General features: G+C 32.5%; 11 protein-coding genes and 1 non-coding gene across 15 annotated transcripts; 5 read left to right on the plus strand and 7 right to left on the minus strand.

Annotated features, from left to right (window-relative positions):
* Positions 1-14,875: 14,875 nt before the first annotated feature.
* Positions 14,876-16,615, plus strand: LOC25498766 (trihelix transcription factor GT-3b). Its single transcript, XM_013593703.3, has 2 exons — positions 14,876-15,377; positions 15,861-16,615. Exons 1-2 carry the CDS (start codon positions 15,039-15,041, stop codon positions 16,401-16,403), a joined length of 882 nt encoding a protein of 293 aa, XP_013449157.1. The 5' UTR covers positions 14,876-15,038; the 3' UTR covers positions 16,404-16,615.
* A 6,538-nt stretch (positions 16,616-23,153) lies between these two features.
* LOC25498767 (omega-3 fatty acid desaturase, chloroplastic) lies at positions 23,154-26,688 on the minus strand. The gene is made up of 8 exons (XM_013593704.3): positions 25,737-26,688; positions 25,352-25,441; positions 25,182-25,248; positions 24,806-24,898; positions 24,521-24,706; positions 24,343-24,423; positions 23,680-23,817; positions 23,154-23,583 (listed from the first exon to the last, which is right to left on the minus strand). The coding sequence occupies exons 1-8, from the start codon at positions 26,234-26,236 to the stop codon at positions 23,398-23,400; spliced, it is 1,341 nt and encodes a 446-aa protein (XP_013449158.1). The 5' UTR covers positions 26,237-26,688; the 3' UTR covers positions 23,154-23,397.
* Positions 26,689-34,328: 7,640 nt separating this feature from the next.
* On the minus strand, positions 34,329-43,606 carry LOC25498768 (uncharacterized). Its single transcript, XM_013593706.3, has 24 exons — positions 43,448-43,606; positions 43,213-43,346; positions 42,481-42,565; positions 42,267-42,320; positions 41,962-42,053; positions 41,727-41,830; positions 41,298-41,373; positions 39,438-39,891; positions 38,920-39,258; positions 38,619-38,825; positions 38,266-38,364; positions 38,106-38,178; positions 37,737-37,864; positions 37,335-37,623; positions 36,830-37,071; positions 36,621-36,745; positions 36,215-36,332; positions 36,080-36,135; positions 35,891-35,984; positions 35,610-35,802; positions 35,424-35,495; positions 35,242-35,351; positions 35,088-35,150; positions 34,329-34,574 (listed from the first exon to the last, which is right to left on the minus strand). Exons 1-24 carry the CDS (start codon positions 43,493-43,495, stop codon positions 34,467-34,469), a joined length of 3,363 nt encoding a protein of 1,120 aa, XP_013449160.1. The 5' UTR covers positions 43,496-43,606; the 3' UTR covers positions 34,329-34,466.
* Positions 43,607-44,715: 1,109 nt separating this feature from the next.
* Positions 44,716-44,788, plus strand: TRNAA-AGC (transfer RNA alanine (anticodon AGC)). Its single transcript has one exon. It is a non-coding gene; the product is annotated as a tRNA-Ala (tRNA).
* Positions 44,789-52,938: 8,150 nt separating this feature from the next.
* LOC25498770 (acyl-coenzyme A oxidase 4, peroxisomal) lies at positions 52,939-58,221 on the plus strand. Its single transcript, XM_013593707.3, has 13 exons — positions 52,939-53,119; positions 53,265-53,363; positions 54,049-54,155; positions 54,606-54,683; positions 54,772-54,895; positions 54,988-55,061; positions 55,144-55,203; positions 55,331-55,440; positions 55,672-55,831; positions 56,404-56,480; positions 56,741-56,912; positions 57,230-57,322; positions 57,967-58,221. The coding sequence occupies exons 1-13, from the start codon at positions 53,098-53,100 to the stop codon at positions 58,090-58,092; spliced, it is 1,302 nt and encodes a 433-aa protein (XP_013449161.1). The 5' UTR covers positions 52,939-53,097; the 3' UTR covers positions 58,093-58,221.
* LOC25498771 (protein RESPONSE TO ABA AND SALT 1) lies at positions 58,101-60,075 on the minus strand. Its single transcript, XM_013593708.3, has one exon. The coding sequence runs from the start codon at positions 59,535-59,537 to the stop codon at positions 58,842-58,844; it is 696 nt and encodes a 231-aa protein (XP_013449162.1). The 5' UTR covers positions 59,538-60,075; the 3' UTR covers positions 58,101-58,841.
* Positions 60,076-68,095: 8,020 nt separating this feature from the next.
* Positions 68,096-74,118, minus strand: LOC25498772 (phosphoinositide phosphatase SAC8). Its single transcript, XM_024771266.2, has 20 exons — positions 73,834-74,118; positions 73,318-73,392; positions 72,909-73,036; positions 72,728-72,819; positions 72,562-72,619; positions 72,100-72,156; positions 71,960-71,993; positions 71,733-71,813; positions 71,541-71,647; positions 71,331-71,417; positions 71,146-71,223; positions 70,380-70,444; positions 70,098-70,196; positions 69,883-69,982; positions 69,692-69,800; positions 69,538-69,610; positions 69,366-69,459; positions 69,112-69,198; positions 68,636-68,702; positions 68,096-68,528 (listed from the first exon to the last, which is right to left on the minus strand). The coding sequence occupies exons 1-20, from the start codon at positions 73,991-73,993 to the stop codon at positions 68,401-68,403; spliced, it is 1,779 nt and encodes a 592-aa protein (XP_024627034.1). The 5' UTR covers positions 73,994-74,118; the 3' UTR covers positions 68,096-68,400.
* Positions 74,119-77,079: 2,961 nt separating this feature from the next.
* LOC25498773 (beta-glucosidase 11) lies at positions 77,080-82,083 on the minus strand. Its single transcript, XM_024770128.2, has 13 exons — positions 81,923-82,083; positions 80,448-80,517; positions 80,287-80,342; positions 79,916-79,991; positions 79,505-79,576; positions 79,304-79,391; positions 78,806-79,061; positions 78,601-78,716; positions 78,298-78,518; positions 77,993-78,024; positions 77,822-77,909; positions 77,646-77,736; positions 77,080-77,483 (listed from the first exon to the last, which is right to left on the minus strand). Exons 1-13 carry the CDS (start codon positions 82,070-82,072, stop codon positions 77,225-77,227), a joined length of 1,575 nt encoding a protein of 524 aa, XP_024625896.2. The 5' UTR covers positions 82,073-82,083; the 3' UTR covers positions 77,080-77,224.
* Positions 82,084-82,888: 805 nt separating this feature from the next.
* LOC25498774 (beta-glucosidase 11) lies at positions 82,889-87,491 on the minus strand. Of its 3 annotated transcripts, none has more exons than XM_013593712.3 (13): positions 87,252-87,491; positions 86,614-86,683; positions 86,454-86,539; positions 86,280-86,355; positions 85,224-85,295; positions 85,062-85,149; positions 84,668-84,923; positions 84,433-84,548; positions 83,912-84,132; positions 83,769-83,800; positions 83,592-83,679; positions 83,397-83,487; positions 82,889-83,289 (listed from the first exon to the last, which is right to left on the minus strand). In XM_013593712.3, exons 1-13 carry the CDS (start codon positions 87,399-87,401, stop codon positions 83,046-83,048), a joined length of 1,590 nt encoding a protein of 529 aa, XP_013449166.1. In that variant the 5' UTR covers positions 87,402-87,491; the 3' UTR covers positions 82,889-83,045. The 3 variants fall into 3 exon arrangements, with proteins under 3 accessions (XP_013449166.1, XP_013449165.1, XP_039684027.1); XM_013593711.3 differs by having other exon boundaries at positions 86,484-86,539; positions 87,252-87,487; XM_039828093.1 differs by having other exon boundaries at positions 86,614-86,749; positions 87,252-87,391.
* Positions 87,492-94,017: 6,526 nt separating this feature from the next.
* LOC25498775 (protein trichome birefringence-like 3) lies at positions 94,018-97,174 on the plus strand. Its single transcript, XM_013593713.3, has 6 exons — positions 94,018-94,561; positions 94,895-95,135; positions 95,272-95,443; positions 95,583-95,782; positions 96,085-96,243; positions 96,685-97,174. Exons 1-6 carry the CDS (start codon positions 94,381-94,383, stop codon positions 97,013-97,015), a joined length of 1,284 nt encoding a protein of 427 aa, XP_013449167.2. The 5' UTR covers positions 94,018-94,380; the 3' UTR covers positions 97,016-97,174.
* A 1,923-nt stretch (positions 97,175-99,097) lies between these two features.
* LOC112416658 (uncharacterized) lies at positions 99,098-99,550 on the minus strand. The gene has a single exon (XM_024770964.1). The coding sequence runs from the start codon at positions 99,548-99,550 to the stop codon at positions 99,098-99,100; it is 453 nt and encodes a 150-aa protein (XP_024626732.1).
* A 1,687-nt stretch (positions 99,551-101,237) lies between these two features.
* Positions 101,238-104,451, plus strand: LOC25498776 (uncharacterized). Of its 2 annotated transcripts, none has more exons than XM_013593714.3 (5): positions 101,238-101,396; positions 101,655-101,739; positions 103,868-103,929; positions 104,002-104,060; positions 104,146-104,451. In XM_013593714.3, the coding sequence occupies exons 2-5, from the start codon at positions 101,663-101,665 to the stop codon at positions 104,164-104,166; spliced, it is 219 nt and encodes a 72-aa protein (XP_013449168.1). In that variant the 5' UTR covers positions 101,238-101,396; positions 101,655-101,662; the 3' UTR covers positions 104,167-104,451. The 2 variants fall into 2 exon arrangements, with proteins under 2 accessions (XP_013449168.1, XP_024625597.1); XM_024769829.2 differs by having other exon boundaries at positions 101,318-101,396; positions 101,643-101,739.
* The last annotated feature ends 39,728 nt before the right edge of the window (positions 104,452-144,179 follow it).

Consider the following 144,179-nt stretch of genomic DNA (forward strand, 5'->3'; position numbering starts at 1 on the left):
ATATTGTATGCAAATATGCATGTGTGATGGACTTGTGCTATAAGACGAAAATTGTTCTTCCATTTTGGTTCTTTGTTTTTGGAAAAGGGTTTTAGATATTTGTTTATAATCCTTTATATTTTTTTTTCTTGGGTACAATTTATAGTCCTTTATTTATTTCATGTGAATCGGTTGTTTATGTTAAAAAATATTTATATCGTTTGAGAAAATTTCTTTCCACAATATACTTTTATCATAAACTTGCATATACAACTATTAAATAATCTATACAAAGACAATTTTAGCATTCTGAATATAAACCATTACACACACTATTAGGTTCAAGATGACAATGTCACAATCTTAGATTAAAAAAATGCACAGATTATGCCAACTTAATAGATGATATATAGTTTACCTTTGATTTGAAATGATCAAGTAGGACTTCTTGTTTTCGACAAGAATGGAAAATGAAGTTTGTCAAACATTGTTGATTTTTTAAAAAACTAAATCAAGATAAAAGATATCTGGTTCTAATTTGTACATTTTAACAAGAGTTTGATTTGCATACAAGGATCGTGTAATTTATTTTTACATAAAAATCCATTTTTCTTACTAAACTCAGATACCCAATTAGATTGTAACAAAAAAAAAAAAAGATACCCAATTAGATCTTATTATTTAGATATGTTACAATATAAGTGCATACATATTAAATTCATAATATATATATATATATATATATATATTAACAATATTACATATTCTATGAATATACATTAGTAAACAAAACAAAAAAAAACAAGCAAACAAATGCATATATATAAATTTCATTCCTCGCAAAAATGTGTAAATTTCATTAGCACTTGATCAACCTCGAGCCTGCAATCTTTCTGCTTAATTATCATTGTTGGACTATACCATTCCAGGCACAAAAAACTGAAGATTGCTGTTCCCACATCAAAGGATGCAAGGAAACACCAGAAAAATACCAATATAACCTCATCGCCAATTAACTGTCGATGAAATTTGGAATTAAAATTATCATTTACAGATGTTTCTTAGCATTGTTTGGAGTGTAGACAGCAATCTTCCAAAAAACTTAGTATTGGGCCAATCTGATATTACATGTCACTGCAGTTGAGTTAGTTTGATAAAACGTCCAAATAAAATAGAATTTCTTTTTCCACCATACTTATTTCTCGCACGCCCTTCAAAATTCTAATTTTACCCTATTCAGATGATATAATCTGAACAAAAAATTAAGTTTCAGATTATATAATTTGAAACATACATATGTATAAGAAACTATCATAACCTCCTTACATTTCAATAGTTGCAAATTTTGTCATAAAAAACCACCAAAAAACAAAGCGAAAAATAACAAAACATATCAAATAAAAAAATACCATTAAAAAATTATAAAAATAAAATAAAGGTAATGCAATTATTTCTCTCAGTATATCTTTCTCACCTCCCAATATTTTTGCTTCCCTCTTTTGTCAAAAAATAAAAATAAATATTTGCTTCCCTCTCTTTATTTTTCCTCATATTTTCATCATCTTCTTCCTCCTTCTCATTTCACCCTCATCAAAATATGTCAAAGGTTTAACGATCTTGTACTACATCATCATCTGACAATATACTTTGTTTTTTGCCTTTATCTTTCCACCAATATCTTATTTCTCTCACCAATAGAATACCTTTAAAAAAAACATTAGGCACTTGAATTTTGAATCCTACAAAAAATCAAGTTGGTGAATCATTATATATAAGGTTAAATAAGTTTTTCATCCCTATAAAAATAGCGAATTTTGATTTTGATCCCTAAAATATAAAATGAAATGTTTTCATCTTCACATTTTTTTTTTGTTTTATTTTTCGTCCCTAATGGATACACTCTCCGGTCACTATTATAAGCAAAAAAATTACATTTTACATTCATTCAATTAATGAAATGATGTATGTAGTCTTTATTGTAGACCACATACATCATTTAATGAATGAATCTAAAATGTTGATTTTTGCTTATAATAGTGACCGGAGGGTGTATAATTTTGACATTTTTTTGATATTTTTTTCACATATATAAATGTTGAACATAATAAACGAACATAACATGAATACATCTTGATCATAAAAGAGTTATAATCTTGACATTTATATGAACATAAATAGGCCATTAAGGACAAAAAATAAAATAAAATTTTTTGTGAGGTGAAAACATTATATATATATATATAGGATCAAATGATACCAATTCATGAGAGTCATTAGATAATATAGAAGCATAGAATTTTTGAAAAGAAATTAACCAAAAGAAGAAAGAATAAATTATTTCTAAAATTAAAAGGTGGATCACTTGATCAAACATGTGAGCACTTAATGAATTAATGAGAGTCATTAGATTAAAACAGTATTAATGGCTAAGATTTGGTGTCTAATTTAATTTGACACATTGGTGTCATTTTGATCATATCCCATATATTATATATATATATAAGAAATATTTGTTGCCTTTTGAGTTACAATTAATAACGAATCTAAAAAATATTGCGATCCATATTTTTTATCTTGACCATTTTGTCTTTAGGAAAACGAGACCTTAATAATGTGGAGTTTAATCAAAAGATAAGTAAAATCTAGCTAAAATTGCTCTAATCATGATTGAAACTCGGATTTTCCTAAATTATTTATTTTTATCTAAATCTCATTAACCACCTAATATCGATCAATTAATTATATTGAGGTCTATTTTACTGATAAATCAAAGATTTGAGTTATAAATCAAAATATTTACTGTAAGTTCAAGATTACGAACCTTCAGAAGCAAATATGCGAATGTGCATGTCACCATGCATGTAGTTTTGATAATGATGGAACACCAAATAAAACAAACAAAATGTCTATTAGTTATTTATCATGAAATGTTTGTAGGATTTAGACACTTTTAGATAGTAGTCACGAGAGATGCCAACAAAAAAAGGACAAAAACAAAAAAAAAAAAGGCAAAACACTGAAACACGTAGAGAAACTTCTCTTTTACGTATGCAATCTCATCATACAATTATTGTCAATTTTTGCTGTTAATATGTTTTTCTTTTACAAATCTGATATCACCATTTTTTTTATATTCTTTTTGTAATTGTTAATGCACATAGCTTGAAACTAATTATGACACTAATTTATATAATCAATCACTAATATTTTGTATCACATGTGATTTTCTTCAATTAGTTGCGTGCAAGAGATTCCATTTTGTAGTGGTTTTATATAGTTATTGATTAGATTAGGCTATTATCCATTTTGATTCGTGCTTTTTTAACTAATCTAAATAATTTAAGATCGAAAAAATTACAACACAATAATTAATTCTCGCTGGCCACGCCCTATAGGATCATAGAATCAATAGCAATAAGTTCCGTTTGAAGAGGCTCATACACGGAATGTCTGGAAATAATATCGGGAGCGGGAGATTCGATTAACCGAGATTTCGAAGCTGAAATTTCTCCTAGTATATTTGCTTAAACCCTCGTGAGTTTAGCTCAGTTGATAAAGACAATGCATAATATATGCAAGATTCTGGGTTCAAACTTCGACCTCCACAAAAAAAAAAAAAAGTATATTTGCTTAAAACAACTAAAAAATTACTGAAGTTGCCATTTCGGTCTCAATTCCAAAGGGTCTTGGGTTGTGCAATGTACATATGTAACACAATGTTATTCCAACATCTAAAAATAAACAACTATTTGATAACCTTATAAAAAATACATCATTTATAATGACTATGAGATAGAGAGAAACAACTACTCAAAAATTGAAACACACACACATAGACATACATATATACATGGTGTCCGACATTTAAAAAGTTGTCAACATATCATTTCTCATATGTAATTGAACATCCTCATTCTTAGAGCTAGTTTTTGAAGTGAAATTTAAGTTTATTTAACATGATATCAAGATCGGATTATTTAAATATGTGTGGAAATTGAACTCATGCCTACATTATACGTGAGGATAAAGTATTGAAGTGAGATCCAATTTTATTTAACATGATATCAGAATTCTGAGTCAAATTTTATAGGCATGCCGTAGAAATTGAACTCATGCCCATACATTGCACTTGGGAATGAATGAAGTTTCATTTGAGTCTCAATTACTCCCTCCGTCCTTATATGAGTCTCAATTACTCCCTCCGTCCTTATATATAAGACCCTTTTGCCAAAATCACGGGAATTAAGATAGTGGATATTTGTATTAAAGTTGTTTGTAATCACTATTGTTTTTACAATTTTATCCTTTAAGAAAGAAGGTTAGTTTATGTTTTCAACATGTTATTTATTGTTGATTGAAGAAAAAGATGTATAATAAATAGGGGCATGTATGTAAAGAAATAATTAATGTAGTTGGAAATAACAAAGGGGTCTTATAAAAAGGGACAAAAAAATTCTCAAAAGAGTCTTATAATTAGGGACGGAGGGAGTAGTATTGTTTTTAGGATGTGGAATGTATACATGTACTTCGACGCCTTTATTTTTAGAGCTAATTATTGAGTAAGATTAAAAGTTATGTTATTTGAACACCATTCATGTGACAATTTTTGAGACAAATACATAAATTTCGATGAAAATTTTCAGAGATTAATGCTATCTCCAGTTTCTCCAAATTATGTCATTCAAATAGAATAGTTCATTAAAGTTGATTAAAAATAGTACCTTACTTGATAAATGACATCCTATGATATACATCTTTCATTCTCATTTCCAATCTCATGTCATAATCACTCATTTCCTCCTGAAGCTTTTGAAAATTTGTTTCTTTTTCATGTCGGTCTATTCAATTATTTTTAGGTATGAAAGAACATTAATTAATAATAAGTGGTATATTATTCACAATTTTATAGAATATCTCTAAGTTGAGATGATATGAAGTGTGGAAAAGAAATCATGCATTAACTGCAAGGCATGCTTATGAATGTGTGAAAGAGGCTTTTGGTGGGGCTAATAGAAAGAGTGTGAAGAGGGCTGTAATACATATGGATCCAATTCAAGACAAATGACTTGATAATGGACCTTGACCCATGCAGCAGATCATGCTTTCTTAGGGAAATCAATACAGTACATCTTAGCTAGTACCACATCACATTCCCACATGAAATGACAACAAAAATATTAATTGCATGCATATTTATAGGATGAAGATCAATCATATTTACATCCTATGGAGTATACTTTATTGATGACAAAAAACAAATAATATGTCGACATCGATCTAATTAAATCTTTGGTCGATTTTCCATGGGGAATGTGGTGTTTTTGTTCGAGGAAAATTAATCACTCATAATACTCTTTAATATAATTTGGCATTTGAATCTTTTCATTACTCCTTTATGGGAAGAAAAAAGAAGGGTTGTTTTTAGAACTCAAACCCAAGTCCTCATTCTTACGTTTCCATCAACGTTCCTTATAATAATAAAATCCTTTTCTTTTTGGTAATCATAAAATCCTTCTTATATTTTCATTATCTGTGTTGAAGTTGTGAATTCCATTGATATGTGAAAATACACATAAAAGTAGCTTATATACGGTTATGCTAGGTTGCTTGAAAGATAAGTCATCTAACAAACCCTAACAACCTTGTTCACGTATGTAAACACAAGTTAATTACAACAGGTGAGCTGCTCAGTAAAACGTCCAAGGTGGAGTCTCAAGAGCACTCTACAGAAGTAACAGAATAATACAATATTTTTTACTATCTGGGATCTGTCCCATCACATCTAAACTTCCCCCTTTTATAGCCCTCAAAGTGTTGGCTTAATGGGCCTTTCTCTGATCATTCTAGGCCCAATAAGTTGTGATACAAAGCCTCCTATTGGTTGTCTGCTTTGAGTACGGCCGCGCGTGGACTAGGAAGCAACTCCTCCGTACTGGGCGCGTGGAGTTGAAACGCGATGACCGTCCGTACTGGACACGTGGTATTAAGTTAAGATGAGATGAGCTGGCTGGCTTGATTGGAACTATCAACCCATTTTTGACAGAGGACGTGCTGAGCTGGCTGGCTTGACTTGAACAATCAATCCAGTGTCGACTGAAGACATGCTGAGCTAGCTGGCTTGACTTGAACAATCAATCTAGTGTCGACTGAAGACGTGCTGAGCTGGCTGGCTTGACTTGTCAAATGGAAATGGTCTACCCGTACCAGTCCAAACCTCAAGCTAAAATCTAGTAAATTTGTTACAAACTATTAACAAACTAAACTAACTAGATTTCTAATCTAATTAACCAAACAAGCTTGATTAGATCACTAACAAACTTGAGTTATCAACTAACATGATCCTTCATTCCTATTTGGGATAAATTTATTACTATGGACGATTGGATTAACTTAATCTTCAAAAGAATTTAACAGATACAAATCCGTGGCACTTCTACTCTTTTTTGGATCATGACAAATATGTTGTGGTACGTTAGAAATAAATTGGCATGTTGAGGGAATAGATTAAAAATATATTAGCTAGTATTCCCATAGAATCTTTGTAGTAGTTTTCTTTCTACGTAAACAAAAAGTTTATATCGGACAAAAATAATTAACCGGCAATGAAAATAACTCTACTACAATTGATTATTTAAGCTAATATTTATTGATATTTTAAAAGTATATTCTAGGCTCTGTCAAAAAAAAGATATTCTAGGTTTGTCTTATATGGTATGGTTTCTACACATGAGAAGCATGGACAACTAAAATATTGCAGTCAACTATATATATCGCATCTTCAATTTAGATGAGGATGTAATTATACGTAGGAAAGTACGTGAACTACCAACCCAACACCACAAAATATCTAGAAGAGTTGAACATATCTATATAAACAACAATTTCGGTTATTCAAATGTTAACCTCTTTATATATATACTCCCTCCATCTTTTAATATAAGCAAAATTGACTTTTTAGATTCATTCATTTAATAATGTATATGATTCATAATATGTATCACATACATCATTAAATAAATAAACCTAAAAAGTCAATTTTACTTATATTTAAAAACGGAGGGATTCCTTTAGAATCTAATATGGTTTTGATTTTAACAATCAACTGACCATTTGTCTCGTAGTGTGCAATGCATGTCTTAATATTTTTTGCTATATTTTCTTTAGAATACCTTTATGTTTCGATTATGAAAGTTTCTGTGCAAGATGGGGTAGGTTTAATTAATTTATAACAATGCCATGTACTCCCTTTAATACAACAATTTGCTTATAAAATTCAATAGTTAAAAAATGGAAGTACTTAGCTATAAAATAAAATAATTGAGACATTTTGATCTCTTAATTCAATTAGTAATACTTTTAGAGTTCACTTTTTCCTCATACTACAAGGAAAAGGGAAAATGTAAAAATTACCGATAAACTATCCAAGAAGGATTTACTATATCCATGTAAATTTTGTCTCCTATCTCTATGAATATGAAGAATTTTTTTTATTACTGTTTACTATTTTTTCTTGTATTATTTTTCGTTTTTATTTTCACTAAAAATTATAACGCGGAGCCAACTAGTCTTTAACTGAGTGGGTGTTAAGTGTAACGAGTCTAAGGTTACAGAAGCGTTCGCCAAGATAGGTAAACGCTTTGCAAGAAAATAGAGCATAGAGCTTACCGTCTGTTTCTATTAGAGTCTCGAGCTTGTTGTAGTCGGTCCGTGAAGGGATAACTTGCCGCTTACTTGATATGCCCCTGTGTTCTTGCACGACTCTCTCTTTGAGCTCTGCTTCTCCCTTCCCCCTCTCCCCGTTCGTTCTACCGTCCAAAAACCGTACATCATTTAATGGGTTAAATATGTTTTTAAACCTTCTAAATATATTAGCTTTATTTTTATTCTCTCTAAACAAATTCTTTAACTCAAAATTTTCTCTTACCATTCTTTTTTAAATAGTTCACAATGTGTGTTACAAGTGATTTTCTTCATGACATATAATTGATAAGACTTAAAAATATTATTATTTTAATATTTTAACTATTTAATATTTATTTATTTATCTATAACTTCAAATTAAAGATTAAATACATTAAGAAAAATGATAACTTGGGACACAATATAATAATCTAAAAATAGAATTAAAAAATAAATGTTAGAATAACAGTTGTAGAATCAACATTTAATTTCCAAACTCCTAGCATAACCCCATTTATTAGTTAAAGTTATTCTATATTCCCCAATTGCGTAGGAAATGATAATGTATATGCAAAAGTAAAGGTTATGTCTCCGTGAGCTTAACTCAGTTGGTATAAACAATGCATAATATATATAAGGTTTGGGGTTCAAACCCCGACTACTAAAAAAAAGGATAAAGGTTGTCAATTCAAATTTTAATAATATTGTCATCAAACTCATGTAAAACATTGAATTCGTTATGATAATTCTATCGTAATCATCTTTAGGAAATGCTGATTGTCACATGGTATATCTTTAAAACTTTAATTTTGGTATCTTTTAAACCATTTCATCTATGTTTGTTACCCGTTAGATAATCTAACAAAATAAATGTCACGAAATTGCATGGAAATTTAAGGTAGGGTGATAGTAAAAAAACAAGAGTGGGTCAATCACGTTGTTTACGTGGCCCTCGATCGTCATGCCAAACGTAAAAAAACGTGACGAAACTTATCTTGTTTGGTCATTAATTATGAGAACTCCTAAATTAGTGTACATTCTCAATTAAGGTTAGACATGTTACGGGGTTAACAAAACAATTTGCAGGTTGGTGAACTGATCCGATGTAACCTGCATGATTCCCTGATGGAAACGTGGAATGTTATGCCATGTACGGCGGCTCCCAACTCCTGACTTTTTTTACTCCTCACATTATCATTAGACCCAAAAATTATTCTCTTTCATGAAAAGAAATCTTGCTGATTAACTTTAAAATACCCTTAGAAACACAAAAGCGAAATGAAAATAAAAAAATTTGTATTATAAAGGACACTTTTTAAATATTTAAGAAAAAGTCCCTCAACAAAAAAATTTATAAGGAAACATTCTATTTTTTTGTCATATGAAAAGAAAATAATATCATTCTATTCGATTTTTTAAGATGTGCACTTAAGGTAATTATTAGCAATTTTTAAAGAAAAATATAAAATTTAATCTATTATGAAAATATATATAACCTTTAATAGTTCGGTATGGACAAATCATAATATATGTAAGGTCAGCCACCACAAAATAAAGAATTTGCTTCATATTTTTTTTTTAAAAATCTCTAGATTTTTTTAACACAAAATCTATTTATGTTTAAGCTAAAACAAACACACCATAAATTGCGTCATTCAAATCATTTTTTGAAAAAATAAATTAACTAGCTCACGTGGAACCTCCTTGTGTTTGAAAGTTAGTTTATGTTTAGTTCCATTCTTAGAGGAAGTATAATTGATTCTGACATATTTTGTAGTTGTCATTTTGTCATAATTGATTCCATTTGAAGCCTGAAGCTAGAATTTTGAGTTTTTGATTCTAGAATTGATTATTGCACGTATATTTAAGTGTAACTCACTTTTACATGAATGTATCAAAATACACATTACTTTTGTTTTGATTGTTTTTAATCAAAATCAATTTATCCTACCATACAATAAATCACACATTATCGTCAGGGGCGTTTTTACTCCCCAGCCAGCTTGGGCACACGCTCAGGCTCAACCGATACTTTCTTTGTATTGCTACAAGAAATTTGACTTGTAGTGAAAGCCAAAATTTGTCGTTATATGGTTAATTTCCGTAGCTAAATCCTTCTGTCAGCCAAATGTGTTGTCACTGCATGTTTTCCACCTTTACCTACGGACAAAACGTAGGTAATTCTAAGGAGTCCATTTTAAAAATATTATGGTCCTTTACCTACGGTTACATCTATCACTAAACTTTTTTTTTTTTTATGAATTTGAAGAAGGTTGTCACTAAAACTTAACATTGTTTTATTTTATTTTTTATATTTTTTATTCTAAAGATGAATAATTCATAAAATTACCAGACTCGATGTGAATTTGCGGTCAAATTTTTGCCTAGGCTCTACAAAATTTTTGACTCCGCCACTGATTATCGTAATAGCTTTTTATTTTAAAGTCAAAATAATTTTTTCATAAATCTTTTTTGTAAATCCTAAAGAAACATTTAAAAGATATTGTAGATGATAATCGATTTACCATATAAAAAACAAAGGTGGGATCAAAATTCAATAACAAAGGCAAAACCATTGAAGCAAACAAAAGTAGTACTAGGATATAGAGGAAGGTCTAGAACATCGGAGGCGGCGGTCATGTCATGTGCGAGCGAATTATAGACTGTGGACTCATAGTCCCTACCTTTTTCTTAAACGTGCTTACATATCGTTGGGTCATGGGTGTCACATGTGGGAAGCCACAAAAAGCATACCAACGTGTATTGTTAATCGATAATTACTGAGATATATGTGTTCGCAAACTTAATCGGTTGATAGAGTAATAAGATATAAAGTTCGAACCACGCACACCACTAAAAAAAAATACCATGATATATTTCATGTCTAAACTTTGTTAAGAGTAACAATATGTAAATACTCTCAATTCTTTCAACACTTCATTTTCTCTTTTTTTTTTTCTCTTTTTTTTTTTTCATCTTTTAATTATATAACGATTATAGATTACATTTATTAGATCGTTCTTTACAAGATGTCAATTGGTTTATAGATGTTAATCGAATCATTTTCTTTTTTTTTTTTAAACAGATTCTTTCTTTACTTTATCATCATTTAATATATTATTCTGGTTGATCAAAATTAAGTAAGTAAGGGATAAACAAAATTGTGACAACGTAGTGTACAAAGGAAATTTTTTATTTTCTTTTTGACAATAAGTAGTTAGAACTACATTTATATGTACGAGCCTCTCTTAGTTAAGACAATTCTTTTAACTTAATGAAGAAACAGTAAATAAGTGAGTAGACGAATGACTAGTAAAAAAATTATTAGATTAAAAAATGGACATAATTTCAGATAGCTTATTTCTTATTTAGTGGCACTAGTAGAAAAAAAGACATTTAACAACAGAGTTTTCACATCAGTGCAGAAATACCTGAGGGTAAAGATACACATAGGGGCAATTTTCAAATTTTAGTAAACTTTGGACTAGCTTTCACATCAGTGGAAATAAATACCTAAGGGGAAAATGTAACAGCATATAACATTTCACATTAGTGGATAATTGAAATGAGGGAAAAAAAACGCAATAGAATTTTCACAATTTTAATGAACTTTGTATTTTCACCCTCACTAATATTTTTCACATTGGTGGAGAAAAAAAAAACTGAGGGGAAAGCCAATTTTTCACTCTTTTCCTTCTTAGATTTGTTTTCCCTCTCACCTACTCACCTCACCTCTCACCTTTCGCCTCTCATAACACATAACCCTAACCTCACCTCTCGCGTTGCCGTTGTTTCAGCCCTCACCTCTCACACTCGATTTCCCTCTCACCTCTCACACTCGCCGTAATTTCAGCAGTGTTCACAAATCAATCGTCGTTTTCATAGATCTCTCAACACAACACGCATTTCTCTTCTCTTACGGTGGTTCTCACATTTCACAGGCCGGTTAGTTTTCTCTACTTCACTTTCAATTTCTAGATCTCGCTTTTTGCTCATGCTATTTTCTAGATCTCGTTTTCATGGACTCCATTGTACCACATCAATTTTTTTGGGTACAACAATCCATGGTAGTAAGCAACAATATCTTAATTAATTATCTTGTTGATTGACCGTAACCTTAGTTAATTATATATTTATATGGAACATTAACTTAGATAAGGTATTCTAGGGTGGTTTTAGGTCATTTTTTGACCTATAATCACCCCTTTGCATCTTTTTCCCCTTTCTTTCAATTTAAATAAGTTGTTTTCACACATATCACATTTTACATTTTGTGATATTTTCGTCTGAGTGCGGCGTTGTGTTATTCGCCGTCTTGTGCAGCGTTTGATTTCATGTCTCGTTGCGGTGTTCATTTAGTTCCTATCGAAATGTCAACTTCAATCAATTATAGATTCAATCAATTATTTGGGCATCGATGTTGCAGATCCTGAAGCATGGGCATTTTAGTGACTTAGAGTTTATAATATCATTTGTAGGCATTTTGTCGTTGTATGCTATTAACTTAGATGTTGTGAGTTTGTTCGCAGATACACCCTTTACGTTTTTAGCGATATTGAACATGTTATTATATTTGATGTACTCTCAATTTGAATGAATGAATATTCTTTTATTTTTTCTAAAAGAAAACTTAGATAAGGTAGTCTGTAATTTATTATGCAATCTAGATTGTCATGTAGATGCGCTTCAATAGAAACAAAAGTTATGGAAATATGTTTGCAATTTAATGATGAAATCTTTGTTAGAGATGCTCTAATAATAGTCGAAATTTTAGTATTTTCAAAATTTGTTTTTATTCAAAAGGTTAACATTTTGAGCAGTTCATTTATTACACAGGTGGTCTGAAATGACGACGGTCCTTTTTTCAATTGATTTGGTTATTGTGTGCTTGGATTGTGTGGAATGAGTGTAACAGCAGTTTATTTAAGCGGAAAGAAAATACTATGTTTTAATTCTTAGAAAAAAGTTAACTCGTATTCTTTATGGTGACTTCAAGCTAAGAAAGTCTGTTTTGTTTTTGGGACTTATATATTGTGGTCGAACTCGCTTGTTTGTTTGACATCGGCTGATTTGTATATGTATTCAGGTGTTAACATTGTAAATTCTTCATGATCTTTTTAGTACACTTTGTGCTGAAGAGGTTGCTTGTCAGTGTTAATACATATCATTTTTGCTTGTTAATTTTTTATTTATTTATATATTTCTCTATTCTCTGTAAATATTATATGACATTAAAGTTCGTTTAATATGAAACTCTAAAAATTGGTCAATATATATATTTTTTGAAAAGAGATGGTCCAAAGTTGAAAGCCTATTACATTTAATAAAAACTATTTTTGTATATAAAATTGTAAAATCCATTTCTAGATGAGATCTATATTAGACAACTTTTAAAATTTATTAAGAAAATTTTGATCAAAAAATAGTAAGAACTTCAAATTCGCAAAATATATTGAAAGGAAAAAACGAAAGGAATGATTGGTATCCAGGTGGGGGATTAGTTATACGTAATTACGTACGTGTACAGATAAATACAAAAACGAACCGCGGGGTTAGACTTTTGACGTCGGCATGATGGGATAATGACGCAGTGGGAACTCAATAAATAAATAATTTGAAGAGAGAGAAACAGAGAGCGAGAGAGTTTCCGCGTAGAAAGATGAGACGATGGGTCTCGCTGGTTTTTTTAAAATATTTTTAAAAAGTTGATTAATGATAGTTTTGTTTTCTCTAAATAAACAACAATTATTCATGGCTTATAATTTTTCCATTTTAAAATAAGCATCGATTAATTTTGTTACTGATAAACAAAATATCAATAATTATTGAAAATTCATAAATTTATCGTAAAGTTGATGTTTAAACTCAGATCATAACGTTTGATTTAACAATTTCGGCATTCCAACAATTATTAATATTAGTTAAAAATATATAATAAATTTATTAAAAAACACAACATGTTTATTAAATTAATCTTATTAATTTATTATGTGCTTTCCCCAATTATAAATGTAAAATAAAATACAATGTTTTGTGAGTAATATACAAAGTATTAATTTGAAGATGTAAAATGAACAAATAGTTAATTACACATTAAAAATTGAAAATCACATTCATTTTAATACAAATATTCTTGGTCAAAAAAACACTTGTTGTATTAGCAATAAAAAAAAACACACTTGTTGTGATATAAAGGAGAAAGTTATTTGCTCAAAAAAAATAATAAGGAGAAAGTTATCACTCATTGTCTAGCATGTCCTAAGCTATAGAGGCATAGACTAGCTATAGATGAAATGGAAATTTTTGGTCCTAAGAGTCGTGTCCACAATTCTTTTTATTTCAAAAAAGGAAAAGAATTATTGAATCCCCAATTTAATTTATAGAATGAAATATTAGAGCATTTGTTAATTTAACAGCAGTGCTATAGATCGCGAGAAAAGAATTATTGAATCCCCAATTTAGTTTATAGAATGAAATATTAGAGCATTTGTTAATTTAACAGCAGTGCTATAGATCGCGAGAAAAATCTCGCGAATGTATCTCAAATAGGAAAAGATTTTGATGACAAACAAAAAAAACAGGTTCCAAATACTATTTAAGCGGTTACCAACAATGTTGGGCCAGTGTTATTGGTGTGTCGTCGAATTCCGTGAATTTACATTTCGCTCTATAAAGCATTTCCGTTAATTTAATTTCCAAAACTATTAGTACATCAAAGAGTCTTTTAAATTTCAAAACATTGATGTTATTAATTATTTTGTATTTGTCAATTTAATCATTAAAATTATGTAAAGGAACTAGTGTGCTTGACTTTCTTAGTTTTTACCCATACTAAATTGATAGTTTAACTTTTTTTTTTTTTTTGAGAAATTTTGATAGTTTAACTATTTATTATTTTATTTGACTTCATTTCTTTTTACATAAATAGTTAAAAACATTATAGATGAAATAATATTTAATATCATATCAATTTTTAAATTTAAAAAATAGTAAAAATATTATTTTAGAAACATTATAATTAAAAAGGATCCGAAGAAGTAGAAAAAGAAAAAGAAAAGAAAAAGAAAATTATGATGAATAGAAATTTACTCGGATAATATAATTCACACCATCAATATCAATATTTTTCCTTTCTCTTGTGTGTTAAGCAATTCACACCTTCTGTTCACACCATACCCTCCACCTACATATATATTCTTCCTATCTTTTTCTCTCTCATCTTTTCCCCCTCTCTCTCTCTCTCTTCCTCCTCCATAACCAAAATCACCAAAACTTTTTCTATAAGCCTCTTCTTCTCTTCTTATGCAACAAAAATATATTAATTGAATCACTAGATTTATTTATTAACCTTTTGCTTTTGTTTTTTTTATTCAACTTCAATGGAGGGTCATCATCTCCAACATCATCAACAGCATCAACACCAACAGCATCAACAACATCATCAACAGCATCAACAAAGACAACATCAACAACATGCTCATAACATCATAGGTACTAGTAGTGTTAACGTTGATGTCACGGATAGGTTTCCTCAATGGAGCATCCAAGAAACAAAAGAGTTTCTTATGATCCGTTCAGAACTAGATCAAACTTTCATGGAGACAAAGAGGAACAAACAGCTTTGGGAAGTTATCTCTAACACTATGAAGGAAAAGGGTTATCATAGAAGTGCAGAACAGTGCAAGTGCAAGTGGAAAAACCTTGTTACTCGCTATAAGGTATTTCTATTCTTATATACATATATAAAAAAATATAAAAAATTACACTATCAACCAATCATAAATCATTCTATGTGTATAATAAAAAAATCTTTCATATAATATGACAACAAATCATAAATCATTCTTGTTTCAATAAATTTGCTTATAAAAAAATTAATTAAAATTATTGCAATTAAGCAAGTCATTTATTTTGTTAAACTTTTTTTTGTTGTTAATCTTATACTCACACATACACATATATATACATACATATGCCACTTTTTATTTATTGCCTTTTCAATTTGTTAGGGGGTAAACTTTTCTCTCTCATGATTCAAAGGGTACTTTTAAAAAATAAAAGTTCATATTAATTAGTTCTATATATTAATATATGATATCTATATATATTTTGTGATTTTTATATTGTGAGCTTTTCGTGGTTGTTTGTTATATATATATATAGTAAGACTATTGTTTTGTTTATGTTTTTGGGATATAAAGGGATGTGAAACAATGGAGGTAGAAGCCATGAGACAACAATTTCCATTTTACAATGAGCTTCAAGCTATTTTTAGTGCAAGGATGCAAAGAATGCTATGGGCTGAAGCAGAAGGAGGATCAAAGAAGAAAGGGGTGCATGTGTCTTCTGAGGATGAAGAAGAGTTAGGCAATGAAGAAAGTGAGGGAGATCACAAGGGGAACATTAAAAAGAAGAAGAAAAAAGGTAAAATGATAATTGGTGGTGGAGGAAATGATAACAATGGTAGCAACAATTTGAAGGAGATTCTTGAGGAGTTTATGAGGCAACAAATGCAAATGGAAGCTCAATGGATGGAAGCATTTGAAGCAAGAGAGAATGAGAGGAGATTGAAGGAGATGGAGTGGAGACAAAGAATGGAAGCATTGGAGAATGAGAGGATAATGATGGAACAAAGATGGAGAGAAAGGGAAGAACAAAGAAGGATTAGAGAAGAAGCTAGGGCTGAAAAAAGAGATGAATTAATCACTGCTTTGCTTGATAAGCTTACAAGAGAAGACATGTAGTAGTTTCTTTGGTTAGTTGCTAATAGAGCTAACTATTTTGTATTGTTTCTTCCTCACATCAAGCAATGCTTGTTTTAGAGGTTTGTTCTATGAACTCTCAATTTAGTTTGAAGATAGCTTTATTTATGATCATCAATTTAGTGGTAATTTTGACATTTTTGATTTTGGATCCTGCACTCCTATATAACTGTTGATTTTTGAGTTAGATATGAGTTTTGAATTTCTATTTCTTAGATCTAATGGCTCTGCAATAGTCATATAGGGTGTGTAACATTGCAAATGACCTGAATTAATATGCTGTTATGATCTTTTTGTTTTTCAAACCAAGGGGTTTGTTTGGCTAATGCAATAAAAATTCACATAGAAAATAGCTTCTATTATATATATTTTTTTTGGCATCTCATTTTTTAAAATTGACACTCATCATTGTCATCCAACTCTCTTATCATTGAGATAGGAATTGTCAGTATTTTTGGATAGAAAAATCGTAAAATGCCTCCTCAATTCCGTCACAAAATTTTGTGACAAAGAGATTAAAAAATGAGTTTATTTTTCTCGTTGCTAGTTTTTTTTAGTAGTGTATGCTCTTATTTCATAGAGATTATATATAGTTCTTGGTTGATTGAGAGAGAGGTCTAAAATATATAAAAGAGCACAATTTGCTATGCCTAACCAACAACCAAAATGAGGCAAAAATCCACAAATCATTGTGCACATGATAATGCTCATATCATAATGTCTATCCATATATGGAGACGCACAATTTCAAGGTTAATGGAGCATTTACTCAAATGACTCACTACACACAATGTGATGTTATTTTCACTTTTATTGATTATAGGTACGTGCAAGAAAGAAAATGAAAGAATTTACTGTGTTGTGTGTGTATATGAAGGGTTTCTATTTACTCCTCTATACTTTAAATATGTATATCCATATGTAGGATTTTTCTATTTAGTTATGAATTGATAGGTAAGGTTATAGATTGAGCTCTACATTGAAGAGAGATAATGATTTGTGTGCAGTATGTGCAATTTTGATTATATGACATATTCAATTAACTAAAAATATTAGATGACAAAATAGTTTATTTCAATATATATAATTAAAATGATGTGGGTATTTGTATATATATAATTAGTTTTCATTTTAGTGAACCGTATGAAGCTTTTGATGATAGCTTGCTGATTTAGTTTTTTCATGGAAAAGTTCATATTCGAAATGATTATTGGACATTGATACGTGCACGTGAGAGAGCTCATCATGTTAGGGACCTTAAAAAAAATTAATCGGTATGAACTTATGACTTTATAATATTGATATATCATATACTATTATATATGTAGGCCATGTCTTAATATATTGTTTTTTTTAATTAATAAAATAATGTAACAACAACAAAAATGATGATATATGTTGAGCTCAAGTTAATGTAAATGGTTACTCTCACAATTATGAATGAACCAAAAGTTTAATAATAGTTAATATTTTGGATCGAGATTTGGTGTTCAAGTCTTTCAGTGACCTTGGATCGTTTAGTCTGATGTTGTTATTGATTGATGCTTCCCAAATAATTTGGCTTTAATTTTTTTGTTAGGCCTCTGGTCTGGCTCTAGGTTATATATATTATCAGATTTATTATTTTTATAATTGTTTTTACTTGTTTTATATTTTGTCTTTAATTTTTTTTGTTAGGTCTCTGGTCTGGCTCTCTAGGTTACATATTATTAGATTTAATATTTTTATAATTGCTTTTACTTGTTTTTAAGGCATAATTGTTTTTACCTATAAGTGAAATTTTTTTTAGGGACCTATAAGTGAATATATATACTAATTATGGATATGATTAAGTTTTATTCTGACTCACATCTCAATTTATGGATAAAATTTCGTTTCGGTTTTGGATCTTGTCAAAAGATGAGGATGCCCAAACAAATTTATACATTCAAACAATAATGTGAAACGTCAAACAAAACTGCAAACGACTTTAATAAATTATTTGTTTACTTCTTAAAAAACATTAATGTACTTGAGAAGCTACTCCAAAACAATATATTGCTCATTTATTATACACTCGATCAAGACAAATCTTAATACTACCAAGACAGACCAACATCTGTATCAAGTGTTTTGGCTTATATACATTTTGATCAACAAAAAATTGAGGAAATGAAGTCTCAAGTCTCTATATTTTCTTTCTTGTGTAAGACTCAAATCAGAATTTATATCTATATGCATGAAAGATGAACAAGTAAAAAAATAAATATTAGAACCATACAAAAAAAAATACTAGACAAGATGCATGTGAGTAAGATAAATCAATTATCTTAGCTAGGTTTTAGATATGTATAAAAAAATATCTTAGGTTGTAGATAAAAAATTGAATATTTTTGACCATAAAGTGACACACATTGGCTATCCCCACAGAAAGATGAGACACATTAGACGATAAAAGAAACAATTTGTTGGTATTGAAACAAATAAAACAATTCGTTTCAATTATAGTAAAAAACAGTTGGTTCCAATTGTGATTCCATTATTATGAATGGTTTAGAATCATATCATATGTAATATGTTGGACCCCAAATTAACGACATTGGTCTATGTGCTACATGCTCACCGACATCAACAAATATACCACAAACGCGTTAAGGTTCAACTTAATTAATTGCATTTACAACAACACTCTTTGTCATGTGTCATCATAACTCATCGTGTCTTAGCAATATCATATGGCAGCTAAGAAACTGCATGTTCCCACCATTTGCTTATTGTGTATGCAGATTTATTTCTAGTAATGCTCGAGAAATTAGTCTCCACAATACACATAAGAAGGATATCTAGCTTACACAAAAAGTACGATAATTCATATATTTCTATAGTCAATTTTTTTTTAGGGTTCTTATTATATTAAGAAAACTAAAGCTCCACTGCAAACGCGTTTTTGTCAGAAAACATTTACCAAGTACCAACACACCGATTCTGCTAAAATTAAAAACAAATTAAAAGTGAAATTTGTTCTTTATAGTAAAATAATAATAATTATGGCCATTTTTTCTTCTCGAATATTCTAAATAGTCAACCAAGTTCAGGACCGATCCTGACATGACATGTTCAAGAAAAATTCTTTAATCAAACAATTAAATAATGAAATAAAGCAAAAAGGTTGAGATCAACTTGGTAGATAGATCACCAGAATCTCTCTGACCCACAATTTCAATTTTCTTTCTTCTTTTTATTTTTTATTTTTTATTATACTATAATAAACTTTTCTAGTAAAATATTTTGTTTGATTCTGTAATAGTTTGAACTTTGGAGGAACTTAACATGCTGATAACTCTATTTGTCCCATAATGTCTAATAGTTTAAGCTTTTGGATGGTAATAAAAATTAACATGGGGCTCCAAGTTCAACCATTATATACAGAATGTCTGTTTCCAATACTTGCATAAAGTCAATTAGAGAGCTCGTAGGGATTGAATATAAAAAGATTGATATAAAAATCAACAGATGATAGTTGAAAATGGCTAGCAAGAAGTTAGTTTTTCTTCGTTAAGTTATATATTTTTTAATATAAAGTTTAGAATTTGGGAATGAAAATTGGCCCCATTCCGAATTATAAGCCTAGGACATTATTATCTTTTTACAAAAGAAACCCTATGTTATGGTCCAAGAGAAAATAAGAAGAGATATTGGAGGCCACCCGTTTTAATTCTTATGAAATTATTTTTCATATCTCTTTTTTTAGGGGACTTTTCCATATCTCTTATGCGCCCTCGTAATTTTTAAATTTAAAAAACACAATGTGATCTCAAAATTTTTGGCAGCTGACTCCTTTGGGCCGGCCCTGCTACTACATAAGAGGTTAATGTACATTTTCTCAAATTTTTGTCATTTAATTTGTGTTTTTATTTCTTCTGTCTGACCGAGTTTGGATTTTAGAATCCAAAATGGATTCTTCATCATAATTCATGTATGATTTTGTCAATGATTCAAATATAGACAGGTATGCCGATTGTGTTAGGGTAACAGAACGTCGATGACGGCCTCTACTAGGAAGGAGTCCCCAAATGCATCGTAGAACTAAGAGAGACACTAGATGAGGTAGAGCAAAAGGAAGAGGCACCACCACAACCTAGATGAGGTAGAGCAAAAGGTGGAGGCACCACCACAACCTGAAGAGTAATATCCTGATGGTCCGTCAGAATGTCAATCATGTCATTGTATGTGAACCACGTGGCCAAATACATAAAGGAAGTAGATATAAGAATCGTTCACATTATTTATTCCAATTGATTTTCTTATTTTATATTGCTTCAAATTTTCCTCTTTTTCTTTCTAGTTTCGCGGCACACTAAAATGTGTTAACAATATGAAGAAGATCCTTAAGTTGAATATTTTTAGGAGAGGTGGTTCACATATACGATCAATACCATTGAGTTGGAGGACCTTGCTAGTACAATTTATGCTCTGATTCACCACAACCTTCTGTGGACATTTTCAAGAGGTGGCACTCAGAGATATCTAGATTCCATATCCCTATTGAGGAGATTACGGTGAAACCGGATGACATGTCATGTTTGTTGCATCTACCCATCAAGGTTATATATTGGACCATGACCCACTGACCAAGCCTAATGTCGTCGATCTGATTGTGGAGATTATTGTTGTTGACCTGGACGGGGGATGACTAGGAAGTGGAAAAGACAAATGGTTCGGCTTCTTAAAGTGTGAGTTCCATAAACATTTGGAGGCAACAAAGGTTGGTGATGCGAATGACGACAAAGTGAGCGCATGGTTGCACTGGACTATACACCATCACGATGTACCTACTTTTCTTGGTGGGCACCTCTCTTTGAGAAATAAGAGCGCCAAGTATGTTGATTTGTTGTACTTGGAGTATTTTCGAGATCTAGAGATGGTGTATATGACTTCTCTCGGGAGGGCGACTACCTAACCTACTTATACCGAGAGCTAAATAATGTGTGTTAGTATAGGACGAAGCAATTGGTTGGTTACATGACACTACATGAGATAAAATAAACACACAATATCTTAATTAATTGTACAAAATGTTAAATTTGATGTTATTTACTAATTAGTATATATTGATGCAGTTAAGAATATATTAGCACGCTCAAGGTGCCGGTGGTCGGGATTATGAACCTGCATACTAAGAGGGTCGAGACTTATGAGATAATATGTTTGTTCTGACTAAGGGTCACCTAGTTACATATCCATATCAAGAATGTTTGCATCGGTTTCTCCATCAAGATTGTTTCTTCTACCTCTTCCGCCAGTCACTACAACACACACCCATTTCAGAGTAAAAGAAATGGGTAAAAGAAATAATCTTGATCTCAAGGATATGAAATGGGTGTGTGTTGTAGTGACTGACACATTCAAAATAATGGTGTGTGTATATGTATTTATGCAGAAACTACATAACCTGTGTAATCCTAATTTGGACTCTAGAATTTGAACGTGCATTTTACAAGCTTGGTTTATAGGACGCATTCAATTTACCTCGATGAAATTTTAAAATGATGTTGTAAGAACATGTTCTCCTTATTTGGTCAATATAGTTCTAAGTAGTGACCAAAATAGACAATATCTTGGTGAGTGTGTATGGATGAACTCGATGAATAAGTTAATTTGGTTTATCTATGATCTTGTTTGATTTTAATTTATGTTGCTATTGTTGTTGTTGTCGTTTATTTTATGTTGTTTTTAATTTATGTAATATTTGGGATTAGATTTTTTCACCCCCTATTTTGGCTACTACACAGTGGTTTATTTTTATTTTTCCATGCTAGTTTTTACATTTTGTTTGGAAGTATTAATGTGAACTGTGAAGCTAATATCACCAAAAAAAAGTGTTAAGTGAAGTTAACGTGAGAATTCTAAAGCTACAAAATGAAGCTTTTGTGTAGACGAAATATTCTACTCCAATTCTATAAAATCCACAGGAAAGAAGAAGTTTCATGACTCTCATGTTGATCGTGGTTTGATCATTGAATGTGATTGATGACCTCTAGAAAATGACCTGTCCTACTTTCATCCTTAGATACAAAGTACTACTAACTACTTTAATTAGTAATAAGTTTCATTAACAAGTAATTTCTATTAAGAAATTCGGCCAACATTCAAACTATATTTGTTCCATCACAACATTCAAACTTAAATTAAGAAAGTCTAACTTAACTAAACTTAATTTAATATCCTTTGTCCTCAAGCATCACCACAACTATAGAATAATCACCCCTAAAAAAAATAAAAAAAACTACAGAATATTCAAAGAATTGGACCTTGCAAAAAGTGACAAAATGAATTAAAATATCATTAGCACGTCTATTGCATTTTTTTTACGAAATTTACATTTCTATACTTAGAAGCAGCTCCAATATTATTTTGAAACACTTGTGTGAAGTGTACATATGTAAATAAAATTGCAATAATATTTTAAACAATTTTTTTGGTATGTTAAAAAACGATGAACTCAATTGAACTATAAAGCTTTTAAACCAAAAACTAATCCAAAGGGAAGCTAAATCATGTATACTTGATTTTTTAGCATTAACCACCAAACATAACACAAAGTAACAACGATGAAAAACCCATCATTGAAAACATGGCAATAATAAAGGATAAAAGAACAACCTTATGTTTAGTCTATTCATAAAAGGAACCAAACGAAAAAGATTTAAAAATAACGTGACAAACTAATTATGTGACACATTTTTAAGAAACTTTCCAAAACATTATTTTCAAAATTAGCATTGAACTTTAGCAAATAAATAACTAACTTGATCATAATTTTAGGATATCACTTCCATCATGAGAAATATAATCCATCTACAAAGTTCACTTGTTAGGAAGGATAACCTTATACCCTACAAATTCTTTAATTTCCACCAAACACTTTCTTTTATGAAGTGGATTCTACGAATTCTTACCAACTTTATGAGAAGTTCAAAAGGGAAGATCTTAAATTTCATTCTGATTTGGAAGAGCCACTAATTTCAGAATCTGTTTGGTAGTACACTATATCACCAGTGTCACTAACATAATGATCTTTCTTCAAACTCCTTATAAATTCTCCAATAAGGTGAAAAGGAAGAGGAGCTGATTTCTTTGGCTCTTTGTAATATTCTCCAAACACAGGCCTTGCTGCCTCAGTCTGCAAACAAAGCGAAGAAAAATTCAAATTCCAGACTCTAAAAACAAATCACTATATATCCATTGTTTTAACTAAGATAGAGATAGAGTTACTCACAGCTTCAACTAGATGATAGTGTGGAATTTGAGGGAAAAGGTGATGAACGACATGAGTTCCAATGTCATGGTGAATGTTATTAAGCCATCCATAATCGCGGTCAAGAGTAGTAAGTCCACCTCTAAGATAGCTCCATTCCTAAACAACAGACGAAGATTAAATATGTAAACTAAAATCGGATTACGAAAACATTAAAAAGGAATTGCAATGCGTCCATATTTCGTCTGTCTGATTAAGGTACAATCTTAATCCAACAGTTAAAATTTTGACTAAATGGACATGTCAACAAATCAAAAAGTATATATGCCGTAAAGTCAGCGTTGTCCGTCTCAGTGCAGTCATATCTTGCTTAATGGATCAAGGTACAATCCTCATCCAACAGTCAAGATTTGACTGAATGGACATGTCAACAAACCAAAATACACATTGGTGGTCTAGTCTGTACAGTCGTATTTGGCCTATCGGAACAAGGTACAATTGTAATCCAACAATCGAAATTTGATTGATCCGACACATCTACAAACCAAAAAGACTAGCAGTCATCCGGTCAGTGTAGCCATACCTTATTTATTGGATCAATGTACAATTGGGATCCAATATCTGAGATTTGACTAAGACTAGTGGACTGCTACAGAGGATTCAAGCTGAAGTATATAAAAGTACCTTTCCACGATACCACGGTAATTTGTCTTCATGGCCATGATGGTGCAAGTAAGTCACCAAATCCAACCACATCACAAAAATCTTCAATTTAAAGCAAAGTCAAATTAGGACTTCATTCATGACTGATTCAAAAACTAAAACCATGGTAATTAATCAATGAAAAAGAGATGAAACTTACAGCATACGGAACTCCATAAAGCATGAGTAATGGAATTGGACCCATTGTAAATCCCAACCCTACAAGCAATGCCACCATAGCAGTCCAACAAGCTGTAGAAGTTATAATATCTTTTTTCTCACTTGGAAGAAACAATTCACTGCTGGGATGGAAATGAGAACCAGTCTTCCCAGGACTTCTGGCCCACTGCATTCAAAGAACAGCAACAGTTAAGTCAATTCCTCTACCGGGACTAATTAATATTCAAATTCTAGTCAAAATTTGTAGGCAGAATAAGTAACTTACAAGGTACACAGGATATGCAAGCAATGGAAAAGGGGCTGTAAATCTTAAAGAACGTGTCACATTGTCCAAGCTCTTGAATATTTTTTCTGTCAACTGCAAAATAAGCAAATACTCCATTTGTATTAGAATTTTGGGGAAAATTGAAAACAAACAGTATTCTTAAATGAGAAAATGGCACATGCAACGTTTTAATTTTACACAAACGTCTAATGAAAATCAAAATACTTCGCCATTTATTAAATTGCGTTGACAAAGTAGGCTTATGTGGCAATATCATGAATTTTCATTAGATGTCGGTATAAAACTAATTTACACTGATAATGCATCTCTAGTAATCTCTTCTTAATAACTTAAATAGTGAATGTTATCTTCTCACCGGATGCCAAGACTCGTCATTTTCAACATGGCCATGATTCTGGTGATGAGTCCTATGACTAATCCTCCTGTATAATCAAGGTAAACATATTAGTTTCAAATATAAATTTGAAATTATAATGAATCAGAAAAATGAGACGTATATTTTTATATTTTAAGAGCATAACATACCATCCATGATAGGGAACAAGAATCGAAGAATGTAACAAATGTCCAACAACACTGTTAAGATTAGGATCACTTGAAAAGCTTCCATGACCACTGAAAATTCCAAATCATCAATCAAAGTCAAACAAAAGATACAATTTTTAAACCAAACTCTACAACTCAAAAGTCAAGTAATTCAAAACATTGTTAAATAGCACATATAGCGTAGCAGAATTTGAACAAATCGTTATTGTTCTGCTATACACTATTTAGTATAAAATATTGTCAAACGGTAACTATAGCAGGAGCGCTATAGCACTCCTGCGTCACAAAATTTGAACAAACCGCTATTTTCTGCCATATACAACATTCATTAAAAGTAAAAAACAAAACTTGTAATGATATTTACCAATCATGACCAAGAACAAAAAGAGCCCAAAACATGGTTCCTTGAGCAGCCCAATAAAGAGGCCAAACCATCCAATTATTAAGAAAAGCAGCAGCAGCAGCCAAACCAAAAACAATAACAACATCTCTCAAAACATAACTCATTGACTTCCATGAATCTTTCACCCAACAATGCTTTGGAATTGCTGCTCTTATATCAGCCAATGAAAACGGTGGTGGTGAACCAGGGTCAAACTCTGGTAACTCCTGTTCCTGTTCATGTTCATGTTCTTGTTCAATTGAGTCAACCCTCAATGGAGTACTCACATTCAAACCCCATTTTCTCTTCTCCTTAAAATCAAAACTTTTTGGTTGAAATTGAAATTTCAGATTTGTTACTTCTTTGTTAGTGCTTAAAAATTTAGCATCTGAATTGTTGGACACAGCAAAACCTGTTCTTGGTTTTGGAAATACTGGAGCAAGTGACTTTAAACCACATTCTGATAAAACCCAAGTTGCCATAGAAGATTAACACAAAATTAAGAAATAACCAAATATCTTGGTCAAAAAAAATTGGAATAAAAAACTGAAGAAATTTCGACTTTCAACAACAACAACACAGAATTTCGATGACCCTTTTGAATTCTGTGAGTTGGGTTGAAGAAAGTTTATGGCTTTAAGAGAGAATGAAAAAAAGGATGCGTTTGGAATTTGATGAGTTATGGCTTTTGAGACTTGGAAATGAGACTCTTTAAATATAGTGTTTGGTGATGAAGGGGTATGTGAAGTGGTGTGTGGGGGTGCAATTAGTGATTTTAATGTGTGAAAGTAAGAGACACAATCAGCTATGACCAAACCAAAACGTGTTTACTTTTACTGGGAATCTATAATGATGATTCTCATGTTGAATAGAATTGAATGGAATTTTTTTGTTTCGGTTATTTTATTCTTGCCGTGTATTTGACCTATCATATGGTTAGTGGAATGGAATATTATATGCATCTAATTTTTACTATTTTTTAATCTATTGTATTTTTCTTGGTGTTGATTTGATGGCGGCAAAAAGTGGAAGATAATTGGATTATGGAAAAAATGAAGAGATTTGATTCATTGATGGGTCGGTGTGGTATTAACAATGTTGTTGTATGGTGGGGGTGTGATGTGTGAATGGGAAATTTCATTGAGCAGCCATTCATGTGTCACACATGCGATATTATCTTCATATGTTTGTTTTCTTATTACTTGCATTTTGTCACCGGCCTACTACTTGGTCGGAATAAAAGCAGGTGAAAAATGTGTACCAAAATATTAGAAATCATTTTAGGGTTAATTATGTTTAAGGTCTTTACAGAGCTTCCAACATTGATCCTTATTTAAATTTTATTAAATTTTTTCATCCCCAACGTTTTTATCCGTTTGTAAGTTTAGTTATTGCCGTCAAACTGTGCTGACTAGGTTAACATAATGCTGATCAAGACATGCCGCATGGACATTTCAAGTGACATGGTTGTCATGTGGTAAATGACATCATATGTTTTTAGACCCTATAAAATTGAAATATTTTAAGTTTAGTCCTTACTTAATTTTAATAGTGTTTTTAGTCCATATAAAAATTATGCACTAAAAAGTAAAAAGTAAAATTTGCTTATATTTAAAAACGGAGGGAGTATGTTGAAAACATAAGCTAACTCTCTCTCTCTCTCACTCTCTCTTAAAGAATAAAATTGTAAATACAATAATCATTACAAATAAATTTAATGCTATCAATATCATCTTTCTTAATTCCTGTGATTTGGCAAAAAGGGTCTTATATATAAGGGACGAAGGTAGTACTAATTTCATCACTCTGATTTCAATATTTTTCACTTTGCATTTTTTATGATAATGAATGTATCAATACTTATGAGAGTACTTAAAACAATTTGTCTCTCTTTCAATTTGGGATTAATCTTAAGGATATGGTTGGTTGAATGATTATTTATCCTAAATTTGATCCTTCTACAAAAAAAATTGTTGAAAAAACTAATGTTATTGATTTTTTAATTCATGGTATGCCAACATCACATCAACATGATATGGTTAACTTTTTATTTTTCTATGAGAAAAATTGTTTTCGAATGGTGTTATTTCTGAATTTTTGATGAGTTATTTATTCTTATATGTATAATAGAGAAAATCACATATACGCCTAAATGGTATCACACACGTCCCTGGATCAACGTAAATTATTAAAAAAACAAAAATCCCTAAATGTTTGCTTTGTTAGTCAAATGAGTCTGAAATGTTATCTTGACGTTAACTTTGATGATGTGTACCAATTTTTTTTCACGTCAGATGCTTAATGGAATGTCCAAATACACAAGGGACCAAAATGAATGCAATAACTCTTTCATCTTATGGGAAAAGATGAGCAAATTTCGATCTTTATCTTCTTCATCCTCCCTCTATCAAACCTCCACCAAACATCATCATACCCAACAAAATCCAAAATTTTAAATGCAAACACTCAAAATCAGTACTTTAATATTTATTTCCTTTTTAAGCATATAATAATAAAAAATCCAAAAGTACCAGATGCAAAAACCTCTACAAAATTTCATTGCTAACAATATCACCTCGTGCTAAAAAACCCCATATCATAGATTACAAAAAAAAAATGAAACAATAAAGTAGGCTCAACCTTTGAACAAAAATCATCAGATTCAACACAAGTCCAAAATGAAAACAGAACAACTAATCAACACCACGTGCTTTCCCTGATTTTGATTTCATAAACTCAATGCAAATTCAATTCAATTATGACTTTGTTGTTGTCCATGGTGTTCATGTGCATCGCTCCACCTCCCACGACATCAAAATCAATTCAATTTGGTATTAACTTCGAAAATGAGAGAGGAGAAATTGGAAACGAAAATGGGGTCTTAGGGTTTGGAATTGAGGTTGCATATTGTTTGTTTGATGGAGGAGAGAAGAAAAGGACTGAGATTAAAGGAGGGACACAAATGAACACTACAGTGTTTGTTAATCGATGCAATTAAATCCATGCTATCATGGAAGGCAAACAATGCAACTGTAGTGGCAAGTGTAACATAAACATTAACACTAAGTTAACGTTTTGAATGCATTTGACTAACTTTACATACATTGAGGGAATTTTTTATTCATTAAATTGATCCATAAAATAGTCTGATAGTGACTGACACTTTCAGGACCCAAATAAGGATTTACTCAAACGGAAACTCACTTGTGAGTGCTCTTTAAACTCTAAGGTATTATGTACATTAGATTAGATTCGGAGCACCGTCCTTTCACCCAATATTTTCTACCAAAAAAATTATAATCAAATCACAATATAAATGATAATTTTATCACAAAATTGAACGTTAGTAAGTGTTGTCACCCTTATTAATGTGCAACTGCAAGCAACTACATGGATTTATTCGAGGAAACGTGTGTGTGTGTGTGTTTATATATATATATATATATATATATATATATATATATATATATATATATATATATATATATATATATATTGATTTGGAGAACGCCATGGCTTATGTAGTGCCATAATTTTGTCCGGACAAATTAAAAAAAAAACCAAAAAAAAGTGATAATTTTAGTTTGTTATCACGTTTTTTTTATGAGAAATGATATTTGTACAACCATTTTTGTACAACTTTCTCTCATATACTCACATTATCTTCTTATTCTCTCTCTTCCTTTTTCTCTCTCCATTGTTATTGACCAATAAGAAGAAAGAATAACAAGGTTGTCACAAAAGTTGTACTAAAAGAGTTGTTCAAATAACACTGTTCTTTTCCTATCATTGTTAGTTTTCATCATAATATCTAAAATCATGTGCAAATATTTGGAATTCTAAAATATGATAATTGCATTCATGAAACTCATTAATTTAACCCAAATTTAATTGTCCATTACCAAAAAAACTAATTTAAAAAACAATCTTCACCAAACTAACAAGCAATCAAAAGCTTAGTCACTTCCTTCCCTCTTTAATCAATGTTAACCAAAACTTTTGCCAAACACACGTAATAAACTAGAATGCAATTAAGCCAATGGACATAAGGATTGATCAAGAGGGTCTTTAAATTGAAGACCATGAGGTGAAAAAAGGGGGAACCGATTGAGAGAGGAAATAGAGAAGGAAAAAACAAAGAAAGGAGCCAAAATAATAGAAAAGAACAAGTTTCTCTTAATCTCTCTCGCCACCCTCTCCAACCACCACACTCAGCATTCAATCCATCATCATCATCAAAACAAAAACAAATGCCATATGAAATATTTGTTTGAGAGAGAAAGGAAATCATAAAAAAATAAGATAGGAGAAGAAGTAGGAGCTAGCTACAGCATCACTGCAACCACACACTGATCCAACATCGCAACTTCCACCATTAGCAAATCATTCTCTCTTGCTATCCACTCTGGCGACCTCGCTCTCCACGCCATCGTCGTTTTAACTTTAAACTTACCGCTGACAAACACTTCCACCATCCCATCACCTTTGATACGCCAGCCACCACAAGCACCTCCGTCATCGTACAGCGGTAGTAGCGGAGCCAAGAATTTTAACTAGTGGAGGCACCATATATATAATTTGTAACATTAAATATATATTATATTTCTTATTTTCAATCACAATAAAAACATATTTCTGTATATAAGTGACTAAACAATCATTTCGTCATTGATCACTCATGCTTTTCTCTTAAAGTTGTCGATCAATCACTTGATAGAACAATTGAACTTGAAAGGTATCATCCATATTTGAAACGACAACTTCATGTTGTTCGCAAAATAATGAAACTTCATGGAGCAAAGAATCTCAACCACTATACCTTATACTCTCTCCATCCCTTAATAAGTGACACAATTGATCCAATTACGCATATCAATGCGTAATTTTGAGTTTAAATATCTTGAATAATATATTGGAAAAAATTATGAAAATTTGATATTTTAAAAATACTCATCGAGACGAATCTAACGACATCTTATATAATATTATTTATCTTTGTATATTAGTAGAAAATTATGGTCAAAGTAAGTTAGGTCAAAATTGCACATTTTCAAACAGATCATTTATTGCAGGACGGATGGAGTAGTTTGTTCCTTTTGTTTTGACATTTTGACTATTTTCATGACATTAACAATATCTTGATCACTTCTTTGTAATGGTTAAGATAACTTATGAGTAATTGGCAAAACATTTTTCATCAAGTGTAAGATGAAAATAAATTCAAAAGATTGCATATATTTCATCAAAAGCATTGCTTCTTCTTTTTGCAAGATGATGTATAAAGTGCAACTAACCTTGATTGAAATGGAAATAGCCAACTCATTGCAATCACATGCCATCTTTTTTCTAACTCTTAATTTCACGTTCATTGTATTTTTTATTTTATTTTTCTTTCATTTTTTTTCCATTTGGTTAAAAATGGCCAAAACAAATTATGAACCTTAAAAATGCTTGCATGCGATGCACTAAAGTTGGTGTGTTCCTTCAGGTACGAGGCCTTACGAAGATGTAAGTTCATATCACATGTCAGCGTGGAATTGGTCTTCTGACCAGTTCAGAACAATTTTTATGAGTAATCTATACATAACGCCATGTATGAGATCTAGTAGGACTTAATGGAATAGATGGAGGTGAGAGAGAAAAATTTGTCAATAAAATAAAGGGTTAATAGTGTTTTTGGCCCCTGTAATATAGTGCACTTTTAGTTTTAACCCCTGTAAATTTTTTTTTTTTAGATTCCACCCTTGAAAAATAAAGATTCTTCAGGATTGACCCCTCACCCAAATGTGTCAGCAGAATCTCCTACGTGGCAGTGACGTGTCAAAAAAAAAATCATGCCACGTGGCATTTGTGATTTTTTTAATAATGATAAAAAAAAAACTTAAAAAATTAATAAAAATACTGAAAAATTAATAATGATTAAAAAAATATGGTAAAATAAAAAATAATGAAAAAAATCTGGAAAAGTTATAAATATAATTTTAAAAAACGTGAAATTTAAAAACGAAAAAAAAAATCTTAAAAAATTAAAACAAAACCTGGAAATTTTATGAAAAAATTTAAAAACTCTGGAAAAATTAATAAAAAAATTAATCTTTTTTTGAAAATTTTGTTTTTTTAAATATGATATTCTGGAGGAAAAAAAAATTCAAAAATTTCAATATATATTAATCTTTTCCACAATTTTTTTAAATATTTCCAGATTTTTTTTTATAATTTTTCCAGATTTTTTTCATTATTTTTTATTTTACCTGATTTTTTTAACCATTATTAATTTTTTTCATTTTTTTAAAAATTTTTCAATATTTTTATTAATTTTTTTATTTTTATTTAAAAAAAATCACAAATGCCACGTGGCGTTCATTTACACACGTGGCATGAAAAAAATTAAACAAAAAAAAAAAAGAAATTTACACGTCATTGCCACGTAGGAGATTCTGCTGACACATTGGGGTGAGGGGCCAATCCTGAAGAATCTTCATTTTTCAAGGGTGGAATCTAAAAAAAAATTATAGGGGCTAAAACCAAAAGTGCACTATATTACAGGGGCCAAAAACACTATTAACCCTAAAATAAATAAAATTGTATGTAAGATGTGTGAGAGGTGGGACGAAATTGTGTGTGGAAGTAGCTAGATGTTCTCATTTTTATTTCAAACAAATATGAACCATTGATTAAAGCTTAAAGATTTTTGTCTTATGACGAGGCTTATGATCTTTGTCTTATATGGACCAAGCCTAAAGAATGTGATTTTCAATCTTTAAAGTTTGTTTTGATTATGAGAGGTCAATGCTGGAGAAGCATGTTCTTCCACCATGCCAAGAGTTATGTATTGCAGGTCTAATGAAATAGGTAAACTAGAAGCATACTTATATAAGATTGATTTAGTGACGCTCTAATGAAAGTGTTGTGAAAGTGACTCAAAATTGGATTTCTGGAAGTGCAAATTTGGTGGCCGAATGTGGCAGTTCGGTGGCCGATTTTCAACTCTGTTTTTTGGCCTTGCACGCGTAAATTATCGGTGGCCGAATCCTCGTGACAGCATAAACATAAACGTATTTTCGGGCCTAGATTTGTTCCAGTTTTATTGAGGATTCTTTTACTATAAATATATGCTTTGTATCAGAGCAAACTTTGAGATAGAGGGGGCTAAAACAATAATTTAGAAAGGCAACAACAAAACTAGGGTTTGTATAGAGTTTGTCTCTTGGCAACAAACACTAGGGTTTGAGGGTTGATTCATCTTGGGAAACACTATTAGGATTGAGTCTCTTGGTTACGGGAAGAGATTGGGACTTTGGGTAGAATTAGGCGGGAGACTTATTCTTGTAAACCATTGATATCTCTTTTGTAAAGTTACTCATCATTATAGTGGAACGGCTCCCCAGACTAAGTCAATATGGACCGAACTGGTTAAACAAATTCTTTTGTGTTCTCTCTTTTTTTCTCTCGTTGTTTTCTACTTTTTACTTGTGTTTAATTGTTATCCACTTTGATATTGGTTGCTTGATTAACTTGATCCACACATCAAGTTGTTATTGGTGTGATTTTTTAGCGAATTCACAACAGAAAGTTAATTGAATGTGATTCTAATGGGAATAAATCTACAATGATTTATTTTTCTCACTTAGAAATCATCTAAGTAGACCTTTATAGTCCAATATAGATTACTTCTCAATTAGACTTTTCATCTATGTTTCCTCGAAGAGGATTTGCATTTAGCGCTTCCACTGCTACAGACAGATTTAGGAATAAGACTTTACCTTCTTTTGGTCGAGATAAGTCAGTCGATTGTAATAACGCCTGTTTAAGTTGGGTTAATGTTTCTCGCATTCTCCCGCCCACTCGAATGTGGCATCCTCTCTCTTAGTAATTTGAAGAGTGGTAGGAGATGCCTAGCGGATTTTGCCACGAATGAGGAAAAATAATCTCGATACATATTGCAACTTCCTACTCACAAGAGGTGTCAATGTTGATAACCCTCCAAACAAATTCATTCAAATTATGTGCGAGTCTAGTAGTTTTGTGATGTAAAAACCAAACCTAGATCTAAATAAAATGTAGTGGCAATGTAGTTTCAAATAAAGTGTACGAGGAATCTACTGTAACACTCAAGTGATAGCTCTGGTGGAAGAGAAAGACACAATTTTAACACAATATATATGGCATGAAATCAAAATATAATACTCTCTACTACATTTTTTCTTATCTTGATTCTAGATATGCTTATCAAGCATATACAGGAGATGATATCACATTAGTCATTACATGGTATTTTATTATGTAAATAATATAATATACTCTTTAGATGCAAGGCCAACCAAAAAATGAACAATTTACGTTCATTTGAGTATAAAGTAAAAAGAAGATGAAATGTAATTTTGCTGTTTAAAGTTTATTTATTTATTTTACAAAAATAGCATGCAAAAGTATGTCTATAATATAGGACATCCAACTATCTTAAATTATTGCACCTCCTGCATTTATATTGTGGAAAAAATTGGAGAAATATAATTAATTTTTGTCATTGGTTTAAGAACTTCTTCATAATTTATATGCCAAAAAGAAAAGATAATGCTACAAAAAGGGAGGAAATCTTGATAATTCGGGGAAACATAGATAACAGCAACAGGTCACAAATATATAACATAATATACAAGACAATAAATACACACAATTTATAAGTATATTTTTTTTCACTATTTTGTATGTCTATATTTGCCACCATTTCCTCCTTTCCATGGTCTTGACAAGCTCATTTGCTAATGATGCAAAATTTTCAGCTCCATTTTGTAGGTCTGCCGTGCGTTGGCTTATTCTCTGAATCACAATGAGCATAAAATATATAGTTTAGAACCATTTAGACTCATTGACTGGTAGCGACAATTTCAAACGCAGGAATTTGATGACCTTATGTACTATGCATGACAATAATTCAGTAACTTAGCTGAAGAAACAAACAGTAGCCAAGACTGTTGGAAGAACTTATTGGAACTTATCTTATGGCATAAACAATTATGCAAGTGTTTGAAAGAGCTTATAAAAATAGGTTATTGCATATCTTTAAGTTTGTTTTCACCTTATTTCTATAAGCTGCTCTAGATAGCGCTTATGTCATAATCTATTTTCAGCAAATGCAATGTTTACCCTTATTCCCTCTTTGATTGTAGAAATAGTTTACACATAAGCTCTTAAGTTGTAGATATTGTGCATCATATACTTTCTATTTGTGTTTTTCATGATTGTCTTGAAGAATTAGGTGCGACAATTTTTTCATAAAAGCTAAGAAAATTGGCATGTTTCAAGAGATATCTATATCAGAAAAATATCTACCTCCAATTTTTCCTGCCTCTCCATAAGCTTGTTTCTTGTTTGAGAGGCAACGGAAGCAGCATCCTGAAATCAGACAATAGTTTATATATTTAGCTCATTCAAATCAATAGAGTATGAAAAGTGAAAACAGAAAGAATGGACTATTTAGCATTACCCCGGTTTTTCTGTAAGCAGCCATAATTTCTTCAGGTGTTCTGACCCTTGGCTTTACATCATCATTAGTTCCGCCTTGAAATAATTTCTCCTTATCACTTTGTAACTTATCTGCAAGCAAAAGGAAGAAACTATTACTAATCTTTGTAATTAAAATATGATACAAGTTTTGAATTTATTTACCTTTCTGTTTATTTTTAACATCAGGAGATGAAGTAGAAGCTGTAGTTTGAGGCTCATCTATTTGAATGTCATCTGAACCAAAATAGAGCACGCTTTTAGGTTTCCATTACAAAGTGAAGAATTATTCAAATTCTAAGAAAAATATAAAGATAGCAACAAAAAAAAAGAGGCATTTCAGCATAAAACCTATATCAAGCTCCACTTCCTTTTCATTGGACACTACTACCACTGTTGGAAGCGAATCTGACAAAGAGGGCTTGAAAAAAATATGTTCCAAATGACTGAAATTGGAGGTTTGAATTTTTGTCAGTTCTGCATGAGAGGTTTTTCCCCCTGTCAACCCTTTGACAATACCGCCTAGAATCGCTGGCACAGTTGTCTGTAGCAAAATAGTTTAGCTTATTAAACTGTTTTCTAATGGCGGGAACTTTAGGATAAAAAATAGAACAAATTAGAAAAATTAAAACCTGCTTTTTCTTCTGATTTGAAGAGAATGAAAATGCAGCATCAGCAGCGGCTGCAAGAACGTTATCGTGAAGACAAGGCAAACGTTCGAGACTCCTAAAATAAAATAGAAATGTTCGTTCAGCCTTTTCTTGTATCCACATCCTAACCAGTTTACACTGTTATAACTTATTAAAGAATAACAAAGATACCTGAATTCATTTTCTCCAGCTAATAATGAAATGAATGCCAATTCAGAACCATTAGCCTGGAAGTTATCAACATAAGATAGGCACGCAAAGAAATGGAATTCCTCACAAATTTTAAAGTATTGGAGAGTATTTTACCAGCACAATCTGTCCATAATCATCGGAACACATGGTTTTATCCATGTTCACTTTATAATTCCACCGTAAAATCGACAATAAAGAGCTTTCCGCCACCAGTTCCAAATCTGGTAAAGATCTGTACACAGCCATTTGCCAATTTATCAATAATACATAATGGACAAAACCAATAAATATAGTAATTGTTGTAAATAATGTATATCTGTGATAATTGTATCCAACTCATTAATCAAGCCCATTAGATTTAAAATAACTTATTTAAACAAATTAGTGTATGTACTCTTTTTAATGCCCTTTGATTTTCTACAGTAATGCAAAGTGAATTTAATTTGCTAGAATCCGTATTTTCTTATCAAAATACACTTCAACCTTTCTAACAAGAAAAGAACAAAACCAGTGCTTTCACCTTATTTCAAATGTTCCAGTCTGAAGCAATGATAGAATCCCACAAAATTTCTCATCTTTCTTCAAAATTGTAGTCCAATAGCAAGATTTTGAATGTTCCACTTTTCGTATCGGTTTCTTATTTCCCTGTAAGAATATATCATATATATCAAATTCATTTACAAAGCGAATACAAATTTAAGGCGATAAACTGGTAATGGAGTAGAAGACCTGTATCAATGCTTTTGCGGACAACAAGTGCAATGAATTTTCACAGCAAAGCAGGACAAGTGGATCCAAATGGATATCCCCAGAGTGTGCGGTTTCTGAAGAGAAATGTTCAGCCTCTGATGAATTTACCGCAGTCGAGCTACTTTCTTGCACAGGCTCTTCAGGGCGAACTTCAGCGGTAGTCTTCAAGGGTTCCTCGTGCTGCTTGTCATTTGATACTTCTGAGGTTGTGATGCTATCATCTGGAGTACAAAAATCTCTTAGAATCTATGAAGCACTGACACAAACATTGGACACGACCCTGACATTGACACATCGACACCGGAATTCATTTGAGAAAATGGAAGTAATTGAATATAATCACATGTGTTTGTGTCGTGTCAGTGTCTGACACCTAACACCTTTAATCCCTAGTGTCAGTGCTACATAGCTTAAAATTTCCAATGATATGCCACGTGCAATAAAACTGAATCCATATTATGTTCTTGATGAAATTTGTACTTGCCTATAATATACATTGAAATTGCAGTTGATTCCTTTAAATGTAATGGCCGATTGGAGACCGTTTTACCAGTATCACCCTCAACTACACTAATTTTTCCATCGCTCGATAAGATAAATAGTATCTCTTCGTGAGAGTTTCCTGAAGGTGTTTCTGGTTTCCTTGGACTATTTACAGCACTTTGAAAACATGCTTGTTGTTTCCAAACCAATGAAGTAATTGGTGAGCTTGAGCTAGGTACACCATCAATCAAGAACAAAACCGACAACGATTTCATATCGCAGACTCCAACCTGGAAAGAAGCAATTGATCCACATTAATCAATTGAGAAATTTGAAATTCTAATTATGATCAAATTTGCTAACAAGAAAGGAAATGTGAATTAACTAGTCAGATGATACCCACACGGCCACTTAAAAATCCAATGGCAAGTTTGGTTCCAGAGTTTGCAAAAGACAATGCTTGTACTGGAGAATCGAGAAGAGAAAAAACAGCACTAAAATGAGGTCCTTTTCCTTGTGGAGCGTCATGGACTGCATACAAGTTTGACAACATAAGTCAAGGGTAAAACTTCTTTTTTTATGCACAAATATCATAGTTTGCAACGCATGCTTCACATATGGGGGAAAAAAGGAACAAGAACGAAGAAGGTAGACATTCTACGATGATGACAGAATAGATAGTTTGGAACACAAGCTACAAAAAAAGAACAAAAGAAGAAAATAGAACTCGAATTCGAACGAAAAATTCAACAATGGTGACAGAAGAGATCACCTTCATTTTTTGTTTCTGTGACAAACTGGAACTTTTTCCTATCAGAGCAGTCTTTAAGATCATACACGCGAACCTACAAAAGTCATCATGGCCAAGGATTAAATATAGAATAATAATGCATTGCCTTAGATAAAGTAACCAATTAAGAAAGATTTCTGACAAGACCACATTCATTGCCCACAGCCAGAAGCAAGGAAGCAGAAAAAAAGTCCAATTTTGTCACTGGAGCATTCAAACCTGCCACTTTTACACCGTTAACCTACAAAACGCACAGGAACTTTGTGAAAAAATCAAATAAGAGTTTAACTTTGATACACTGTCAGTGTAAAAGTTTTATATTGTCAACAGATCACTCAATCATATGTTTGATTTTTGAAATAGTAATGATGTCAAACATATACTTAATGATCTGACGATTGACAATATAAAAAAACTTTACACTGACAGTGTATATGACAGGGTATTGTTTTCATTTCTATCTATTTTCGGACAACAATATTGTGGAATTTATACCTCTCCTTCTATGTAGCAAATATAAGACAAGATTGGATGTGTGGCATCACACAAAAGGACAGATCCATTAGAATAGCCCACAAAATAAACTCTTTCAATTCCAGCACCTTTAACCATGGACAAGTGGCTGGGAACACCCCCAGTTAAGGGCCAATTTGAACAAGAAGCTGAACCAGGTGTTGAGCTAGTTTTCAGAACTGCGGCTACCTAAGATAAACGAAATAAGAAGTTGAAAAACCATAATATGAACAATGATAAGTAGCCAGATTTAGCAGAAAGTACTGAAAACAAAAGAAATTACCTCGGCTAGAGTTTTTGATGAATTTAATTGACTTGGCAACTTGATAAGTTTTGCTACAGTTAAAGATGGATTATTCATAGGTATTAGCACTGGAAACTCCTGCGCAGATACAGAGGATGTCCTATTCTGCTCAGACATTAATGCAGACAAGCTATCATTATCATAATAGTGTATTTGTCCAGGGTTTGTCAGTACAAAAAGATCATCTTTGCTATTTAAACCCCTTGCTCCTATACTTGGCAGTAAAATCAAGTCTGCAAAAGTGCCATTAAGCGTAAGGTCTGCACGACCAATGCATTTTAATGATTCCATCCCAGATGACCATTCAAGAGTTAAAACCTGTAAAGGAGAGACAAGTTAAAGTTTAGGGAACCAATGCACGCAAACTAAGAAAAGTTTCAACCAGTAGAAACAATTCGTCGATTTAAAGCCTTCACTTAATATGAATATTTAAGTGAATAAACCAAAATTTATCAATTTAAAATGAATTGATAAATAGAAATGAACAAAGAACTCACAGTCAAAACTTCATCCGATCCAATTTCGTCGCCACCATACACAAACAACTGACCAATATAATCATTATGAGATCTGTGACTACTGGACCATTGTAAGACAATGACCGGGATTCTTCTTTCTGCATTGGACAGTTGTAGCCTAACAACATTTTTAGATGAAGTGGTTTGTTGGCCTTTAGAAGGTGCTGCAGACGACAAGTTCCAAAACAGGATATCTCCATCTAAGTATCCAACAGCGAGAATGGAGCCATCAGAAGATGCCCAACAAAGAGCACTTATTTCTTTATCTCCCAGGTTTTGTTCTAAAATATCAGCCGGAAGATTGGTGTCGGTTTCAGTAGAGTTCCCATCATCATCTTTCAATTGGAGGTCCTTTCCACCACCAAGGAACACAATTTTAGCTTCAGAAACATCCCAAAGAATTAGCAGTCCATCCTGAAATGCAATCAACAATCTGCAAAAATATCAAATTCATTCTTCATCAAATTGAGAATGATGAGTATACTTTTTTGTAGGAGAATCAGGAAAAATCCGATCGAGTCTCTGTGATTTTTTCTCTAATTTTTAAAAAAATATATGTCATTATTGGTCACAATTAATGGGACAACTAATAGTGTAATTTCTTTTCTTATATAAATAAACAATCCAAGACATAGTAGTAAAATATGAAAGTATTATTCCACTACTTTCTATATTTTTCCCTCAAATTTTTAATATCAATCAACGGAATTATGGTACTAAATGGTAGACATATATAAATCATAAGTCCCAAGATTTCTTTACAGTAACACAGCTTCAAGCAAACAATACCAAGTCATAGAGATAGAGATATGATCGTGTCGAATACTGACAGAAACATTCGCTGGCGTGAAATATATCCATGTATCATTCAGTCAGCTTTCAAAGATTTTGGTATGAATATACATGCTTCTTGTCAAATGGAAACGAATTGCCTAACTTTATCGTGAGAAGGTCACGGTAACTTTCCCTCTTTTTGGACCATCGGATCGATTAAACAATCAAGTGCATGCAACATGCAACTCACTGTATGTCTTCTTTTCATAAAAAAAAAAAAAAAGAAGCTTAAACCAGATTTCATCAACAAAAAAATAAAAATAAACCAGACCTAGCATAGTCTATTTGCTGGGGCAGCCGTGCCTTACTGCCGACGTTCTCTGGGCATATTGTCACATCACCGCCGTTCTGACCAAGTTCCTTCTTTTCAATTTGGGGGTTCTTTGGTTACACGACCTAATCTTTGAAAAGTTTAGATTTTCGTTATCTCTTTTGGGTGGGAAATTTGATTTCTCTAATTAGGGTTTTTAATTCTGCAATTCAATTGCCCGTTCCAAATATCAGAAGGCTCGAAACAGTATTATAGACGGTTGCCTTTTCCTTCATTTGTATTTTTTTGTTTTGAATTTCAATAAGACCACGTGGCGCAGTTTAAATCATCCAATGGAACAAAAAAAAACTAGGAAAGTTACCGCACCATGACTTTCCCGCAATAAAGTCAGGAGGTGATGTGTTCCCCTTCAAATAATGTACTACATATCAGTATTTCTTAGAACAATATTCAAGCCATGCTGACAAATTACTCACACTCATTGAGTTCCGAAGTTAGCACAGCAATTTCATTTAATCAAATCTAAGATATCACTTGAAATAATAAAGATGGCAAGAAAATTAAAAATATGAATGTTAAACTGAAAGTTATATCTGGAAATCTGATTTTAGGAAATTGGATTCTTCTATTGGCATTGCTTTGGTAAATATCAATACGTAGCTATCAAAACATGATTCAAAATTCAAGGGCAAAGAAGTAGACTTAAAAAGCTATGTAAATAACGTATATCTTGCCTGTTCCCAGAAGAATAAGGTTGTGAAAGAATTCCAACAATCGGTTGGTCGCTAGACTCCGGAAACCCGGCGGTTTCTATCAAAGGGAACAAAACAATGGCAATGAGTAATTCTTAAAGCAAAGAAAAACAATTTTACACACAAAACAATAAATGAATGATATGAAGATGACATTTAGGCATTGCGATTACACAGCATGTGTATTGCATTGGGTCTCGGCATTACATAAATTAGTGTTGTCAATTGCAGATCACGGAAAATATTGGTTTTGTTGTATAAACAATACTCGGTGAACTTCAGTACTATCGAATGTATGTTTGAAAACTTATGACCAACGCAAAAGATTGAGGAGATCATATGTATGACATTAGAGAAAGCAAGATATGTATTAATTATCAATCATCATCAAAACATAAAATAAGAAATTACCCCTTAGAAATTTAGCTGACAAATGATTTGATGACTTCAAAAGTTGTCTTTCCTCGGCATCAAACTTTATCACAGAAAACAGGCTATGCTCATCTCCGACATAACTGTATATTACAATAGTTATAATAGTGTATAATGTTAATAAGCATGTAATCACAACTGTTTTCAAATAACTAGTAGCAATAAGAGGTAAAACATATAGATATACTAAGTTAAAAGTATATCTCTAACATACATGAAATGTGAGCCACTGATGACAGAGAAAGCGGTAATATTGGATTCCCATTGTAAAGAACAAATAAGGCTACGACTTTCAAGATTCCAAACCTGCCAAAGAAAAAAGGACTAATTGAATGGTTTGCATTTAGTCATATAAATCACAACCTATAATGAGCTAAGAAATCAAAATCAATCAATTTAACGATGTCAACACACCTTGATGTGCTAAATTGTTCATCCGGTTCATAACCAATTATATATGAAGCAATTCTTTCAACAATTTATGATGGAAGGGGAAAAGAGACCGAAAAGGAAATTTACCTGGATATCATTATCATTTAAGACTCCAACTAAATATCCCTGGTTTTGTAGGAACTGTAAGTGGCAAAAGAATCCAAAACATCAATATCACATTCATATAGAAGTAGTTACATTTATCACAAGCTTAGCTAGCTAGTATTTTTGATAATTTGCATGATAGAAATCCAAGAACATCTAACTCTATATCAATCGGAGAAGTAAAAATGCCACGTACCTCCAAGTATTTGTAAGGAAGTTGTTTCGAAGAAATCAAAAGTCCTTCGATGTTATCACCACCAATCACCTTAAGTCTTCCATCCCTGCCATTAAACTAAGCAATATGAGCGACTAAGGCACCGTCAACCTACGACATGCATTTGCAGCTACAAACATCTCACGATATATGCCGCGTTTCAAACATCACCAGATTAGAACAATCAGACATTATGGTAATAAAAGGGTTATGTCATTAAAAACCGTCTGCCTAATAACGGACAATGATTATGTCGTTATGCATTCTCCTAACAGAACGCACGCGCCTTATAACTTTAAAACACATGTTTATAACCGAAAGAATCAGAACAAATCTCAATACTAAAAAACAAAAATCAGAAACACCACCCAAAAACTAGAAAAACCTACTTTACTCACCAACAAAAAAAAAAACTTTTTTTTCAGAAATTAAAAGAAACTAAATTACCCATCATAGATAATTAGAATAACCCAAGATAACATTTTTGTTCCCTAAATTTTTTAGTCCATTTTAACTAACTAACAATTGTTTCATGCAATGGAAGCAGCTCAGACTTCAACTACCAAAAAACTATGGTATACAAAATTAAAAAATAACAACTTTAATACACAAAAATGAGTAAAAAAAACTATTGTAGCTAACATCACATGCATTGAAATCATCAATAATCAATAATAACAGAATCAATAGAGAGAGAGAGAATGAAGTACTGACAAAGTCCCAATAGCCAAAAGTCGCTGAATGGGATCAAAAGCGAGAACTGAAGAAGAAGATGGAATGCCATAGTGAATCACAATTCTTGGATCCAATTCAGTTGATTGTAAACTACCTTGCTGCTGAAACTTGTGCTGAAAATGAAAAAGAATCAGAATTTGAAAATTAAAATTGAGAAAAACAAAGATGGGGAAGAAACCCAGAAAGAAAGACATGGTTTTTATTTGTTTCTTACGTTGTAATGGTGTTGCACAGCTTTGTGTAACAATCTCTTAGCAAACATGGTTTGATGAATTGATGATGATGATGATGTTGGCGTAGGTTGATGTGTTTTAAGAATAATAATATGGTTTGCTTTGTTTTGTTGGACTGATTATTCGATGATGCTTCATAATAATTTAATTAATTCAACTTTTAAATTAATTTTTTTTCCTTCAATTTTTTTTTTTTATGAGGTATAGGAATATAGTATTATACACTGAATTATTCAATTTTCCTTTTAAAAAAATGAGTTGTTTTTTATAAAAATAAAACGATATTTATTCATTCAAATTGATAGAGTACATCAGATATAAAGATCGTTAAAAATGTAAAAAATGAATCTGCAAATACTCACAACATCCGAGTTAATAGCATACAACAGCAAAATGGCTACAAATAATATGATAAAATCTAAGTCACCGAAATATCCATGCTTTCAGATCTGTAATATTGACGCTCAAATCATTGATTGAATTTGTAATTGATTGATGTCAATCTTTCAATAAGAAGTAAATGAACACCGCGACAAGATGTGAAATCAAATGTCGCACAAGACGACGAACAACACAACGCCACACTTAGACAACAAAATCACAAAAAACATAAAAAGAAAAACTTAATATACGTGAAAATCACTTATTTAGATTAAAAGAAAAAAGGGAAAAAGATGTAAAGGGATGATGTCAAATAATAACTTAAAACCACCTCTCTTCGACGAATGAAGGAGAAAGAAAATTTATAGAGAAGTTATAGTTTCTCTCACTAAAAAATTAGGACCGATTGCTGCATTGTCCTACCAAAAAAAAAGATGAGTTGTTTTTTTTAGAGCAAAAAAAGATGAGTTAATCACTATATTATTTGACAAAAAAAAGTTTAGATAGATAAAAATCTTAAGATATGAAAATTTAAGAACAACGTACATCTAAGATTCTCTAATAGAATTCCTCAACAATCTGTACCAAAAAAAGAAATTTGTATTTGAATCAATTTCTTTATCACAGTTGAATAAACTTTTTTATATTTGAATCAATTTCTTTATCAATTTAACTAATTATTTATTGAAATATTTTGAATTAATTAATTAATGAGAACAAACAAAACTTTGTATTTTCTAGCTCATAGGTGAGTCAATGGAGTAGTAAGTTGACGTTTTCTTTCCCTCAAAAAAAGTTGACGTTTTTATATTTCAATCTAACTTCATTACGTTATTATATATTTATATTAGCAATGAAAATGCAACATGGGGATGTAGCTCAGATGGTAGAGCGCTCGCTTAGCATGCGAGAGGTACGGGGATCGATACCCCGCATCTCCACTTTTTCGAATTAATACTCTGTTTTTTTTTTTTGAATTCTATACTTATATACATACATATATATTTTTTAGGGCAAAAGGTGCATGAAAGTGAAACGGTAATAATTTTAAATATCTTTTATTTTCAACAGTATTTCAAATAAAATTTAGAAATTTAATATAAGTATTTTCAAACAAAGTTTATAAGTTTAATATAACTTAGGTTGCTAGTTTTGTAACATTAATCAATCAATAAAATAGTGTGATACATTAGTGTAACTTAATAAAAACAAGTCATCGGAATGTTGGTGTCTTGTGCCAATTAATGTAGTGGAGCTTCCTTCAAAAAATAAAATTAATGTAGTGGAGCTTGAACAAAAACCTTACAGCGTCCAGGATAAAAAGAGAGAAAAAATTAAGTAGCAAATTTACAAAATTTAAATAAAAAAAATAATCAAAAGTCAAATCCTTTAATATAAACAATCATTTAAGAGAATCTGAGTGCCATTCAAAATGAACAATTTTTAACCAGATTTAAATTACTTCAGCCCTTACTCCATATTACTAGTGGCTATTTCCCCGAGTAAATGTTAACACGCAAAAAAAATATATTAATATATAGCCGCATTGATAAGGCTACGTAAATGATCAGTTAAACTAGCTCAGTTGATATGGACAATGCATAAGATATGCAAGGTCCGGAGTTCAAATCCCAGCCACCACAAAAAAAAAAATAGACACATCATTGCATAATAGATAAATAAATCACATATATTATTTAAATTAGAGATCAAACTTGGATATTCGTAAAATTTAAGTAGAAAATCTGCAAATTTTTTAAAAAAAAATATTTAAAAACAAATTCATTAATACATATTTTCTCCAATTTCGAATATAAACAAAAAAGTCAAACAAAGTACATTTATCCGATTCAACTTTTTAATCGAATATATCAATCTTGTTTGATTTTTTGCTTTTTTGAGACCAAAGCAGTAGAAGCACCGCTAGGACTATATAAATAACCTGTTAAACTAAAAATAGACACATCATTACATAACAAACAATTTTTTTTTTTAAGAAGGTAAAATGAAATATATTACTGAAAGTGTAAAGATTTCAGCACAATGAGTGCCGAAAACTCAGCTCAAAGAGTAACAATTACAATCAAAAACAAATGGGGAACGAAAACAGGAATTAACCAAAAAAGAAAGCTACCTAGTTCCAGGGGCACTTCCTAGTTCCAGATTTCTGACGTGTGAGTTGCTGACAAGTTGTTGCTGGTTGGTGTAAACAGATGGTTATAAGCATTTGTGACGTTATAAGTGTTGGAAGCATGTAAGTGCCAAATCCACTTGTAAGAATAATCAGACTGCAAAACAATATTAGTTAAAATATTACAATACTCCCGCACCTTCTCCTCCTCCCAAGCAAACAAACGACGCTGCCACTTCCAAGCTTCCCCCTCTTCCCCCCACCCAAGCGAATACAATTCAGCCACCGTTGCCATTTTATTATTAGCAAGATAAAAAAGACGGTCAAAACTAACCCATCAATCCAAGGATCCCAACAAAATAAAGTATGAGCATCATCGCCTATCTCCCGCCCAACATTATCATCAAACCACCACCCACCTCCCACACCAGCCCCATTTTTATATTTAATAAATTATTCCACTAAACAGAGTTAAATCGTCCCTCCTCTGCGATTATACCTCCTACCTCCCCATATCTACCTGCTAAAACTCTATACCATACATAACAAACAAATAAATCTAAGGAGTTTAATTTTAATTAGGAATCCAACTCTGATACTCAAAAATAATAATTAAATTATGAACTTAATCTAAAATTGGTATTTTTAATTTTAATTTAGAAGTTTGAGAGTTAGGTATATTAATTATGGAAAGGATAAAAATGTGATCCATATATCATTAGTTTTAAATTAAAAAAACAAACAAATTTTGCACATTACATAATTGATTTACCCTCATTCGCATGAATTAAACATGATTATGAAGTCATGCATTTCAATCACAAATAACACCACCAACTACGCATTTTCTTCATTCTCGAGCTATTAAATATGACTCTTAGAATTGTGTATATCATGTGAGAGTTAATATCATATATGTAAGAAATACAAAGTGATGGTAAATTTTAACTCATATTATATTTATGTATTATGCATGTATTATCGGTCAAATAATTGATTTTTAATTACTCACATAAAATATTTAGTATTCAATTATTTGAAAGACAAATTTTAAATTACATCAATTATCCTTGATAAAAAAATTACATCAATTATCATTTTGAACTTAGATGAGTAACATCACCAACATTAATTTTTATTGTCATTCATTTGTTTTCATCTATATGTTTATATTGTCTTACTTCCTCTCTTTCTTCTTTTTGCTCACATGCCTGAAAATAAAAGATGTTTATGAAAATGCATGAAGTACAAATACAAAAGATTATTACTCGTTCCACATTTACATTTTTTTTTTTTGTTACATACTATTTCCACCGTTTCTTTTTAAGTGTCTTTTTAGGGTGAATTTTCCGTTTCTATTTTACTGTCATTATGGTATTTTAAGGTTATGATTTATCAATTATATCTTTTGTCAATTATTCTTATATTTTTCAATAAAACTAATTAATGTCGTATATTTGAAAAACTAAAGTTTGTTTGTTTTATTTTAAAACAAAATTTGTTTCCTGTTATCATCAAATTTAAACAAAATTTTGTTACCTGTGATAATAGTTCCATGAAGAGTTAAATTTTATAAATAACATGAGTAGTACTTGCTAAAAATTTCAAGAGATATGCATAATACTTAGAGAATTGAAAATTGTTTGTTATGAGAGAAAGATAAAGCGCGCAAAAAAAATAGGAATTTGTTGGAGAAGGAAAGTAGTAACTAACAATTGTTTGTTACATATTAAATTTATTGGAATCATAAAATGTGTGAAAAAAATAGGAAATTATCAGTGGATTAAAATGAGGATCCAATAGGAAAAATGCGTGCAAAAATACACTTCGCTATTTTTGTGTTAAAAATTCTAAAACGACACTTAAAAAGGAACGGAGGGAGTATATATTACTAAAAAAAAAAGGCGCGGCTTTAAGTATGAGGCCTTAAGCGTTCATCCATTCTGACCGTGCTCAAAATCACAACTAAGCATCAAAATCACAACTAGGTGGGAGGAGGTGGTGGAGGAGATTAAAGTACTATCGTGGAGGTGGTTGTTGGGTAGACTTAATGTTCCGGCTTGTATGTACTATGAGTGGGTGTGGAGTCCTCGTGATTGCTTGTCAAGATAAAGGGGCTTGCTGGTTCTGTTAGCAGGTTTTTGTGGCCTGCTGTTGTGGTTTTTTCTGCAGGTTTTGGGTTCCTGGAAGCACACATCAGCAGCTGTTCTGTTTGGCTGTTGCTTGCAGGGTGGGGTTTGCTATTTGGTCTTAGTTTTACTGTTTGGTCTTCACGGTTTTTTACAGCTATGAGGCTGTGTATCGCCTGGTTTTTTGGGCTCTCTCTCCTTCATTGTGTTATATTAGGTTGTGAGGCAGGGTATTCTTTTGGCGCTAGCCTGGTGTATATCCCGGCCTCATGATTTAGGCGTTTAGGCTTGTTGCCTTTGGCTGGTTTTGTACTTTTGTTACTTTGCGCGAGTTGTTGGTGTTTCTTGTAACAACCCGATTTTTAGCTATATTTACTTTATTTATTTTATTATGTGTTTGTGTGTGTGATTAATCATCATGGGTGCATTTTCATGGATTTTCGTATTAGAAGGGTATTTTGGTAATTTTGTGAGGATGGGTAAAATTATAATTTTTAGTGGGAATTGCTTTTAGTAATTAGTGAGAATGGTTATTTCATTAAGTTACTAGAGAAAGTCGAGATTTTACCGTCAGTAACATTTTACCGTTATTAATTAAAATATCGTTTGGAGTGTAGTAATATTTTTGGTGTGAATAGAGAATGGGCTAAGTCCATTAGGTTTTGGGTTAGGCCCATTAGTAGGATATACCACAAAACATTTGTCTTAGAGAAAACATTATTCATTTCATTTTGAGACATTTCTAGAGAGAGAAAGTGGGAAGAGAAGATAAGGGTTTGAAGAGAAGAACTTGAGGAATCAATTGGGTAAGCTTAGGAGCTAAATTGAAGCCTAGGTTTGGTCTAATCTTCATCTAAGATAAGGGGGTTAGTCTTTATCATAATCATGTTCATTCTTTGCAATTTTTCATGATTTGTATGAAATGGGTTGAAATGAATGAATGGATAATTGTTGCTAAATTTGTGCTCCAACTTTGATGATATGTTTGTATGTATGAATTGTTGATGATTGTATGATTGTTGGTGAAATTACATGTTTAAATATGTAAAAAGGATAAGCTATGAATATTGTGCTCAATTGGTGAATTCTCCTAGGTTGTCGTTAATTTGAGATGTGATGCTTGTTCAAATGATGTTATGAATGTTATTTGATATTATGACTAATGAATAATTGCTTGGGTTTGCATATTCATGGATTGTTAATGAGAATTTGAGTTGTGTTGGTGTTTTGGTGAAAATGAAGAGTTAGCTCAAATGTCAAGTGTTTTTAAGGTTGAATGTGTCTCTGTGAGTCTTTTTAATCATAATGACCTATAAACATGTTCTGGAAACATATTTTGGGATTGGGGAATCAAATTGGAGGATTTTGAGTGAAAGGGGTTCCAAACCCGTAACTTTTCTGCAAACCTGTGAAGGTTCGCTTAGAGGTTCGCTTAAGCGACCTGGTAAGCGAACATTCATAGTATTTTTCTGGGTTCAGTTCGCTTAAGCGAACTGTGAGCGAACGAGTGAGCGAAGATTTCTAGTTGCTACTGGAACTCGTTCGCTTAAGCGAACATGTCGTCGCTTAAGCGAACTGGTGAGCGACCAGTCAGCGACCAGAAAGTGAACAAGGCGAGTTGCTACTGTAACTTGTTCGCTTAAGCGAACCAGAGGGTCGCTTAAGCGAACAGCTTCAGTTTCAGCCACCTTGATCTTTCGTTCCGGGTCTTTGGGGGCCAATCCGAGTTTTCTTAAATGATGTTTTAAACATGTTTAACCATTGTTAATTCCCCAAAGCCTGCTGGAACAATGATTGCTTGCATATACTTGGAATTTTTAAAATGAGTTTTAACTTGTGAAATTTTGAGGGTTCCAAACATTGTCGGGAAACAAATTTTGTAATCCAATGAGGCTTGCAAGTGAACCTACAACTCATATAGACTTAGGTGATGCTTGCAAGGGTGGTCAATACCTCAATCAAAGTAAAATGATATTTTTGAGTGGGAAATGAAAGGTTGTGAAAATGGGATTCCTTTATGAACTTATGTTGTGCTTGGTCTAGTGTGATAGTCCGAAGACGACTTAACTTCATGTAAACATTATTGGGTAAGATTGGTTAATAGTGTTCAACTTGTTCTAGTTGTTTCGTTCCGAGATAGCGTGGTGAAATATTCATATGATTAATGAGATTGTGTTAATGATGTTATTGATTGTTGATAGTCAAATTGTTGTGTGATGATGAATACTATGATTTAATTGTGTGTGGGCATGTTTTCTTGGTAATGCAATGTTGTGAAGATAATCAATATAATTGGGTGTTGTCCTATATATTGAGTTGAGATTGAGAATTGTTGTCGCATTATCGAGTCATTACACATGTCCATGCATCATAGTCGTTGTTGCTGTAAAAGGGATGACTCTTTTACTTCGAGATTATTGTAAGGCAGGTGTGAGCCCTTACAATCGATGTGCAAGTGGCATCGAAAGGTGACGACCTTGTTGAGATCTGGTACCGCATGCATTTATGTGTCCATAAGTGCATATCATAGCATGAGTCCTATGTGAATTATGTGATTGATGATGAATTGAGATGAATGAATGTTGATAATGATTGTCTATAATTGATGTTGTGAATGAATATTTATGATGGGATAATTATTCATGTGATTGATATATGTGGATACGAACTATCAAGTTTTGATATAAGTATTTATGCATGACTATTATTATTCAAGTACATGATATTATTGAATTTGATTATTATCTGGATTATGATAATGTAATGCTTACCCCCAGTGGTTTTAACCGCCAACTTGCCGGTATGGGTGAGTAGACGTTGTGCAGGAGTAGTGCTCGGTGAGTCTTGCGTGGGATATCGGGAGCTTTCTCCGATATTGGGTCGTGTCGGCTCTGATCTAGGCTTGTTGTGTCGGTCTAGATTAGGTTGTTTATATTTTCCCGTTGGATTATGATTTTGTTGATGACTACCCGTATGTTTGGGTTTTGAGATTTATCTTTGAGACATGATTTATTTGCTCATGGCATGTATATATTGATCACTCTGATTTATATTCCGCTGCGACTGTCGAAGTTCATGTACATGTCTATCGGTTTTTGAATTTTGAATAAGACGTAATCTCTATTTCTTGAATAAATGTATTATTCGCATGTTTAATTGCTTAAATAGAAATAAGAGCGTTACATTTCTCACACCCTCTCGACGATGAATAATATTTGCCGTTTCAAAAAAAAAAAAAAAACATCAAACAACACCATTTTTTATTATCTGGTTATTAATGAATTGCAACAAATACATATAATTAAATATTATACCTAAGTATTCGTCATTCATTAATTACTAAGACTTATTAGGTTCCGATCTAAAAATTGATTTCTACAACACCCACACAAATTTGTGACTTTCAACTCCATACGATTTCTAATGCCCTATAAATTAGTTTCCATAAATCAAACCCTAGTCAGTTATAGTGATCTAACTAACATGTTTTATCTCGTAAATAATCGGTTAACATCATTACTAACATATAGTTTGGCATCTATACAATCGATTAAGGATTTTATGCATTGTTAACATGAGCGATCGATTTTTGTCAACCAAGAAACGATGATTCCAATCTTATTGATTCTGCCGAGGGGTAGAATCGCAGCGACGATGTGTGAGAGAGTGGCGATTCGATGAATCGCGGCGGTGCAGGGTCGATGAAACAGGGCGGTGAGTAGAGCATGATGAACTCTCGATCAAAGAAACTGAACGCTTTTGGGACATGGTTGGAAAGCTTCGGGTGCAAGGAACCCTAAGATTGTCTAATTGTGTTTGTGTTTGTTTAATTGTGTTTGTTTGTTTGTTTGTTTGTGTTTTCTAGCACAAGGAAACAAAATTACGAAGATTTTAAAAGATTTTGTGAGATCTTATTGTTTTTTTTTTTGGATTTTGAAAGACTTTTTTTAATGACTTTTTACAATCAGGATTTTGAACATTTGATTTCAATGGATTTATAATATAGATTTTAACGGATATCATGAGATTTTAACATTTGAAAAGATTGAATGAGATTTTAAATAGGAAAATAACAAACCCCAATAGGCCAAAAATAACAAATTAAAAACAAAATAGAAAGTTATAGAAAATTAGGCTGAAATAATAAATATTATTAAATTACCAATAAAACCCTTCTGCATCAGAAACCGTGCAAAACTCATATTTGGATTGTATCTCATCCTCCTTTGATATAAACCAGTTGAAATTGCATTGGCAAAAGCGAAAGGAAACTTGAGAAAGGACCCTGGAGTCATTTTGTCGATGGTGAACAATATATTGTCTCCATTATTGTTCCGAAAGGAAGGAAATTCGAGAAATGTGATATTTCTATCGTTGTTTTTTTGTGAAACAACCAAAGCAAAGTGTAGAAGTAGATGAACGAAATGATATTATTACAGTTGATACAACTTGTAACACCTCTTTTTATTTAATAATAAATAAAATGTGATTTCAAAGAGATATAGATATGATCGTGTTGAATACTGACATAAACATTCGCTGGCGTGAAATATCTAGTGTCCAAGGGTAGTGTTACCATTTTCCAAATAAAAAATAGTAACAACGGTTTGGTCGAGTATGTTCAAATATCGACAATAAATTTGCATCGGATTGACCCGAGTAACAACCCACAATATTCACCCAAACTACTTGTGATGCATTTTTATCTAAAATGAATGTGTAAATTTACATCGGATTGGTCGGTATACTCGGGTCGACCCGTACCGATTAATAAAGCCAAATTACTAGAACAAGATATGTTTGTTAGTTAATCATTTGTTGTTGTCATAAATATATTAATTTATGATGTGGAAGATATATACGACATGAGTGTTGCGTAGCCATTTTCTTTTTCTTCCCATCATTGTTTTCTGCATAATCAACATTTTCACACTTCCCAACACAAACCAACCCAATCGCTTCATTTCACCTTCCTTCTTCTTCCTCCACCATGACTCGTTCCAATCCACAAGGTATTTTTCTCTCTCTAATCTTCATTTTCTGTTATGGTTTGATTCTCTGATCCGTGCAATATGATCCTATGATTTCTTTTTTAATATTCTTTTATTGCTTACTCTATCTATAATAATTTTAACCAAAGTTTTTATATTGTGACAGATAAAATTGGAAACATGCCTTCATATTTTGATTTGCCACCACTTGATGTTTCTCTTGCATTTCCACAAGCAACTCCAGCATCTACTTTTCCTCCTTGTGGTAACAACCTAATCACATACTTACATATTTATTTCATTCATACATATACAGATTGAGATTAAATTTTATTCATTTCCATCCTATTAATATCCCGTACATCTAGGACATGCATTTATGTCCAGGTTGGATGAACAACTTAATCAAGCGTTTACAGCAAAATTTAAGTATAGTCTGGCCAAGAATTGTTCCACCGAGGAATCAAACTCAAGTTCTCCTGAACGATTCGTCCTTTGGTGGAGCTCATTAACCACTTGAGCCAAATTGCTTGGTTTATGTATTAGTTATTTCTACGATAAAATATAAATTAAGTTAAATTGTTTTCATATAAACTATAAGCTGTTTTCATAAACTACCATGTAGAGCTTAATAAGCTGTGAACATCTTATGAACATATCATCACCTCTCTTAAATAGTCTCACATGTGCTTATGCTAGTAGATACACATTGTTAGTTGATACTATAAAATCCGAAAATTAAAGCTTCATTTAGAGAAGTCAAATTCTGATATATGTGTGTATGTATGTAACTCTGAATTTTCGACAAATATACACTTTGATCTTATACTGTTAATCTTCTTATGTGCTTAATGTTACATGATTCTGGAGTATAAAATATGAGCAAGACATGCTTGGGTTTGGAGGGTTGACTTGCATTTTGTATTTGTGATGATTGTTGCAAAGTGCAGCTTCAGATTATTTTCAATTCGATGACTTGTTGAAACCGGAGGAGCAGGCCATTAGGATGAAAGTGAGAGAGTGTATGGAAAAAAATATTGCTCCCATAATGACCCAGGCAAGCTCCTTTTCTTTTTGCTTTTTTAAAGTATTCAATGCAAATATCTTTGTTAGTCCTCCTAGAGTAAATATAAAATTTAGTGAAGATGCAACTTGTATTGGTTTGGTTTCAAAAAATATCTGTTTTGACATACTGATTTGGTCCTCAAATTTGTCAATGTGCTAGCAAGTTCATCCCTTCATTAACCAAGTTGTATATACATAAGTTTTTGGGATTTAGAACAACACAGGTAGCATCTTCAAGGTTCCTGATTGTATATTTATACATGTCTGTGTTGACAATTTGAAAGACCAATTTGATTAATGTAATCAAATTGAAGTTAATTATATGTTTTTTGATGTTTGTATCTTTTTGGAGGAAGAGTGAAGGTTATTAGTATATATAATACATTGAAGATTCTGTAATGATGTTACCTCTCCTAAACTTGATCTCATGCTTTTTTAACAGTATTGGGAGAAAGCCGAATTCCCATTTCATGCTATTCCAAAGCTTGGTGAACTGGGTATCGCTGGTGGCACAATCAAGGTTCTCTATTTACATATTTCCCTTATATTTTGTCCTAGTCAGGTCTTAGAAAGTTCAGAGTTTTTAGCTAGTTGTGATTGATTCTCAGGGTTATGGTTGTCCTGGTCTTTCCGTAACTGGAAGTGCTATTGCTACAGCAGAAGTTGCTAGAGTTGATGCAAGTTGTTCAACTTTCATTTTGGTCCATTCATCCTTGGCAATGCTCACTATAGGTAATATTTATCTTTGTTAAAATGGTAATTGATTTGCTAATAATTTTCATAGCTCCTGATATTTTATATTTTTGATTGACCACCAAGTATAGCATTGTGTGGGTCTGAAGCTCAGAAGCAAAAGTATCTACCGTCGTTGGCACAGCTAAAAACTATAGCATGTTGGGTTGGTTGTTTTCCTTGGATTTTGAAGTTTTGTTTAATTTTTCTGAAGTTACCACTTCTCAAAGAGGTTGTTTCTTTATTAGGCCTTGACTGAACCTGACTATGGAAGTGATGCAAGTGCTTTGAAGACCACAGCAACTAAAGTTCAGTGTCTTTTATTTGCCATTCAATTCTTTTTGACTTATTTGTCTTTCTAATGAAACATATTTCACTATGCTCAATTGTTCAAATGTTCAATAATATAGTTTTGCTTTGCTTTGTAAATATCAGGTGGAAGGTGGTTGGATCCTTGAGGGCCAAAAGCGGTGGATAGGAAACAGTACATTTGCTGATTTGTTGGTTATCTTCGCAAGGAATACCTCAACAAATCAAATAAACGGGTATGTGATATTGTGATATGATTAGTTAGTCTTGTCATTGTTAAATCCTTATATATAAACATGCCTATACCTGGGTAATTATTAGTTAAGAACTGAATAGGCCCTTAGAATATTTGATTTCCTTGCTTATGCATTTCTACTAAGCTTTATATTTTGTTGATGCCTTTATGTCCTGCTTCACATCACAATTACTAATTTATTTACATTTTTCTTGTATGCATATTATTTCAGGTATATCGTAAAAAAGGATGCACCTGGTTTAACTGTCACAAAAATAGAAAATAAAATTGGACTTAGAATCGTACAAAATGGAGACATTGTTATGAGGAAAGTTTTTGTCCCTGATGAGGACAGAATAGAAGGAGTCAATTCTTTTCAGGATACAAACAAGGTAACATTTATGTGGAATTGTGATGTTTTTCTGCCGTTATTAAAATAATCACCGTGTGGTTTCATCAGTACAATAACAAATGACCATTACAATTATAAGTCTGATTCATATAATTTGTATTACTTGATGAAGTAGTAAAACATTTACCAATCCCTAGTACACGCATCCTCTTTTTGGACCAGTTGCTGTGCCGTTGTAGTATTCTGCATGTTTTAGGTTATGAATAAGATCAGCATTTGTCTGGTTCTATGGCCATTCTCTTATTGCTGGTGCACTAGAAGGCTAATGCTGGTTCAACCTGTTGAATATGCCACTCTAATGCATGTTACATTTGCGTTTACCTGTTTTTCCTTTAGGGGACATTTTATTTGTTAATATTGTCACATCTTTTTTTGAAAACAAAAACATCCTAATATTTTTTTTCCTTCTCTCTGAAGCATTAGAGATTAGATACATTGTTTAGTTTTTGATATGTACTGCTGACTAGTGAGATTTGAATCAACACAGTTGTTGTAATTTTGTATTTTTTCTGTAATTTTTATGTCACATTTGTTTTTGCTATCTCTAAATAGGTACTTGCTGTTTCGCGTGTGATGGTTGCTTGGCAACCTATTGGTATATCAATGGGCATCTATGATATGTGTCACAGGTATGTTCTTTGCTAGCTAAATACAATGTTTTAAAAACCAAACCGGAAATCGAACTGGTGAGACTTTGGATCATGGTTCAGCTGCTTTAAACTGTTCAAACCGCTGAAATCAATGAGCCGTAGACAATGTCGGTTCACGTTTTAACACTCTGGTTCAATTTGGTTTCTAAAACATTTGTCATTAAATAAAAGGCATGCTTATATATCACTTAAATCAAAGTTTTCATTGCATATAATTCTGATCTGTATGTGATTTAAAGGTACCTAAAGGAGAGGAAACAATTTGGAGCACCATTAGCAGCTTTCCAAATCAACCAACAGAAACTTGTTCAAATGCTCAGTAACGTTCAAGCGATGATTCTTGTTGGTTGGCGTCTATGCAAGTTGTATGAAAGTGGTAAAATGACCCCAGGTCATGCTAGCTTGGGAAAGGTAATTAGTAGTAAACAGTGTTGTCAAATAGAGGCTATAGTGCCATATTGTAGCATAATTTGGACAAACTACTATTGTTTTGCGTAGGCGATTTAGTACAAAGTGTTATTAAACTACGGCTATAGGAGCACTATAGTGTAGTGGTATTCTTTGCAATTTCCATTTGACAACATTGTATTCACCCTGCCCTTCAAAAAGGGACATGACCACCTACCTAGTTTTAAAAATTCTTGGTTGTCTACTTTGTTGTTATACTTAAATTTCACTCAATTCAACTGTGGTAGGTAACTGATAATAAATTGTCAATATTTTTTCAGTCATGGATCACCTTGAGGGCAAGAGAAACAGCTGCTTTGGGGCGAGAATTGCTTGGTGGCAATGGAATTTTGGCTGATTTTCTAGTGGCTAAGGTCATCATGTCTAATTCCTTATTTAATGTTTACTTTTGTTCAGCTCTAAACTGATTTATAGATTAAATTGGAATAATTTATAATTGTTTTTAGTAAGATGCTATGTTACCAAAGCCCTCACCATCAAAAAACTCCCAAGGTCCAAGAATGGAATTTATTAAAATGAGTGGATGGTGATGGTGATAGATTTCCCTATGAAAGTTATGATAACAATAAATGTGGTTTTTAGATAAGGATGGAAATGTGGGCCCAATTGTGTCGTAATGATTTTTACATATTCATTCAAACTGTCCAAGACCTATGAACCTTGCCTCATGCTAACTACTTGGACGTGATTTGTTGGTGAAGGCTTTTGTAGAATACAATTAAATGGAAAAATTACACTGGTCCTTTAACTTCATTTTCTCAAATTATTACCAATATCAAATATCAATATGTCTCAAATTGTTACCAGTATCAATGTGTCTGATTTATTTAGTTTACAAGTGATCAAATTGGTAGTCTATTATTAAATTGAATTGGATTTACAATATTCAACCACAGTTTTGTATTTCATTTTTGTTCACATTGGGAAGGTTAATTGTTCCAATTATGGACATTTTGTTTTCTGACATCTTTTGTGTTTTTCTTCTCTAATTGTGCAGGCATTCTGTGACTTAGAACCTATCTACACCTACGAAGGCACGTATGAAATCAATACTTTGGTCACAGGAAGAGAAGTTACTGGTTTTGCCAGCTTTAAGCCAGCTACTCAAAGAAGTAGAATGTGAAAGTGTAAAAGTGTTCCTCTACAGACACTATTGTATTCCATTGGTTCATATTTTTGTAATTAATAAGTACTGGTAAAACAGAAGCATTCAATAAAATGTTGAGTAGATTACAATGCAGTGAAATAAAAATAATTTTTATTGCATATTCTTGAAGTCTACATCTCCTCTTTTCCTTTTCTTGGTGAATGCTATGAAGAACAAGCTGCTTTATCACCTGTTTTCCACTTTATATAATCTCTTCACTTTCAATGTGTGAGATTTCTGCATTCTCTTGCCCTCTCTGAGTGAAGAATGAACCTTGTGTTGAGGAAAGTATAAAAATTACACCTGTTATGATGCAAAATTGCAAATGTCCAAGTGCATGGGAAATTGAAAATGTGATTTTTTTTTTTAAGGTTCCACATCTTATGCATCTAAGTTATTCTTCACTCACAAACATGTCTTAATATCACAAGAAAAAAAATCTACTATGGTAAATATAATATATAATATATATAATATAATAATAACAATAATAAGTAATTAAATCAGAGGCAGCTATTTGAGTACAGATCCTGGTCTGGCTGTCACTCTTTGTCATATTGTAGCTTCCAGATGAAGGATGCATTGCATGGCCTGATCTTGCTCATCAAGGAAACATCATTAGGGATAGAAAACCTGAATGAACACTAATCAATGCACATCATCACTGCTAAACCCTATGTATTACAGAAGGAAAACCAAACCACCTTAAATTTCCCATGATTCATTCACCCTTGGTTTTCCCTCTGAGCATCCTTATCAAAACCCAAAGACCTAACCTTGAGCTGAAGCTCAGCAACAGCAACAAAAAAGTTGAGAACCTGAGCTGGTTTCAGTATCTGCACAACTCTCAAAGCTGTCTCAGTCCTCAAAGCATCAGCATTTGTCACCAAATTCTCCAATGTTTCCTTGAATGAACTAGAAACTGTACCCTCTTCTGCCATGAATGACCTACTCAAACACACTCTTCCATGGCTTCTAACATTGTCAAGAACCGGTGGCGCCGCCATACTCTCATGAACCTTAGCCAATTCATCATTTAGTTCTCTCTCCTTCATCTTAATCTCTTGTTTGAGCTCACTCAACCTCTGCCTCTGATCCTCTGACAAATCCTCTAAAGTTTTGTTTACAAGATGAAATGTTAACCCTGGTTTGAACCCTGCCACCCAGAGAAAAGATTTTTCCAATGAACTGAACCATGGTGGTGAGAAAAGAAGAAGAATATTTTGATGGGCTATCTTTGATTTCTCTTCATAGTATTGTCCATAGTGGCAGAGTACTCTGTTTAACAAATTCAACCTATCAGAATCAGCCAACTCTTGAGGCTGTTGTTGAGCTGAGAGAAGATCATTGAGGTAGTTTCTTTGACGAATCATCCATCCTTGGAGAAATTCATCAAATGCAGCAACATTTACATCAGTCATCTATGTATTATTCTTAGGAAAAGAGAGAAAAACAGAGAGATACAGAGGAAGAAAATGAAGAAAAAGATGATGGTGTATTTTGGTGGTGTTTGAAACACGTGATTTAATAAATATATTGTGAAAAAGGGTCAAAAGGGTGTGAGAAAATGTTGGTTTTCTTAAAAGGGAAGCATTGGTAATGGTGGTGTGGTGAAAGGGAAAAAAGGATAACGGAGAAAACAGGGTCATTTGGATAAAAACAGAGTATAAGCGGTGTTGAGTTAAGAAAAACAGAGGATAATATATAAAGAGTAAAAATAATGGTGCTTATTTGAGAGTGGTTTTCGGTGAAATTTGTCTGCACGTGCTATATATTTTAAATTTCATGAAAAGTTATGATGAAAAGAAAAAAAAAAGAGTGGTAGAGGGGATGAACGGTTGGTTGAGGATTTTGATGAGTTTGTGGGGTTGGTTATTCATGTGAAGGGTGGTAGTCAATTATGATAGTGTGTTGTGTTGGTATTTGAGATATTTTTTTAGGGTCAATTTTATGGTTCATAAGTGAGATAAGTCGTATGCTGTTATAAACTAGTTTTTGTTATTAGAATAGTAAATCTTATTATTTGATTAAATGAGATGTGATGTTACCTATATTTTGAGGAAAAAAGATATATAGGTCATTTGATTTTAATAGTAATAAATAAACTTGTGCGTAATGCAAGATTAACTTACTTGTGTACGGTAGGCAATTTATTTTTTGAGTTTGCATTTATTTTATAGAAAATCTTTGGTGGATATTTATCGGTGGCAACGCTAGAAAAAAAGGCTGAGATGAGCCACTAAATTATGAATATTTTTTTTACGGTACAAATGTTAATTGAAATAAGTTTTACTTAAGAGACAATGTAAGAGAGGTTTGGAACCCTCTATAAATTAGAAGGTCCTTAGACATTTGCTAACCAGCCAAACATAGACACGACAAAAATCATGTATACTACTTGTGAAATCGTTGAAATCTAAAACCGTTGAAAAATTGTCTAAAATCTCACAAAATTGATCTATAATTTATTAATTTTTTTTCCTGGATGGGCCACTACACCGCTTTACATAGATTTGAATGTGCCGAAAACAAAAAACATCGTAAAATTGTTTAAAATCTCACATAATAGACCTATAATTGTTAATTTTTTAATTTTTCGGATAGGCCACGAAGGGCTCCACCTTTGATATTTATAAAGGTACATACACTTTGAATAAGAAAGAAATATAGTTACATGATAAATGTGTTAAATTGATGATGTGATTGAAAGACAATGATAAGGAAAAAAATTGCATTGAATGAGTGGTTAGAAATAAGAGGGGTACATCCCCGTGAGCGTAGTTCAGTTGGCAGGAACATGAATTGTTATATGCAGGGGTTGGAGTTTGAACCTCATACACCCACTTATCCATCTTAAAAAAGGTGAATTCTAACAACTAGACTATTTAACAAAGAAATAAAAAATAAGAGGGGTACTATGAATAATAGGTACAAATACGAACATTAACACATCATCACAATAAACTTTTTCCTTAAAAAAAAACACAATAAATTTTCGAAAAAAATAGCATATCTCAATATAATTACACGTGTCAATTGTGTCAACATCAACAAATGTTAAACACTAGTAAAAAACACATTTAACTAAAAGTGTCGATGCAACATAATATACCAGTGTCATCGTTATTATATAAACCATTAAATTTAGATTTGAACATTTTAATATTTTATATTTCCTACATTTTCCCTCAATTTTTTTATTTTTTTTTATATTTCCTACATTTATTCAACATTTAATTTTACCTTATATCTCTTTTATCATATTTATCACACTACACTTTCTCTACGCGGTGTACACTCGTATAAGCGTATACATTGTACCCAAAGATAAGCCTATATTTTATACTTGGCGTTGGATTAATGAGCTGACACATGCAAATGATATGGTGCCGTCTTTGTTTACACTTATGGTTTCATGCCAAGTAAGGGAGAGAAGTTCAGATATGGTGCCAAGTAAGATAGAGAAAAATTGGAGGACTGTGCTTTGAGAAAAAGATTTTCTATCTGACTTGACTTGGGTGAAGTGCATATAAATAAAGCATCTTATCCTATAGTGCCATTTAAGGCAGCATCCTTTTTGTACTTCAGGGCTAAGGCAGCACTTTTTTTCCCTTATTAGTATAGATATCAACATTCAAATTGACACCTTCTAATAGGGCTGGACAAAATATCCAAATCCACCCGAATCCGTGCAAACCGGCCCATAAAAAATCGAAGCGGGCGGATTGAGTCGGTTGGCGGGTCACACGGGTAGAAAAAAACGGATTAAGGTGGATACAAGTGGATCGGTTCGGATGCCAATATTTAGACCATCGGTGCCCACACCCGTCCGATTATATGTAGTAGTACAATGCTTACAGCCTTAATCGTTGATTCACAGGGTATATGGTTCAGTGCACTAATCAATGCTATACTAGAAACTAAAAATAAGAGAAATTTAATATTCTATAAATTTTAATTATTAGAGCAGTTGACTAGCTGTTATCTACTCTACCTATACATATTATAATTAAATAAAATTAAAATGAAACGGTTCCACTTTAATACATTAAATTATTTCTTTTTATAATTTTTTTGTCCCATTGAGATAACATATCCTCACACTCTCTCTTCCTTCTTCAAGTTTTAAGTTCTTTTTATCACTTTTCTTTATGTTATATGTTTCTCTTCCTTTCCAATTTTTATAGATCTCTCAGTTCTCAGTTTGAAATGGTTGTTTAGATACCAATTTGATGCTGCTTCAGCATGAAAGCTATGAGCATATGTTGAAACTGCAACGGATATGTTACCATCATAGTTGCAACCGCTCTGATGCGGCGGTTCCAAGCTCTTTGAATCTGAATAGTGACTCTCCTTTTTCTTTTTTTCCTTCTTCTTCTACACCCGTATGTAACCACCCGACCCACCCGCTAACCGTTCAACCCGTCATCCGACAAATCCGATCATTGCACTGGACGGAAATGGGTTGTTATTTGTCAACCGCGGATTCGATCGGATTGACGAAAACGGGCGGTTTCGGATGATGACGGTCCGAAAACGTCAATCCGATCGAATCCACGGTTGACAAATAACAACCCATTTCCGTCCAGTGCAATGATCGGATTTGTCGGATGACGGGTTGAACGGTTAGCGGGTGGGTCGGGTGGTTACATACGGGTGTAGAAGAAGAAGGAAAAAAAGAAAAAGGAGAGTCACTATTCAGATTCAAAGAGCTTGGAACCGCCGCATCAGAGCGGTTGCAACTATGATGGTAACATATCCGTTGCAGTTTCAACATATGCTCATAGCTTTCATGCTGAAGCAGCATCAAATTGGTATCTAAACAACCATTTCAAACTGAGAACTGAGAGATCTATAAAAATTGGAAAGGAAGAGAAACATATAACATAAAGAAAAGTGATAAAAAGAACTTAAAACTTGAAGAAGGAAGAGAGAGTGTGAGGATATGTTATCTCAATGGGACAAAAAAATTATAAAAAGAAATAATTTAATGTATTAAAGTGGAACCGTTTCATTTTAATTTTATTTAATTATAATATGTATAGGTAGAGTAGATAACAGCTAGTCAACTGCTCTAATAATTAAAATTTATAGAGTATTAAATTTCTCTTATTTTTAGTTTCTAGTATAGCATTGATTAGTGCACTGAACCATATACCCTGTGAATCAACGATTAAGGCTGTAAGCATTGTACTACTACATATAATCGGACGGGTGTGGGCACCGATGGTCTAAATATTGGCATCCGAACCGATCCACTTGTATCCACCTTAATCCGTTTTTTTCTACCCGTGTGACCCGCCAACCGACTCAATCCGCCCGCTTTGGTTTTTTATGGGCCGGTTTGCACGGATTCGGGCGGATTTGGATATTTTGTCCAGCCCTACAACACACCACTAACACTTTATGGATGACAAAAATCAATCATATTGAAAACTATATCCATAAACCTGGGAAACACAACACTGATATGCATGTTCATTTGAACTCTTTGTAAAAGATCCACATCTTTGGTGTTAGGAAGCCAAAAGTTCAAACATAAATGGTATAAAAATACATTGATTTTTATAACAGGTTTGAACACTTTTGAAGCGATTTAGAGGGTTATTTATTTCATAGTAAAAGCCTCAATTTTCAATCTCATAAATGAAAAAAACCTAAGTCAAAATTTACATTTACATGTTTTCCTCTTACCCATCTATTTACTTATAATAGATAGATAAGTGCTTGACCAATCTTCTTGAATGATGTAGTGGAATTGGTTTTTGTTATTGTTAACATTTTATTTACTTTCTTTATTCATTGTTTCTAGATTCTACTTATTCATTGGCGGTGACACATGAAAATAATGTGAGAACCTTTTTTTCTTTGACTCAAATAATGAGTGGACTTTGTTGCTCCGAGGCTTACGAAATCAAACTCATATTATGAATCTTTATATAAAAAAAAAGATTCTAAAGCACATTGTTTTACGAAAATGAATCTTTAAGCATGTTACCAATTCTAACTTCAGTCGATATCTCCATTTTTAATACTTAAATGGATCCTACATATATACATCACTTTTTTATAATTTTTTAATAGTTGTATCTAACAAGCATTCAATCTCTCTAAACCTACATTCGACACAAATTTCTTAAATGAGATCCACAAATCAACAATCAATAAACTTATATCATTACATCTCAATTTTTTAATATTAAAAAGATGTGGATCCATCCCACTTAAGAATAAGAATCTTAAGTAAGACCTTAGATCTTATAGAACCTCCAAAGTTTTTCTTCCAATGAATATTTATTAAATACTCAATCTTAAATGATCAAGACCTCATCATTGAGAATGGTCTAACAACTCTAAAATACAAGTCGGTTCTTTACTTTTCTCCAAGGCTAAGTATTGGTATAGGCGGTTGTTCTCCTCCAAGTATTGGTATAGGCAGTTGTTCTCCTCCTCCTATCTTTTTGATACGCACAGTCATAAAAGTAATAGTTTTAATACACTTTCTTTCTACTTATTTAAATGCCCTTGCAACATTGGTCCTCCATATATAGATAAAGTTTTGGTCCCATAATTTTTATAAGAGTAATTTATTTTAAGAAGTTAAAATAGAATATATTAAAATTATAAGACTATCTCTCCAGTATAAGGTGTGCTGAAGAGATAATCAATAATTACAACAAAGTTTATCGTAAATGATACTGACAACAAAACGATTAACCAACACCCAAACAATTAAAGGGGTTTTGGCACCAATCATAAAACTATAATAAAATGTAACAGAATAAGATTTAAACCAAGAGAAGGAAAGTAGCTTGATATTTTCCAAAAACTGAAATGAAGTGCTTTCTTTTGCACGGAAGATTCTAGTGTTCCTTTCCTTTCAAATTACCCAAGAGCTTGCAAACCAGATTAAATACATAAAGGAGCACCGGGATTTAGCGATACCTGAGGAAATACTGAACTGAAGATAATGATCTGAGATGATTAAAGGGTTAATTGAGGAAATGCCTAACCAGAGATGAACCAACTGCCAAACCTGATAAAAAACATCACAATGCAAGAATAAGTATGCAATCTCAGATCAGAGATGCACACTGAGATCCACCGATTCAATCATCCCACAACCAGAGATGCACACCGAGCATCTTCCTGAATGATCAATAAATTTTCCTTCGTATGCAATCTATCACGGAGAAGCCGCCAAGCAAACACCAAAACTTTAAGCGGGACATTTTTCCTCCAGATGCTAGGCGCAACAGCTGATAGGCATAAATAATATGTCGTTTTATGCTATTAACATGAATTTTGTGAGTTTGTTCGTATATTCATCATTTTCATTTAAACAGCTTTGAACTTATATTGTATCAATATAATATATCAATTCGAATGAATAAATATCGTTTATTTCTATCAAATGAAATATATAAGTGGAGAAACTGACTGCATTTTAAAATCAAGAGAGCAAAGATTATGAATGAATATAGAAATGAAGAAACTAAAGTCATGAATTAGACAAAATACGAGATAAAAAATCAAGGGCGGTTTGTTTGGGATTTACAAAAAAAAAAAAAAATCTATTTTTCGACTAAAAGATATTTTTTTTTTATCTTTATATTATTTGTTTCAGATTTGAAAGAAAAAATGTTTTTTATTCTCAAAATGAAAAGTTATTCATAAATCTATATTTTCTAATAAAGGAACTCAAAGGGATGGCAATTGGACCCAAGCTCGATGGGTATCCGTAAAAAATACCCACAATGGGTAGAGTAAAACCCCGCTTTCATGGGTATGGGTTTGGGTCTGGGTATTACCCGCAAATTTAAATGGGTATGGGTACATATAAGGGTACTATACTGCCCAGCACTGCTACCCGCATATCATATCTATATAATATGATAAATAATTTATTTATTTTTTGTGTATAATTAATTAATTAATTTAGCTATTTAATCCTATGCCTAAGCCTAAACCTAAAATCTAATTAGTACAATAACCGATGCCTTCTGCAGTATGCAATTTTTGAAGGATATTTTGGATGTTTTTTATTTTGTTAAATGCTACGATTCATACTTTTTTATGAGTTGATTTGAAATTTTTGAACCATAGTTTTATTTCCATTGTGATATTTTTATTGTCTTCTCGTAGTTAAAGTGCGGGTAGTGGGTGCAGGTATGAACACTAAGATACCCATAGAGAATGTGGAAGGGCACTAAAGTTGTTGCCTACGAGGGTACGGGTTCGGATACGTGTATTTTTTACAAACGCGGGTATGGAGAATGGCACTGTAGTACCTTACCCATAGGGTACCCATTGCCATCCCTAAGTGTAAGAACTTCAAATCTTAATAAAATAATTTTTATTACAGCAAACAAACAAATATAACTTCAGATTTTTTTTTTAAATCTTTAAAAAAAATATAGATTTTTTTAACCAAAAATCCATTTTTTAAAGCTGAAAAAAACGCACTCTAAACAAAAAAAATATATTTAACTTTCACATGAAAGGCCTCTCATTAAAAAAAAAATACTCTCACATGAATGGGTTGTCACAATCCCAAATGGTAGAGGATTTGGATTTCTGGTATTAAGGCAATCAATGTAATTACCTATCAAAATCATACCAGGACTAGATTAATCAATTTTATGGTTTAGACATGATTTATCATGAACTGTCATATGTTAATTTAAACGTTCTAGATCAAATGCCTGTATCTAATACGTGATTGTGTGACTACAAAGAATTGGAAGGTGATGCATTGCAGCAGAACATAACAAATTCAACATTAAATAATTCAAGGGATTATGTCAACCATAACTTCTGGTAGAAAGTGTAGTTGCATCTACCCATGCTTCACTCACTCCATTTGATCATACTTCCCGTTTAGATTGATTTATTTGAATTTATTTTTTAATACAAGTGCTTGTAAGATTGTTTGAGAGGGTTAGTAGAAATGGCTTATGACGTGTCCATAAACATATTCAACTTATTTTCATAAACTTATAGGGTAGCTCATGAGCGCAATTTATATGAAAATAATTTAACTTTGTATTACCTTTTGTTATGTAAATAACTTATACTTCCACCTGAATGAAATACAAGAAAAAAGGGTGATAAAAAGTTGATGTATGCGGTTAAATTTTGTTTATATACATCAACTTTTCAACTACCAGTTTTACTTATATTCCATTCTAAAGTGAGTAAACGAGTACTTTTAAGAAATGGTTTTATGCTATGAAGCCCGGATAATGATATGGGTGCCGGTACGATACGATATGGGCACACGGATACTCGAATTTTTTTAAATTTAGGATACGATACAGTTAAGATACGTTAACAAAAATATTATACTAAAACTTATATGTATGTAAAATATTTGAAGAAAATAAACATTGATTAACTGAGCTCAACATTGATAAAAGTTACAATTTTTTAAAAGTAATACATGTGATCAAAATAAAAAAAAATCAAAAGTTTTCTTATATATCATATTATATTTTCATATGTTGGGATATTGAGAGAAGCATCGTTAAAAGAACTCAACACAAATTTTATCTAATGTTGATTAGCTAAATTTTTTTCATTACCTTCATCCACAAGAAGTATAATTTTAAGTGGTTCATCAAGAAACAATTATACTGTTGCATATTTAAAATTTAATCATATACATCTCTACTTACAACATTGTCTCACTTTTTGACCTTCATATTTTTCTAGGATACACGTTTCTGTGAAGTATCTTCTAAGTATCTTTATATGGAGTATCATATAAATCCAATACTTTTCTAATATGGAGTATTAGTATCTATATAAATCCGATACGTTTTTGTGAAGTATCTTATAAGTATCCTTATATGGAGTATCATATAAATCCGATACTTTCTGACCTTCGTGGATACGTATCCGCGAGTATTTGTGGAGTATCAGTATCTAATATGTATCCGATACGGGTACGTCTCCGTTTTGGAGTATCCAGGCTTCATAGATGCTAAGCACTTGATTAATCTGTTTATTCAATGAGTGTTGAAAATACAATTTTCACCAATGATAAAGTACTACTTTTCTACACATTTTTTTTGTTGATTTTAACACACAATGGGACAATTCAATTTACAACTGAATGGCTGTGCATGCATGCACCAATGGAAGTTCAAGGATAGACAGGTACCTATCCCAAAACAATATCTATCAGCATAAGCATCATATTTACAATCTCTAGAATGAGAGCACACAACTTTTTTCTTGAGTTTGATTTAGCAAGAGTAGTGAAAATCATGGTTACTTGTATCACAAGAGACCGCACAAACGAGGCCTTGAACAGAACTGCCTTCCATTAGCTTTGACAATTGCCATGACTCCAGCAGTTATTCCAGCACACAGTACAGAAGATACATACTGCTGTGCATTTCGGCCGACTATAAAATAAACAACAAAATTTAAAATTAAAATAAAAAGAAAAGCAAAGTAAGCATCAAAGACCCTTTATTCAGAATTCAGATGGAAGAATCGCATAATTAAATACCTTGCTGAAGACTGAAGGTAGTTACTGTCAAACCACCAATTATCAAAGCTGATGCCACAGGGAGGTACTGCATGTTACAGTTTTCCATAAAACATGTAAATGACACATTAAAATGGTTTCATTAGCCATTTTATGAGATGAATGTAATGAAGTTATCTATATCCACAAACAGCATTGAAATTATGTGTGCTGAATGGCTTGTCAAAGTGGTCATGTTTTTTGAGCATTCTTTCATATGAATCGGATAATATTGATTATAAACCAGAATCAATTTTACAAAATACATTCAATCAAAATCAAATTTCCCTATTGTAGAACCAAACACACGCTCGTTTTTATACAAAATCAAGTTCATAAACTCAATCAATTTTAGACATCAACCAAGACAAGACTAGCTCCTTTTCTTTTTTAACGATTAGAATTTTTCAGCATTCAAGTGGTAGAAATTAGAGATATTAGGATCTGACGCTACTTACAGTTAAAGGTTCAAAGCTATTTCGCTGGAAGTGAGAAGGAATGTTTCTGCTGACAGTATAGTGACCGCTTATCAGATCCAAGGCATCCTGCATAAGACATGAAACTTATTAACCACTTTTCAATTAACTGTCATTTATGTATTCACTGAATGGCTAACTGCGTTAACAATCTAAATTGTTGTCAAATTTTGATGTCAAATTTGTGAGTCAAAGTAACACAGCTAAAAGAATGATCAACATAAATATGAACTTGCCTGCCGAATCCCATCGTGGAAGTTATTCAAGTAATAGCGCGAAAGTGCACTCATCCCATCTTTAATTAATCCAGATAGTGTCTTTTTTCCATATCTGCATCACAAATCCAAAATTGATCAGTATCAGAACGAAACATAAAAACAGATGATTCATTATAAAAAAATTTCATACCTAACTAAGTCCCCTTTGAGGGCATTAGTCCCAGCATACTCAAGGCTTATCTCATCACCTTGCTCTGCCCACACTAAATAAAATTATTGAGCTCAAATAAGCAGGGTTATAATTCATAAAGAAGCGCCATAGAAATTATCAAGAAATTTCATACATATTCTAAATTTTCCATATTCTTCTTCGAACATCGAAATGCACTCGGAGCAAGTAAGCACTCCAACCCTCTGCAATTGAAGATCTAATGCCTTCTGGGCCATATAACACTGCAAACAGCGGCAAGAAAATCAAAATAAATAGCTGCGTAACTTCCAGACTGGAGGACAATATTATCCATTATCGGCGAACCTGAGTAACATTTGTTCGATCAAGGGAATCAATGCAGTTTGATCTCATAATTCCTTTCTGCTCCTCTAGTATATCGCCTTTTCTATCTATCATGAAGTATCTGCTCAGCTGAAACAGCAGTGATTAAAAGTCTGAATCATAGATTGCCAGCATATCTGTATCGTAGCAACTAGCTATTATATTTGTAAATAAAATACTTGATTTTTTTTCAATACCTTTGTTTTTCAAAATCGTCTGAAATTTGATCGTAGAGGATTTTCAAATCATCAAAATTTGAGCCCCGACAGTGGCAATGGAAATCAAATGGCACATATCTGCCATAGTGTCGCGAGTCAATAAAACAATAAAGGCATAAAAGAAAAAATGCGAAACAGATTAATCATAAATAACAAACACTGATACAGTTTAAGATATAACAGAACTAAAGCAGACTCCATAGCACAAGGTTGTAAGTTTGCAACACAAGAATAGTATAAGAAAAAAGTCTAAATGATCACCTCGCACTTTGCTGATTTTTCATTTCAGCAGCATATGCTGCACTTAATTTACCTTCTTCACCATGCTGCAACAAAAGTAGAATTAACAAGAAATTGATCAAAACAGTAAACACAAAGTAAGAGACAGTTGAAACAGAAAATTGGCCGAAGAGATTGGATATGGAAAAAATTAACACAATCATATATCCTATAGGCAGGGCTGTCAATTGCAGGTGCGGAAAATAGAAGTTTGTTCAGATTCATCTACGCTAAAGTGATATAGCGCTGCTATTGCGATTATTTAACAACACTTTGTACCAAAGGAAAATAGAAGTTTGTTCAAATTCATCTACGCTAAAGTGATATAGCGCTGCTATTGCGATTATTTAACAACACTTTGTACCAAATAGTGTATCACAGAACAATAACGATTTGTTCAAATTCCTCTATGCTATAACCGCTATTTGACAACACTTCCTATAGAACATGCCAATCAAACTTGACCAACCCACAGACTCAAATTCCATGCTTAAAACATAGTGCCAAAAGTAAAAGGGCGCCTATGAAGGAAAAATATTTGAATAAATATCATGAAAAAATCCCCTAAAGCAGCGAGCTGTTTGTGGCCAAAAAGAAAACCAAAATCAGTTTTACTTAATCGTGAATATCTTTGCCTCCTAGAAAACATCAAGAAGATGCTACATATCTTTGGACTCGCTATAAATCTGAAAAATAAATTTGGGTCAGAATCATATCAGCGTTGAAAGAGAGTAGATAGAAGTCTTACCTTATCAGTTAGATCAACTGCTAATACCTCTCCATATCTTTGTGAGAGATCATGGAAATGACGGTCCACAATATTTGGCTGAAACAGAAGGAGTAGAAGGGGATAAAAGCAATAAGAAACATGTATAAATCTACATTATGTCAAAAGCTTTTAAGAACCAGAAGAATTGAGAAATAGAAGTGTACTGTTTGCTCATGACTGATAACCCTAAGGTGAGGTTTATAGCTGAGATCAACAATCTGCTCCCACAAAATAGGAATCGAACCTCGAACCTACAAAGTTAATTAGAGTACAAATCACATAAACATAATATGCTAGAAGAAAACATAACAACCTTTAAGGATAAACTATCAAGGAAATACGGAAAATAAATACTCATAAGTGTAAAACAATACCTGCAAAAATGAGAACTTGAATTCTTCAACTTCAAGCAACTGTTCAGTTTCAATAAAATTGGCAGAGTCACCTTCAAAGTTCGCTCCTCTTCTCCACATTCTTGTTCCTGTGTCACCATATTTCCATATTATATTGAGCTATTGCAAATTTATCTAACTACCATTATAAGGAAGCATCTTTGGACACTGTACCTAAACGCCGTGTACATCTCCTTGAAATTAATGACAGTTTAGCACATGAGTCTTTTAGCTTCAGCTCAGCTGTTTGGAAGCTTAAGTCTCGGTTAAGGGAAAACATAACAGGCTTATTTAAGTGAATGCATACTTCATTTTCTTGCAATGATATTATGCAGAGAGCATAGGCACACATACAAAAAGGGGACGGGGGAGAGAAAAAAGTAGTTTAAATATCAGGATATTCCCTTGTACTACCGGCATGATGAATCTGTCAAGCTGCCATAAAAAAATATTGGTGTTAAGAGGACAACTTTAACATACTAATAAGAAAGACAAGATGAAGTTAAAACTTTGAGAAGACTTCTTTGCAAAATTATCTGACCTTAAACTCGATAAGCTCCTCTGTAAGATGTTTGTTCCAGACGTATCGTGGGTCAGCCTAAAATATAAATCGAAAAAAGACACCTAAAATTTTCAGCAATTTTTCTTCTTCTGATTTCATCAAATGATGTCAACAGGTTCAAGAGGCCTTTCTTTGGCCCTGTCTATTCTAAGAATTAAATGCATACGAGAAATGGTCTGAATGTGAATTATTGCGACACATCACATTGACATCATGGCAGAATTAAGCAGTAAAATGAAGTAATATAAGATGGAAAAAAGATATGCAAGAAATTTTTGCGATAGCATACAAAACTACTCAATTATGCATGAAAATAATGGTGGCAGAATGCTTTTCTCTCATTAAAGATATCAAGTAGTAAATTTCAATACAAAACTTAAACCTAGGATTGGATTTTAAATAACAATTATTCTAAAAAGATTGGCCATTATGTCTACTAACCTGTTTCCACAGTGGTTTACTTATCCACCCTTCTACAAACTTGCTTCTCCTCTGCAAGCTGGTCAACAAGCCGAATTACATCTCATGAACATCAATCTTGCAAAGATATGAATATTAAGGGTCTAAGATAATAATAAACCAGAAATTAAAGGACAGGGGAACTCACTTTAATGTAATATCCGTTTCATAAGAATAGTATAAGCCCGGCATTGACTCCACTATTTTCAACAATGTCAAAAAGTACGCCTCATCCTTTTTCTACAGAAAGATAGAACACAAAGGACGTATTGAGTATGAATCACATATATATAACCCTTGATTGATTCCTCAATAACATAACAACTTACTTCTTGAGAAGTTGAAAACTTCAAAGCCTGGTTACACGCAAGTACTCTCATCGACATCAAGCGATATACTGGAAAACCAAGGAAACTTCCAACTTCCTTCCGAGATGTTATTACAATGGCATAAGTTCCTGTATCAGGATAACATCATTGAACCTTAATGAGCATAAATTTTTTCTTTTTGTTCATATAAATTCTTATAGCTAGTTAACTTCTTTATGCTAAACCAAATGCATTCAACATAATCTACTTCAGAAGAAGACTTTCCTTAATAGGAAAATGAAAGAAGGTAGTAGCATTGTTTCCCTTAACAGCATATTTAAATGCAAACATATGAATAAGTAAATATGAAAACAAATGCATATGCAAATACAAGTAAAATCAACTCAAGAAAAGATTCAAAGTTATCTACCTACAACCAATCTTATCGTTCCCACCACACCATAAATCGTAGATGTCTTCGTCGGACTTTCTGAGACTGTGTCACCTGCAAACAATTAACACAAAAAACAAATCATAAAAATGAAATTATTACACTAAAATGGTCATTTCAAATATGTTACTAAATAAGTGCAAACCAGCCAAGGACAGACCAAACTGCAGAATGTAACAAACAGTAATTTCATTCTTAAATGTGTAAATGCAGAAAGTCAATATGTAACAAAAAACTCATGATCCTTTTTTCTTTCCCAAAATAATAATATCAATAACTAACTAAAACCACCACCACCCCACAAAAAAAAAAATTCCCAGTTGAAAAAACAAATCAACTTCTCAATTAATCTTCTTATCATAACAATAACAATAATAAAGCTACAAACTTCACAAAAAACTAAAATTAATCTTCTTTCCATTTCCAACCAATCATAAAATGAAAAAGAACTAAAATTCAACAAAAAAAAAATAAAAAAAATAAAAAGAAGATTACCATCAAGTAAATTAATGTTTCCATCAACACGGCTAATCCAAAACCCTTCATTAGGAGATTGATGGGATTTGATCACAAATTTATCTTGAAATTCTTGCAATTCAAGCTCATCATAAAGCTTGAATCTTTCAGAAGAATCTGAAGTGGGTTCAATGTCCATTTACAAAATGATTGATTGAGGAAAAACAAGACAATTCTTTAACAAGTTAAAGACAATAACATCAAACATAAAGTTTTTGTTTGCAATGATGAGAAAGTCGTAGTCATATGTAACAACCTGTTACATGTTCCTCATCTTCAATAACCAACCACCATTTTGTTGTAAATTACACGAATGCCCCTAAAATAATAATTGAAAATCCAATTTTAGACCATGCTAACTTCAATAATTCCTTCCTTCAAATAAACTTCAATAATTCCTATGTAAAATATTTTAGAAAAAAGTGAGGAGAGCGTCACTGATTGTTTAGTTTAATTTTAGATAATGATTTTTTTTGGTTTTTTTATGTCATTTTGATTTTTTTTTATTATTTTTTTTTATCTATTTGTATATAGATTTTAAAACTTTAAATTTATGATTTGATTTTCTTGTGAAATTTAAAAATTGATATGGATCAAAAACTTATTTAACCTTAAATATTGATCTTTTTTATCCATATCTGTAAATGAATTTTAAATTTTAAACTTGAAAATTCATATGTAAATGAGCCAAAAAGATCAAAATGTCAAAAAAATTATAAATGACAAAATCATTATCTGAAATTAAAATAAGGGACAACGAAAGTAATCTATTTTAGCTTTTCTTAAAATAGTTTTTTTATAGTGTAATATCTTTTTGTTACAATTTTTTTAACAAATAAATTTTTAAGAAAAGTCTCGAATGAAAAAATCGTTTGAATAGTTTATCTTAAAATGTAATTTTAAGTATTCCATCATTTTGTTATAATTTTTTTTGATACTAAAATTTTGAAAAATCTCTAAAAAAAAGCTATTTCATAAAATAGCTTTTCATAAAAATCATTTTTGAAAGATGTCAATTTAAAAAAAATATGATTTTTACTATGTAAAATCTCTAACAATGAATATAAGTTAGTGAATGCCAAAATTTTATTTTTAACTTATATCAATGTAGTCTATGGGTTGACATTCGTAGTCCCAAACTTAGCTAGCCAATCAGCACATTCATTACATTTCTTCAAGGTATGTGTAAATGAGACTGCCACTATCTAAGGAAGAGAGGAAAACTTTATAATAAGAGAAATAATAGTCTCATGAGGATGAAAAATTAGAGTTATGAATATCTTCAATTAAATTCAAAGCGGCTTTAAAGTCAAATTCTAAAATAATAAATCTATGATCAAAGTTACATGCCAACTGAAAGAAGACATGAAATTTAATTGTGGAGAGTGGAGTGTTCGGGGTTCGAACCCCGGCTCCTACATATAAAATGCAATATCCCTACCAATTGAACTAGACTCACGGGGATAAAGACATGAAATTTTTCCGAAACACTAAATCCGAACCTCATTTTTTTTCTCCACAGAAATATTCATCACAAAAATGAAATCTTCTATTAGAATTTCTCTCGATTTACAAAAATTAAAACAAAATATTCCGAGTCAAATCAATTTGTCAATTATTCATATTTAGATTCTTAGTGTAACTTACAACATAACGGCGTCTCTTATAAAATAAACGGTATCAATTAATTTGGTTCGGTTCAACTCAAACCACTAATAATTTCGTTCAATTTTCCCGAAGTGTAACAACAGTTCTGTTATGTTTGGTTTGGTTTTCTTCGTAAACCGAACCATAAACAAATACAAATAAAGGTGCAAAAATGTCGTTTAGACTTAATTAATGTCATTTTTATTTGCGATATAATTTAGAGGGGAAATAATATTTCTTTCACATCTAGACTTAATTAATGTCCTTTTTATTTAATTTCATATTTTTTGACAAGTTATTGTGTAAAATGTTATTTTACATATTTTCCCCATTAAAGTTCCCCCCTCAATCAAACAAGAAAGATTTTAAACCTCTCACCACATTTCACTCCTCTCCCCAACCCCTCGATTTTTGACGAATAGAAATGTATTGCATTTCATTAAGAGAATATATCCTTCTCTCAAAAAAATAAGAGAATATATCCTTTTTTTTTTTTTTGTTGTAGAAAAGAGAATATCCTCTTTATAGGGTGGTATGTATCAAAATAAGATGGACCGATACGTAAACGAGATATCTTTGTTAGACTACGAACAACTCAATTTGTTTATCTTGTAATACAATTTATTGTGAGACTTTGTTTGAAGTGCTGGAATGAGACGAGAGCGGAATAGAGTGGTTAAATTTTTCCGTCAATTCAAACACAACCTAAATCTTTCCGCTCAAAATGTGGCTGCAAACAGCTCAACAACCATACTTCTTGCCACACCTCTTGTTTTGCATTACATTATAATCCGGATTGGCATAAAAGCGCAACAAGAGTGACACAATAGGCAAAATCCCACGTCACTCAGAGCTAAACACATGAGATGTACATAGGAAGCTCTCTGCATTTGGCCGCACATAAGCGCGCTTAGACTCGATCTCAATTGTTAAAACCATCGATAACGGTTTCCACAGATTAGAGGTAGTTATCAAACTCTTCGCCTATAAGTGTGACCCAGGGTCTCACCTAAAGTACAACTCATTTTCACCACTTTTCGTACAAATCCACCTCTTTCTGATCCTGACACCATTCTCCTCCGTCATAGAAGCTTGCTCTCCTCCATACCGGAACACCACGCACTACCGGACTGAAGCCATCACTACTGAAGTATCACCACTCCACTTTTATGTTATGTACTAGACAAGACACATTGTAAGAGTCAATGCCATTCATTCTCATGGCGAAGGTGTCATGTTGTGCATTCTTGCACACTGAAATATTTTTTGAACAAATTTTGTGCTTGTTGGTAAAATTCCTCTAAGCGCTCTCCATAGAAAAACCTTGATTTTGTTTGAAATTTTAAGTTCCACACCAGTCTCAAATTGCCGAGAACCCGAAATTTGGTGCATACAGAGAGGAATTTTCAAGATTTCACCATTAACGTACAGCATATGTCTAGACGCCATTGAAAATTTGTTTGACCAAGGACGTAGTTTAAATGTAACAAAATTAATTTTTGTCACACACACACACTTAGTATACATGAAATTAAATACATGCAAGATATTGTGTATCTTCATCATCTACAACTATCTTCATCATATATATATAATAGGACATGTACATTGCGTCACATCGATAAACAGAAGATATTATGTCTCGTGGTTAACATCATAAATCATGTCTTTTTATTCATTCAAGTGGTAGCAAAAAGCAACAAATTCTGAACTAAACTAGAGATTACTTGGAATTATCATATAATAAAGATGTCTGTGAAGGCAAATGTGGATTCTTCTCAATTTCACTAGCAATCTTTGAGTCCATAGGCTTCCCTTTAAGAAAATTTGAGTACCATTCAGCAGAGAGTTTAGGTTGTCTCTTCAAACTTGGATCGTTCATATCTACGTGATATAAGCCATAACTTATTTCATATCCACCCATTAATTCGAACGCATCCAATAAGCACCATACAAAATAACCTTTGACATTTGATCCACTCCTTTCAATATGTCAAGAATAAAAGGAGAGTGCAAAAAAGAAGGAAAAAAAATAATCAATTAGCACTCATGAAACAATTGATATTGATAACTATTAAATATGAAGGTTTGTAACATCATAGATATAATAAAAACTTTATAGTTGGAAATCGAATTAGAAGTACCTTAGTGCATTAGCCATGCTCCCAATGTATTCATGCAAGTATTTCACCCTAGACCAATCATCCAACGATGAATTACTAAATGTTTTTTGGCCTGAAAATCCAAAGACATACCATACAAATGAGAAATAGGAAGGTTGAATTGAATAATTATCATAAATTTGAAAAATATATGGTACCGTTTTCATGTATGTAAATTGGAAACTTTCCATAATTGTTCTTCATCCAGTCTAGCACACCTTGCAAAATCCATGGTGTAATTGGATTCTTAAAAAACCAACCAGTTGGTTAGTGGACAATATGAAATCTTGATCCTTAAAAAAATGAGTAGAGGAACAACTTGATGTTACCTCATTTGGAGATGTATGATTTGATGTAAGCACTACAACAAGAAAGAACATTAATTAGTTGTTTATATTCCTCAAAATTGGAGGAAGGATGATCGACATTATAGATAGTTTTGATTTTGAGTTTTTTTAGAGGAGTTTCGAATTTAAGCTGTGTACCGTCACAATTTTTCAATGTAGGTTTTGATTTCTTTTTTAAATCTAAAGTATCGAGTTTGAAATTTGGACGGTTTGACTATGATTCAATAAGAACCCCATAGAATTGGTTATGCAATTAGAAAATGTGAAGGAAAAAACTAAAGTCATACTTATAGTTTCCACTTCCATATCTGCTATGTAATCTCTATCCTCTATGTGTTGAATGCCAGGACTGTTTTTAACATAAAATGAGCTGTAAAAGTTGATTCCTAAGAAGTCCATTGAGCCCTTTATAAGACTTGATTCCTTTTTTGTGAAAGAAGGAAGTCTTGATCCAGCATTCTTTCTCATTATATCAGGATATTCACCAAATATAAATGGGTTTAGGAACCTACAATATCAAATAATTGAAAGCTATGATATATATTTTCCATTGGGAGATTGAAATTATGATCAAATTGTTAATTACTTACCACCCCATCATGAAGTCTTGGACCCTTTGAGTGGCAATTATATCTTCACTAGTATTTGTCAGTGGAACAAATCCAAAAGTAAGAAGATTAAACCCAATAAATCCATGTTGCATGCCCTACACTTAATAAAGATGGTTTCATAAACATATTTCAAAATAACATCATTATGCTCACTCTATATGTGTTCTCTCTTGATTAATTTTACCTTATATTTTTTCCTATACAATCTTGCAGATGAAGCATGTGCTAACAACATATGATGAGCTACCAAATATGGCTCAGTTGAGGAATTTCCCCTTGAGCATTTAGCTGCAAAAGAAGGAGAACACCTCTGAGGTGGTAAGTTGCCAAGATCATAACCAAACAATGCATACACATTGCCCTCATTCACCGTAGTCCAATACTTAACTCTATCGCCAAATTCTTTGAAGCACACATCAACATATGCAGTGAAATCTTTCCTACAATCATATACTTACATTAATCACAATAAAGATTACGTTCCAAACTTAAATAAAGCAAAAAAAGAAAAGAAATGTATCTGATCGAATGTAGATCAGATACAAGTAATTTTTTTTTTTTTTTTGCGTATATTTAAACTCATATGAAATATTTCTTATGTTTTAGCCAGGTGTATTTGGCATCATCTCAATCTAAAACAAAATGGTAACACAAATAGAGACTTGAAATTTGGGAAGCGTACACAATGCTTCGATTAACCCATCCTCCATATTCATCCTCAAGTTTTTGTGGTAGATCCCAATGATGTAATGTAACATGTGGTTGGATTCCTACAAGATGTAGAAACAACAACAAAAGTAAATATGCATCGACATTGGATCAACCTCTCTAAGATGTTAGTAGTCAAAGTGACCGAAAAGGAAAATGTAGTATTCGAAAGAACCATGGCTTATCAATTCATCTATAAGATTGTTGTAGTACTGTAATCCTTTTGGATTTACCGATCCTTTTCCGTCTGTTCATACATGAGAATAAGATGGTTAGAACTATAGGCAACATAATAGTTCAATGCTAGACAATTATAATCAAATTGACTTAGCGCACTATGCATGTTTGGACCGACAATGGGTTTGGTAGTATCACGGTATGCCATCGTGCTTTTAGCAAAAACAACGCTCCGAAACTTCGACAAAATCATGACGTCACATTGATTTCGCCAAATTCACCGTCAATCTAACACGCACTTGGTGAATCATGCAGTTTAACCAAACCGACTGTGTCAAGTGCACTAACTTTTGACATTATGTTCGGCATCGAATTAAGCATGTCTCAGCCAACATTTTGGTGATCTTACCTGGAATAAGTCTTGACCATGATATTGAAAATCTATAGGCATCTAAGCCCATGTTGGCCATGAGTTGCACATCTTCCTGCACAAAATCAAGTATTTCCTTAGTGCAAAGTATTTTTAGGTGAAGAACTTCAACTTATAAAACACATATATAAGTAAGATATTGTATATGCATCTACTACATTTTATCCCTTTCAGTTATATATATTGTATATAATATCTTCCATTGATATTGTTTGATTCATGTAGCCGAACCCACATACTGGGATAAGACTTTATTTTTTTTGATACCATAATATGCATATAACTGAAAGGGATAAAATGTACCTTATATTTGCTATAAAGTATATAGTATAAAATATATAGAGCCATACCTTATATTTGTGATATTGGTCGCATGCAATATCTCCATTACTTTGGTACTTATTCCCTGAAAAATTATTTTATATATTCAATTTTTGTTTGAATGAAAAGTAGTATAAAAATTCTTTATTGAAAATTAAGATGCTTTGTATATGTGAGCAGATAACAATACCATTTCCAGCATGGGAGAAGGTATCCCAAATGCTTGGCTTCCTGCCATCTTTATTTGCTGCACCCTCAACCTTTCACAACACCGAAAATCCAATATATATTTCAATCTTAATTCCAACTATTACCATTGTATGACAAAGATTAAGATTCCATTTGTTCTATAAAAAAAAATTAAGATTCTATTGGTTTAAGATAAAATTCTAATATATACTAAAAGCTTAAGACTTGAGAAAACCTTATATAGGTCTAGAAAATCAAGATTGTTCAAATTATTTATTTATTTTTTTAAAGTGAGGTTGGTGGTTACTTTTTTAGGGAGAAGGGAATTTATTAGAAGCATGGGTTTGAACTCTACCCCTCTTCATAAAATTTATTTAGCATCCTAACTCATACACCTTAAAGGACCAAAGATTAAATCTTAATTTCAGACTAAATCTTAATTCCGAAAATTATCTTTGTATGAAGAAGATTTAACAGTCCGTTTAATTATACCCACTTGAGTTGATTCGATGGTCTTAGTTTGAGACTTTAGAGTATGCTCCTCTCAAAGTCTTAGGTGTCGATTTCGATGGCTTAAGTCGACTTCTTAAAAAAAAAAAAGTCCATTTATTTAAGATAAAAAGTATTAATTTTAAAATATATTTTTCGAGATTTTTTCTTAGCCATCTCTACCTATAATCATATTATTCTCAAAGCTAAAAGAACAGAGATGATTATTTTTTTCCATAAAGTAATCAACAGACACATACATACTCTTTACATATATTTCTCACATAAGGTATATTCTAAGAGAATCCACAACGAAGACACCCATTTTATAGAACTTCTAAATCTCACTAATCAGCTATCAATAATTTTATATCATTATATAACAATTTTTTAATATTAAAAAGTGTGGGTCTCACTTAAGATTGGTGGTCTTAAGTGAGACCCCTGATCTCATAAGACTCCGAAAAAGTTTCTCCTCAATAAAGGTACTTAATAGCTACAAAAAGTCTTCAAAGTTTAAAATCCTTCCATTGAAGATAATCTAATATACCAGGCTTCCAAAATATATGTTACAATAATTAATCAGCAACAGAACCAAAAGACTAATACAGTTAAATAGAATAATCATACTCACACGAAAAGGAAGAAATATTTTGCTTTCATCCAAAAAAACAGGAAAAAATATTTGCTCACTTTAGTCTTTTAACTTATTAATCTCTCTCCAATTTAATCCATAAACTATGTAAAAATATAACAAGTAGTTTTTAAACTAAGCCATATGATATCTGTCAATTTAATCTTATACGAAAATTTGTCAATTTAGTCTCCAACATCTTAATGATAAAGACTAAATTGATGAATTTTATATAATTCGAAACCACTTTTTATATTTAAGTATTTTGGAAGAAATTGATGGGAGAGGATAGTTTAGAACTACTACATTGATTGTTTATCATTAGGAATTTAGAAAGAGAGAAAAGAACAAACTTGGTAAGCTGAAGTTGAAGCACCAAACACAAAGTAAGAAGGGAATTCATCTCTGCTCAAACCATAAGCACTAGGGAGGAGGATTACTAGTAACACTACTGCAACATTTAGTAATTCTTTCAATGCTAACACCTTCAAGATCAAAGCCATATTAATTTCTTCTGTTTTCATTGCGTTAATCAAACTTATATGACATACATTATTTTATTCAGTTCAGGTTATTTAAGAATATACATGTCAAGATTCCAGTTTGGAAGCTTACTAAACACGTCACGTATATGGCTACGTGTAGATTTGGTACTTACATTAAATAAGGACACAAAATATTCAACATATTAATTAACTAATGGCAACATTGGATCAATGTTATAATACATGAGAATAAGATGGCTAGAACAATAGTCGACAAAACAATTTATTGTTAGACAACTATATTCAAACTGAGTTAGGGCACTATGCATGTTTGGAACAACAATGAATTCGAGAAAGACGGAGTTTTGAAAAATATTGATTAGGCTATTTTTGTTTTTGGTGGAAAATATAATTCATGTATTGTTCTTGACGAGATGCCCATGATTTTGAACAACTCAATTTGCTTGTCTCCTATAACATTGTCTAGAATTATTTATTGCTTCCTCAACATGCTTGTAGTCTATCTCAATAATCACATTCGTGATACCTTTGGTCCCTAACCTAACAAAGAGCGCAAAAGTGATCATACATTTCGGCTTTGGAAGGTGAAGGACCTCCTCCAAATGTGCAGTCCTCTGTTGTAATTGTGTCATCTCGCACACACTATATCCAGGGTCGGCCCAAGAGTCAAGCCACCTATGTAAGGGATTTAGGTCTCGGAATTATGCGACAAAAAAAGACCTCAAAATAATTCAATATAGTTATAAATATATTATATCGCAATTAATCAAGGATGTATTTTGGAACAAAAAAATGGCTCAATAGTTCAATTCATTTTTGTCAAACATTTTTAGTATGAAGAAATTTAAACACATGCAAGAAAAATAAAGCTACTATTTTTATCATATAATAGGACAGGTACACAATGTTTTATTGATGAAAATCTATCATATAAAGCTACTATCCTTAATTCATTTACATGGTAGCAACATTATAGCAAGGAAATCTCAGAAGGCAAAGGTGCATCATTCTCAATTTCCATAATAATCTTTGAGTCCATAGGTTTCCTTTTCAGAAAATCTGAGTACCATTTAGCAGAGAGCTTAGGTTGTCTCTTCAAGTTTGGATCCTTCATATCTATGTAGTATAGACCAAAACTTTCTTCATATCCACTCAGTATTTCAAGCACATCCATGAAGGACCATACAAAATAACCTTTTATATTCGATCCACTCCTTTCAACGAGTCAAAAATAACGGAATAATTAGCAACGAAGATGTACCTTATACATTATACATCCTTTATAACACTTCATTATATTTGAAAATCAAAGTAGAAGTACCTTATTTCATTAGCTATGGTCTCAATGTATTTATGCAAGTACTTCACCCTAGACCAATCATTCAAGGATGAATTACGAAATGTTCTATGGCCTGCAAATTGAACTCGAAGGCTTATCCCACTAATAAATAAATATTGTGAAGATTTTGAAAGGATACATGGAATGATCATGCCATATGTTGGAAAATGGACATACCATTTTCATGTATGTAAATTGGAAAATTTCCATAATCATTCTTCAAGTAATATAACACCTCTTGAAAATTCTTGGTTGTAATCGGAAACTAAACCAACCCGATGATCAATTGGTTAAAACAAATACATAAATAAATGAAAAGAGGAACAATTCCTTGTTACTGCTCTATGTTAATACCTCATCTATTGATGTATCATTTTCTATCAAGACTGCAACATGAAAGAACATTAATTAGTTGTTTCAGTTCCTTCAAAATGTTAGAGCTCCTTAAAGAATTGGCCGTGCAATTAGAAAATGTTAGAAAAACTGTTAAAACATACCTGTAATTTCCACTGCCATATCTTGCGTGTAATCTCTATCCTCCATGTTCAGGCTTGCAGGACTGTTCTTAACATATATTAAGTTGTAAAAGTTTATTCCTAAGAAGTCAATTGAGTTCTTGATCAGATTTGATTCCTTTATTGTGAAGGAAGGAAGCCTTGATCCAGCATTCTTTTTCATTATATCAGGATAATCACCAAATGTTAATGGATTTAGAACCCTGCAATAGCAAGTGATAAACAAAGCATACTTGTAGATATTAATGTATTACAAAAGAAATCATGCACTTCTATGACAATTACTGCAATTTAGTAAAGTTATCAAGAGGTTGATCATAGTCAACATGTTTTCTATAATTTTATCTGTTACAAGTAAAATGATGATTTGAGTGTTGTCTTAGTTGTTAGAAATATAAAATCCATATGCATTAACAGTTAGTCCTATGCAATCCCATAATGCAAAGTTTAGAAATGTCTGCAAACATTGAAAAGGAAGATAACAGGATCAAATCATTACTTACCACCCCATCATGAAGTCTTGGGCCCTTTGAGTGGCAACTATATCTTCACTAGTATTTGTTAGTGGAACAAAACCAAAAGTAAGAAGATTAAACCCAATAAATCCATGTTGCATGCCCTGCACTTTAGAAAGATTTCTTCATGAACATATTAATCAAATTATGATTAAGAACTATATTCAAAATGAAACAGAAATAGATTGTAAGTAAAGTGGTGCATGTTCTACATAACTTCTACCTTATATTTCTTCCTATACAATCTTGCAGCTGAAGCATGTGCTAACAACATATGATGAGCTACCAAATATGGCTCAGCTGAGGAATTTCCCCTTGAGCAGTTAGCTGCAAAGGAAGGAGAACACCTCTGAGGTGGTGCCATTCCAATATCATAGCCATACATTGCATACACATTGACCTCATTCACCGTGGTCCAATACTTAACTCGATCACCAAATTCTCTGAAGCACACATCAACATATGATGTGAAATCTTTCCTGCAAGCACACATATATAGATATGTTAACCATAATAAAACTCTTTGTTAATTTTGTGTATTTGTCATTTATTTCAATCTATTACAATATGGAAACTCAAATAGAAATTTAAAGTATGGGAAAGTTTTGGTACCATACACAATTTTTTTGCTAACCCATCCTTCATACTCATCCTCAAGTGACTGTGGTAGATCCCAGTGGTGCAATGTAACATGTGCTTCGATTCCTAGAAAATGAAATATATTAGAGCATCGTTTAAGTGTCAATCAAACTCTAAAGAATAATATAGTCGTCACAAACCGTGGTTTATCAGTTCATTTATGAGGTTGTTGTAATATTGTAGTCCTTTAGGATTGATGGGTCCTTTACCATCTGGTAGTACATAGGGATAAGGTGGTCAGAAAAAAAATTCAGCATAACAGTTTAATCTACGAAACAATATTCAAACAACGTCAAAGATTCATGCACTTAAACCAAATCAAGTGTGAGTCAATTACAAATAACTCTTGAGTCATTATGTATTAGTTCAATATTAAGAGTTTGACTTTTCAAATGACCGAGTTCTAATTCCTTGCTCCCTCTCATGATATACTTATCTTCACCTACTCCAGCATTAATAATCTCAGTCCAAAAGCTGGTGTTGCTATGTTACATGTTGATGTTGGTAACAACACTTCCACTTTGTAGAAGATTGTTTGTTTGGGAGTGTTCCTTGCTTGATAATTTTATTTGGAGGTTCGAAGGATTTCGATGGGAGGAGAGGCAGGATTTTTGGGTTTGGCGTCCGGATAGTGGGGGAGAATTCTGTGAAGACGGCTTTTGTTCTATTGGAAAGGTTGTTGGTAGGGGAAAGTAGTGGGGACGAGGCGGATAATAGAATTTGTTATTGGATATGGAAAAGTCCAGCTCCTTCAAAGGTGGTTGCCTTTTCTTGGAAGCTCCTTTTAGATAAAATCCCAACTCATGGGTACTTAGTGGTGCGGAATGTCATCCTCGCAAGTGGCATCGACAAATTGTGGTTTGACAGTTTCTGTTTTTTGGAATTTTGTGTTGCTGCCCTTCTCTTTCTCCGCTGTTCTGGTTGTAGCAGCAGGGGCATTTATTTTGTTTTGTGATTCTCAATTGCTGTTTTTTCTCAGTGTTGTAGTTGGGGCCAGTGCAGCTGGGGAATGTTTTTTTTTCTGTTTGGTGGCGTTTTTTGTTCAGTTTTTTAACAGTCTTGTAGCAGCTCTTTCCGTTGTAATTGTTTTCTTCGCACGCTTGGCTTATCTTGTGCTCGGTGTTTTTTGCGCTATAAATAAAATTTTAGCCGTTTCCAACAAAAATAAAAATGGTTAGTGTCATTTCAGATATTACCCGGAATAAGTCTTGACCATGATATTGAAAATCTATAGGCATCTAAGCCCATGTTGGCCATGAGTTCGACATCTTCCTGCAGGAAATCAAGGTCTTGTATTTGCTTAGTGCAATTTTTAAATGATAAACTTCAAATTAAAATCAATTTATGTATTAGATGCATATTGTCCTCACATATATATGTTCCTTATTGTCCACACTGACCTTGTATTTGTGATATCCATCGCATGCAATATCTCCATCACCCTCGTACATATTCGCTGAAAATATACATTAGAATAATGAAAACCTGTATTTTAAGAATGAAGTATATATATGTTGGTTTGGACAATACCATTTCCACCATGGGCAAAGGTATCCCATATGCTTGGTTTCCTGCCATCTTCATTTGCTGCACCTTCAAACTTTCAATCACCCCCAAATACCATTATAGTCATAATAAGTAAGTATGATGAAGTTTAAGAGTATGACTGTTTAAGATTAAAAGTCGAAACTTTTTAGAGAACTATTCTCAATATAAAGATCTTTGCATAAAGCAGAAAGTAATATATGTTTGTTTACAATAAGGATTACTTATTTAACATTCTTTTTCATTGACCACACACTTATTATAATCATATTATTTCTAAGAATCTAAAGTAGCTTTTTATTATAATGAGAATCCAATTTTCTGTCTTATTATTTTCAAAAACCAAAGCAAACAGATAAAAAATTCCACAACTACTTTTTGGAAAGAAAATAAAACTATTTTTAGTTAAATAATCTGAAATGAACATGCTCTAACTCTTTTAAAAAAAAATGTTCTAACATGTCATGCTTCAAATATATATGGTTTGATCTTAATGAGCAACAGAATGTCAAGAGACTAATAGAATGTGTTATATTATTTGGGAATAATCATACATGAATATAAAGAAAATGCAAAAGCATAACATTAGGAAATGAAAAAAAAACAGAGAGAGAAGAACAAACTTGGTAAGCTGAAGTTGATACACCAAACACAAAGTCAGAAGGGAATTCATCTTTGTTCAAACTATAAGCACTAGAGAAAAGGATTACTACTAACACTGCTGCAGCAGTTAATAATTCTGTCAAAGAAAAATTCTTCAAGATCAAAGCCATAGTGATTGTGCTTATGGTTTAAGATAATAGTGTTTTTTAGTCAATTAATCAAGCTTATATGCATTTCATTTCTTTATATAGCAAGAGCATCTTTACTTTATTCAAGAGCTTACTTTACACGTAAGGTATAATTAATGCCAAGTGTTGATTTCTTACCCAACAAAGGATATTATGCTTAACAGATGAATTACAATAACTAAAATTTGAAAATTAATTAACCAGCCTGACTAATTAATACTCAGTCAAACAATGTTACTCTAATCTATTATATGTGTCTAAAAAAATAAAATTTTCATTAGATAAAACACATTTAGAATTATCTAAATGATACAATCAAAACTCAATTTATTGAAAATTCTTAAGCTCTAAACTCTAATGATTAAAAGAACTATTTATTGAACTTCGTTAGTGGACAGTGAAATTAATCCTCTTAAATAATTTGTCTTGGTCCCGATACTGATTTTTATTTTATTTTTTAAAAAGAGAACAATTTATTTATTTGATAACAACTGAATGGCCAAAAGACAAGGAATTAAAGTACTCCATTTCCACTATTAGATACATCATTTTGTTATGTTTCCAAAATTAAGGAATCCCCTAGAACCTTGTTTCCTCTTCCACTAAGTTTAAAGCAACATTAAGGGACCATAGCACAAAGCATGCTTAAATGGTTCCGTAAATAAAAACAAAAATTTCCCCATCAATCTAAAATCAACTTAATAGAGACATAACAAAGAAGAACAAGCAGAAATGAAAGAAAAAGAAATGATTCTTTCTATAATAGCATCAGTTGTTCCTATCACAAGAAAAATTTCCACAGCGCATATGATTCAAATTCAGACAACAGTTAGAGTTCAATTTTTTCTTTCTTTAACATATTTGTGTGTTTTTAATCTCATAAAATTTTGGCATAATTGCATTTTTGGTCCTCCCTAATTTTCCTATTATGTGATTTTGACCCTCTAATTTCGTTTTGTGCAATTTTGACCCCTCTAATTTACTCCCTTTTAGATTTTTCATAACCCCACATATTTTGACCAAATGTTGATTAAGTGGTACATATTACGAGTTAGGATCCTCTCCATTTATAACTTTATCAATTTATTCCATTTGAAGAGACAAATACACACAAAAAGTAAAAAATAATTAATAATGATGGGAGTCACAACTTATATTTTGTGTGTATCTCTTTATAAATGACATCTTCCATTAATTTTTATAAATAGAGAGGATCTTTACTTGATACATACATATCATTTTTAATTGAGTGCAGGAAAATTGTTACTTGACTTCTTTAATTAACAAGATGAATGATTCACGTAGGGTTAAATTTACTTTTAATCCCTATAAATATTTTCACTTTTCGTTTTATTCTTTTTAAAAATTTCTTTAATTTGTGGTCCTTCAAAATTTTTACATCACCACTTTTGATTCTTACTTTAAGTGAATTCATATATATCATTCCGAAATTTGAATTTGCATCTCTCTATGTGCCAACTCCTCTTACAAAATTTGGAAATATTAAGAAAATTATAAATAATTTCAAACACATAATCATTACTTTTCAGCATCCAAAATAAAAGCATCCAAGTTTTCTCTTTTAAATATCCACAATAATCTATTTGTCCAATAGAAACAAGACACCTCAATTTGAAAGTGACTTGTAAACACAACTTAGTCAACATTTAGTCAAAGAGCAATAATATTTGAACAACCATTTGCTAACAACTTTATTGATAACTTCTTTTTCCTCCTTTTTATTGGTTAAAAACAATGGAGAGAGAAAAAAAAAAAAAGATTAAAAATATAATATGAGTATGAAAGAGAAAATTGTCTAAAAGTTATCAAAAAAATGGTTGTACAAATATCATTTCTCTTAATCAAAATATATTTGGGGTTATTAAATCAAAAAGGAAGGTAAACTACAGAAGTCAAAATTACACAATCAAAATTAAGAGGACCAAAATCACGTAATTTAAAAATTAAGAAGGGTTCAACAACAAAAAAACTATAAAATACTAAAAGTGCAGTTGAGCCAAGATAAGCATACCTGTCATCGAGTTTTTTTTTTTTTTTTTTTGTGTGTCCAGAGTTAGTTAACTACAGAGCAACTATTAGGAGTAACCAAAAATTTAGGGAAAGCACTCAAAACTATCTTCTAAGCCTAATTTGAACGAACAAGTATACATAGCGAGGAGCTTCATCTATTTTCACTCATTCCAAGCTTAATTAATTTAAGACCTAAATGCAATTTTGCCTATAAGTTTCACAATTGTGCAATCTTCACTCTAAGTTTCAATTGATTGATCTCAACCCACAAAGTTTACCCATTTTGCATTTGCTAGTCTACATGACTAACTTGAATAATGTGGCAACTTCAAGTGTTAGACAGTGTAGAATTTGAATTAAAAAAAATAAAATCATGTGAGGTTCCACCCCCTCCAAATCATTCTTTTTCCTCCTTCCACCTCGACATCAAACCTACCTTCACTTTCACACTCCCTTCTTACCACTTTTTTTTTATATAAACATGGTTTTCTTCTGTTGAAAAAATCTAATTTAAACATTGACAAACACATTGAGTTGCCACATCAATAAAATTAGTTAATTCAACATTTTTTTTGTTGCTGTCAAAATTGATTAAAATGTTGATGGAACTAGCAAATGCAAAAGAGGATAAACTTGAAAGGTTAAAATCGAGCAATTAAAACTTGAGAGGGTAAACCCATTTGGGGTTGGCTTAGTGGTTGGCTTGGGATCTTGGAGTTTGCTTCTCCAGAGGTCTCAGGTTCGATACCCTCTGGCACCAATTTCGTTGGGTTAACTCTGACTTTAAACAGGCCCCCCGCAAGTGGGCAGTGGGATTGGTCCCCTCGGATTAGTCGATTCTTGGATCGGAACCGAGTTTTAAAAAAAAAAACTTGAGAGGGTAAAAATTGAAGAATTGTGAAACTTAAAGGGAAAAGGTTGCATTTAAGTCAAAATTAAAATAAACACATCCAAGAAGCATAAGGGGTGCAAGAATGGGACTAATAGTACAAGTACAAGGTAGCATCAATAAGTAAATAACACATTTGCTGACAATGAACCGATTCGTAGTAGGAGATTTGGACCACTTTAGCAATTGGTTAGATGTTTGATTTCTTTTTTGAAGGATAAATGTTTGATTTCTGACTCGTGCGTATGTATGAAAGTTCAGTTGCGATAGAAAAACACATCTTATATACTTCACAAGTTTCTCAATAGTGATTAGTCATTTTTACATAGTGTTGGAAATTTTGGACTAATAAGACGATAACCTAAAAAATGTAAATAACATGGTTAACCAAAGATCGGATACAAAATAAAGATCTCCAATACTCGTTTAGAATTTTATCTGGTTTAATCTATGCGTAATGAACACTTTTTTTCCTTTGCATAAACCTCTTAATTAATTACCTCAACAAATCCAATTAATCGAGTCACTGTCACTGCTGATTTGTGTTCTAGATTTTACAATTATATTATCTGAACAAATTAATTGTCACAATATGAAGCTAATTTTCTTCTACCATAGAAGTTGGTTTATTCAAGCAAGAATAATGAGGTATATATATTTCAATAAGATTGGATGCAATTAAAGTTAGATGGATGAAAATTGTGTTACCTAAAATTGGAAAATTGATGTGGTGGTATTAGGTCAAACCCAATTTTCATGCAACAACTAACTAAAAATTTCCTCAAAATGCAAGTGGTGAATTTCTTTATTCATGATGCTTGATTGTAGCAATGAGTTTGATGGTGATGCATGATTACATGGTGGTTTCTATTCGTTAATGATTAATTGGTGATTTTGTTCATGCTTTAGGGTCACCCAATCAATTTTTGTTGGGTTGATTAGGGATTGTATCATTATAATTAGATTTTACACTTTAGTTGTTAATTTACGAATATGTAGCTATCGTCACAAAAAATAAAAAAATAAAAAAATTGAGGGTTTGATTTGATGTAACCACTGTGTGTATTAGGTTGAAGTGTCTATATCCAAATTGGAATAGTTTTTTAAGTACAGATCTTAGAGGTGGCTCTCTTGCATGTGAAATTTCAAATTGTCACTGTTAGAGCATAAAATAGGTACATAAGGTTGGTTCATTGCTGCATTAATACTTCTTTTAAAGAAGATAGTATTATATTATCAATGTCATGCTCTCATCTTATTCCCACTAAAACAGCAGCTCACCTTTCACACCTCATTCTGATAATCTTCATGATTATCAGCACTTGAAATGGAAATGAATAATTTGTATGTCAAAGTGTGTGTATATACCAGGATTAGAATTAGAATCTCAATCGAGGTTGGATAGCCCAATTAGTTTAAACGCATACGAAAACGTAAATATTAATCTAACTAATAAAAATAACATTTTCCATTAAAAAAAATCACAATCTCAAAGATAATATTTCTAGAAACATTATTATTAAGAATTTTATTTGGTAAATTATTGAAGTTTTCAAAATGTTTGGAGGGGATGGAGGGATTTTGGAAAAAGAAAAAAAAGAAACAAGTGCAATAAATAGAATATATTAGGATGAGAGGGTTTTGGAGGTTAATTTTTTTATTAATAATACAAAATCTCCAGCTTATTTGGGAGAACTAAAAAATTGTACGGGAAAAGCGTTTTGGAGAGTTTACGAGGGTTTATATGAATTTTTCAAATTTAATCTATTTTGTTATAAAATTCTTAAAATTAAAAATATATTAATCATAAGTCATTAGTTTATCATTCTTTTAAAAAAATACCCTTTAAAAAAATGTTAAAACTTTCTCCATTTTTTATATATTTTCCACTCCTCAAAGTCCTTTATTTTCCTCTACTCCAAACTTCCAAACAAAGCGTAAGTATCTCATTGGGTTCTACTTGAAAGAACAACCATGTGACTTTTTTTTATACATAAATATTTAACGAATGTCACATAGTGGAAAAGGAAGAAAAAAAAAATACTGAATTTAGCTTTTGAAGAGTTGAAAAGCAAATAATTTTACAGAGAGCAAAAATAGTTTTAATCCAATATTTTAATTGGATTTACTTTTATTTTTTTGGATATTCGGATTTACCATGTTGAAAACAGAATTTGGCACAAACCATAAAGAAAAACAGAGTTTAGCACTAGGAAACAAAGATGTATGGTGTGGGTCATGCATGGAAACATTACTTGTTTTATAAATCTCAGAGAAATAAATACATTATATTATGTCATCTTATATTTTTTTTTAAGAGGCCAAATGTGATATATATTAACTTATATCATCTTATATTGAAACTTATTAACAGAAATAATTTGAATGTGCCAACTAATTATCATTTTCAGACGGTAAACAAATTCTCACTCATTCCTCAAAAGTGATAGAATTGTCTAAAAAATGTTATTTAATCACTACATCATGTATACAAACAAAATCATATTGCAATACAATTAAATTCAGCTAAGTTTGTATCTCATGCTAAGTTTCAAGTACATTAAAACCGTGTATCTCACCTACTATCAATCACATACGCAATTCAACCTTAACCATATATTTCTATTTTAGAAACGTGCCACTTTTAGTCTTTTCTTTCTTCATGTTAAATTAGCCCAATTATGTCAACTTTTGCTTATGGTTCTATTTTCTCTCTTTGTTTATGGCTTAATTGAAGTACCTTTCAAACAACCTCTTCTTTCTTGTTTGCACAAAAATAAATTTCTTAAATATCATATGACATTATAAAGCACAACATCAATAGTAATTTTCAACCAAAAGAAAACCAAAAAGAGTTGAAATTTCTATTTTAATTTTCTAATTTCTAATTTGACATCTAAATCTAGCTAACTTACATTTGGAAGAAAATGAATGACAAAAATGAGAAGGTACATAATTTAAAAGATTTCTCAAAAAACACAAAAGGACAAATGGGGCATACATGAAAATTTCAAGAGGAAGAAAGAAGAAAGAAAGAAAGTTATCCATGCAACTAAAAGTTACTATCAAAAAGGAAAGGAGAAGTTGAAAATTGAAAAAAACAATATATAAGGAAGCTATCATGTCCCACTCAATATTGGAACAACTTGCACAAATTTTATAGCTTTTGTAAAGAGGAAGAATAAAATTGTTGGACTTCATTTTTGTCATATAGAAGGGCATTTTGGTCCATTATTTAAATAAACGGGCTTAAACTCCAAACGTGATTAGTGTGATCCTTACATTTTTATTTGGTAGATCTTTGTGTACATTCAATTTATGTACATAATTCCACCTTTTAAATAAAAAAACAAGAGAAAAATTCAAGATTAAGAAGAGTATAATTTACACAAGCATCTTAATGAGTTGATATAATGTCACCAACCGTACAAAATTCTACACTCGACAACTTTATAAAAAAATCCACATAATTACAGTTTAAAAGATTGCATTCTTAATACATAAGCAAATTAAAATTTTAAAAACAAATTATTTTATACTCTAACTCAAATTGTCACTTATATGAATCATGATATTATATCCACTACAAATGCTACAAAATGATTCATTCAAATTCTAGACATTTGATTTATAATGTTTGTGAGCCATACCTTGCTTGGTCATGTATATTAAAAAGTATAGTAGCAAAAAGTGGAATTTTGTATAATAATCATTTCTGACAAACATATACTAGATGATGAAATGAAAAGATCTATGGAATATTCAACATGTCTTGGTATATATATTTCCCACATGATAAATAATATTCTACATGATGTAACCCTTTCAACTCACTCTTACCCTCTAGTATCTTTTTTAACATTTTTTTTAGTCATGACCAAAACATACAATGCTTTAACTTCACTCCTACTCAAAAATGCATAAAACCTTACCTCTCTAAACCTTTTTTTGTGCAATGTCTTCATCATTCTGTTACATTGTGTCTACTAATTCATTCTAATTCCTTCTCACTTTTAAGCTTATTCTTTCACTCCTTTCCTCATGATCCCTTCTGGAATAATGAAAATCCATAGAGGAAAAATGCCTTTTCCTATTATTATCATCTCTATTTGTATTCTTGTCTTCATTGCTGTTTTGTATGCAGAGAGACTCAGTTTTCTTTCTTCTAAGTCCATTTTCAAGTTCAAACCTTGCCCTAGAAAAAACGCCAAACTAAAATCAAGTAAGTCTAGCTTCATAGATGCCATAACTATATCCTCATTTTCGCATGTTACTTGACTCTAAAGGCACGTTTGTTATAACTTTTTATAAAAAATAATTTTTAAAAGTTCTCATCCGTTTGTTACAGGTTTTTTTATAATGAGAACTTTTAAAAATAAATCTAAAAACTGCTTCGAATGAAAAGTTGGTTTTAGTAAAAGACAAAGTAGCTTCTTCTTTTCTTAAAAATCTCTGAATTATTGAATGTCGGATCACTTTTTTACGATCCGTAACAAATGGGACCCTAAATTTCTGATGCAATGATGTGTCTCATATATTGTGATTGTCCTAGCAGGTGATAAGAAAGTTGATGAGGAGATTGTAAATACAACATGGATTGATGACAGGTTTGATTTTGACTCAGAAGAATGCAACATTGCCAATGGAAAATGGGTTTTTAACCAATCAATAAAGCCAATCTACACTGACATAACTTGTCCATATATAGAAAGACAATTTTCTTGTATAAAAAATGGTAGAACAGATTCTGATTATCAACATTGGGAGTGGCAGCCAGAAGATTGCACCTTGCCAAGGTAATTTCCACACTCCAAAGTCCAAACATGTTAATTGTGATTTCAAAATTTTCACCTTTTGACATTATAAATATAGATATCATATGTTTGTTTAGCTTATGTTAGTGTATTAAACAATGAATACATTCTTTTGTAGTTTCAATCCAGTGTTAGCTCTCAAAAAACTTCAAGGGAAAAGACTACTATTTGTAGGGGATTCACTTCAAAGAAATCAATGGGAATCTTTTGTATGTTTGGTAGAATGGATCATACCTCAAAATCAGAAATCTATGAAAAGAGGGGTTGTTCATTCAGTCTTCGAAGTCAAGGTATTGATGCATATTCAATAATCTAACATAATAAACGCTTAATTTAGCCGTTTATCCAAACATGGCTTAAACAAATTCAATAAGGAAATCTTCTGAATAGAACATAGTACTAATACAGATACTTGAATGTTTGTAACAGGAATATAATGCTAGTATAGAATTCTACTGGGCCCCATATCTGGTTGAGTCTAACACTGACATACATTTCATTGGAGATACAAAGAAAAGGATAATAAAAGTGGATGCTATCAAAGAGAGAGCAAAAAATTGGACAGAAGTGGATATCCTTGTTTTCAATACCTATGTATGGTGGATGAGTGGTTCTAGGATTAAATCATTGTAAGCTTTCTTTGAACCTATTTGAATTAAATTATTAAATATCATTTGTTGTTCATGATCAATATCATTATTTTAAACTGCAGTTACGCTGTGAACAGTTATATTACGGTGAAATATGAAAAGATAAAGTTAATGTAACCACAATTACGGTCGTGAAGCCGTTATATTGTGACTGTTGTTGCGATTGTGGACTGCAATTTAAAATCATGATGGATATTCAACAACGACTTACATAATTGATATTTATACTCTTAAACCAAAGGGATGAAAATGGTTTCTAACATCTAGTTTATGAATTTTAGATGGGGTTCATTTAGCAATGGATTTGAAGGGTATGAAGAATTTGATACACCAGTAGCATACAAGTTAGCTTTGAAGACTTGGGCTAATTGGGTTGACTCAACTATTAATCCAAACAAAACAAGGGTCTTCTTCACTACAATGTCACCTACACACACAAGGTCTTTCTCTCTTCTAAATATTTTCTTGGCTTAAATAACTTTTTAGTCCTTATAATATAAACTTAATTTAGTTTTAGTCTTGCAAATATCAACATTTGTTTTAGATCTTTTATTCTTTTGACTTTAGTCATTGCAATATTTAGTCTATTTTTTATGATGAGTAGAAATCGTACTCGGTACCTCAGAGATTTATAATACACACATGCATTGCGCACCAATCACTTGCATTAGACCTAATGGAAGCGATAAAAGTTTTTGTTTTAACAATGTTGGTCCATGTAGAAAATTGCTTACAAGGACTAAAAGCAATTATCAACGTGTCATTGTCCGATGTCCGTGTCTGTACATGTGCATTATATTTATTATACACCTAGAGATTTGTTGAGCACTATGAATAGAGCATGCTCAAGATTCTAACAACTCAAATATTTCATTTATCAGAAGTCAAGATTGGGGAAACATGAAAGATGAGAAATGCTTCAATGAGACAAAGCCAGTGAGGAAAAAGAAGCATTGGGGAACTGGTTCTGATAAACGTATAATGAGTGTGGTAGCAAAAGTTGTGAAGAAAATGAAAGTTCCAGTGACATTCATCAACGTAACACAAATATCAGAGTATAGAATTGATGGTCATTCTTCAGTGTATACTGAAAATGGAGGAAAATTGTTAAGTGAAGAAGAGAGGACAAATCCACAAAATGCAGATTGTATACATTGGTGTTTGCCTGGTGTTCCAGATACATGGAATCAAATATTTTTGGCAATGTTATAACAAAATATCTTGCACAAAAATCTTACACAATGTCTTATGTTGTTTTTATTTTATTTTATTTTTTCTTTTGTGACATGAAGATGTTCACTATTTTATTTGTGTACATTCATTTTTCAATACTATTTGTGTGATATATCTAACAAATTTTTACTTGCAAAACCAATGGTTAATTTTACTCGCCTCTGTAAAAGAAGTAATTCTTTTTGAGTTTTATCTACATTTTTTTGATAAGTTATGAATTTTATCTCTAACGTTTGTCTGGTTAAAACGTAAGTGGTTAGTCTTATATTTCCTATAAATAAATAAAATATTGAATATAGAAAAAGTTATCTATCTTTCTTTTGTCTTAAAATTTTAGATGAAAAAGTTTCTATCTTACTCTAATATACTTGAACATTAACCCATTGTTACCCGTGACATTTCATGGGACTCCCCAACAAACAATACATGAAAAAGATTTAGAGTTGTGTGCTTTTTGGATTCTTAATGGCGTGTACACGAAGAAAAAAAAAATTATAGGTCAAGATTCCTGCGCATATGAACCTATAAACAGTGTTCAATTTAACAAAGCTTTTGGATGGGGACATACTAACATAACATTAAGTGTGTGTTTGGTTCTGAGGTGTGTAGAATTGATTCTGACAGAATTGATTCTGAAAGAATTGATTTTGACAGAATTGATTCTGACAGAATTGATTTATGTTTGGATGCAATAATGCAGAATTGATTAAACAGAATGATTGTTGTTTGGATAGTTTTGATCAAAATTACTTTTGAATGTATAATTACCAAAATAGACATAGTTAAATACAAATAACTAGAAATTACTAAATTAAGATAATTAAGTGCAATATAGTCCTAAAATATAAGGTATTACAATACTAACATCATGAAAATAAAAATTACAAATAGATAATAGAATTTAAAGTGCAATAGAGTATTAAAATATTATTACAAAACTAACATAATGTGTATTATAGTACTAAAATATTGATATAATAATTTAAAGTACAATACTAATTATTTTGCCTGTGCTCAATAATTTCATTGCGGATTATGTTTCGAACGCGATCCATCTCTGACGACGAAACTACATTTAAAACTTGTGATTGATCCAAGTTAGATGAGCTATCATCATGATGAATGACTGTGCTTTCATCTTCATAAACATTAAAATCCATATCATTTTCTGCCTTCCTTCGGATAAAGTTGTGTATAGCCATTGTTGCGACAACTATTTGAACTTGAGTCTCAAATTTAAACTTAGGCATTCGACGTAGGATTGCAAATCTGTTCTTCCATACCCCAAAAGTTCTTTCTATTGTGCACCTTAAACTAGAGTGATAATAATTAAATACTTCATTATGATTTGCGAATCCGTTAGAACGCCTAAATTCAGGAAGATGATATCGTTCACATCTATATGGACCAATGTACCCTATTGGTGTTGGATAGCCAGAATCTACCAAATTACCTTGTTGTTGTTGTTATCTTTTGAGCAGAATTTTTTCTTCTTGTTGTTCTCTTCACCACAATTTTTCCTTGTAGGAGATGATGTTGTTATATAAGCTGATGGTAATAAATTTTTGGATTAAATTTGGGAAGGGTGGTTGAATTATGGTTGAGAAAAGTGGACTGTGAAGGGGGAATGGAATTAATAGAATTGAGAGTTAAGACTGCAGAAAATAAATGTTATTCTCTTCACCAACATTTATTTTAATAAGACTGCAGAAAGAAAAAATTCGGTTGGAGAAGGGTTAGAAAAATTAATGAGGGCAGGGATGGAATTAATAGAATTGAGGGTGTAGAATTGATTCTAGGAAAGTAAGAAGCTAGGAATTGTAGCTTCAACTAGAATTGCTTTTGGAGGATAAAAGCTATTTTGAAAAGCCAAACCAAACATGTTAAATATTGCAGAATTGCTTTTGAAATGCTCCAGAATTGATTCTGGCTTTGCAAAAGCCAAACCAAACAGAGGCTAAATATATATTAGGTGTCACTTTCGATGGTTTTTTTTTTTTTTTGGTTACAATGCTAAAATCACAAAAAAAAAACAACAAAAAGAGAAAGCAAGAAAAGTAACTAAGCTCTTAAGAACAAAGTTCCTTGAACATCTAGCCTAAGCAGCGGACGAAGGTCATGAGGAGGCTGAAGGTGCACGACCAGATTGGCATCAGTCGAAGCTCCCAGCTTGGCGAGAAAGTCAGCACATTGGTTTCCTTCGCGGAGCGTGTGATGAAGAGATCCACCATCCTGAAAAAGTTGTTTTTGAATTTCATGAAGCAACACCGCATAGACGTGATATTTGGAGTATGATTCCTTGATCGTATTGATAGCAAGAATAGAGTCTGAATAGCAAGCTACCGGGGCAAGACCCATATCCTTTGCCATTTTAAGACCGTGAGAAATTGCTGAAAGTTCCGCGTGCAAAATATCTGTAGAGGACGGAATAAACCTTGAGAAGCCAGCAAGATAAAAGCCTGCACCATTACGAATGAGGCCTCCAAATCCAGCTCTAGTTGAAGTACAAACCATAAAATAATTTTTACAAATAAGGAGGCAACAATCATCTTTCTATATAATTTTACAAACCATAAAATAATTTTTATGAAGTACATAAGCAATCATCTTTCTTGAGGCAACAAATAAGCTCCAGTTTATTTTGTAATTATAGACTCTTGGAGTGAATGTGCATCGTAGTGCTTCGACTTATTCAGAAAGAAAAAGAAAAAGTGATTTATGTTATTTGAATTCCCTTTGCGTGGTTTAACTAGTGAGTACGACAAAATATCAATATGATTATTATTTTAATATATATATATAGAGTTAGGATCCGTTGACACCAGGTGTCAACGGATTCGTTGACACCAAATCTCAACCATCAATTTTATTTAATCAAAAGGCTCATATTTACTTAACTAAATCTCACGTTGTCATCACTTTATTGGATTCTCGCTCGCCCTTTCAATTTCATCTTTCTCATTTTAGTTATTGTTATTAATATTATTACTGCTCAGATTTTTCCCTCTTTGCTATCGGTTCTCTTATCCCAAATCAAATTCACATCATCTTCTCCATTTCAATATTTTTTACAGGTTCAAATTTGAGCATTGAAATACTAAGGGACAATTATAATTTATTCCACCAAACTACGATTCAAATTTGTGATTTATCAATAAACTGGGTAAAATTTAGATCAAACACAATTGTCAAACCTAAAATCATACAAATAAATTAAATAAAACCCATCCAAAATACCCCAAGAATCTTAAATTCATTGCTATTCAATTGCAATCGTTTTCATAAATTTGGCATAAATTGACTTAATCAGCTATGATTGATAGAGGAATCAGTCAAGAGGGAAGAAGATGCAGACAAAAATATTATTAGTGTGCGTGTGGCAGATAGTAAAAATAGAATTCAAGAAGAGAGAATAAGGAGTATCATGAGTCATGAGTTCATGTTTTTCAATGGTTGAACAAAATTATATTATGCGGTTGAGAAAATGGATATGCACAATATAGAAATATGGATTAATTACAAGCCTTTTGATTAAAAAAAAATTGATGGTTGAGATTTGGTGTCAACGGATCCTGACTCATATATATTAGAAAAAATAATCAGATTATATGCAGAAGGATCGTAATGTTTGTGTTGACATTATTGTAAAGATGAGGACTAACCGTTTTGTCTCTTTAAGTATGGTTAACGAGTCTCTATTTTGTCATCGAACATATAGCAAATGCTCAAGGAGTATCCTTCATTAGTTTTCTGGTTTAGTTCTTTTTCGTTTTTCCTATTTTTTGAGAGATTTTTCCTTTTTTTTTTTTTATGTAACAGAAAAACACTATTGAATTGAATAATTATATGCATTTTTTAAAAACAATGAAAATGTAACCTAATTATTTTAAGGGTCATGCCAACGTGTGCCCTAAGAACACACCTTGTGCCTTAATGCACAGTTAGCATTTCCCATAGAAACTTGATATCAAACCAGCATATTCCCAACCCTACTCCCAATTGATCAAGTACCTACAATCAAACTGGAAAGTCAAACACAGTACAATCAAACATAGCAGATGATGCTGTAACCAATTGATATAGAAAACTGATAATAACATTTTGAATTTTTAAAGGAGAAAGAAAATGTTGCTCTGTGACAGAAACAAAGTCAAAGAGCAATTCTTTCATTCATTTCTTGCAGATAGGTTTCGCAAGTCTTAACAAATTACGCAATTACAATTCTACCCCCAATAAACCTCACACGTGTCATTGTTTTTCTCGTATATAAACGAAACTAAACGCTTTCGTCTCGTAATTGAATGCGGTTTTTCGATTCCAGAAACATCTTCCATCTTCCCTAACATCACAATCCATCAAGGTTTGTAATTTCTTCCCATAAATTTGATTTTTTTCATTTATCAGCTCTGATTTTTTGTTACCGAAAAAACCCTAGTTTTTTTTTTTAATTATTGTTCTGTTCAAATTTTCCCCCAAAAAAATTAGTAGGAGATAATTAGAGGTGAATTGTTATATGGGTTGTTGATAAATTCATGAAAAGATTGAATTTTTGGCTTTACGTTTTAAATTTATTTAATTTTGAATTTTGGAATGGAATCTTATGCAGTTTGAATTTCAGGAACAAACATGGCTGGTGGCAATTTTTTGCATAGGGTTATCTCTTACTTTGTGAATGAAGTGGTTGTCAATGGTCTTGCCAATAGGTATTTTTTGTTTTATTTTCGAAATTTTAGTTTTTGATTTATGCATGTGATTTTTGAGATTGTGTTTGTAAGGTTGTTCCAATTATCTGATTGTTCCAAATAAGAGAGAGGGAGAGAGATAGAGAGCCTCCAATTTCTTAGATTTTGGTGGGGTTTGAGAGTTTTTCTATTTAATGATTTTTGCGAACCTCGTTAGATTCACATGTTCGTGTTTTGAATAGAAGAAACATCATTAGTTGATGATTGGTAATGGAAAACTTGGAGAACTCAAGTTAACCATAACTTTCACTTTGGCAGTTAATTACATGCTATGACATTGTCATATGGTGGCTTGTGGCCGCCACAGCTTATGCATTGCACCGCTATTGCAGCCAATATAATTATTAATACAGTACAGGGGTAAAATTAAAATCGATATTCCCCCTCAGGGTTTGAAACCATACCCTTGTTCCTACCGATACAGAAAAAGATCACCTTTACTTTAAACCTGTTGAAGGCTTGAAGCAACCCCCTCACGAGTCTTGCGTCTGGCCAAGCCTCTTGTTTGTCATTAGCACACCATCTGCTGGCTAGCAACCCGTGCTGATATGCTCACTCACTTTCTGATAACACGTGTATGCTGTGTTCTGACTTTTGACTCACGCATCTGTTGGATGCTCTGTTAATGTTTTTCCTTGTGACTGTTATAGGTATCAATCTTAGGTAGTGGTATTGGATTCTTATTTAGTTGATTATATGTTACATATTTCTCACAATTAAAGTGATGTAGTCATTATTAATAAATAATAAGTTTATAGGTTTTGTGATAAATGGACTAGTTTATAGCAACAAAAGTCAAGTAAAAATTTAATTAAAGAAACTAAACATTCAAAACCAAGTTAGAAATCAGAACACACATAGGAAAGCATAGGTGAGAAGAGAAAAAAGACAACAGAAAGAAGTTGGATATCTAATTATGGGTGTTATGGACCAGAATTTAAGAACAACAATAACACATAATTTGTAAGAGAATATTGTATTATTGATGAAAAATAGCTGAACACTAGGGAAATATGAATTCCTTACTCACACAGAGCAATGCTCTTTGAGAGAACTATTGCCCTGTTCCCATAACAAATTTTGCAAGTTCCTAGAATGATTCCTCTCTCTCCTAAACATTCCTATCGAACTCTCTTTCAGTCATGTGCTGCTCAATTTGGTTATGCCCCTTTCCACCTCATCATTCTCCTCTTTCCTATTCTTCCTTATGCAAACCTTCCACAGACTTGGGCCTATATTTGAGCCCATATTAGGACCTCTGGCCCCATTAGTAGGCGACTGAGGAAGAGTCACAAAGTAGATGGGTTCAAAAGAAGGAATGCGATTGGTTCTGCAGCCAGCAGACTGCAGAGGTAGAAGGGCATGGCGGACACTCACATCCTTATCTTTCTTATCCTGTGCACCATCAATATTGGAGAGTTGAGACATTCTTTTGCAGTGATCCATGCAAATAATTGTTACAAAGACATACTTTTGATTCTTAATAAGCATAGACTCGAATCCGTAAGAGCATAGACAATAATAGGTTCTTTCCAATTTTCATTGTGCTTTGAAGACCAAATTAGATTAGTTTAGGCTCTAAACTAGGATGGCAACAACAACTAAGCCTTATCCTACTAGGTGGGATAGGCTTGGATCAAAAGTACAATATTTTCTATTTTCAAACAGGACATTTTTCTCTCAATGGATTGACAGTTTCTTTTTGTCTCCCTCTATCTCTAACCATTGGACTATCCTTCATATGATCAACCATCTTTGCATGTGATTTCATGGGTATTCTAATCACATGTCCAAACCACCTAAGATGGCACTTTACAGTTTTTGCTACAATAGGAGCTACCCCAATTTTCTCCCTAATAATTGTATTTATGATCATATCTTATCTTGTATAACCATTCATCCCATTTAAAACTCTCATCTTTGCAACTCTAAGTTCACATTCTTATTGGCTATTAAGGTGCTCATGGGCCAGGTTCTCCTGCTTTTGAATTATCTAACGAAATTTAAAAGAAAATCATTTTGTATTGCATAGTTCTTATATGCTTATTACCATCACTTCTCGTGTTAACGTTTCATTGTGGTTTCGCAGCCCTGCATTTCAGAGGTTTGCAGTGAGGACGTCAAAGAATATGGAAGAAATTTCAAAAAAGGGTAATAACAGCAAAATGATTTCCTTTTATTGACCATGTGAACAAATCAGTTTGACTCGTGTTATTCTTGCAGCTATTCAGACGCAGAAAGAGTTAGCTGAGCAGCTGAAGGACCTCCCAAAAAAAATGGAGGTAATATAGTTAATGATAAACATTAAATAATCAGCTATTGCTAACACATTGTTCGTCTTTTAACTTTTTTCTTTTGCTCTTCTAGTCTTTCAAGAACCAGCAGTGACTCATTCATTTTTGGCTGCTTTGCTGAAGGGAGATAATAAAGCCCAGAGTCTCTTTTCGAAGATGTTGATGAAGAGTATGTAAAAACAAAATTGTAGTTGATTTTGGTTTTTATCTAATGGGATGGGATGTAATGTAATGGCTCTTTCAGCTTGTTTGGTAAACCAAAGACAAGATTAGGATACTAATTATAGATTATCATGCTGTGTTACAGAATTTCATTTTGTTTTTTCAAAAGGATGAAGGCTGATTTCATATTGATTTATAAATTTAAACAGTTACAATATTCATGGAGGTTTAATTATATTTCACCATGTTATCATTGTAGAACATGTATTCTGTCAAAAAAGAAATAATCATCGAACATATGTTTCAAGAAATATTATGAAATGATGTGATAATATGGTGAACTGGGATTGAAAGTAAAGTTTACTTCTTCAAAAAAAAAAAAACTGTAAAATTTACTACATTATGAGCTTCGAAATCCATTTTTCATATCCGAATTATGCTTGGAAAATCTGTATCGAGTGAGAGACTATTGTAATTTTATGTGTTATGCTTCATAATTGACAATTATCTCTAGCATAATTTGAACAAGCAGTAAACTTTTTTTTGTAGAACGTGATACAAGTATATGAGCCTCCACAAGGAAATATTTTATTTTATTTGAGATCTAGCCATAAATGGACTAGATTTTTTTATCAATAGGAAGATAGGAAAAATTAAAAAGAGCAACAAGCAAAGAGGAAAAAAAAAAAAAAAAAAAAAAAAAAAAGCAAAGGTGGAAGTTTCCCTAATAACAAATTGAGACAAGTTGGAATGATCTTGAACTCATGAAAAAACGAACTAATTTGTATGAGTTTTCTTTACGTTGGGTATGAGCAAACACAACATTTCAATCTCTCATCAAAGAACAACTATCATTAATAAAAGGAGCATAAAAGTAAACAGATGAGACTCCCTCTTTAATAAAAGTCAAAAATTCTTTTAAAATCTGATTCGCAAATGATGTTTCTAAATCCATGATTTCAAATAAGTTGCAATCCACACAATATAACATAAAGTTCAACATTAATATTAACAGCATAGTCATATTTTCTTGCAAAATCAATGATCTAACCTTCCATGAAGTAAATAAAGTAAATTTTGATGATAGACTATTGCTCTTTTTTTAGGCTTATATAAATAACCAACATATATAAATTTTTGAAGGTATTTGAAAATATGTTCAATAAATTTTGTTTTTTTAAACATGTAAAAATGGAATATATATTAACAACACTACAACCGTATCTTCAACACAAGGCGTGCAAAAAGAGAGTTATACAAGATATCAATAATATTCTAGGCGAATAGAATTATACAAGATCAATAATGTTTAGAAACATTCCAATTATTCAAGTTACCTTTCACTGCAAATGTGATCACATACTTTCATACTTCGAGTCACTTATTCGTATGTTGTCCAAAGACAAGCGTAATTTCGGATTGCATTTTCAAATAGATGGAATGAAATGCTTTAGACCGAGGAGATAAGATGGTCAATAACTTTCTACTCTTTAAATATGTATGCAAAGAGAAGAGTTATAAGGAGTTTCATTTAATTTGGCTCGTCAGGATGTAGTTTATATGGTTAGGGCGGTAATGACATTTTCCTTAATGGAAAAATAGATAGATAATATTGAATCGGTAATTGATAGGATTAAGTGGATATTATGCTCTTAGTTGATTTGTAGAGAATGTAGAAATAAGAATCTTATATTTGCAAATTAGTGGATAACCCACTTACTTATTTTCAATATATTTGACTTGAAGTGTTGTAATTGGTTTTGAGTACCACTTGTACTCAAGTTAATACAATGCTTTTTGCTTATAAAAAAAAAGTTACAAATCCGTGCGAAGGTTGAATTATCTTTTTTTTCAAAAATTTTAGTTCTAGAAGAATAGATTATTACAGACAAATATAAATTCTTTAATATGGTTAAAAGCAAACTGATCCCAAACATAAATATTACAGGTATATAAGAATATGACAGTTGCTTTCAAATTGTTCATTTATCAGAATTTGAAAAACAAAGATACATAAACATAGAAGTTGGATGCTAAACTAAAATCCTAAAGTTTTGACTTATAAGGATTCATAGATGTTTAATGCTAAAGAATGTAGTGTTAATAGTTCCAGACATCAGTGCACCTATGATCATGTATGACCCGTGCTTAATGTTGCGTGCATCAATCATTGTTTTCCATTGGCCACGTATCCTCCGGTTACTCTGAGTTAAAGTTCCAACAACTACTCTACATTTCCATTTATTGCCATTGTCATCTATCAATGTTAAATCAGCATTCTTCTTTTCCAAACATTGTTCGCGGAATATAGAGGGTGCCAACATCTTTCTTTAATATGAAGAAATCAAATTATTAGCTAAGTGTATTCTACAAAAATATGTAGTATTGTATTTGAAACTAATGTGAATATAATCTCTTACCAGAAATCCTGAGCTGATATCGACATAACGTAAATTTACTCTAAAGGAGATAGGTTCAAATTACGGAACATTGTCATTCTTCGTAAATTTGAGAAACTTCCAAAAGATTAGAAATTTTCTTAAACAAGATTATTTCTACGGACCACCTCAACAAACAACACTGCAGGAGGAACACCCAAATCGAAAAGCAGCTTGTCGTCATACAATACATGCCAACATACAACTGCCAAAGGATTAGAACTTTTCTTCAAGCAAGATTATTTCTACGAACCACCTCAATAAACAACATTGTATATCGAATAGCTACTTGTCATCCTCTTGTAGGTGATTGTCCCTAACAAACTGGAACCAACCTCTTCCCAAGGATTTTTCAGCCTTGTTACGCTCAGCGGTAATGAGGCGGAAATCGTATTCCTGACTAGTAAGCACATCAAGCAACCGCATTGTCTTTCTTGTAGTTGTATTGTCATTCTTCGTAAATTTGAGAACGAAGGACGCATAATCCGAATATTTGTGATGCATGGTCTAAGGCATGACATAAAAAATAACATAACAATCATTGTTATTACATAGATAATGTACTACAGCATAAATATAGATGATGTCATGTAGTGTACAACCAATTTAAGGGAAAATGCAAACTTCATAAATGTGAAGCAAAACTTAAAATTGAATTTTACACTTCATGGAACAAATTTGTTTGTCAAATACTGGAACCAAAAGTTGAGATCATAACTTTTCATATTAACAAAATAATATAAAATATTTATACATTGTAGGAACCTTTGCAACTTTAAAGAATAATTGATGAAGCAGAAAGGGTTAACAATTGTATTTCACTTCTAGATAAAAATTAAAGTGGGTCGGTTTATATTAGAAATTATGGGTATGTGTGGGAGTTAACTTAAAATCAGAAATTTGGAGAATCGTGCCACGATGGAGAAGCATCGTGCCACGATTGTTGGAGCAAGATCCTGAGGAAGCTACTGGAATTTTCGTGCCACGATGAAGCCGCATCGTGCCACGATGGCATCGCTGAAGATATTTTTAAAACATATTTTCAGTTAGATTTGTTTCAGTTTTTTAAGGGTTTACTTTCCACTATAAATATAAGCCTTATATCAGATGATAAAGTGTGTAGAAAACAGGGTTTAGAAGCCAACATACAAACTAGGGTTTATAGAGAATTTCTCTTGGCAACAACACTAGGGTTGAGATTGTTTTGATTCACCTTGAACAAAACACTATTAGGATTGAGTCTCTTGGTCACGGGAAGAGGCTGGGACTTGGGTAGAATTAGGTTTGAAGACTGATTCTTGTAACTCAATATCTCTTTGTAAAGAAACTCATCATTATAGTGGATCGGAGAGGTGTTCTCTCCCCCAGACTAGGTCATCATTAGACCGAACTGGGTAAACAAATTCTTGTGTCCTTTCTCTCTCTTCCTTCTATCTCTTGCTGTTTTATTTTCTTTTGATTATTTGCTACCCGCTTGATTTGATTACTTGATATTATTTTGCTCCACACATCAAGTTTGTTATTGGTGTGGTTTTCTCAACGAATTGACAACAATTGGCGCCCACCGTGGGGCAAAGGTCAAATCAATAACCAGGTATCATGGGTTCGAAGTGGGATATTGAAAAGTTCACCGGTAGTAACGACTTCGGGTTGTGGAAGGTGAAGATGAGGGCAATTTTAATTCAACAAAAGTGTGTTGAAGCATTGAAGGGAGAAGTGCAGATGGCTGCACATCTGACACCTGCTGAGAAGACGGAGATGAATGATAAAGCGGTCAGCGCTATCATTCTGTGTCTTGGGGATAAGGTGTTAAGAGAAGTATCAAGGGAGTCTACTGCTGTGTCTATGTGGAATAAACTTGATTCATTATACATGACCAAGTCTTTGGCACATAGACAATGTCTGAAACAACAACTCTACTTTTACCGAATGGTGGAGTCAAAACCTATAATGGAGCAACTGACGGAGTTCAATAAGATTATTGATGATTTGGCGAACATAGATGTTAATCTGGAAGACGAGGATAAAGCCTTACACCTACTGTGTGCTTTACCTAGGTCCTTTGAGAATTTCAAGGATACTATGCTTTATGGCAAAGAGGGCACTATCACTTTGGAAGAAGTTCAAGCAGCTTTGAGAACCAAAGAGTTGACCAAGTTCAAAGAGTTGAAGGTTGATGATAGTGGAGAAGGCTTGAATGTCTCAAGGGGGAGAAGTCAAAACAGAGGAAAAGGGAAAGGCAAGAATTCCAGGTCAAAGTCTAGGTCGAAGGGTGATGGCAATAAAACACAGTACAAATGTTTTATTTGTCACAATCCAGGTCACTTCAAGAAGGATTGTCCGGAAAGAAAGGGCAATGGAGGTGGAAATCCATCCGTTCAGATTGCAAGTAATGAGGAAGGTTATGAGAGTGCTGGAGCACTAACTGTGACAAGTTGGGAACCTGAAAAGGGCTGGGTCTTGGACTCTGGGTGCTCTTATCACATCTGTCCGAGAAAGGAGTACTTTGAAACGTTAGAGCTGGAAGAAGGTGGAGTAGTTCGCCTTGGCAATAATAAGGCTTGTAAAATTCAAGGTATTGGTACTATCCGTCTCAAAATGTTTGATGATCGTGATTTCCTTTTGAAGGATATGAGGTATATTCCTGAACTTAGGAGAAATTTAATATCCATAAGCATGTTTGATGGTCTAGGCTATTGCACTAGAATTGAACGTGGTGTGATGAGAATTTCTCATGGTGCATTGGTTATAGCTAAAAGGTCTAAAATACATGGTTTATATATTTTAGAAGGTTCCACCGTAATAGCTCATGCATCAGTTGCTAGTGGAGACACTCTAGACGTAACTAAATTGTGGCATTTGAGGTTGGGTCATGTCAGTGAGAGGGGTTTGGTTGAGCTAGCTAAACAAGGGTTGCTAGGGAATGAAAAATTGAACAAGCTGGATTTCTGTGATAACTGCACATTAGGCAAACAACACAAGGTGAAGTTTGGAGTGGGGATGCATAAATCTAGTAGGCCTTTTGAGTATGTCCATTCGGATCTTTGGGGTCCAGCATCAGTTAATACTCATGGGGGAGGTTCATATTTCGTGTCTATCATTGATGATTATTCTAGAAGAGTATGGGTTTACATTCTGAAGAAGAAAAGTGATGCCTTTGAAAAATTCAAAGAATGGAATACACTTATAGAAAATCAGATTGGAACTAAACTGAAAGTGTTGAGAACTGACAATAGCCTTGAGTTTGTTTCAGAGCAGTTTAATGAGTTTTGCAGGAAGAAAGGTATAAAGAGGCATAGAACTGTGGCATACACAACTCAACAGAATGGTCTTGCAGAAAGAATGAATAGGACTTTGTTGGAGCGTGTGAGGTGTATGTTGTTGGGAGCTGGATTGTCCAAGAGTTTCTGGGGTGAAGCTGTTAGTACTGCAACATATTTGATTAACAGATGTCCATCAACAGGGATAGATCTCAGGACAGCTATGGAGGTTTGGAGTGGGAGACCGTTAGACTACTCTAACTTGAAAGTTTTCGGAGCTTTAGCGTTTGCTGTAACGCCCACTTTCGTTTAATCGTTATTTAATCGAGTTTAGGTGATTATATTATATTTATATAATATATGTATGATTTTGGTATGTTTTGATGATTTGATCGATGACGTGTTAAGTTATGAGCTTTGGAGGATTTGATTATGATATGAGAATTATTTTATTGTTAAATAAAATAAAGATTTGAAAAATATTTAGTTGAGGGCTGTTTTGATATTTTAGATAGTTTTGGGGGTGAAAGTGAAATAAGATAAGTTATTAGAAAGAGGTATAAATAAGAGAAGACCTAATATTTTAGAAACTCATTGTACGTGAAAACTTTTGGAAAAAGGGAGAAAAGCTTAGAGAGAAGCTAGAGACCAAGAGTGCTGCGATTTTCTTCATTCAAGGTAAGGGTGAGACTAATAATTCAATAGCATTGATTGTTGTAATTCTGATGATTAATTGACAAAGTTAGGATTGATTTAGAAAAGTTTTGGAATTAGGTCAAAACCCTAAAAATTGATGATCAAACGGTAAAACTTGTTTAGATTGATGTAGAAACCGTCCTTTAACCTTAGAACATGTTTAGGATGGATTATGGAATCAAAATTAGGCTTTGAACCATGTTGTGTGATGGATTTTTGAGAAAAACCCTAGTCTGCCCGTGCTTCTGTTCATCGCTCGCCACGGCGAGTGATGATCCTCGCCTCGCGAGTGATGAACTTCATCGCTCGCCACGCGAGCCCCTTTCCTTCGCCTCGCGAGTTGTTTGGTGCAACTCGCCATGGCGAGCAACCTTTCCTCGCCTCGCGAGCTTAGGCAGAGTGCATGTCATATTTCGTGTTTCGACCTTTTTAGTTGAATCTTGTATGCCTTTGAGTACCTGAACATACCTAGTATTGATTAGGAATGAATGTAGGATCAGAGGGAACCCAGAACAACCTTAGTTTGGGAGTTGAGTGGTACTCGCCATGGCGAGTAAGTACTCTCGCCTCGCGAGTACAACCAGGATGAACTGTTTATGTGTTTATGCGATCTGTGTCGCACTTGTTGATCAAGAGTGAACCCCTAACTGGTAATGAGACCTAGTGATGTCGTTTAATGCAGACTGTAGAGTTGTTTAAGTTATATTAATATTAATTGAATATGAACTATTGTATTGTATATTCATGCAAGATAAGAAGATGTGATAATGATACAAATTATGTGCTTTGATATAATGATATCATCTTGTTATGTGACCTGTTTATGCTGCTTCCGTTATTTAACTAAGTGCATAATTATATGATGAAGTTTAGCTCCAAATTATTGGATGCATGTTGATAAGTGATTACGATGTTTTGTTCATATGTGTCCATGCATAGCATATCATTGAGCTTAGTCCTCACCACGAATATTAGGAGCTTTGTCCTCCGCACGTTTTATAGGAGCTTTGTCCTCCGCACGATTAAAGTATATTAATACTTATGATGACGATTGGTACCACATGCATATAAGGAGTCTAGGAGCATTGTCACATTGTCATGATTAAGATGCCTTGTTGATGATGAATGAATATGTGATTACGTGATAAGTGTTCATTGATTATGTTATGTTGTTTATAATGATTGGATATATGATTACGTGATAACTGTTTAGCATTTATGCAAAGTTAATAATGGAATGATTATGATGTTAATTTATGATTCGCAATTACATTGATTAATGTTATTTTATTATGAAATCTCACCCCTTCTGCTTGAAAATGTTGCCCTTCGTATGGGTAACTTGCAGGTGATCGTGCTTAGTGTGCAGTTGCTTCTGTGAGTGGCCTTGCCTCACTGTGTCGTCTAGGTCGCTCTGATACGTAACGGGATGGGGTTAATACTATAACATGCTTCATTCTTTTACGTGAACTGCCATGATAATTTATGCTTTGATAAACTCTTTTGAGATACTTGTTGGGCCTGCGTGCCAAAACGTTTATGATTTATGTTTATGATTTTCCGCTGCAAATGTTTGAGATATTGGTTAAATTATTATTTAACTGTTGGATTATGTTATATGTGATATCCCGTTGCTTGATGCTTACTCTGATAAATGTTATGTTTTTTTTAAGAAATTTTGATATTGGGAAAACGGGGTGTTACAATTGGTATCAGAGCAGGTCGGTCCGTCCGGTCAATTAGAGAGTCGTGTCGAGTCTTAGTAATATTTATATTACTATCTTATGTTGTTGTTGCTACTTTGGTAGAATATCAGAAATGGCTGGAAGGAATGATGTTGCGTTAGCTGCTGCTCTACAAGCTGTTGCCCAAGCTGTGGGACAACAACCTAACGTGAATGCTGGTGCGAATGCTGAAGCTAGGATGTTGGAGACGTTCATGAAGAAGAACCCTCCGACTTTCAAAGGACGTTATGACCCTGATGGAGCCCAGACGTGGCTTAAGGAGATTGAGAGGATTTTCCGGGTTATGCAGTGCACGGAGGATCAGAAGGTGCGGTTTGGTACTCATCAACTAGCCGAGGAAGCTGATGACTGGTGGGTTGCTCTTCTGCCTACCCTTGGGCAGGAGGGAGCTGTTGTGACTTGGGCTGTTTTCAGGAGAGAGTTCCTGAGAAGATACTTTCCGGAAGATGTTCGCGGGAAGAAGGAGATCGAGTTCCTTGAGCTGAAGCAAGGAAACATGTCTGTGACAGAGTATGCTGCCAAGTTCGTGGAGCTGTCTAAGTTCTATCCGCACTATACTGCAGAGAATGCTGAGTTCTCGAGATGCATCAAGTTCGAGAACGGTTTGAGGCCCGACATCAAGAGGGCGATTGGGTACCAACAGCTGAGAGTTTTTCAGGATTTGGTCAATAGCTGCAGGATCTATGAAGAGGATACGAAGGCTCACTACAAGGTAGTGAATGAAAGGAAAGGCAAGGGACAGCAGAGTCGTCCTAAGCCGTACAGTGCCCCTGCTGATAAAGGGAAACAGAAGATGGTCGATGTGAGACGGCCTAAGAAGAAGGATGCTGCAGAGATTGTGTGCTTCAATTGTGGTGGGAAAGGCCACAAGAGCAACGCCTGTCCTGAGGAGATCAAGAAGTGTGTCCGGTGTGGTAAGAAGGGTCATGTGGTGGCTGATTACAATCATACAGACATTGTGTGCTTTAATTGCAATGGAGAGGGTCACATTAGTTCTCAGTGTACTCAGCCTAAGAGGGCGCCGACTACTGGTAGGGTCTTTGCTTTGACTGGGACTCAGACAGAGAATGAGGATCGTTTGATCAGAGGTACTTGCTATATTAATAATACTCCTTTAGTTGCTATTATTGATACTGGTGCTACGCATTGTTTTATTGCTTTCGATTGTGTTTCTGCTTTGGGTCTTGATTTGTCTGATATGAATGGAGAGATGGTTGTCGAAACTCCAGCTAAGGGTTCGGTGACTACTTCTCTCGTATGTTTGAAATGTCCTTTGTCTATGTTTGGTCGTGATTTTGAAATGGATTTAGTTTGTCTACCTTTGAGTGGTATGGATGTGATTTTGGGTATGAACTGGTTAGAGTACAACCACGTTCTTATTAATTGTTTTAGCAAGTCAGTACATTTCTCTTCCGTCGAAGAGGAAAGTGGTGCAGAGTTTTTATCTACTAAGCAGCTGAAGCAACTGGAACGCGACGGTATCTTGATGTTTTCGTTAATGGCTACTATATCTATTGAGAATCAAGCGGTGATTGATAGGTTACCGGTGGTGTGTGAATTTCCTGAAGTTTTTCCAGATGAGATTCCTGATGTGCCTCCAGAGAGAGAAGTTGAGTTTTCTATTGATCTTGTTCCTGGAACGAAGCCGGTCTCGATGGCACCTTATCGTATGTCTGCTTCCGAGTTATCTGAGTTGAAGAAACAGTTGGAAGACTTGCTTGAGAAGAAGTTTGTTAGACCAAGTGTTTCACCTTGGGGAGCGCCGGTTTTGCTAGTAAAGAAGAAAGATGGTAGTATGCGGTTATGTATTGATTATCGACAGTTGAACAAGGTAACTATCAAGAATAGGTATCCACTTCCGAGAATTGATGATTTGATGGATCAGCTAGTGGGTGCACGAGTTTTCAGCAAGATTGATTTGAGATCAGGTTATCACCAGATTAAAGTAAAGGATGAGGATATGCAGAAGACAGCTTTCAGAACGCGTTATGGTCACTATGAATATAAAGTTATGCCTTTCGGTGTGACCAATGCACCTGGAGTGTTTATGGAGTATATGAATCGCATCTTTCATGCATTTTTGGATCGGTTTGTGGTTGTGTTTATCGACGATATTTTGATTTACTCCAAGACTGAAGAAGAACATGCTGAGCATCTGAAGATTGTTTTGCAAGTGTTGAAAGAGAAGAAGCTTTATGCTAAATTGTCTAAGTGTGAATTCTGGTTGAAAGAAGTTAGTTTTCTAGGCCATGTTATTTCTGGTGATGGTATTGCAGTGGATCCGTCTAAAGTTGAAGCGGTATCACAGTGGGAGACTCCTAAGTCCGTTACTGAGATTAGAAGTTTCTTGGGTTTAGCTGGTTACTATAGAAGGTTTATTGAAGGATTTTCTAAGTTAGCTCTTCCGCTAACGCAGTTGACTTGTAAAGGTAAAACTTTTGTGTGGGACGTCCATTGTGAGAAAAGTTTCGGTGAATTGAAGAAGCGTTTGACGACTGCTCCAGTGTTAATTTTGCCGAAGTCAGATGAACCTTTTGTGGTATATTGTGATGCGTCCAAGTTGGGTTTAGGAGGTGTACTTATGCAAGAAGGTAAAGTGGTAGCTTATGCTTCAAGACAGTTGAGAATCCATGAGAAGAATTATCCTACGCATGATCTTGAGTTGGCGGCCGTAGTCTTCGTATTGAAGATATGGAGACATTATTTGTATGGTTCGAGATTTGAGGTGTTTAGTGATCACAAGAGTTTGAAGTATTTGTTCGATCAGAAGGAATTGAATATGAGACAGCGAAGATGGCTCGAATTGTTGAAAGATTATGACTTTGGTTTGAATTATCATCCAGGTAAAGCTAATGTTGTTGCAGATGCCTTGAGTAGGAAGACATTGCATATGTCCGCCATGATGGTCAGAGAGTTCGAATTGCTTGAACAGTTTAGAGATATGAGTTTGGTTTGCGAATGGTCACCTCAGAGTGTGAAACTGGGTATGCTGAAGATTGATAGTGAATTTCTGAAAAATATCAAGGAAGCACAGAAAGTTGATGTAAAGTTTGTGGACTTGTTGGTTGCTAGAGATCAGACTGAAGACAGTGATTTTAAAATCGACAATCAAGGTGTGTTGAGATTCCGAGGAAGAATTTGTATCCCAGACAATGAAGAGATTAAGAAGATGATTCTTGAAGAGAGTCATAGAAGTAGCTTGAGTATTCATCCGGGAGCTACGAAGATGTATCATGATTTAAAGAAGATTTTCTGGTGGTCTGGTTTGAAACGAGATGTGGCACAGTTTGTGTATTCCTGTTTAGTTTGTCAGAAGTCGAAAGTCGAGCATCAGAGACCCGCTGGGATGATGGTACCTTTAGATGTGCCAGAGTGGAAATGGGATAGTATATCGATGGATTTTGTGACGAGTTTGCCGAATACTCCGAGAGGGAGCGACGCAATTTGGGTTATTGTTGATAGGTTGACAAAGTCAGCTCATTTTCTACCTATTAATATTAGTTTTTCCGTTGCCCAGTTGGCAGAGATTTATATCAAGGAGATTGTGAAGTTACATGGTGTTCCTTCGAGCATCGTGTCAGATAGAGATCCAAGATTTACTTCTAGATTTTGGAAAAGTTTGCAAGAGGCCTTGGGTTCGAAGTTGAGATTGAGTTCGGCGTATCATCCACAGACAGATGGTCAGTCGGAGAGGACAATTCAGTCGCTAGAGGATTTGTTGAGAATTTGTGTTCTTGAGCAAGGAGGAACTTGGGATAGTCATCTTCCGTTGATCGAGTTCACTTATAATAATAGTTATCATTCTAGTATTGGAATGGCACCGTTCGAGGCTTTGTATGGTCGGAGATGCAGAACTCCGTTGTGTTGGTTTGAATCAGGAGAAAGAGTGGTCTTAGGACCAGAGATTGTTCAGCAAACTACTGAGAAAGTTCAGATGATCCAAGAGAAAATGAAGGCGTCGCAGAGTCGACAAAAGAGTTATCATGATAAGCGTAGAAAAGATCTTGAATTTCAGGAAGGAGACCACGTGTTTTTGAGAGTCACTCCTATGACTGGTGTAGGACGTGCTTTGAAGTCAAAGAAGTTGACCCCGAAGTTCATTGGTCCGTATCAGATATTGGAAAGAGTTGAAACGGTGGCTTACCGAGTGGGTTTACCACCGCATCTTGCGAATTTGCACAACGTTTTCCATGTGTCGCAACTTCGAAAGTATGTTCCGGATCCATCTCATGTGATCCAAAGTGACGATGTGCAAGTTAGAGACAACCTTACGGTAGAGACTTTACCGGTAAGGATTGATGATCGTAAAGTGAAGACGTTGAGAGGCAAGGAGATACCTCTCGTGAGAGTCGTTTGGTCGGGAGCGACTGGTGAAAGCTTGACGTGGGAGCTTGAGAGTAAGATGTTGGAGTCGTATCCAGAGTTGTTTGCTTGAGGTAAATTTTCGAGGACGAAAATCTTTTAAGTGGGGGAGAGTTGTAACGCCCACTTTCGTTTAATCGTTATTTAATCGAGTTTAGGTGATTATATTATATTTATATAATATATGTATGATTTTGGTATGTTTTGATGATTTGATCGATGACGTGTTAAGTTATGAGTTTTGGAGGATTTGATTATGATATGAGAATTATTTTATTGTTAAATAAAATAAAGATTTGAAAAATATTTAGTTGAGGGCTGTTTTGATATTTTAGATAGTTTTGGGGGTGAAAGTGAAATAAGATAAGTTATTAGAAAGAGGTATAAATAAGAGAAGACCTAATATTTTAGAAACTCATTGTACGTGAAAACTTTTGGAAAAAGGGAGAAAAGCTTAGAGAGAAGCTAGAGACCAAGAGTGCTGCGATTTTCTTCATTCAAGGTAAGGGTGAGACTAATAATTCAATAGCATTGATTGTTGTAATTCTGATGATTAATTGACAAAGTTAGGATTGATTTAGAAAAGTTTTGGAATTAGGTCAAAACCCTAAAAATTGATGATCAAACGGTAAAACTTGTTTAGATTGATGTAGAAGCCGTCCTTTAACCTTAGAACATGTTTAGGATGGATTATGGAATCAAAATTAGGCTTTGAACCATGTTGTGTGATGGATTTTTGAGAAAAACCCTAGTCTGCCCGTGCTTCTGTTCATCGCTCGCCACGGCGAGTGATGATCCTCGCCTCGCGAGTGATGAACTTCATCGCTCGCCACGCGAGCCCCTTTCCTTCGCCTCGCGAGTTGTTTGGTGCAACTCGCCATGGCGAGCAACCTTTCCTCGCCTCGCGAGCTTAGGCAGAGTGCATGTCATATTTCGTGTTTCGACCTTTTTAGTTGAATCTTGTATGCCTTTGAGTACCTGAACATGCCTAGTATTGATTAGGAATGAATGTAGGATTAGAGGGAACCCAGAACAACCTTAGTTTGGGAGTTGAGTGGTACTCGCCATGGCGAGTAAGTACTCTCGCCTCGCGAGTACAACCAGGATGAACTGTTTATGTGTTTATGCGATCTGTGTCGCACTTGTTGATCAAGAGTGAACCCCTAACTGGTAATGAGACCTAGTGATGTCGTTTAATGCAGACTGTAGAGTTGTTTAAGTTATATTAATATTAATTGAATATGAACTATTGTATTGTATATTCATGCAAGATAAGAAGATGTGATAATGATACAAATTATGTGCTTTGATATAATGATATCATCTTGTTATGTGACCTGTTTATGCTGCTTCCGTTATTTAACTAAGTGCATAATTATATGATGAAGTTTAGCTCCAAATTATTGGATGCATGTTGATAAGTGATTACGATGTTTTGTTCATATGTGTCCATGCATAGCATATCATTGAGCTTAGTCCTCACCACGAATATTAGGAGCTTTGTCCTCCGCACGTTTTATAGGAGCTTTGTCCTCCGCACGATTAAAGTATATTAATACTTATGATGACGATTGGTACCACATGCATATAAGGAGTCTAGGAGCATTGTCACATTGTCATGATTAAGATGCCTTGTTGATGATGAATGAATATGTGATTACGTGATAAGTGTTCATTGATTATGTTATGTTGTTTATAATGATTGGATATATGATTACGTGATAACTGTTTAGCATTTATGCAAAGTTAATAATGGAATGATTATGATGTTAATTTATGATTCGCAATTACATTGATTAATGTTATTTTATTATGAAATCTCACCCCTTCTGCTTGAAAATGTTGCCCTTCGTATGGGTAACTTGCAGGTGATCGTGCTTAGTGTGCAGTTGCTTCTGTGAGTGGCCTTGCCTCACTGTGTCGTCTAGGTCGCTCTGATACGTAACGGGATGGGGTTAATACTATACATGCTTCATTCTTTTACGTGAACTGCCATGATAATTTATGCTTTGATAAACTCTTTTGAGATACTTGTTGGGCCTGCGTGCCAAAACGTTTATGATTTATGTTTATGATTTTCCGCTGCAAATGTTTGAGATATTGGTTAAATTATTATTTAACTGTTGGATTACGTTATATGTGATATCCCGTTGCTTGATGCTTACTCTGATAAATGTTATGTTTTTTTTAAGAAATTTTGATATTGGGAAAACGGGGTGTTACATTTGCCCATATCAGACAAGACAAACTTGATGCTAGAGCTGTGAAGTGTATTTTCATGGGTTATCCTGAAGGTGTGAAAGGTTACAGACTGTGGAAGATGGAACCTGGAGAATCAAAATTTATTATAAGCAGGGATGTTACTTTTGATGAGACCCGCATGGGGATGAAGTGCAAAAACCTGGATACAAGCTCGGAAACGGGGATAGAGAAGATTTAGTTTGAGGTGGAGCCTACCACTGATGAAAGGGAAGAGAAGGATCAGACTCCAGTACCTGATGAGGGTGAAGGCCAAGAGATAATTAATCCTGACTATCAGCTAGCAAGAGATAGGACGAGGAGACAAATTAATCCACATGAGAGATACGACTATGCTGACCTTATTTGTTATGCTTTAAATGCAGCTGAAGAATTGCAAGACTCGGAACCAAAGAACTTCAGGGAAGCATTAGAAAGCAATGAAAACAAGGACTGGATGAAGGCAATGAATCAGGAAATGCTTTCATTGGAGAAGAACCAGACTTGGAAACTTGTTACATTACCTAAAAATCAAAGGGTAGTGGGAAGCAAGTGGGTGTTTAAGAAGAAAGAAGGTATATCAGGGGTCGAAGTGTAACACCCCGTTTTCCCAACGTGAAAATTTCATTTATTTAATCAGAGTAATTCACCTAAACGGAATGTCACATTCTTTTCTTAAAATCATAAACTGTATAAATAACTATTTATCCTTTAAAATTCAATAACTAAAAAGTCTTTAATACTTCGCAGCGGAAATTATTCAATAATCAAAACAGTCTTTGGCACTAAAGCCTCTTTACAATTATGTCATAAAAATCCATTCTAAAAACATAGTCATAACTCTTCAGAAACAATACGTAAGGAATAGAAAGCAATAACAAATTCCCATCCCGTTACGTATCAGAGCACCTAAAGACACTTGAGCCACCACTCCTACTAATCATTAATACCTGTGTAACGCCCTCTTTGAATTATTAGATTTATTTAATTATTTAATTGAGTCTAAAATTTATTAAGAAGAGTTTAAAATATATTTATTTGATTATGTGATTTATTAAGTGGCTTATATTGTTATTTAATAGATTAAGATTTGAAAATAGAAATAAGATTGAGTTGAGAGTTTGTTATGAGATTTTAGAGAGTTTTGGGGGAGAAAGAGAAATAAGATAAAATAGAAAAAAGGGTTATAAATAGGAGAAACCTAGTTTAGAAAAAACATAACGTACGATCAATTTTGGAGAAAAGGGAGAAAAAGCCGAGAGGAGGGGGAAGACCTAGGAGTGCTGCGATTTTCATCTATAAGGTAAGGGTGGGACTAACATTTAATAATCTTAAGTCATTGATTCTGAAAATTGGATTTAACATGTTGTAGGTTTTCGTTTTTGAGAATTTGAGAATTAGGGTTAAAAGTGGTTAATTGATGATTTTCAAAATAATGTTTTTGGTCAAGTTTTATATGATTTTAAGTCTCTTTTGATCTATATAAATGTTTAGACAAATTTTGGAATCAAATTTGGGCATTGGGAAGTCAAAATTGAGATTTTTTGGTGAAAAATTGGTTTTTCCCGAGAGCTGCACAGTGACAGCATCTTCTGTTCCATGTTCTTGCGTCTTTTTCACACGTTTCCGTTTTGACCTGGGTTTTGGTGTAAAAATGAAAGTTGTAGATAATTTTGTTAGCTTTCCAATGGCTTTGGTTTGGCGTAAAAATGAGTTTTGGTTTAGGAGTTATGATGAAAATACTCCAAGGAGGTCTTAGTGAATTTTTATGAATTTCAACACAACTTTGTCCGAATTTGAAATGAAAACTGGTATTGATTGGTACAGAATTGGTCTTAGGTGTAAACACGAAAGTTGTAGGTATAAATGTTAGCTTTCTAATGCCGTTGGTTTGACTTCAAAAGGATTTATAGAACTAGAGTTATAGTCAAATTACTGCACGTAGGTCACAGTGAATAATTGAATATGATTGATGAATTAGTATATGAATGTATATGTTGTGAATACGATATTGTCCATGATTGATGAAGTGTTATATGTACATATGATGTTTTAAGATGTTGATTATTATTTGATGTTGTTATACTGTGATATAATTGTATATGCATTACTTGAATTATATGTGAATAATTGAGACGTTGTTGACTTGCATTTGATATTATTATGTCATGCTGTTTTTGTATACTGTTGTGTTGCTGTTGTTATTTAACTAAGCTGCATGAGTCGGTCTAAGTTGATTAAGATGATGAAGTTCCAAATTATTGGATTATATAAGAGGTTGTCGATTTAAGATGTTAAGAGGTCGAGTCCATGCATTAGTATTTCATTGTTAGGGGCTTGATGCCCTGGAGCCTTTGCTCAATTAAGTTGAGGGCTTGATGCCCTGGGAGCCTTCTTACGCTCAAATAAAGTTGAGGGCTTGATGCCCTGGAGCCTATTTACGCTCAAAGATTGGTACCACATGCATGATTAGAAGATTAAGTTGCATAGTCAAGAGGTTAAGTTGTCAAGTTATCAAGTTGTCGAGTTGTTAAATCATGAAATTGTTTAAAGCTGTGATTCTTTATATGAACTATTAAAGAAGTGAATTATGATATATTATTATCTATGATGAATATTATGATGATTACATGATGTTGTCTATGAGTTGTTAAATATGATTGATGATGCTTATGTTGTTAAATGTAATTGATGAATTATATGCTTAATATTATTGTTTGTGAAATCTCACCCCTTCTGTTTGCCCACCATGGGTAACTAACAGGTAACCAAGAATAGTTGATGTCGTGTGAGCTTTCCTTCTCGTGTGTCTTAGGTGCTCTGATACGTAACGGGATGGGAACTTTGTTATTGCTTTTCTATTCCTTACGTATTGTTTTTGAAGATTTATGACTATGTTTTTAGATTGGATTTTTATGAGACATTTATGAAGAGGCCTTCGTGCCAAAAACTGTTTTAGTTATTGAAATAAATTCCGCTGCGAAGTATTAAAGATCTTGCATTTGAATTTTAAAGGATAAATAGTTATTTATTCAGTTTATGATTTTAAGAAAAGAATGTGACATTCCGTTTATGTTGAAAAACTCTGATTATTTATGTGAAATTTTTATGTTGAGAAAACGGGGTGTTACAATTGGTATCAGAGCAGGTCGGTCCGTCCGGCCAAGTAGTTGAGTCGTGTCAAGTCGTGTGACAATTGAAATATTGTCTTATGTTGTCTTGATTGTTGTTGTGTTTTCTGACTAATGGTTATGTTTATTATGTGATCATGTTTGATTGACTAACTTTGATGTGGCTTACATGTTTTGTTTGAAGTTTCTATTTGGCTATGTTTGGTTTAAGATGTTTAGGCAATAATTGAATTCCTTTCTTGTGTGCTTTGAATTTCGAGGACGAAATTCTTTTAAGGGGGTGGAGTTGTAACGCCCTCTTTGAATTATTAGATTTATTTAATTATTTAATTGAGTCTAAAATTTATTAAGAAGAGTTTAAAATATATTTATTTGATTATGTGATTTATTAAGTGGCTTATATTGTTATTTAATAGATTAAGATTTGAAAATAGAAATAAGATTGAGTTGAGAGTTTGTTATGAGATTTTAGAGAGTTTTGGGGGAGAAAGAGAAATAAGATAAAATAGAAAAAGGGTTATAAATAGGAGAAACCTAGTTTAGAAAAAACATAACGTACGATCAATTTTGGAGAAAAGGGAGAAAAAGCCGAGAGGAGGGGGAAGACCTAGGAGTGCTGCGATTTTCATCTATAAGGTAAGGGTGGGACTAACATTTAATAATCTTAAGTCATTGATTCTGAAAATTGGATTTAACATGTTGTAGGTTTTCGTTTTTGAGAATTTGATAATTAGGGTTAAAAGTGGTTAATTGATGATTTTCAAAATAATGTTTTTGGTCAAGTTTTATATGATTTTAAGTCTCTTTTGATCTATATAAATGTTTAGACAAATTTTGGAATCAAATTTGGGCATTGGGAAGTCAAAATTGAGATTTTTTGGTGAAAAATTGGTTTTTCCCGAGAGCTGCACAGTGACAGCATCTTCTGTTCCATGTTCTTGCGTCTTTTTCACACGTTTCCGTTTTGACCTGGGTTTTGGTGTAAAAATGAAAGTTGTAGATAATTTTGTTAGCTTTCCAATGGCTTTGGTTTGGCGTAAAAATGAGTTTTGGTTTAGGAGTTATGATGAAAATACTCCAAGGAGGTCTTAGTGAATTTTTATGAATTTCAACACAACTTTGTCCGAATTTGAAATGAAAACTGGTATTGATTGGTACAGAATTGGTCTTAGGTGTAAACACGAAAGTTGTAGGTATAAATGTTAGCTTTCTAATGCCGTTGGTTTGACTTCAAAAGGATTTATAGAACTAGAGTTATAGTCAAATTACTGCACGTAGGTCACAGTGAATAATTGAATATGATTGATGAATTAGTATATGAATGTATATGTTGTGAATACGATATTGTCCATGATTGATGAAGTGTTATATGTACATATGATGTTTTAAGATGTTGATTATTATTTGATGTTGTTATACTGTGATATAATTGTATATGCATTACTTGAATTATATGTGAATAATTGAGACGTTGTTGACTTGCATTTGATATTATTATGTCATGCTGTTTTTGTATACTGTTGTGTTGCTGTTGTTATTTAACTAAGCTGCATGAGTCGGTCTAAGTTGATTAAGATGATGAAGTTCCAAATTATTGGATTATATAAGAGGTTGTCGATTTAAGATGTTAAGAGGTCGAGTCCATGCATTACTATTTCATTGTTAGGGGCTTGATGCCCTGGAGCCTTTGCTCAATTAAGTTGAGGGCTTGATGCCCTGGGAGCCTTCTTACGCTCAAATAAAGTTGAGGGCTTGATGCCCTGGAGCCTATTTACGCTCAAAGATTGGTACCACATGCATGATTAGAAGATTAAGTTGCATAGTCAAGAGGTTAAGTTGTCAAGTTATCAAGTTGTCGAGTTGTTAAATCATGAAATTGTTTAAAGCTGTGATTCTTTATATGAACTATTAAAGAAGTGAATTATGATATATTATTATCTATGATGAATATTATGATGATTACATGATGTTGTCTATGAGTTGTTAAATATGATTGATGATGCTTATGTTGTTAAATGTAATTGATGAATTATATGCTTAATATTATTGTTTGTGAAATCTCACCCCTTCTGTTTGCCCACCATGGGTAACTAACAGGTAACCAAGAATAGTTGATGTCGTGTGAGCTTTCCTTCTCGTGTGTCTTAGGTGCTCTGATACGTAACGGGATGGGAACTTTGTTATTGCTTTTCTATTCCTTACGTATTGTTTTTGAAGATTTATGACTATGTTTTTAGATTGGATTTTTATGAGACATTTATGAAGAGGCCTTCGTGCCAAAAACTGTTTTAGTTATTGAAATAAATTCCGCTGCGAAGTATTAAAGATCTTGCATTTGAATTTTAAAGGATAAATAGTTATTTATTCAGTTTATGATTTTAAGAAAAGAATGTGACATTCCGTTTATGTTGAAAAACTCTGATTATTTATGTGAAATTTTTATGTTGAGAAAACGGGGTGTTACAATTGGTATCAGAGCAGGTCGGTCCGTCCGGCCAAGTAGTTGAGTCGTGTCAAGTCGTGTGACAATTGAAATATTGTCTTATGTTGTCTTGATTGTTGTTGTGTTTTCTGACTAATGGTTATGTTTATTATGTGATCATGTTTGATTGACTAACTTTGATGTGGCTTACATGTTTTGTTTGAAGTTTCTATTTGGCTATGTTTGGTTTAAGATGTTTAGGCAATAATTGAATTCCTTTCTTGTGTGCTTTGAATTTCGAGGACGAAATTCTTTTAAGGGGGTGGAGTTGTAACGCCCTCTTTGAATTATTAGATTTATTTAATTATTTAATTGAGTCTAAAATTTATTAAGAAGAGTTTAAAATATATTTATTTGATTATGTGATTTATTAAGTGGCTTATATTGTTATTTAATAGATTAAGATTTGAAAATAGAAATAAGATTGAGTTGAGAGTTTGTTATGAGATTTTAGAGAGTTTTGGGGGAGAAAGAGAAATAAGATAAAATAGAAAAAAGGGTTATAAATAGGAGAAACCTAGTTTAGAAAAAACATAACGTACGATCAATTTTGGAGAAAAGGGAGAAAAAGCCGAGAGGAGGGGGAAGACCTAGGAGTGCTGCGATTTTCATCTATAAGGTAAGGGTGGGACTAACATTTAATAATCTTAAGTCATTGATTCTGAAAATTGGATTTAACATGTTGTAGGTTTTCGTTTTTGAGAATTTGATAATTAGGGTTAAAAGTGGTTAATTGATGATTTTCAAAATAATGTTTTTGGTCAAGTTTTATATGATTTTAAGTCTCTTTTGATCTATATAAATGTTTAGACAAATTTTGGAATCAAATTTGGGCATTGGGAAGTCAAAATTGAGATTTTTTGGTGAAAAATTGGTTTTTCCCGAGAGCTGCACAGTGACAGCATCTTCTGTTCCATGTTCTTGCGTCTTTTTCACACGTTTCCGTTTTGACCTGGGTTTTGGTGTAAAAATGAAAGTTGTAGATAATTTTGTTAGCTTTCCAATGGCTTTGGTTTGGCGTAAAAATGAGTTTTGGTTTAGGAGTTATGATGAAAATACTCCAAGGAGGTCTTAGTGAATTTTTATGAATTTCAACACAACTTTGTCCGAATTTGAAATGAAAACTGGTATTGATTGGTACAGAATTGGTCTTAGGTGTAAACACGAAAGTTGTAGGTATAAATGTTAGCTTTCTAATGCCGTTGGTTTGACTTCAAAAGGATTTATAGAACTAGAGTTATAGTCAAATTACTGCACGTAGGTCACAGTGAATAATTGAATATGATTGATGAATTAGTATATGAATGTATATGTTGTGAATACGATATTGTCCATGATTGATGAAGTGTTATATGTACATATGATGTTTTAAGATGTTGATTATTATTTGATGTTGTTATACTGTGATATAATTGTATATGCATTACTTGAATTATATGTGAATAATTGAGACGTTGTTGACTTGCATTTGATATTATTATGTCATGCTGTTTTTGTATACTGTTGTGTTGCTGTTGTTATTTAACTAAGCTGCATGAGTCGGTCTAAGTTGATTAAGATGATGAAGTTCCAAATTATTGGATTATATAAGAGGTTGTCGATTTAAGATGTTAAGAGGTCGAGTCCATGCATTACTATTTCATTGTTAGGGGCTTGATGCCCTGGAGCCTTTGCTCAATTAAGTTGAGGGCTTGATGCCCTGGGAGCCTTCTTACGCTCAAATAAAGTTGAGGGCTTGATGCCCTGGAGCCTATTTACGCTCAAAGATTGGTACCACATGCATGATTAGAAGATTAAGTTGCATAGTCAAGAGGTTAAGTTGTCAAGTTATCAAGTTGTCGAGTTGTTAAATCATGAAATTGTTTAAAGCTGTGATTCTTTATATGAACTATTAAAGAAGTGAATTATGATATATTATTATCTATGATGAATATTATGATGATTACATGATGTTGTCTATGAGTTGTTAAATATGATTGATGATGCTTATGTTGTTAAATGTAATTGATGAATTATATGCTTAATATTATTGTTTGTGAAATCTCACCCCTTCTGTTTGCCCACCATGGGTAACTAACAGGTAACCAAGAATAGTTGATGTCGTGTGAGCTTTCCTTCTCGTGTGTCTTAGGTGCTCTGATACGTAACGGGATGGGAACTTTGTTATTGCTTTTCTATTCCTTACGTATTGTTTTTGAAGATTTATGACTATGTTTTTAGATTGGATTTTTATGAGACATTTATGAAGAGGCCTTCGTGCCAAAACTGTTTTAGTTATTGAAATAAATTCCGCTGCGAAGTATTAAAGATCTTGCATTTGAATTTTAAAGGATAAATAGTTATTTATTCAGTTTATGATTTTAAGAAAAGAATGTGACATTCCGTTTATGTTGAAAAACTCTGATTATTTATGTGAAATTTTTATGTTGAGAAAACGGGGTGTTACAATTGGTATCAGAGCAGGTCGGTCCGTCCGGCCAAGTAGTTGAGTCGTGTCAAGTCGTGTGACAATTGAAATACTGTCTTATGTTGTCTTGATTGTTGTTGTGTTTTCTGACTAATGGTTATGTTTATTATGTGATCATGTTTGATTGACTAACTTTGATGTGGCTTACATGTTTTGTTTGAAGTTTCTATTTGGCTATGTTTGGTTTAAGATGTTTAGGCAATAATTGAATTCCTTTCTTGTGTGCTTTGAATTTCGAGGACGAAATTCTTTTAAGGGGGTGGAGTTGTAACGCCCTCTTTGAATTATTAGATTTATTTAATTATTTAATTGAGTCTAAAATTTATTAAGAAGAGTTTAAAATATATTTATTTGATTATGTGATTTATTAAGTGGCTTATATTGTTATTTAATAGATTAAGATTTGAAAATAGAAATAAGATTGAGTTGAGAGTTTGTTATGAGATTTTAGAGAGTTTTGGGGGAGAAAGAGAAATAAGATAAAATAGAAAAAAGGGTTATAAATAGGAGAAACCTAGTTTAGAAAAAACATAACGTACGATCAATTTTGGAGAAAAGGGAGAAAAAGCCGAGAGGAGGGGGAAGACCTAGGAGTGCTGCGATTTTCATCTATAAGGTAAGGGTGGGACTAACATTTAATAATCTTAAGTCATTGATTCTGAAAATTGGATTTAACATGTTGTAGGTTTTCGTTTTTGAGAATTTGATAATTAGGGTTAAAAGTGGTTAATTGATGATTTTCAAAAATAATGTTTTTGGTCAAGTTTTATATGATTTTAAGTCTCTTTTGATCTATATAAATGTTTAGACAAATTTTGGAATCAAATTTGGGCATTGGGAAGTCAAAATTGAGATTTTTTGGTGAAAAATTGGTTTTTCCCGAGAGCTGCACAGTGACAGCATCTTCTGTTCCATGTTCTTGCGTCTTTTTCACACGTTTCCGTTTTGACCTGGGTTTTGGTGTAAAAATGAAAGTTGTAGATAATTTTGTTAGCTTTCCAATGGCTTTGGTTTGGCGTAAAAATGAGTTTTGGTTTAGGAGTTATGATGAAAATACTCCAAGGAGGTCTTAGTGAATTTTTATGAATTTCAACACAACTTTGTCCGAATTTGAAATGAAAACTGATATTGATTGGTACAGAATTGGTCTTAGGTGTAAACACGAAAGTTGTAGGTATAAATGTTAGCTTTCTAATGCCGTTGGTTTGACTTCAAAAGGATTTATAGAACTAGAGTTATAGTCAAATTACTGCACGTAGGTCACAGTGAATAATTGAATATGATTGATGAATTAGTATATGAATGTATATGTTGTGAATACGATATTGTCCATGATTGATGAAGTGTTATATGTACATATGATGTTTTAAGATGTTGATTATTATTTGATGTTGTTATACTGTGATATAATTGTATATGCATTACTTGAATTATATGTGAATAATTGAGACGTTGTTGACTTGCATTTGATATTATTATGTCATGCTGTTTTTGTATACTGTTGTGTTGCTGTTGTTATTTAACTAAGCTGCATGAGTCGGTCTAAGTTGATTAAGATGATGAAGTTCCAAATTATTGGATTATATAAGAGGTTGTCGATTTAAGATGTTAAGAGGTCGAGTCCATGCATTACTATTTCATTGTTAGGGGCTTGATGCCCTGGAGCCTTTGCTCAATTAAGTTGAGGGCTTGATGCCCTGGGAGCCTTCTTACGCTCAAATAAAGTTGAGGGCTTGATGCCCTGGAGCCTATTTACGCTCAAAGATTGGTACCACATGCATGATTAGAAGATTAAGTTGCATAGTCAAGAGGTTAAGTTGTCAAGTTATCAAGTTGTCGAGTTGTTAAATCATGAAATTGTTTAAAGCTGTGATTCTTTATATGAACTATTAAAGAAGTGAATTATGATATATTATTATCTATGATGAATATTATGATGATTACATGATGTTGTCTATGAGTTGTTAAATATGATTGATGATGCTTATGTTGTTAAATGTAATTGATGAATTATATGCTTAATATTATTGTTTGTGAAATCTCACCCCTTCTGTTTGCCCACCATGGGTAACTAACAGGTAACCAAGAATAGTTGATGTCGTGTGAGCTTTCCTTCTCGTGTGTCTTAGGTGCTCTGATACGTAACGGGATGGGAACTTTGTTATTGCTTTTCTATTCCTTACGTATTGTTTTTGAAGATTTATGACTATGTTTTTAGATTGGATTTTTATGAGACATTTATGAAGAGGCCTTCGTGCCAAAAACTGTTTTAGTTATTGAAATAAATTCCGCTGCGAAGTATTAAAGATCTTGCATTTGAATTTTAAAGGATAAATAGTTATTTATTCAGTTTATGATTTTAAGAAAAGAATGTGACATTCCGTTTATGTTGAAAAACTCTGATTATTTATGTGAAATTTTTATGTTGAGAAAACGGGGTGTTACAATTGGTATCAGAGCAGGTCGGTCCGTCCGGCCAAGTAGTTGAGTCGTGTCAAGTCGTGTGACAATTGAAATACTGTCTTATGTTGTCTTGATTGTTGTTGTGTTTTCTGACTAATGGTTATGTTTATTATGTGATCATGTTTGATTGACTAACTTTGATGTGGCTTACATGTTTTGTTTGAAGTTTCTATTTGGCTATGTTTGGTTTAAGATGTTTAGGCAATAATTGAATTCCTTTCTTGTGTGCTTTGAATTTCGAGGACGAAATTCTTTTAAGGGGGTGGAGTTGTAACGCCCTCTTTGAATTATTAGATTTATTTAATTATTTAATTGAGTCTAAAATTTATTAAGAAGAGTTTAAAATATATTTATTTGATTATGTGATTTATTAAGTGGCTTATATTGTTATTTAATAGATTAAGATTTGAAAATAGAAATAAGATTGAGTTGAGAGTTTGTTATGAGATTTTAGAGAGTTTTGGGGGAGAAAGAGAAATAAGATAAAATAGAAAAAAGGGTTATAAATAGGAGAAACCTAGTTTAGAAAAAACATAACGTACGATCAATTTTGGAGAAAAGGGAGAAAAAGCCGAGAGGAGGGGGAAGACCTAGGAGTGCTGCGATTTTCATCTATAAGGTAAGGGTGGGACTAACATTTAATAATCTTAAGTCATTGATTCTGAAAATTGGATTTAACATGTTGTAGGTTTTCGTTTTTGAGAATTTGATAATTAGGGTTAAAAGTGGTTAATTGATGATTTTCAAAAATAATGTTTTTGGTCAAGTTTTATATGATTTTAAGTCTCTTTTGATCTATATAAATGTTTAGACAAATTTTGGAATCAAATTTGGGCATTGGGAAGTCAAAATTGAGATTTTTTGGTGAAAAATTGGTTTTTCCCGAGAGCTGCACAGTGACAGCATCTTCTGTTCCATGTTCTTGCGTCTTTTTCACACGTTTCCGTTTTGACCTGGGTTTTGGTGTAAAAATGAAAGTTGTAGATAATTTTGTTAGCTTTCCAATGGCTTTGGTTTGGCGTAAAAATGAGTTTTGGTTTAGGAGTTATGATGAAAATACTCCAAGGAGGTCTTAGTGAATTTTTATGAATTTCAACACAACTTTGTCCGAATTTGAAATGAAAACTGATATTGATTGGTACAGAATTGGTCTTAGGTGTAAACACGAAAGTTGTAGGTATAAATGTTAGCTTTCTAATGCCGTTGGTTTGACTTCAAAAGGATTTATAGAACTAGAGTTATAGTCAAATTACTGCACGTAGGTCACAGTGAATAATTGAATATGATTGATGAATTAGTATATGAATGTATATGTTGTGAATACGATATTGTCCATGATTGATGAAGTGTTATATGTACATATGATGTTTTAAGATGTTGATTATTATTTGATGTTGTTATACTGTGATATAATTGTATATGCATTACTTGAATTATATGTGAATAATTGAGACGTTGTTGACTTGCATTTGATATTATTATGTCATGCTGTTTTTGTATACTGTTGTGTTGCTGTTGTTATTTAACTAAGCTGCATGAGTCGGTCTAAGTTGATTAAGATGATGAAGTTCCAAATTATTGGATTATATAAGAGGTTGTCGATTTAAGATGTTAAGAGGTCGAGTCCATGCATTACTATTTCATTGTTAGGGGCTTGATGCCCTGGAGCCTTTGCTCAATTAAGTTGAGGGCTTGATGCCCTGGGAGCCTTCTTACGCTCAAATAAAGTTGAGGGCTTGATGCCCTGGAGCCTATTTACGCTCAAAGATTGGTACCACATGCATGATTAGAAGATTAAGTTGCATAGTCAAGAGGTTAAGTTGTCAAGTTATCAAGTTGTCGAGTTGTTAAATCATGAAATTGTTTAAAGCTGTGATTCTTTATATGAACTATTAAAGAAGTGAATTATGATATATTATTATCTATGATGAATATTATGATGATTACATGATGTTGTCTATGAGTTGTTAAATATGATTGATGATGCTTATGTTGTTAAATGTAATTGATGAATTATATGCTTAATATTATTGTTTGTGAAATCTCACCCCTTCTGTTTGCCCACCATGGGTAACTAACAGGTAACCAAGAATAGTTGATGTCGTGTGAGCTTTCCTTCTCGTGTGTCTTAGGTGCTCTGATACGTAACGGGATGGGAACTTTGTTATTGCTTTTCTATTCCTTACGTATTGTTTTTGAAGATTTATGACTATGTTTTTAGATTGGATTTTTATGAGACATTTATGAAGAGGCCTTCGTGCCAAAAACTGTTTTAGTTATTGAAATAAATTCCGCTGCGAAGTATTAAAGATCTTGCATTTGAATTTTAAAGGATAAATAGTTATTTATTCAGTTTATGATTTTAAGAAAAGAATGTGACATTCCGTTTATGTTGAAAAACTCTGATTATTTATGTGAAATTTTTATGTTGAGAAAACGGGGTGTTACAATTGGTATCAGAGCAGGTCGGTCCGTCCGGCCAAGTAGTTGAGTCGTGTCAAGTCGTGTGACAATTGAAATACTGTCTTATGTTGTCTTGATTGTTGTTGTGTTTTCTGACTAATGGTTATGTTTATTATGTGATCATGTTTGATTGACTAACTTTGATGTGGCTTACATGTTTTGTTTGAAGTTTCTATTTGGCTATGTTTGGTTTAAGATGTTTAGGCAATAATTGAATTCCTTTCTTGTGTGCTTTGAATTTCGAGGACGAAATTCTTTTAAGGGGGGTGGAGTTGTAACGCCCTCTTTGAATTATTAGATTTATTTAATTATTTAATTGAGTCTAAAATTTATTAAGAAGAGTTTAAAATATATTTATTTGATTATGTGATTTATTAAGTGGCTTATATTGTTATTTAATAGATTAAGATTTGAAAATAGAAATAAGATTGAGTTGAGAGTTTGTTATGAGATTTTAGAGAGTTTTGGGGGAGAAAGAGAAATAAGATAAAATAGAAAAAAGGGTTATAAATAGGAGAAACCTAGTTTAGAAAAAACATAACGTACGATCAATTTTGGAGAAAAGGGAGAAAAAGCCGAGAGGAGGGGAAGACCTAGGAGTGCTGCGATTTTCATCTATAAGGTAAGGGTGGGACTAACATTTAATAATCTTAAGTCATTGATTCTGAAAATTGGATTTAACATGTTGTAGGTTTTCGTTTTTGAGAATTTGATAATTAGGGTTAAAAGTGGTTAATTGATGATTTTCAAAAATAATGTTTTTGGTCAAGTTTTATATGATTTTAAGTCTCTTTTGATCTATATAAATGTTTAGACAAATTTTGGAATCAAATTTGGGCATTGGGAAGTCAAAATTGAGATTTTTTGGTGAAAAATTGGTTTTTCCCGAGAGCTGCACAGTGACAGCATCTTCTGTTCCATGTTCTTGCGTCTTTTTCACACGTTTCCGTTTTGACCTGGGTTTTGGTGTAAAAATGAAAGTTGTAGATAATTTTGTTAGCTTTCCAATGGCTTTGGTTTGGCGTAAAAATGAGTTTTGGTTTAGGAGTTATGATGAAAATACTCCAAGGAGGTCTTAGTGAATTTTTATGAATTTCAACACAACTTTGTCCGAATTTGAAATGAAAACTGGTATTGATTGGTACAGAATTGGTCTTAGGTGTAAACACGAAAGTTGTAGGTATAAATGTTAGCTTTCTAATGCCGTTGGTTTGACTTCAAAAGGATTTATAGAACTAGAGTTATAGTCAAATTACTGCACGTAGGTCACAGTGAATAATTGAATATGATTGATGAATTAGTATATGAATGTATATGTTGTGAATACGATATTGTCCATGATTGATGAAGTGTTATATGTACATATGATGTTTTAAGATGTTGATTATTATTTGATGTTGTTATACTGTGATATAATTGTATATGCATTACTTGAATTATATGTGAATAATTGAGACGTTGTTGACTTGCATTTGATATTATTATGTCATGCTGTTTTTGTATACTGTTGTGTTGCTGTTGTTATTTAACTAAGCTGCATGAGTCGGTCTAAGTTGATTAAGATGATGAAGTTCCAAATTATTGGATTATATAAGAGGTTGTCGATTTAAGATGTTAAGAGGTCGAGTCCATGCATTACTATTTCATTGTTAGGGGCTTGATGCCCTGGAGCCTTTGCTCAATTAAGTTGAGGGCTTGATGCCCTGGGAGCCTTCTTACGCTCAAATAAAGTTGAGGGCTTGATGCCCTGGAGCCTATTTACGCTCAAAGATTGGTACCACATGCATGATTAGAAGATTAAGTTGCATAGTCAAGAGGTTAAGTTGTCAAGTTATCAAGTTGTCGAGTTGTTAAATCATGAAATTGTTTAAAGCTGTGATTCTTTATATGAACTATTAAAGAAGTGAATTATGATATATTATTATCTATGATGAATATTATGATGATTACATGATGTTGTCTATGAGTTGTTAAATATGATTGATGATGCTTATGTTGTTAAATGTAATTGATGAATTATATGCTTAATATTATTGTTTGTGAAATCTCACCCCTTCTGTTTGCCCACCATGGGTAACTAACAGGTAACCAAGAATAGTTGATGTCGTGTGAGCTTTCCTTCTCGTGTGTCTTAGGTGCTCTGATACGTAACGGGATGGGAACTTTGTTATTGCTTTTCTATTCCTTACGTATTGTTTTTGAAGATTTATGACTATGTTTTTAGATTGGATTTTTATGAGACATTTATGAAGAGGCCTTCGTGCCAAAAACTGTTTTAGTTATTGAAATAAATTCCGCTGCGAAGTATTAAAGATCTTGCATTTGAATTTTAAAGGATAAATAGTTATTTATTCAGTTTATGATTTTAAGAAAAGAATGTGACATTCCGTTTATGTTGAAAAACTCTGATTATTTATGTGAAATTTTTATGTTGAGAAAACGGGGTGTTACAACCTGCAAGTTACTCATACGAAGAGCAACATTTTCAAGCAGAAGGGGTGAGATTTCACAAAACAATAATATCATATAATTCAATAATTATATTTAACAACACAAATAACTTCATCTATTAGTAATAATAATTCTTCATGTAATAATTCTTAATAACTCAACCAACTTCTAATTATCATTTAACACATATTAACCAAATCGTAACAAACATAGATCATCACATCATAGTCATAGTTCATATATAGCATAACAACATCTTAATCATAATTCATATACAACATAACAACATCATTAATTCATAATAATAATTATTCATCAAACATCTCATTATCAATTCATTAATAAAAGACAACTTATCAATTTAACATAAACATCATCAAGTACACTTAACAACTCATAGATATCATCATGTAATCATCATCACTAATAACTTTAAAACAACACAATATAATCATCTCTTATTAATAGTAATAATTATCTACATCATAACATAAACATCTTCTTATAATAATATAACAACAACGTAACATGATATTCACTTAATAATAATAATAATTATATATACATCATCTCGTCATAATATAATAATATAACAACAACATAGCATGATATTCACTTAATAATAATAATAATTATATATACATCATCTCGTCATAATATAATAATATAACAACAACATAGCATGATATTCACTTAATAATAATAATTATTATTATTATATATACATCATCTCTTCATAATATAATAATATAACAACAACATATTCATCTTCTTGTATTAATATAACAACAACGTATTCATCATCTTATGAAAATATAATCAACACATATTAACACCAAAATCAACATCATAAATCTTCAACATAAACATCTTAAACAATATCATCTTAAACATCATAGCATCTTTGATAAACAATTACCAAGTAATCACAACATTCGATCATCATCAATAACATAACATAATATTCATTTAATAATATTAATCATATATAGAACAACATATTCATCACTTAATAGTAACAATTATACACAACATCATAACAACTTAACAATATCATAATCATTATCTTAAACAACATAGCAACGTAACAATATCATAATCAATATCTTAAACAACGTAGCAACATAACAGTATCATAATCAACATGTTAAACAACATAGCAACATAACAATATCATAATCAATATCTTAAACAACGTAGCAACATAACAATATCATAATCAACATGTTAAACAACATAGCAATATTTTAGTCAACATCATATAATTCACATCGTATAATCTTCGTAGGTACTTCTTTAACAACACATGGGTAGAACACAACTCGACAAACTCATGGATGATAATTCATCGACAACTTAACAACTCATGGATGATAATTCATCAACAACGACCTTGACTCGACATATGCGACAATGCAACTTAGACACTTATATGCATGTGGTACCAATCGTCATCATAAGTATTAATATACTTTTATCGTGCGGAGGACAAAGCTCCTAAAACGTGCGGAGGACAAAGCTCCTAATCGTGGTGAGGACAAAACTCAATGAAATGCTATGCATGGACTCTTAACAACAAAACACCGTAATCATCGTAATCAACATATCATCATGCATCCAATAATTTGGAGCTAAACGTCATCATTTCATAATATATATATAGACATCATGCACTTAGTTAAATAACAGCAGTAGCACAGTCAAATCACACAACAATAGAGAGATATCAATATATCAATTGCAATTCACAACATAACAATATTAATGTGAAGCATCAACAACTTAAACATCAAACATCTTCCACATAAGGCATATAAATATTTCACATAACCAACAATAGCAACATAGGCGACACATAAACATCTCAGGATATAACAATATCAAATGATAATCAACAACAACTCATGTAACTTAGTTAAATAACAATAGCAGCATAATCAGATCATATCAACAGCTTAATATCAATTCATTTTCAACAACTTCCCAATCATTCAATAATAATTCAAGTAATGCAATCAATCAATAAATCACATTATAAACACTTAGCATTTCAATATAGCTTCACAAATAACAGTTAACATCTTAGATAGGTCTCATTAGTACCTAAAGTTCCATTCCTAATCCATTCAAACGACTCAGGTCTCAAATTCCTCAAAAGCACTCAATTCTAGATGTGCTCGCGAGGCGAGAGTTCTTACTCGCCATGGCGAGTACCACTCATCTCCCAAACTAGTGTTGTTCTGGGTTCAATCTGATCCTACATTCAATCCTAATCAATACTAGGTATGTTCAGGCACTCTAAGGCATCCAAGGTCCAACTAAAAAGGTCGAAACACAAAATCTAACATGCTCTCTGCCTTAGCTCGCGAGGCGAGGAAGGGTTGCTCGCCATGGCGAGTTGCACCAAACAACTCGCGAGGCGAAGGGAAAGGGCTCGCGTGGCGAGCGATGAAGGTCATCACTCGCGAGGCGAGGATCATAGCTCGCCGTGGCGAGCGATGAATCTAGGCTCGGACATGATGCACTTTCTACACGAAAATCATCATCTAACAAGGTTCTAAGCCTAATTTCAATTCCATAATTCATCTAAATCATTATCTAAGGTCTAAGGACAGTTTCTACATCTTTTTAACAAGTTTCCACCGTTTAATCATCAATTCTATCAATTTGACCTAATTTCTGATTCTTCTTAAACTCATCCTAATTCATGTTAAACTTAATCATTGATTCACATACTTAATAGAATTGCAAAGTTAGTCTCACCCTTACCTTATAATCAGGAAATCGCAGCCCCTCTAGGTCTCTCCCTCTTCTCTTGGCTTTTCTCCCTTTTCTCCAAAAGCAGTCGTACGTACGTTATGTTTTTCTAAACTAGGTCTCTCCTATTTATATAAATCTTTAACCTACTTATTTTTCTCTTAAATCCAAATATTAATATTCTATTCTAATATATACATATATATAAAATATTTCTATAACAATAATAAATAAAAAATATATCTCTATAACATATATATATTTCCATAACAAATCATTTATATTTCCATAGCAAATGACATATATTTCTACAACAAATCATGTATATATTTTTATAACAGATTATATATATTTCTACAACAAATCATGTATATTTCTGAACCAAATAACATATATTATATTTCTAAATCAAATATCATATATATATATATATATATATATATATATATTTCTTAAATCAAATAACATATATATTATATTAATAAATATATAACATATATCATAACAAAATATCACTTATCAAAATAAATCATATAAATCACACAAATCATATAAGTATATTCTAAACTCATTTAAAATAATCAAATAATTAGAGAGGGCGTTACACGAAGCACCAAGGTATAAGGCAAGACTTGTAGCAAAGGATTTTACTCAGGTGGAAGGGATTGATTACAATGAAATCTTTTCATCGGTGGTAAAACATTGTTCTATAAGGGTACTTATGGCGATTATTAACATGTATGATCTTGAGTTAGAACAGATGGATGTGAAGACCGCATTTCTACATGGAGAGTTGGAAGAAACTATCTATATGCAACAACCAGAAGGTTTCGTAGAAGACAATACAAAAGTGTGTTTGTTGAAGAAATCCATGTATGGGTTGAAGCAAAGTCCTAGGCAGTGGTATCGTCGGTTTGATGAGTTCCTAGTAAAGGCTGGTTTTGTGAGAAGCAACTATGATAGTTGTGTTTACATGATGAGAAGGAATGAGAAAGTCATTATCTATCTTCTCCTTTATGTAGATGATATTCTTATGGCAAGGTCTGACAAGCAAGAGATTCAGAAGCTCAAGGAAAGATTGAATGATGAATTTGAGATGAAGGATCTTGGTAATGCAAAGAAGATACTTGGTATGGATATCATGAGGTACCGGAACAAAGGTGAGTTGTTCTTATCTCAGCAGGGGTACTTGAGGAAAGTGGTGGAGCGGTTCAGAATGAAAGATTCTAAAGTCGTTAGCACTCCTCTTGGTCACCACACAAAGCTATCTATAAAGCAGTGTCCTCAATCCGAGGAAGAGAAAACCAAGATGGAAGGTACTCCCTATGCAAGTGGGGTTAGAAGCATCATGTATGGTATGGTTTGTAGTAGGCCGGACTTATCCTACGCAATTAGTGTGATAAGTCAGTTTATGGCAAATCCGGGTCAAGTGCATTGGCAAGCTTTGAAGTGGATTCTGAGATATTTGAATGGATCTTTGAAAGGTGGTCTAAGGTATACAAGGTCACTACCAGGTAGGGATGCTTTGGAGGGATATGTGGATGCGGACTATGCAGGTAACGTAGACACTAGAAAATCTTTGTCAGGTTTTGTGTTTACATTGTTCGGTACAGCGGTAACTTGGAAGGCAAATCAACAATCAGTTGTAGCTCTTTCAACAACTCAAGCAGAGCACATAGCCCTTGTTGAAGGGGTCACGGAAGCCATATGGTTGAAAGGTATGATTGGAGAAATGGGGATCAGTCAAGGGTGTGTGAAGATGCATTGTGATAGCCAAAGTGCCATTCATTTGGAAAATCATCAGGTATATCATGAAAGGACAAAACACATTGACATTCGTTTGCACTTCGTAAAAGACATGATTGAGACAAAGGAGATCATGGTGGAGAAAGTGGCATCGGAAGAGAATCCAGCAGACATGTTCATCAAATCATTACCAAGATCAAGATTCAAGCATTGCTTGGACTTGATTAACTTCATCGAAGCTTAGATGAAGGATTGGAGAGAGCAGCAAAGTGATTGATGGTTAAATTGACATCATCACTGATTTGAAGTCAAGGTGGAGAATTGTGGAAGTTAACTTAAAATCAGAAATCTGGAGAATCGTGCCACGATGGAGAAGCATCGCGCCACGATTGTTGGAGGAAGATCCTGAGGAAGCTACTGGAATTTTCGTGCCACGATGGCATCGCTGAAGATATTTTTAAAACATATTTTCAGTTAGATTTGTTTCAGTTTTTTAAGGGTTTACTTTCCACTATAAATATAAGCCTTGTATCAGATGATAAAGTGTGTAGAAAACAGGGTTTAGAAGCCAACATACAAACTAGGGTTTATAGAGAATTTCTCTTGGCAACAACACTAGGGTTGGGATTGTTTTGATTCACCTTGAACAAAACACTATTAGGATTGAGTCTCTTGGTCACGGGAAGAGGCTGGGACTTGGGTAGAATTAGGTTTGAAGACTGATTCTTGTAACTCAATATCTCTTTGTAAAGAAACTCATCACTATAGTGGATCGGAGAGCTGTTCTCTCCCCCAGACTAGGTCATCATTAGACCGAACTGGGTAAACAAATTCTTGTGTCCTTTCTCTCTCTCTTCCTTCTATCTCTTGCTGTTTTATTTTGTTTGGATTATTTGCTACCCGCTTGATTTGATTACTTGATATTATTTTGCTCAACACATCAAGTTTGTTATTAGTGTGATTTTCTCAACAAATTCACAATAGTATGTTTGATTCTTTTCTTAAAATATGTTTTTCAATTTTTAAAAAATTCAAAAATAAAAAATGGGTCATTCATTTTCGAAAAAAATAATAATTGATATTGCACTGAAAATTGAAATGCACCATTCATGTTTGGAATACTATTTTTATTTTATTTTTACAAATGAGTCACAGTTATTATTGAACGAAATGAGTAACATATATGATATATCATAGGAAATTGAATTATATTCATTCACTCTCCACATATATCTCGAATTTGATGTGGTGCCTCTTCATTTTTGTCTAAATGAAAAAGTGTGGTATATTTTCATGTCCATGCTACAAAGATATTGTTGAATTTGATGAACCGTCCAATGGATTGAAGATAAGAGGATTCAACTAATAAAAAGTCTCAAATAGTTAATTGTAGTTGGTTTTATTTTTCCTCAGTAGTTAACTGCTGAAGGCATTTACGTATTTTATCCGTGTTGCTCAGCCAAACAAGATGTATCAACAACCGTTTTCTTAGCCTACTAAAGTATCATTTTTTTTAGGGTTAGTCTACTAAAGTATATTAATGTTTTAATGTATCCTAACAAATGGTGTCATGATATCCACCCCAGCCACTTTCTTTACACTTCTCTCGCTCTCTCTTTTTTACCTTCTTCGCAATCCCACACCGTCTTCCTATTTTCTCTCAACATCACCCGCTTCTACCTCTCACGTCGTCAGGTTCACTTCTCTTGCCTCCACCCCAAACCGCAAACCAACTACTCAGAGAAACAATCCATCCCTAAGATTTCAACACCATTTGTAAGAACAAGCATGACACAATCTTCAACCTGCTAAGATTCCAATGTCAAGACAAAACCTTTGTTTTCTCCACAATATCATCGACCTCCTTCACACAATTTTTGAAGATTCTATCATTTCTCTCATTTCAAATCATCCAAATTGAGGTATTTCAAATTAAACAAAATCCTATTCACAAGCATTTATTGATATTTTTTATTAAATATGTTTTTAGTCCCTGTAAAATTAGAAGCTTTCAAGTTTAGTCCCTGCAAGAATCTATTCTCTTTTAGTCACTGTTTATATTTTATAGGAACTATTTTAGAGAATTAAAAATATCCATTTTTGTAAAAAAGTATTTAAAATATTGACTATTCTTACAAACTACAATATTTTGAAGGGAGCTTCTACGGTACACCTCGCAAATTAGGTGTACCGATACTCCGCTTTATAAATTAATGATCATTTTATGAAATAAGTTGTTATTTGTCATTATTTATATTTCAGAAAACACCATCTCATGAAAAAAAACACCATTTCATCGTTTATATGAATTATATTAAATTTTTAACATTTTCTCATAAAAAATAATCAATATTCTTTATTATGAGCAATAAAAATTCAAAAAAAGTAAATTTTATTTCATCGACGCTTTTGGTAAATAAGATTTAATTATTATAATTGTCAATGATAGAAAATAATTATTTTTTCTTCAAAAAACAATCAATTTAATTATTAATTTAATGTTTGGTGTACCGGTACACTCAAAATGTTGGATGTACCATACAATTTGCCTATTTTAAAGGATTAAAATTACCACTAAAATTTTATAGGATTTAAACTTAAAAACTCGTGATTTGTAGGGACTAAAATTTTACGTATAAGCAATTAACTCAAGCAGTTTACTAATCAAATGGTATATTAATCTCCCTAACAAAAATATCATTTCACTGCTAGTTAAATGTTAGTATGTATCACTAAGAAAAATGTTTTATGTATAATATTATTCTTATCAACTATTCTTAAAAAAAACAATTTACAAATAAAAAGATATAACATAGGTATTAAAACTGAAATTTAGATAAGTATATATAAAAACATATGCCACACTAGACCCACTTATGTACTTTATCACTTGTCGAGTTATGCAGCACGCGATGCTACAACTTTCGTTCCAACGTTAAAACCTTGGCCTCAACTTCACCAGAATGCATAACATATTCATTCAATCAAACACTAGAAAACATAAATTGCTCCTAATGGTTAAATAGCATGAAAAACTAATTAATTTCATAAACTCCTAAATAGACATGTAAGGAGGAATATATCATACAATCACTCAAAGAACACTTGAATCAGGGGTAAAAGTAAATGTAACAAACAACAATTTCACAGAGTGAGAGAGTGTGTATCCCATTGGCCAAACATTGTGGCCTACAAAATGTGTCTGGATTTTTGTTGGGTACATTTTTCTAGTTTGAGACCAACCTTGGATGCTCCACATCAAAAATTTAATTTTGAATTTAATTTAAACTTGAGAATTTTTCTTTTAATTTAGAAATTTAAGTGCAATAAATTTTAATTAAAGAACTAATGAAAACATAAATAATATTATAAATTTTAATTAAAATAATTAAATTTTGAATATTTTGTAATAATCACAATTGTGTTTTCTCATTTTCATGTATTAAATATGTTTCTATGAGTCATGCATATCAATAATCAAGAACATCACCAACCAACTATATGTATGACACTCCTAATACATTGTGAACTTTAAACTAATTTTTTTAAAATATTAATGAATTATACACATTTGTTTTTTCAGCATTCTCATTTATTAAATATGAATCTTTGAGTCATGCAAATCAATCACACGAACACCACCAACCAACTAAATTCATAACACCACCAATATATTTTCAAAAAGAATCAATTGTCTCTAATTCTTCTTGTAATAAATAACTCTTGGAGTCATGCATCTATGTGATAATAGATATTATATGTTAGACATAGAAAATAATACTCCTAAAAAAAATGTTAGACATAGAAAATAATTGTAGAGTTGAACCTCTACTACATTTATTTATTACTAGTATTTATCAAATAATTGCTTTTTTTTTTAATAATCAAATAAAACTTTGTAACCTTCAATTATTTTTTGAAGAAATTAGAAATTCCAACATACTTTAAACTTATATAAGAAACATCATTAACATTACTAATGTCTTTCATCTCTTATTTCTCTTAATATATTCCTTTGGATTTTTCTCTATTCCTTTCTTTCATCTTTTGCACAAATGCTAAAAATAAAAGATACTTGGGAAAATTCACAGGTATCATGATAGAACAAAAACAAAAACCAGTATATATCTAATTATTTACATATACTATTAAGAAAATTTCATGCTTTTAAATTATTTTTAATTTATTTTACAAAATTATTAGTAAGAGGTATTTTCAATGAGATAATAATAATAATAATAATAATAATAATAATAATAAACTCAATTTGACTTGCACAACCACTTCAAAATGGCCCCATAATATCACTTCATTGATTAATTTCCCTTAAACAATTCATCAACGCTTTTCTTCTATAATGAAAAACAAATGACTGTTAAGAAACTCACATTTATTTACTTTTTTGTTCATTTTTTATGAGATTAATTTTTTTTTTACGAAAGATTAATTTTTTCTTTGTTAATATAATAAGAAACTTTTATTTTTGTTGTTAAGATATGGTGCATCAATTAATTGTAAGTAATCATAAGCGGCATAATTTAATTTTGTCAAAAAGAAAAACTATAAAGTCATAAAAAAAAAAAAAAAGATAATGTAATTTTTTTTTTTTTTTGAGCAAAGATAATGTAATGTTACTTCAACCTATAGTCTCACCAACTAAAACATAAAAATTAAGTTGATCATAGTAACAAATTTATTGATAATTAGCGTTATTCGAAAAATCAGAAACCATTCGACTTAATCGTCCTCATCATACATTTTCTAAGTTGTTCAAATTATTTTCATAGATTATGGTGTTGGTTTTCTTTGATTGCGGTATTGCACTGTCCTCATTATACATTTACCTCATTATTCATTTTCTAAGTTGTTCAAACCATTATACTCTATTTTTTTGATTGCGGCATTGATTATGCAAAGCGTTGACAGTAGTACGGCGACTCGATTTGACTACTATAGACTTTCAGAAACTTGGCTGGGCAGATATTGAAAGTCAAATCCATGTCACAAGCATGTTAAACATGACCGTTTTTTCTATCCACGGATTGTGGTTAGATAATTACAAAACACCCCATCTTAGAGAAAAATCCCATCTAAAAAAAAAACAAATAAACCATATGAAGAGGTAAATTTCAAAATTTGTGACTTTGAAATTCAATTTCAAATTTTTTAATTAGCTTTTTGGATTTAGATTTGTGCCATTTATTGCTTTATATCGATTCGATGAGTTCAATTTTAAATTTGTTTTC

Source organism: Medicago truncatula, chromosome 7, assembly GCF_003473485.1.
Source record: "Medicago truncatula cultivar Jemalong A17 chromosome 7, MtrunA17r5.0-ANR, whole genome shotgun sequence".
Taxonomy (NCBI): domain Eukaryota; kingdom Viridiplantae; phylum Streptophyta; class Magnoliopsida; order Fabales; family Fabaceae; genus Medicago; species Medicago truncatula.

Coding starts and splice junctions, on each gene's coding strand:
- LOC25498776 (XM_013593714.3), top strand. CDS start 101,663: ATGGCTGGTGGCAATTTTTTGCATAGGGTTATCTCTTACTTTGTGAAT. Junction 101,740..103,867: donor GTCAATGGTCTTGCCAATAG/GTATTTTTTGTT, acceptor GTGGTTTCGCAG/CCCTGCATTTCAGAGGTTTG. Junction 104,061..104,145: donor ACCTCCCAAAAAAAATGGAG/GTAATATAGTTA, acceptor TTGCTCTTCTAG/TCTTTCAAGAACCAGCAGTG.
- LOC25498775 (XM_013593713.3), top strand. CDS start 94,381: ATGATCCCTTCTGGAATAATGAAAATCCATAGAGGAAAAATGCCTTTT. Junction 94,562..94,894: donor AAACGCCAAACTAAAATCAA/GTAAGTCTAGCT, acceptor TTGTCCTAGCAG/GTGATAAGAAAGTTGATGAG. Junction 95,783..96,084: donor GGTTCTAGGATTAAATCATT/GTAAGCTTTCTT, acceptor TATGAATTTTAG/ATGGGGTTCATTTAGCAATG.
- LOC25498774 (XM_013593712.3), bottom strand. CDS start 87,401: ATGGCTTTGATCTTGAAGAATTTTTCTTTGACAGAATTATTAACTGCT. Junction 83,801..83,911: donor TATGGCAGTGGAAATTACAG/GTATGTTTTAAC, acceptor TTCATGTTGCAG/TCTTGATAGAAAATGATACA. Junction 83,290..83,396: donor ACCATAGCTAATGAAATAAG/GTACTTCTACTT, acceptor ACTCGTTGAAAG/GAGTGGATCGAATATAAAAG.
- LOC25498770 (XM_013593707.3), top strand. CDS start 53,098: ATGACTCGTTCCAATCCACAAG. Junction 55,204..55,330: donor TGAAGACCACAGCAACTAAA/GTTCAGTGTCTT, acceptor TGTAAATATCAG/GTGGAAGGTGGTTGGATCCT. Junction 55,832..56,403: donor CTTTTCAGGATACAAACAAG/GTAACATTTATG, acceptor ATCTCTAAATAG/GTACTTGCTGTTTCGCGTGT.
- LOC112416658 (XM_024770964.1), bottom strand. CDS start 99,550: ATGGTTTGTACTTCAACTAGAGCTGGATTTGGAGGCCTCATTCGTAAT.
- LOC25498766 (XM_013593703.3), top strand. CDS start 15,039: ATGGAGGGTCATCATCTCCAACATCATCAACAGCATCAACACCAACAG. Junction 15,378..15,860: donor ACCTTGTTACTCGCTATAAG/GTATTTCTATTC, acceptor TGGGATATAAAG/GGATGTGAAACAATGGAGGT.
- LOC25498772 (XM_024771266.2), bottom strand. CDS start 73,993: ATGGACATTGAACCCACTTCAGATTCTTCTGAAAGATTCAAGCTTTAT. Junction 71,994..72,099: donor AGGAGCTTATCGAGTTTAAG/GTCAGATAATTT, acceptor TTTTTATGGCAG/CTTGACAGATTCATCATGCC. Junction 69,199..69,365: donor TCCACGATGGGATTCGGCAG/GCAAGTTCATAT, acceptor TGTCTTATGCAG/GATGCCTTGGATCTGATAAG.
- LOC25498771 (XM_013593708.3), bottom strand. CDS start 59,537: ATGACTGATGTAAATGTTGCTGCATTTGATGAATTTCTCCAAGGATGG.
- LOC25498768 (XM_013593706.3), bottom strand. CDS start 43,495: ATGTTTGCTAAGAGATTGTTACACAAAGCTGTGCAACACCATTACAAC. Junction 42,054..42,266: donor TAAATGATAATGATATCCAG/GTAAATTTCCTT, acceptor TTTCTTTGGCAG/GTTTGGAATCTTGAAAGTCG. Junction 34,575..35,087: donor AGAGGCAGGAAAAATTGGAG/GTAGATATTTTT, acceptor ATTGTGATTCAG/AGAATAAGCCAACGCACGGC.
- LOC25498767 (XM_013593704.3), bottom strand. CDS start 26,236: ATGGCAACTTGGGTTTTATCAGAATGTGGTTTAAAGTCACTTGCTCCA. Junction 25,442..25,736: donor TTTGTTCTTGGTCATGATTG/GTAAATATCATT, acceptor TGGAATTTTCAG/TGGTCATGGAAGCTTTTCAA. Junction 25,249..25,351: donor CTTGTTCCCTATCATGGATG/GTATGTTATGCT, acceptor TTGATTATACAG/GAGGATTAGTCATAGGACTC.
- LOC25498773 (XM_024770128.2), bottom strand. CDS start 82,072: ATGGCTTTGATCTTGAAGGTGTTAGCATTGAAAGAATTACTAAATGTT. Junction 78,717..78,805: donor TGTATAGGAAAAAATATAAG/GTAAAATTAATC, acceptor TATTAAGTGTAG/GGCATGCAACATGGATTTAT. Junction 78,025..78,297: donor TATGGAAGTGGAAACTATAA/GTATGACTTTAG, acceptor TTCTTGTTGTAG/TGCTTACATCAAATCATACA.